At 27.2% G+C, this 144,179-nt stretch overlaps 9 protein-coding genes across 18 annotated transcripts; 5 read left to right on the top strand and 4 right to left on the bottom strand.

Annotated features, from left to right (window-relative positions):
* Positions 1–24,108: 24,108 nt before the first annotated feature.
* Positions 24,109–25,273, bottom strand: LOC112688980 (acyl-coenzyme A thioesterase 13-like). Its single transcript, XM_025562449.1, has 3 exons — positions 25,109–25,273; positions 24,825–25,033; positions 24,109–24,322 (listed from the first exon to the last, which is right to left on the bottom strand). Exons 1-3 carry the CDS (start codon positions 25,193–25,195, stop codon positions 24,169–24,171), a joined length of 450 nt encoding a protein of 149 aa, XP_025418234.1. The 5' UTR covers positions 25,196–25,273; the 3' UTR covers positions 24,109–24,168.
* A 4,161-nt stretch (positions 25,274–29,434) lies between these two features.
* LOC112689038 lies at positions 29,435–30,505 on the top strand. The gene is made up of 3 exons (XM_025562535.1): positions 29,435–29,761; positions 29,857–30,019; positions 30,348–30,505. The coding sequence occupies exons 1-3, from the start codon at positions 29,435–29,437 to the stop codon at positions 30,503–30,505; spliced, it is 648 nt and encodes a 215-aa protein (XP_025418320.1).
* A 1,782-nt stretch (positions 30,506–32,287) lies between these two features.
* On the top strand, positions 32,288–51,269 carry LOC112688921 (dedicator of cytokinesis protein 9). The gene is made up of 33 exons (XM_025562348.1): positions 32,288–32,662; positions 33,548–33,664; positions 35,113–35,288; positions 35,365–35,434; positions 35,496–35,641; positions 35,791–35,893; positions 35,991–36,159; positions 36,920–37,110; positions 37,224–37,382; positions 37,844–38,041; positions 39,333–39,502; positions 39,558–39,719; positions 39,784–39,863; positions 39,927–40,171; positions 40,240–40,481; positions 40,547–40,634; positions 40,762–40,950; positions 41,012–41,197; positions 41,978–42,175; positions 42,796–43,314; positions 43,687–43,820; positions 43,889–43,974; positions 44,333–44,735; positions 44,955–45,220; positions 45,361–45,636; positions 45,710–45,994; positions 47,947–48,155; positions 48,274–48,690; positions 48,774–48,920; positions 49,356–49,593; positions 49,679–49,851; positions 50,117–50,235; positions 50,944–51,269. Exons 1-33 carry the CDS (start codon positions 32,561–32,563, stop codon positions 51,185–51,187), a joined length of 6,507 nt encoding a protein of 2,168 aa, XP_025418133.1. The 5' UTR covers positions 32,288–32,560; the 3' UTR covers positions 51,188–51,269.
* A 1,361-nt stretch (positions 51,270–52,630) lies between these two features.
* On the bottom strand, positions 52,631–54,582 carry LOC112689012 (DNA-directed RNA polymerases I, II, and III subunit RPABC5). Its single transcript, XM_025562505.1, has 2 exons — positions 54,389–54,582; positions 52,631–52,774 (listed from the first exon to the last, which is right to left on the bottom strand). The coding sequence occupies exons 1-2, from the start codon at positions 54,481–54,483 to the stop codon at positions 52,666–52,668; spliced, it is 204 nt and encodes a 67-aa protein (XP_025418290.1). The 5' UTR covers positions 54,484–54,582; the 3' UTR covers positions 52,631–52,665.
* A 133-nt stretch (positions 54,583–54,715) lies between these two features.
* LOC112689010 (hemK methyltransferase family member 2) lies at positions 54,716–56,698 on the top strand. 7 transcript variants are annotated; one of them, XM_025562501.1, is made up of 6 exons: positions 54,913–55,148; positions 55,235–55,309; positions 55,378–55,444; positions 55,505–55,843; positions 55,913–56,181; positions 56,248–56,698. In XM_025562501.1, exons 3-6 carry the CDS (start codon positions 55,427–55,429, stop codon positions 56,528–56,530), a joined length of 909 nt encoding a protein of 302 aa, XP_025418286.1. In that variant the 5' UTR covers positions 54,913–55,148; positions 55,235–55,309; positions 55,378–55,426; the 3' UTR covers positions 56,531–56,698. The 7 variants fall into 7 exon arrangements, with proteins under 7 accessions (XP_025418289.1, XP_025418283.1, XP_025418286.1 ...); XM_025562504.1 differs by lacking the exons at positions 54,913–55,148; positions 55,235–55,309 and adding an exon at positions 54,716–54,906; XM_025562498.1 differs by adding an exon at positions 54,716–54,906 and having other exon boundaries at positions 54,976–55,444.
* A 644-nt stretch (positions 56,699–57,342) lies between these two features.
* Positions 57,343–59,516, top strand: LOC112688952. The gene is made up of 5 exons (XM_025562399.1): positions 57,343–57,559; positions 57,635–57,941; positions 58,042–58,303; positions 58,855–59,111; positions 59,192–59,516. Exons 2-4 carry the CDS (start codon positions 57,703–57,705, stop codon positions 59,086–59,088), a joined length of 735 nt encoding a protein of 244 aa, XP_025418184.1. The 5' UTR covers positions 57,343–57,559; positions 57,635–57,702; the 3' UTR covers positions 59,089–59,111; positions 59,192–59,516.
* A 1,907-nt stretch (positions 59,517–61,423) lies between these two features.
* On the bottom strand, positions 61,424–104,216 carry LOC112688968 (E3 ubiquitin-protein ligase mind-bomb). Of its 3 annotated transcripts, XM_025562427.1 has the most exons (16): positions 104,109–104,216; positions 96,316–96,835; positions 96,065–96,257; positions 95,852–95,993; positions 93,020–93,591; positions 92,781–92,957; positions 92,279–92,671; positions 91,999–92,185; positions 89,530–89,825; positions 88,898–89,098; positions 87,113–87,678; positions 65,694–65,949; positions 65,076–65,582; positions 63,740–64,701; positions 62,280–62,562; positions 61,424–62,184 (listed from the first exon to the last, which is right to left on the bottom strand). In XM_025562427.1, the coding sequence occupies exons 3-16, from the start codon at positions 96,143–96,145 to the stop codon at positions 62,035–62,037; spliced, it is 4,773 nt and encodes a 1,590-aa protein (XP_025418212.1). In that variant the 5' UTR covers positions 96,146–96,257; positions 96,316–96,835; positions 104,109–104,216; the 3' UTR covers positions 61,424–62,034. The 3 variants fall into 3 exon arrangements, with proteins under 3 accessions (XP_025418212.1, XP_025418211.1, XP_025418213.1); XM_025562426.1 differs by having other exon boundaries at positions 96,065–96,835; XM_025562428.1 differs by lacking the exon at positions 96,316–96,835 and having other exon boundaries at positions 104,109–104,215.
* Positions 104,217–115,414: 11,198 nt separating this feature from the next.
* Positions 115,415–120,840, top strand: LOC112688975 (WD repeat-containing protein 13-like). The gene is made up of 10 exons (XM_025562442.1): positions 115,415–115,948; positions 116,771–116,826; positions 116,886–117,011; positions 119,231–119,401; positions 119,482–119,635; positions 119,715–119,881; positions 119,955–120,098; positions 120,173–120,357; positions 120,422–120,549; positions 120,613–120,840. The coding sequence occupies exons 1-10, from the start codon at positions 115,876–115,878 to the stop codon at positions 120,810–120,812; spliced, it is 1,404 nt and encodes a 467-aa protein (XP_025418227.1). The 5' UTR covers positions 115,415–115,875; the 3' UTR covers positions 120,813–120,840.
* A 2,341-nt stretch (positions 120,841–123,181) lies between these two features.
* Positions 123,182–143,893, bottom strand: LOC112688940 (serine/threonine-protein kinase D1). Of its 2 annotated transcripts, XM_025562380.1 has the most exons (18): positions 143,690–143,893; positions 141,037–141,199; positions 139,758–139,896; positions 138,516–138,656; positions 138,198–138,361; positions 137,831–138,080; positions 137,187–137,347; positions 136,862–136,926; positions 136,610–136,736; positions 136,399–136,534; positions 136,138–136,323; positions 128,079–128,198; positions 127,717–127,985; positions 125,640–125,823; positions 125,386–125,568; positions 125,233–125,318; positions 123,668–123,795; positions 123,182–123,349 (listed from the first exon to the last, which is right to left on the bottom strand). In XM_025562380.1, the coding sequence occupies exons 2-17, from the start codon at positions 141,160–141,162 to the stop codon at positions 123,670–123,672; spliced, it is 2,463 nt and encodes an 820-aa protein (XP_025418165.1). In that variant the 5' UTR covers positions 141,163–141,199; positions 143,690–143,893; the 3' UTR covers positions 123,182–123,349; positions 123,668–123,669. The 2 variants fall into 2 exon arrangements, with proteins under 2 accessions (XP_025418165.1, XP_025418164.1); XM_025562379.1 differs by having other exon boundaries at positions 123,182–123,795.
* Positions 143,894–144,179: the final 286 nt, after the last annotated feature.

Raw genomic sequence — 144,179 nt, 5'->3', positions numbered from 1 at the left:
ATACACAAATTGTATTTAATAATTCAAATGCCTATTTTTCTTGTTTGAAGTATATTTTCACACTTAGAGCTACTACATACTAATAGGTAATCTATTTTTTATTGTAGATTTTACTGATTAATTACAGTAGATTTATGACAACTCGAATATGAAAGGATTAAAAAAAAATATATATATATATATATATATATATATATATATATAAACTAACTAACGAAACGAGAATTTGAACTTTAAAAATCAATTTTAATGCATAAAAACAGGGATTTAAATCCGTATTTGACAGCTATCAACGCATAGCCGTACTAAACTGTATCATTTTATGCTATTTTACGATTATACACCCCGACTACGATAAAATATTTTTCATTATATGTACACAAAATAATATTATATGGATGAAATGTACGGCTTACTCGGACCATTATTATTATTTAACCTTCTGGTTAAAATACGTGTTATATAATCTCCTTTTATAGGGATTATTTGTTCGTGGTCATCGTGCATTGGTGGTTATCTAATCTTTTTATTTAGCGCCTTTTAATATAGTTGGTTTTTTTGATCCTATTAAAAAGCTACAGGTAAGTATTATTATATTAATACATTGGGAACAATAATCCCAGTCTTAGTTCTATAAAGTATATAACAAACACAGTAACTATGTATATATTATGTATAATATGTATACAATAAAAAATAATATCTACACATATACATCTACAGAACAATATCGAAATAAATGTCATTATGTTATATTTTTAAAATAACTATTAACGCATAAAATAATACACAGATTAAGTAAAGTTATAGTTTATTTTCTACAATGGAAATGAAAATCATTCTCGTAGGAAACATTGAAAGGTTAAATGCGATATCGTAAAGAAAACATTCTTGGCAAATCTTATACTTCAGTCCTTATATTTAATGATTAAATAGAAAATCATATTATTGACTTATGGTTTGTGTAAATGGTATACAGATATTATATTCTTTAAAAACTAATAGCCAATACCGATCATACAGTAGTTATGGAGTATATTAGAGCCGTGTTTTATACATACTTGCGATAAAAATTGATTCCCAAACTTATTTGTCAACCACTCTGAAAGGTTAAACGTGATATTAAAATATATTTAGCAAACATCCAAGTATTTTATAACACAATAAATAGCTAAAAACGTGACATCGCCATGTCTCCACACGTTGGTCTTGATCAATGGTATTATACTTTTCAATTTTTATATATTTTTGGTTTTATTTACACGCTATTTTATTATAAATCTATCTGCTTAAGGACCAGATATATTAATAAGTGATAAAAATATCCGTTGCTATTAAACCTTTAGGGTAAGCTTATCCTATAGGAACCTATATTAATAATATATTATGTTCCGTATATATTTATGGTCGAAACATGGTAATTATGTAGACGTATCATATTTCTATTACATAACGTTATCAAATAATTTTAGTTAGTGATGGTAAGCAAAAAAAGTTAGTAAGTGTAGTAAGCGTCAATGACGAATGCAGCAGTTTAGAGATACGGTTTCACCCGTTTTTTAAATTAATTTTGTTTTCAAAACGTTTTAAATGGAAAGCTTTGAAAAGGTTAACCATTGTAGTATACTGGTATTATATTATGAAATCGTTGTATAAGTAAAAATCTCCATGCCGTATACCTAGTTCTGTAAAATAACTATATTTACCTAAAATTCTTAAGCAATAAATAATGCTGTCGACCAAATTGAGTGCCGAAATCAAAATGTTTTTCTCGGGTTGCGAACCATTTTTGGTGTACAACACTTCGACCTCTTATTATATCACCTAGTGTTTGGAATCCTACAGGGACGCACCGAATATTATACCTCAATGTCCGAATATAATCGAAACAGTTATTGTTGGTTTATTCTGAAATTCGGATGCGAACGCGTAAAATATTAACAATAATTATAGTCAATGCGTGGACATTATCATATCGTTGCGGGATATTTCGTGTAATATAATAATAATAAAAAATAATAATAACAATAATAATAATAATATTAGTTGTAGTAGTAGTAATAATAATAATATGAACACGTTTTGGGAGAGAAAAAAAAATTCGTTATCTATGGCTGTGTTTTATTACCAAGTGTGTATACGATATGCGTGTACGCCGGTGCGGCGCCCGCGCGCGAGCGTGTGGGTGAGCTGACGAGATAATGTGAATCATTGAGTAAACACCGGGCACCCCATCGCGGAGCGGAGCGAAGGGCAGGGCCGCGCACGGGTTGATGATGGATGAGAGCCGAGAGCACTGGCGGCCCGCGTTATCAACGATTACGAGCCGACTTCCCGAACGCGTCGTATTTACGCGGTGATTAGCTCTCTTATCGTCCGTGCGCGCCTCACCTACGGCCACGGCCATTGTTGGCGGCGGATAACGCGCGCGGTTGACGGATGTCGTTTGTTCAAAACCGTCGCATGACTACGGAACGTTACGAAAGATTAGTTAACCCTCTACACGCGCGCGCCAGCGCAAACGCACACACGTACGCACCTACTAACCCGCACGCACGCACGTACACGAGAAGTGTGTATATTATTTACATAAGTACATATATGTACGCGTGGAATATGTGCGGTGCAAGGATGTGTATATGGTTTTCAAACAACCGCGTACGATAATGCTGTGTGCGTACGTACAAAACATATTTTCGAATAACGTCGAACACCGGAATAATCACTGTTCGTTAAATAAAAAAAAAAAAAAAAAAACGTTTTTATTCTCGCACACTATTTCTATGTCTGTTTATAACATACGTGTTCACAGGACTCGTGGTAATCAAACGCGGTTCACGTTTTACACCGAAACGACGAGGTATGAAGATCATCACCGATAGCGTCGAGATCGATTTTAACCGGATTTCAAGACGGTTTATTATTTTCAAACTGCCCGGTTTGACTGGGCCAGTCCGTTTTCGACCAAAACCGTACCCTTCCCTTTTCGGCCGAATCATTTTTCGACCAAAACAAACATTTTAATTATACATTTAAAATAATGATATACAATATTTGATTATGTTGGAAACTATTATAATATATTAATGACGATTCAGGGTTTTACTCACGTAGCGAGGTTTTAGGTTCACATACAGAGCATAATCCCATTTGCAACAGTATCAAGATTTATATGGAAACTAGGTTAGGCTTAGACTATAATTCCCCTTGGGACGAAGCCCCATCCCCCCGAAAAGTGCCACGCAGAGGCACTCGAGTTGGTGAGTGGATCCGACAGGCGTAACGAGCAAAATCCTAAAATATTTAAAATTAAAATTCCGATTTTTCGAAAAAAAAATGCAAACAATTTTTATTACGATAAGAGATCAAAACTAAATACAAAATATCGTTATCTTTTATATTAATATTTTAATAATTATTGATAAAAATTCAAGGCTGGGCATTGACGAGTTAAAAAGTTTTTTTAAAAAATTGTACATAATTATTTTATTATTTTTGTTTTGGTTGAAAAGGGAATCAGCCTGTATTAAATTTGGTCGAAAAGTGAATGGGACAAAAAGGGAAGGGTACGATTTTGGTCAAAAAGTGAATCGGCCGAAAAGGAAAGGCTAGGTTTTTGGTCGAAAACGGCAATGCCCGTTTGACTATCACCTTGCGCCAGTCAACACCAATTGTTTTTCTTTTTTTATATGCAGGCTCGTATTTAGGGGGGCACGGGTAGGCACATGCCCAGAGGCGTCAAGTCTCAGAAGCGGCAAAATATTTTAGAAAAATTAATTTTAAAAATGATGTACCTAATGAAACAATAAAACAATAAAAAAAAAGAAAATAGTTTGTATTATTATGTTATAATTTGTAAATTAAAATAAAATTTGTATTTTTATTATATTATAATTTGTTAATTAAAAAAAAAGGAAATTGTATATTTTATTATGTTATAATTTGCTAATTAAAAAAAAGTATTAAACAACTTTCATTTATAAGTTGTTTAATACTTTTTATTAAAATATAACTTTCATTTATAAGTTATATTTTAATATTAAAGAATCTGGATTATGGACGAAATAATAAGTGTTATGTTATTATTATTTATTTTTTTTGGGGAGGGGGGGCATAAATTATATGCCCGGGACGCCAAATTTTTAAATACGGGCCTGTATGCATGTGTGTGTGTGTGTGTGTGTGTGTGTGTGTGTGCCACAATACTATAGTTTAGTAATTATTGAAGTTCCCGTAAGGCTGTGTATAATAACAATTTGAAATTTGATCAATTATTAGTCGACTTTTTTTATAACTCGTCATTAAATTCAATAATATTTCCAGTTAATTATATCTGCTTTTATAGTAAAAAATGAAGACATGTGCGACGTATTTTACGTAAAACGTTACTGATAGAAATTTCAGAAGAATTGCATCATAATTAATTAATTTTAATTGAGTTCATTCATTTTTTTTAATAAAAGGACCTTTAACGTGAGTTATGACATGGCATGCGAACGAGTCTAATTGAATCTCACATGATGTTTACAGTAGATCGTGAGGCCGTTCGTGTGACTCCGGAGTAACATTTGTACCTTAATAAAAGGGAAACCGACTGAAATGAAAACCCTGCATAAAACCAATGAATACATTTCGCTTTCTCCCACCAGTGTAGAATCTAAAATAATCAAAGGGCAAAGTTAATTCGTAAATATCGCTCTGAATAAATATTAATAACACAAATATTTATGTAACGATAGTATTTACCGATGTTTAGTCCTCGTACGGGATATCATCATTTAGCGTGATATTTGTACATATTATGTGTATAATGTGCATTTAATACGCATAAAAAAATAACGTACAAACCCGTAAAAATATATGAATTAGCTCTTTTTCTAAGACGATTCCTCGGCTCCGTAGTTCTTTTTCCGTCTTGTCTTTTCGTCTTGCAGACGTCGGCCAACTTTTAGTTATTACCTATATCCGTTTTCTTTTATGCATTTAATATTCCCAACACGTCTGGTAGAAATTTATCATTTTCATTGTGCTCTCTTTGCGTCCGGTATTGATAAAACTATTGTCATTACATTATACATATTGTATATGTCCAACACGTATTATTATTATTATTATTATTATGGGGTCCGCGTACAAAAGTAGGGTGGCGATCTACAATTGGCCGTAAAATTCGTACCCATTGTATTGATAAGCTGCGTTTATAATCGACGTACATGTAATAGGCTAGTTATATCAGTTTAGCAACAAGAAGTCATCTCCACGCGTCGTTATACTGACACACTATTATATAACAATATCAAACGGAAAACGCGCACCGTTCCATTATTTGTCATTTGACTACAATAATACATTATTACGATCCGTGTTTTGTAACCAGATTAACTTTTGCATGTATATGTTGGAAATCCGACCATACATCATACTGACAGAAAAATACAGCACGAACAAAACTGATGCATAAAAAGTATTGGTTTGTACGTACCAGGTGTTTTCTTTTAAAACGCCGTGTCTGGTATACATATAAATAATATTATAATAACATGTGTAAGAGTTATTATTTCGCAAAAGCCTTTACAATAGCGGAAGAAAAAATATATATAAATAAATAAAATCCACTCATTTCTGTACACAACCACACATATTATTATGTACATAATGAAACGCATTAATTGATTTTCTTCATAACGCGATTGAATGCGACAAATGATCAATCATCAAAGTATGGTATAGACAGTAATGTATTGTATGAATAATATACCCAAATAAGCAGATAATTATGGAAAATATTCCCGTATTAAATCAATAAATTCCTAAGTATACATCAAATATAAAATAATTACATTTCAATGAAAACAAGTGTAATTATAAATTTTTAAATAATCTAATATTTTGTTCATTTATTTAGTATTATCATTATGAACGAATGACATTGATATGCTAAATTATGAAACATACATTTCACATATTGGCATAGGCGTGTACACACCTCATTCAAAGGTCGTGCACAACAGTGACATATTCAAGAGGAGTAGGTTATTGCATCACCCCTTCACCAAAAAATTAGGTTTCGGTTTGGGGATACGACCCCTAAATTTTTTAATAAGCTTTATCATTTTTATCTAATAATGATTAAATCAGTTTTACTCTTTTTATCAGGAATAAAAAATAATATTCCTTTTATTACATAAATAAATAACTAGGCAATATAAAATTTTATTTAGTATTTTAAAATATAATTTGTAATACTTTTTACAAATATTTTTATAGTTACAAGTGGTCTTAATATATATTATAATTCTAACCGTCGTTTTGTTGGTATCATCACTATAAATTCCTCGATAACTTCTTCATAATTAATAATTTTTGTCATCTGTTGTTCTATGAATAGAAACATTAAAGCGTCAAGTCTTTCTTGAGTCATGGTGCTGTGAAGTTTTGTTTTTTACAATCGTCAGCTTAGAAAATGCATGTTCGCATGAACAAGTTGTTACCGGAATAGTGGTAAAAAGTACTATTACTTTATAGAAGTGAAGAAAAACACAAGTTTTATTATTTAAATTTAGAAAATCAATCTATTGATGAAGTGTTTTAGAAGTGGTTCCAGATGGTATATTAGGTACATTTTTAAGTAACATAATTTACAAAGTTTATATTATGTACCGCAATTTATAATGTAAGTTAGATCAAATTTCGCAGATTATGCCTTTGCATGACAAGCAAAACCCGTAGACACGCCTATGCATATGAGTATTATTCGTATACGTTTACCTCTTTTATCCATCCCTCAAATCAATAATATAATATATTGCCATCAATTCAAAATATTATATTAATACTTAATATTTTTATTGAGTAAATGTTCCCCTTTAAGTAGACAAGTGGTATATAATAATACATAAAGTACTTCATTTGTAATACATATTTATCTATAATATGTGATTTAAAAATGCGTTTGCTCCAATGCAAAAGATTTAAATTATCTACTCATAAATAATTATTTTTGTTTACAAAATTAGTATGTCATAGTTTTTTAAAATTCTATAATATTTATAACATGATGATTTTCTATTATTTTTAATATTAAACACTCAAAACACAAAATCCCCGTCAATACAATCTCAAGTTTAATATGAACACAGTCAAAAAACCATCAAAACCATCAAAACATCAAAACCAGTCAAAAAACCATCTAACCATCAACCAACAATTAAAGTATAATATAAAATACTTCCTAAAATGTAGATAGTTAGTACCTATACAACAATATAAGAAGTTTTATGAAAAATTATTTTTCTCTGAAATATAACTAGAAAAAAAAATAACAATAGTATTAAGTGCATACAGCTTAATTGTATGTTATTTACATTTTTTTTTTAAAAAGAACGAGAAAAAAATATGACATGACACAATCACGCAATAATAATATAAACAAATAAGTTTACATCATAATATTGGTGAAATTGTTGAAATATTTTTGTTTATATAAGACAATAATTATAATTTATCAAATTTTATACTTGCATCTACTATTAACGAATATTTCTCATTTGCACTTAATATTTATTTTATCAGATTAACATAATATTAGGTACCACTATAAAAAAAAAAAAACATGAAAAACATATTTTATTTGTGATTTCAATAAAGAATTTGATACAGCTTTAAAAATTACACATTGTAATTATTTCTTAATGAGAAAAATTAATAATTATAATTGCATTACTATAACGGTTTATCGTTTTCTTAATAGTCCATATGATTTTATATTTTTATAATTTGAAATTTGTTATTAATGATTATGTACATTGATACCTATAATTATTATTTTACTTTTGAATATCTGTAATTGTACATACAATACAACTATAGTTTGGAAATGGTACATAAATAGGAAAGATAAGATAATATTGCTAGTGAATTGCAATTGTAATTCGAAAAATTAAACTGCAGTTCTTATCATATTTTGTGAAACTCTACATCATTATAAGAACGGAGTTATTATTATTAGTTCTCCAGAATATTATATATTTTGACTGTATCTAAAATTATGTGCTGTAAATATATAATAAATATTAGTATTTTTTAAGTTTTTGCTATTTATATTCTGTACGACTCAATTATAATAACAAATCGAGTTGTATTTGCCTATTTTTCTTATCTTTGTCTATGATGAATGTAGAGACTATTTTAGTATAAGCTGAGAAAATGTCTAAGAAAATTAACTTGAGTATAAGGATCACCAATTTTCGTTTTATTAGTCGATTGAAAAATATAAATAATTTAATTTATTTGTACTTAAAAATGTTTTAATTATGATAGTTAAATACTTAATATTAAATTATAATGTGATATAATTATTACTGAAACAAAGTTCGCTAACAATATATGCTGCTCCTATAATATATACATTTATAAATTATAACCAATTTTGTTACAAAAAATTTAAAAAATAATCGTCATTCAAATACTTATATTATAAAATATTGATATAGTGCTTAGGTACGCTTCAAACGCATTCCGGAATATAATGTGGATTTGAATCATCAATTCATTGAATATATGAATTTAAAATTAATTATCTTGTACTATAATTGAAAATTATTTTAACTAGCATGTATTATATAATTTAATAATAAAATAATTTTTTTTAATTTAAGACTTTTTTATTCCACTATTCTACAAATCAAATTAATGATGATTAATTTACTTACAATGTATACGAAATAAGACTAAATATAATATTAAAATACAATATATTTATGATTAATCGTCTAGCCAGATGTAAAAATCAATAAACAATAAATGATGATAATATTAATAATAGGTACTACCTACATAATTATCGAATAAAATATGTGATTTAATTTATAATTATAGAAAAATGCGTTAGTTATAAGTAAATGACATTTAAAATACTGCAAATATCTATAATCTAATATCTTATGTCCACATCCGGGTATTTATATGAATAAGTTGCTTTATTTAAGTCATTATTCCTAAAACGTTTTACAGACAATATACGATGTATACGGGTATTCGTAAACAAAGATAGGAATATAAAGATTTTCGAGATTTGATAAATACCTATTGTGTTCAAATCAATTTCATATAAACTATTTAGCTTGTATTTGATAAAAAATTATTTTATTTTAATATTTGGTTATAGACTTATTTTCTTTTAAGTCTAAAAATGATTTTTTGTTTTTTACTTTAAAATACGCATATGCTTACTACTATGGATAAGTATCATGATTTATGATTCATGAGCAGAATTCAGATTTTATAGCATTAAAAATAAATTAAATATGTAATATTATATGCTATACAAATATGAAAAACAACAAAAATGAAAATTTTAAATTAATAAATTAAGTCATAAATGTTTATTATTCAATAACACAGTAGGCCGGGCTACTTAAAAATAGATTATAAAACCATATTATTATTATTTATTTATATGAAACAAAAATATGAGTTTTTTATGTAGTCATATAAACGAAAAAAAATTAATTTAAAAATTAACAAAATATACCACCAAAACATGAAAAATAGCATTTTAATCTAAAAACGCTTCAGATATACCTATTCAAAAAATTGGGGCATACAATTTAGTATATGGAGATCTTGATGCATCCAACATATTTATAGCTTACTCTATCATATGCTAAACAATATGAAACCTGCTCATGAATATTAGTTATTTTTCACTTATAACTTTAAAGTAATTTAAAAAGTTATCCAATTTAAAATTTAAATGTTTAGTTATCTAAATTAAAATAATTAAGACCTACAAATTCAATATATTTAATAAAAGTATCACTACCTGTATCAGAATATTGGAAAAAGTATAAAATCGTGTTTATTACATGTTTTGCATAAACTGGGATTACTTCAATTGTTATTCTACAGTTTACTACAATAACTAACAAATATAACTACGAAATAATAATTTATATATATATATATATTCGTATTTTTAAGTTTTCAAATGAATTTTTAACATTCAATTAATCTTATCATAGTTAAAAAAGTAACTTACCAAAAAATATTAAATTTAATATTGATATAATATGAAAATATTAGGTTATTGTAATTGAAGGTCTATGCGTAATAATTATTGATAAAGTATCTATTATTTTAAGCAAACCTTAGGGTCGTTGCAATAGCTGGGTGGCATAGGGTCACGTGCCAGTCACGTGCATTTGCGTAAGTACCGGATATTAAAAAGTATAAAATGCCCACTCATCTCATAAATGTCATATACTGTTATTGTTAGTGAGGAATTATATAAATATATATGTACTAGTAAAATATTTACTACAAATCGATAAAAATATGGTTCACCATTTAAAATAATAAATTAATAACTAAACACCTATAAATTGATTATTTCTATTTAAATTATATTTTGTTTTAAACTATAGGTACCGAAGTACTCGTATAAAACTATATATAAATGAAATACATTTTTCTTTTGCATAATATTTATAGTAGATATGCAATCGCTAAAATCTATAGTTTTAAACATTCAATAAATAATTTGAAAACAAAAATTATAATTATTACATTATTAAAAATAAAATTATAGTAGTAAAAAGTCACGCGATGTATATAAAATACGGATACCGTACACAAACCGTCATAAAATCTATTTCAATTTATCGGTTACATATATATATATATATATGTGTGTGTGTGTGTGTGTGTGTGTGTGTGTGTATGTGTGTGGTATTTTACATATTTTAACTCCAAATATTTAACTGTAAGATAATAAAATGTAAGTTATGAAATTATTTGAATTTTTAACTCGAAAACTCTTTTTCAAAAAGCTTTGAAAATGTAGTATAACGTAATTAAATCGACTTAAGTAATATTTTTATTTTGTGGAAACAAAATCACATTATTACAATTCATATTAATTAATATATAAATAAATAAACAAATAGTTTATACAAACGATAAATAATATTTTTAAAACTGAAAATAATTTATAATTTAAATGTATGTTAATGAAATCAATAACTTACAAATAATCTTCAATGCTACGTCATTTTCACTCTCAATTTTTATTATTTTAGTAATTTAACTAATTCTAGTTACAATAAAAGTTTACTCTTTTCAGTAGTAACTTGGGCAGGTAATACCATTAATACCAACAATAGCGCAATTTCTGTGTTATTAAATAAACTATTATTTTGTGTACATTTGATGTTCCTGCCTACTCGAATGCCCTTTATATTAAACGATGACTATAATATATTTACATATTACTTATGCGTTTATAAAGGACTATAGAAGTACAAGAAATTTCTTGGGAGACGAATATTTTTTCAAATGTCATCGGAAGGGTGGGAGAACTCAAAAACATTAATTTAGGTACCACGTTAAAAACTATGAATGAAATGGATTTATAACGCTGCATCTTATACATTATATTATTATTATTATTATTATTATTATTATTATTATCGTTAGGTATATGAACGGAATGAATCCAAGAAGCCAGCGCAACTTCGTGTGAGGTCCCAGGTGCCTAGTCCGAGGACGTGGTTTTATTTGGACACTCGGGCACTCAAAAATTATTTACACAGTCACTCTACACTTCTCTATACCTCACTAATAACAATAAAACTCGACTCAGAACACCCCTTCCTTAATACTTTATACTTTTTATTAAATTACAACCGTTGACGCGCACACACGAATTTTCGGCTATATTAATTTACTTACTATCTGCACGTACAGTGTACCCAATGCATTTTACATTTATATTTTTGTTTATAATACGTCGAGTTACTTTAACAATACTATTCTAATACATTTTTAAATTTAAAATGCCTAGGTATAACAATGAAAATATAAAAATACTTGTAAATAGAGGGTTCGTCAATATAACGTAAACTCTATTTGCAAGTTTTTATCTTCTATACATGGATGTTGAAAAAGGGTCATTCATATAATACAACTAATATGTAATCGACCATGCCGAACCAATCAAACAGAAACCTGGTAATATTGACTTACTTACAAAGCGGATAATAGTAACCATTTCCGTTTCATAAACAAAGATGGGAGTTTGGTGTCATATTTCCATCTAGTTGGGAAGTCGCGTGTACATAAAAGATTCGTCCTTATAGTTTGCTAATGGATATATCGATTAAGCGAATACTATAATAAAATAACTAAATACATATATAAATAATTATCCTTCTATGAAATTTATTCAAAATATTGTATTATGTACTATCTAAACAAGTATAATATTTTGAATAAACTTCGTATAAGGATAATTATTACATTTCAATAATGAATTTATTACACGTAAATACTTATTCTATAAAAATCAAAACGTCATAGAAAAGTCCGTGGTCCAAATATTACGTTCCTTCGTGTTATCAAACTACAACCGATTAATATTTGGGACAAATCGAAAATTTCAAATGTCTACAATCAGTAAAAATGCCATCAAAATATTTAAAAAAAAATTATAAAATATCTATTAACTGCTATTAGAAGTACTCAGTTTGTCTTTCGAATCACTACGATTAATATTTAAAATATAAAAACCAAACAACTAAACAACTAACACTGTAAAAATTAAATTTGTTTAAATTGGTGATTTCGTCAAAATTTCATTTTCTATCACTTATTTAACTTTTTTTGTAACTTGCTGTTAATACATTGTCTATTAACTACAAAGTAAATTGTACTCGTATGACGAAACTTTTAAGTAATTTTCAAACCTTAATTAATACAATTTTGAAGAGTTTATTTCGAGTATTGTCAAAATTTAATATTCAAACGCTTATAACACTATATTTTAAATTACATTTATTTTATTTCATTAACCAATAAGAAATATATAGGTATGAAAAACTTTGTATTCAATTTAAAAGATTCTTAAAAACCAAAATAATTTATAACAAGTTTTTTTTTTTTTTTGTTATTTCCACACTCATTATCCATGATTAAAAATTCATCCTAAAGAAAATTATCCATTTTTACACATACTTAGATGATGTAACTATATGCAACTTTTTAACTAACGTTACTTATTGTTTAATATAAATAGAAGATAAACGATTTTGTAGCATATTAGTTAAGTTAAAATTTACGAAATATGTGATAAATATTACCTAATTTTACAAACTTTAGACTTATATTTTGAATATTAAAAAATATTTAACCTCAGAAATGTATAGATATTTATTTTTATTTTGTAAAATTTAATCGTTAAAATTTCCCATATAAAATTCCTAATAAACCGCAGTCAGAGTTAGAATAAATTCTATAATAAAAATGACCAAACGTAAGACATGCCAAGTATAAAATAAAAGAGCGCCATAAAATGAGCTCATCAGCAACACAAAATATAAGTATCTATAAGAATATTTTAACAAGAATTAATAATGTTATTGTTTATTAGCAATTTAATTATGCTTATAAGTATTATTTGTACTATTCAATAATTATTTAAATAATATCAAATGTGTTTTAAGTTTCTAACTAATGAATAAGGAACTATAAAATATGTATATATAGCACCATTATTCTATGTTCAATATTATAAATAACAAATGTAATTTTTATGAGTAATTATAATTCTAAATATAACTAATATAACTTAATCATTAAATGATATTCTAACTTTTTCAGCTGGGTTTTTTTCGTACTAAATGGATTCAACACAAAGTTGGTGGAGGGTTTTTGTTGACTATTATTTTCATCGATGTCTGAAGTATCATTAATAAATGATTTCATTCAACGCTTATCACTCTTGTAATTTAATTCTCATATATTCACAATGTTCCTTATGTATACTAACGTACTAGTAAATATAACATTATATGAAATATGGAAAAAGTGCAGTACTATTACTATGATTATTACTCGTATATTAATTTCTAAAACAAATATATATAAATTATATAAATATAATTATCAATATGATATCGCATATTTCATAGTTTTTACACTAATAATAATTTAACCACTAATTTTTCGAAAAGCGTAATACCTAAAATAAATATTATAAGATTATGAAATAAATTAAATATAGTAGGTAACAAATAACTTTGAAAAATACTAATTTATAATAATGTATCTACATTTTGTTAATAATCAAATTATTATCAGTAATTAATAGACACAACATTGTTTCTTTTTTTATTATATGTTTTTATACATTTTAATTCTTTAAATATAAATTAATATTTTGAATTACACAAGTTTTTACGTAATATTAACACATATATTAATCATTGCCATATACAAATTAAAAACGTGTTTATAAATAAAAAAAATGAAATAAGTGTAATTCTTAAAAGTTATTTTAGTAATACAAACGATTTTATGAAACATTCAAATCAACTTATACGCCATTATTTGGTAAAGATTCAATATTGTCAACAACTCGTGGTTGAGTCAATACTATTGCATTAGAAATCACATCTATAACACTTGTTATAAACCTCCATGAAGTGTGCCATATTAAATACATTTTATTGGTATGTTATTTGTCAACGACCATCTTAGCAACACATATCAGCTATTATCAGCAGCTGATGTTATATCCATTCAATATAAAATCAATTTAATGAACGAATTAACCAAAATTAAACATTTAGCATTTATTTATTCAATATAATAATATAAATTGCACTTTACTTTAAATAACAAGCAATTTAATTTAGCCAATATTATATATAGCATGGGTTAGTATTTAATATAGATATGTACGAAAAATATTATTAGTTTTCTAGAATAGTTGTTTTTATTAAGTATAAGTAAATGTTTAAATAAATTGTTTTTCTAAACAATGTATACATAATGATAATACCTAGGTACCTATATGTTTTATCACTTGATTGAAAAAGATTTAATTGAACATACTTAATTGCTGCTATGAAAATATTAATTTAATTTAATTTATTTAATTCAAAATAAACAATATTTTATCTAATATTAATATTTGTTTATAAATAGTTCTAATATGCCGGAGTACTTAATATGAATATATATTGAACAATACCACTGTTTAAACAATTAGTTGTTCAAGTTTTGTTCTTAAAGTAAATTTTTCATAAAATGTTTGAGTACCTATTTGCAAATATATTATGATTTACAACATAAAAAGTTTAATTTTAATCATATTTACATTTTTCTTTCATGAAATATTAAAATCTAATAATTACATTATACTTTATACTACAGACCAATATACAGTATCTTACGTATACACGTATACGTGTATATACGTGTATACACACATTACGTATACGTACACATATGTACGTATTATTAATTATATAGTTACAGCTTCAATCAAATATTTACAAAAAATCACTATAAAATGTTTTACAGTTAAAAGCTATTGTTTCAATAATATTAATATAAAAAAAAGGTAAGATTTTATTAAAAGAAAGATATAATAGCCGATAGGTTCTAAAGCGTAAGTAGAAATCTTTGTAACAAAATTATACTGAATGTTAAATAAAGCTTATAAAGTTATAGAAAATTGTCTTTTACAAGAATGATGATGGTACCCATAAATAATCAAATCAAGATTAAACCAATACTTACATCTCAATAAAATACCATATTCAATTAAATACTCTTAAATAGGTATACATTTTGTACGCTACTAAATAATATAAATGATTTTCAGTGGCGGATCTACACACGGGGCAACACGGGGCAGCTGCCCCAGGGCGCCAGGTCTAAAAGGACGCCTTATGAACCAATGGGTTGACTGTATTTTCGTTTATTTTAAGTTACTAAAAATAATTTTTTGAAAACATTTTTAAGAAAAAGTATCCATATAGGTCACAACTGCAGTCAAAAGTTTGGCGAGCTGTCGAGTTAAAGTTAAAATATTTTATGTTGTCTAGTGGAGTAGTGGGGGAGGGGGGCGCCAAAAAAACTGCCCCATGGCGAAAAAATGCGTAATCCGCCACTGATGATTTTATAGTATAACATTTATTTTTTATATAATTTTATTTATTCAAAATTAATTTTTCATTGAGAATACAAAAAAATCGATTTGGTTTTATTTAGAAACACCATAAAAATATTGCCGCCTCTTTAAACATTTCTGAGGAGACTATTGGCTCCTCGAACTACCTTTTAAATACGGCCCTGTTTACACTTTTATTATATTTATCTCCAAAAAAATAAATAGATTATCTCCTGAACGACTCAATCAATTGTTATTTCTGAATTCATATTTCAAATCAAATCCAAATTTCGAAAGATTGACGGAAAAACTACTGGAATAAGAAAATTAGTAAACTTCAAAATACATATATATCTATTATTTCCATACCTAATTTTGTACATTTATATTTATATTTTTAATTTTACATAATTGTAAGATAAATAATACATAATTATATATACAGTCGACTCTAGATCATTCAAACCTTCGATAATTCGAAACCTTCGGTAATTCAAAGTAAATGCTTGATCCCTTGAAAAGCACGCGATAATTCGAATAAAAACAATACATTTAAGTACACTCGGTAATTCGAAATTAAATTTTGAGAAAACTTGCAACTAACACGTGACAATTCGAAGTATCACCTGTTCAATGTTCGGCAATTCAAAGTATATTCAGCAAATTTATCTGTATTCTTATAATTTTTTTGTTAATAATTTACTATACAATCGTGCAGAAATTTAGCGCATTATTTTCGATATCTATAAAATTAATATTGTAAGAACATTATCGTTTTATTCCTTAATCGTCACTAATAATTAAATTACAATTATTGTAATTTATCTCTTCGATAGCTGTCAGTTGAATGCAGCGACGGCTCGTGTGCTTTGAAAGTGGGAGGGCAATATAAAATTGCTTATTTATGTGATGTATCGAACACAAATATTATTAATAATAGTTATTTAATTAAATCCATTTAATACATATAAATTATTATATATTATATTTTAAATTATCAAAACTTTTTTTTTTGGAAAAAATGCACCCCATTATTTCATCTCTATACTCATAAACAATGTTAACCGTATATATGTATATTGAAATTCCATCGAGTTTGTACTGCCTGTGGTAATCTAACGCCAATTAATTTATCCAATACGGCTACTCTTTGTGGTGAATTTGAAAAAAATACCGATATTTCTAATAAATTTGAAAAAATATCCGAACTTCTTTATTTTGAGATACTGATTGTGTCATAATTAAGTTTAACTGGTGTGCATAACAATGAATGTAATACGCATATGGATATAGTTCCTTAACCCTATCACTAACTCCATTCTTTTGTCAACTCATGACTGCCGCGCCATCATACGATTGTGCTATTAGTTTGTTCGGAGTATTTTTTAAAATAGGATTTATTTCAGATAATATTGTTGATGTTAATGATTCTACATTATGTCCATCAGGATTTAAAAACCCCAAAAAAACGTTCTACTGGTTAACCTTTAAGTTCATAGCGAAATACAATAACTAACTGAAACATATTAGAAATGTCAGTAGTCTCATCGACGATTATAGAAACAAATTGAGCAGTTTCTATTTCTAATAAAATTTGTTTTCTAGCTACAAGTAGTATACAATCTAACAAATCATTCTGTATTGTTTTAGATGTCCCTTTAAACACTTTTGAATTTTCAAAATGACTACGCAAACTTACATCTAAGTCTTTACATGACTCAATAACACCGATAAAAACACCTTTATTATTAAAGTCATTGGGATCTCTTAATGGTAAATTATGTTGTCCACAAAATTTTATACAGTTTAGAATTTTTTCTAATATATAACGATTTTTATCTATTTCTTCATTATGACGTTGAATCCTAATTGTATAGCCCGAGTCAATTTTATCAAAAATATTGATAGTACCGAGTACATTAAAATTAGCTTCATTTTGTAAGTGTTTAAAAGAATTCATGTGTTTTTTAATTTTTTCAGATAAATGACCCAAATGTGTTACATTTATTTTAGTCCAAGAAATGTCACCCCCAAAATATAAATAAGGAAAACAATAAACAGCTAGTTTTATATCACAACCACATAACCACTTATGTTTTGCATAATAATCCGTATTAAAATGCCGAATATATTTATTTTTACTTTTTTTCGCTTTATTGATCAATCCTTTCAATTCAGGTGTAGGTCTTCAAAGCTGTGTTATTTCAATTTTTTGTTCATAAGTATATAACCTAAAAGGTTTTGAAATTAAATTAATTACTGCATTTTTAAGTGTGGGTGAGTCCATGATATAAAAAAAATAATTCTAATATATACGACCGCAATAAGTAAATAATAAACACACGCAAGTTCGGAAATTGTGTATATCGGGCGATTAAAATCATCGCCCCGACGGCAGCGTTATTGCTGTGTCCCCCCCTTCTTAGTTTTTGTATTCCGATCATGCTTATAAAGAGCGACTTTTAACATCGCCCAAGCATCGCATACGCTGCTAGCGGGTCTCGGCAAAATGTTATCGGTTATGGATTCTCAGAAGCTACAGTGTTGAATGATTTATTTTTAAACTCCTATTATCTGATAATGTTTTTATAATATTTATTAGTATAAATATAGGAAACACAATTTTTATTTTTGGCAATATTATGCTACAATATAAATTTTATATTAAACTTATAAATTAGGAATAAATTATAATTTTAGAAGGGGGCGATCGCCCCATCACCCCTATCTACGAGCCGCCACTGGTTGAATGTAGTTTTATTTTAGTTTCGTTTGGTGGGTTGTTAAGTTCTAGTGATGAGTGCGTCAAATTCAAAAAATACTATTGAAAAAATGAAACTAAATTCAATGAAGCAGAAGACTATTACAGATTTCTTCAAAAAATAATAATTTTTTATAATAATAATTGAATTTACATAGTATAATTATTATATAATTCAAATTTACATTTTAAAAACAATAAATAACTAATACCATCAAATTTGCTGAAATAATAATAATTATATAGAATAATAAAAAACAAAAATTTTTCCTTAACTAATTCGAATTTTTTTTTTTTGCTCTCTCGTTTTTTTCGAACGAATTGTTAATTCGAACTCGGTAATTTGAAATTTTTTAACAGTCCTGTCAACTTCAAATAATCGAGAGTCGACTGTATTTACTTATATACACATTAATACATTATTATTAATAATTAGTTATTAATATACCTACAATGTAGGTCCTACATACAGTGGCGCCGACTTGTATTTTATTTGATGGGGCAAAGTATAAAAAATTGTTAATACCACCACCCAAAAAGTTAGAGCAAAATAATTATAGATTACATGATTGAATGATTATATTATAAATTTAATCATCATAAAGTCGCTCGCTTTGCTCACAATTTATCATTCCAATTTCATCTATTAGGTAGGTACTATTCAGCAGTGGTGTATCCAGGGGGGAGGAGTCATGGGGTTAACGTTATTGTTAACGTTAATGTTATTAACGAAGTGTTTATTTAAAAATTAAAACATGTATAAATTGCGTTTTTAGTTTTTTTTCAATTAGATTTTTTCTTGCAATAAAAATTTTATACAACATATTACATTTATATACATTTAAACTACATCACCACTTGTTCATAAAATCATAATTTCACCATCCAACTTCTAAGAATATTAATAGTGATTATAAACTTACAGATAAACTATCATATTGTTGGCAAATAAATATAAATATAATAGTAAATCTGCGGAAATTTTGGAGTGTTCGACCTTCGACGGAAAGATAACTTATCTTAGATAAAATAACTGTCAATCCGTTGGCTGGTAGGTACCGAATTGGTTCCCAAGGTCCAACCCAACGTGCCAAATTGGTTCTCGTCTGAAAAAGGTATTTTATTAGATATAGCCGAATTGGTTTCCGTTTAATTAGGCACATTTTCCTTCTCAATTTTACAGCTTAGGACAGTCAACTTTAAAGTAGGCTTGGTTAATGTGCGTTAATTTATGTTAAAAAAAAAAATGATAAAATATATACAATTTTAAATCGTTGATTTGGAAGTTAACTAGTCATCAATTAGTTGTACGAAATACAAATAATAAAATATAATAAATACATTTTAAAACCACTGATTTGTAAATTTGAAGCTAACTTTCTTTAAATATTCAATTCTCGTAATCTTCTCATTAATAAACTCAGTCATACAATTTTCCAAGTATTTGTTATTTCTTTCCTGTTTGCTAGTAATTTGTTGATCTCTAGTAATCTATATTATATCTATTATATTTCTATACTCTATCTTATCGATATAATAATTATGTCTATACGTCATACATATAGCTTTTAAAAATTTGTTTTTTGCTCTCTATGCACTGGCCCGCCTAACCTGTACACAAACGGGAACCAATTCGGTTACTCCCAATCCGTTACCCATATGTTTATATAATATTATAGGTAGCATATACTTGCTATGGTACCGCGAATCGCTAATTTAGGTATTAATAACTTGTTAAAAAATACTATAAATGCGATCATTCTCTACTCCCAGGCGTCTTAAGACATAGCTTCGTTTAAACATGGGAAAGGAATGCTTTGCTCAATATTCACAAGAATATATCCATAAATGTTGATAATTGTTTGAAATTTCTGATTTCTAAATTTCTAAATTTGGAAAAATAAAACAAAAAAGATTAAACTTTGTTATTTAATTTTAAAAATTAACAATTTCATTTATTCATAACGTTCAAATTTGAATTAATAATTTACTTTTATTATTTTGTAATTGTGTATTATCTTTTTGTACTTCCGAAAAAATGACCCCCCCAATTTTAGTTCTAGATCCGTGCCTGGTTATAACCGACAGCCCGCACTATTAAGTCTATTTTATAATACAATTGTATTTATTGTTAAATGTGTCATTATTATAATAATTAATTATCCCCTCCCCAATTTTTCATTTGTGACATATCTACATAAAAAAAATTTCAATTGTTAATTTTATGTATAAAATTATATGTAAAAGACATAAAAATTATTTCTATAATTATTACTCAAAACCCATCACTATCGCAACTATTGGAAATCGCGGAAGTGATTGTGTGGTGGTTGTTTATATTTTTAGAATAATTGAAAACGCCCAGCGTAGCCCGTAATATAATAACATTAGACAATATTATTTTATTACATAAGTAAGTGGTTTTCATGAATAAATTAATTTAAATATTTTTCTTATAAAACACCGATAGAACTAAAAAAAAATGTATGAATCAATTTTGAAAATGTCACCCCTACTAATGTACCGCTCTAGGCAGGTGCCTAGCTCGCCTATACCTTGAACCGGCCCTGCCCTCAAGTATGGTTTGATTCAGTTTAATATTACGTTTTATACTATTTTATAAGATATGTTTTGTGTTTATTAGGTATATTCCTCTGTAATTATCTACTAAGATAATAGGTACGTGATATGACCGTATACCAGGAATTAGTAATCAGTAATATATGTATTATGTAACCATGATGGTAAATTGTAATATTTTATTTTTACACATTATAGCTGATTCGGCCGCACTGTTGCAGGCTAGTCGTTCACTAACACAAGGTGTTCTGGTGAGAGTGTTGATAGGACATTTTTTTTTTCTAATAGTATTGTTTATCTATTTATCTAAATTTTCGTTATAGAAAATAGGTATTGTCATTTGAAAATCAAAAATTGATAGTGTTTTATCAAATAAGGGAGGAAGTTAAAATTATTAAAATTGTAACATAGTGTAAATAGTGTACATAGTGTACAATAGTAAACCCTAGGAAATTAAAAAAAAAAATGATTTTAAAATTCTTAATACTTCCCAAGATATTAACTGGTTCACGATAACTAAATTACTCTGTATATGTACCAGCTTATATTGGAAGGGCAACGGATAAGACATGAAAACTAAAATTAATATAACAATACAAACAAAAGATATCTATGACTGTTCATATATCAAAAAATATTATGCAAATAATTTTAATTAAAGTACATGAGTTATTTTTTTGGTTAAATATGAAAACCATAATTTCAAAATTATATAGAGCATGTAATTAATTTTTTCTATATTCTGGGATCAAAATACTTCATATATGTAGTTTAATTAAAAATTGATTTCTGTTTTAATAAAAATAACAATTATATGAACAGAAAATGTTATGCTAAATGCTAAGCTTAAAACAACTTTTTTGACCTATTATGATTGTAAATTCATATATATTAATATATATTTATATTTTTTCAGATTCAATAAATATTTAATATATTTTTATTTCTTTAAATATGATTGTTAATTTTGATTATGATAGTACTTATTATACATTTTAATATGTTAGATTAGATCACCAAGTGATTAAATAAACCATAACTAAAATATTTTGCAAATTTCTACTTTAATTTGATTATAAAAAAATCTGAAATTACTATGGTATATAAAGCTATGCAATCTGATATTAACATTTTTTAAATGGTACTACGATTTCTAGCAGTAAAGTTTAAATTTTAGGTTTTTCTCGAAAAATATCATTCAAATTGCCTACATAAAACGCCTATTAAATTGTTACAGTTTTTGTTACAGTTATAGAATATTATACTAGATGTACTCGGTACAAATTATTCACCCATCGGTATATTTTATAACTCTACTCTTAAAATCCAAATCCAAAATACTTTACTTATTATATTAGCACCTAAGGTAATACTTTTAATACAAAATACATGCTACCAGTGCGGACGCAGGGAGAGGTTTTGGGGGTTCACCCCCCCTCCCCCCGAAATGAATGGATGATTAATTTCAAACATAGTTATCCTACCTTATGTACCTTAAAAAAAATTAATTGTTCAAAATACAATTAAAATATGCTAGAAAAAAAATTGTTTGTTAAGAAAAGTGAATTTGTAATTTTCCAAACGTTCTAAAAGGTAATGGTACTTTAAACTCAAATTTTTGAAATTCCATGATACTTCGTAAAAATAATGCGTGTTTGTAAGTCGCTTATTATTAGTAAGTAAAAATAAGTATATATACGTAATCAATATAATATTATTTATAATGGTACATTATGATTGACGGGTTTCCTTAAATTTTGTGTGTATGGTCATATGATAATGATCGACAATAGTCAATCTATAGTCAGTAGTCAATTATTTCAAAATAACGGTAATCAGACCCGTATTTAGAGGGGGCACGGGTAAGCACATGTCCGGGGGCGTCAAGTCTCAGGGGTGGCAAAATATTTTAATAAAATTAATTTTAAAAATGATGTGCCTAATGAAAAAAAAAATAAAACAGTAAAAAAAAGAAAATAATATGTTTTATTATGTTATAATTTGTTTAATTTGTTAATTAAAAAAAGTATTAAACGATTTTCTTTTATAAGTTATATTTTAATATTAAAGAATCTCGATTATGGACGAAATAATAAGTGTTATATAATTATTATTTATTTATTTATTTAATTTTTTTTTATTTGGGAGGGGACATAAATAATATGCTCGGGGGGGCGCCGAATGTTTAAATACGGGCCTGACGGTAATTATTCTTATTTTTTCAACCCCCCCCACAAAATTTTTTTCCGCGTCTCTGTACGCTACCTTTTCAATCTGTTCTGAAATAAAACGTAAATATCTAATAAGAATCTTATAATTAATTAATTAAAACAGAACTAAAATTTACATTGTTGTAAAAGTTGAATGTTTATACCATTATATAAGCAGAATTTGAATAAAGATGATATTATAGAAGCATTTCATAGGTAGTTGATTTAAGGAAACTCTATATGATGGATGCATAACAAATGTTTTTGTAATAAACAAAGAAAAATAAATAATAAGTTATAAATTACAAAAAATAATAAAATGTTAATCAAAATTAGTACTCGTAGTTTCTAAAATTATGCTTATTAACACATAATTATAAATAATTAAGTACAAGAAAATTTATTAAGACCAGTCACAGATTTTAAAAAATATTTAATAGGTTACTGTAAAAGATTTTGTAACTTAAATGAGTTTAAAATTTTGCTAATAATTTAAAAATTGAAAAATGTACAAATTTATTTATTGATAAATATAACAAGTAATAAAATCATTTTTTTTTTTTTTAATGATACATCTATTTTAAACTAAAATATTAAATAACAATATGAAAATCAATTAAAATCTACTATCATATGTAATATAAAGTGAAAAATATTTTTAGTCATCCCACAAATTTAGTTTGTGTTCCTTCTGCTATAGTAACATTGTCATCTTTCCTGATCAATGACACTTTTAAAAATGCTAAATTTTTTCCAAGTTTTAAAGTTTCTGCATTAATGACCACTCGGTCACCAATTTTTGCTGAAGCCAAATACCTAGGAAAAAAAACATTAATAAAATTATAAAATGAATATTATAAATACAAAATAAGTATTGAAAAAAATATGTTAGGTAATATATTTATTATGGTTTTATTAAAGGACCTGTGTAAATTAAAAATGTATTAATATAAATGTATGTACAGTTCTGGATTTAGTTGAGGCCTAAGAAACTATAATGACCCACAAAATGTTACTTTGTCTTTTAGTGCCTCTATAACAACAATATTGAAGCATAGTTTTTTTTCAATTTTTATCACAATATTAAATTTAGAAAAAACTATGACACTTTATACTTGCATAAAATATTTTATTATACAAATATACTCATTATATACTTTTAAATTCAGTTCTATCAATAAATTAAAAACTTTTGAAATCAAAAAGTTGGTAAAATTTACTTAACATTTCATATGATAAATAAAAATAAAATAAATCATTGGAAAATATTTTAAAATAATAAAGATAATAAATGTACTGTTGATTTAGAAATACTTACGAAACATGAAGATCAACTGTAACACCACTATTTGGAAAAGATTCAATATTGTCAATAACTCTTGGATGAGTTAATACTGCCATACTAGAAATTACATCAACAACAGTTGCTGTAAAACCTCCATGGAGAGTCCCATGTACATTAGTATGTTCTACGTTGACGACCATCTCAGCAGTACATTGGCCATTACCAGCAGATGTTACATCCACCTAATACAAATCAACTCAATAAATGGGTCAATTTCATGAAGAAATATATTCATATTAGAACTTATAATAATATACCTTATCTAGAACCCTGTCAAATCCATTACGTTTTATTGAAAATGATAATATTTTTTTAATTCCATCAATTGCTTTTTTACTTGCCATTTCAAAAATGTGTATTAAAAGTAAATGTATTTTTTTTTCAATAATAATATTTTTAAACTAAAAATAATAGAATAATAATTTAAATTTCTATATTAACATTTAAGTAAAAATAATCCAATGAATATAAATGACTTAAAAATGTAATTTCTCCAATGGGTATACACACTTTAGATATTGTTATCATATTATCACTCGTGACTTTAAAAAAAATATATATATATTTTACTTATTCTTATAGACAGATCAATGTGGTGCTATCTGTCTTCGTTATTATTTAACAAACTCAAATCTTTGATGTTTTAAGAATAGAAAATCAATTTAAAAATTATAATACATCTCTGATATATACAGCTCATTGAAAGCGTACTCTACTTACACTACTATATCCAAATGAACTATTATTCACATAGGTATCCTTTGAACTCAAGTGGGAAATCAAGTATATATTGTTTTTAAAACAAACTACTAATCAAATTATCAACAACTGTTATTCGAAGTTTTATATTTATAAATTAAAAATAAATGCAAAAATAAACTAATGAACTACAAATAAATTGATTTATCAATATCTAAGTACCTAATGTGGATAATATTTTGAGTTAAATGATTAAACTTTAAAACTGGTAATGACAGTTAAAATAAAAAACGTGTGTATGAACGTGTTTATTTATGTGATTCCTAAAACAGTATACAATATATAGGTACATATGTACTTACATAATATGTATTTATTTATTTTATTGATCACATTAATTAGATAGAATATAAATATTATAAAATCGATGATATTGAATAACTTATAAAATAGGTATGATAATTATAATTTATATATAATTATATTGCTGTTATGTTTTATAATTTTATTTATTTATTTATTTTTTTTTATTGATCTGTGTATTGATCTGTTATTTTACAACCCGGAATCATAGGCCATTAGTTACAATTTTTTTTTCTTTTTTTTTTCTTTTAAATTGTGGATATTATTAGTTACAAGATTATATTTACATTATATTTGGTCTATTAAGTTTATTGATTTTATAAAATTTAGTATTTCCATGTTTGGATCGGGATCCGGATCGAGTAGTGAGTTGAGTATTCCTGTCATGTTAAGGTTTATTCGTACCTATTGATAGAGTTGACATTCCGTTAAGATGTGTTTGATAGTGAGGCGAGTCCCACATCCTTCGCAGGAGGAGAGTTCTTATTTTATCATGAAGTATCCGTGTGTTAATCTAAAGTGCCCAATTCTAAATCGATTTATAGTGGTTTCTTCTTTTCAGTTGAAATTATGATTTTCTCATCTGAATGTTGTTCTCTTTATCTAGTTTAGTTTTGTGTCTTGATTGTTCCAAAGTATATGCCATTTTTTCCTTATTTGTGTATTGACTGCCTTTTTGATGACGTCATATGGGGAAATTTCTAGTTTGGTTATGTCTGGGTTGGATGCAGCGAGTTTAGCATATTTGTCCGCTATTTCATTACCTACGATACCGATATGTCCAAGGATCCAAATTATTATTATTTGTTTTAGCTTCATCAAGTTGATTTTAGACGAGGACTGAGATGTCACTCTGGTTAATTTTGCTTTTTATGTTATTTATGGCGCTTAGGGAGTCACTAAGGATTACGAACTTTGTGTGTTTAGTGTTATTGATGGTTTCGATGGCTTTTAGAATGGCCAAAGCTTCATCAAAGAATATTGAGCGCTCATTAGGAAACTTGAATGTTATATTAGTATTTTCAAGTGCAATAGCGATATCGACACCTTCATTTCCCTTTGATTTTTTGGTGATTCTTGAAGTCATCTAGGATATTGTAGACATGGCTTCTAAATATCTCGGGTGCTGTATTTTGTTTTGAAAGGTCATTTAATTCGGTATTAATTACATAGGTGTTATCCCAAAGGGGGGGGGGGGGGTTATATTGAGTTCCTTGTGAATAATTTTAATTGGGGTTACTGCATTCTCATTAGTTAGCTTGGTTATTTCGTCATTTACGTCACTATTATTACCTTGGTTGAGTCTAGATAGTCTTGCTATATATTTTATGAATAATTCTGTTCTATTCAGTGTAGGAGGAGGTTCACCAGCTAAGTTGTAATCGCTGAGAGTTGGACTGATTCAAAAGGCTCCTAGTGCCAGTCAGTGGCGGATTAGGGGCACACTAAAAGGCTCATAGCTTAAGGAAGCTTTTTTGGGAGGGCTATTTTTTTTTTAGAATTAAGGGTTATTATTGACTTATTAGGTATATTTATTTTAATATATTTTTTTTTATATTTGTCATATAAACACGAATAAAAATAATTTTAAAAAGTTGCAATAATATATTAATATGTACATTGTGTGATGCGTATCTATAGGCTATAGTAAGAATATTACATTTATTATTACAATTTGAAAATATTTCATTTGTAATAAAATAATTACAGTAGTTACTAGTTATTATTAATAACTTATACCTATGTACTTATTGGGAACATCCGACTATCCGAGTATAGGTATTTTCAGAAAATATAAATATAACAGTTGAGTATTTACTTAATTGTTATTTTCGAAAAAGATTTCAGTAATACTTGTTCTCAGTAACAATTGTCATTATACCATTAGACGTTCTACGGCCTGCATCTGCCTACGACAGTACGACCGTGTGTTTTAATGACTAGGTATTGATAATATTATTATGTCCAAGACCAATAAAATAAACTTTTTATTTCTCGCGTTTAAAATTTAAATGTATTTGAATATTGGCATTTGATGAGTGACGACGGTCAACGGAAAGGCGGAGAGTAGTTTAAAAGATAATAAATTACATTCTTACTTTTTCATTGTTTTATTTAACCTTCCAGCGGGGAAGCTTTTGAAAATAATATTTCAATTTTGTACTTGTGGATCTGTTTTTCTAACTTTATTTCTTTCCTACTTTTGTTGAAGTTTTAATTTTGTTTTCATCACATAAATTATGAAAGTTTAGTCATGTAGCGTGTATCACCTAATTTATTAATAATGCATTTTTGTTGGTAATAAATTATTATCTTATAAACAGACAAAAGATAATTCGTGTGACTATAATAATATAAAATATTATACCTAAGTATTATTCAAGATCGCATAAACATATTGTAAATTCGCTTATGGTAATATTTTATATTTTTTATTTGAATATACAGTATTATAGTGTATACACTATACAATATACAGTATACTTGTCCTATTTATATATTTTAGACTTTAATACTTACATAATTTATATTTTACTTTATGTAAAATTCTATAAGAGTTGAGCAAATTCAAATTTTATTTTGTTACTGCCCTATAATAAATTAGGGTATTATAATTACAGTTTATTAGTTTATAATATTATATTAATACGATATTAGTTTTAATTATTTTATCATTTATTAATTAAATCAATTAATTAAAATCATTATAATTTATTAATTTTAATAAAAATAATAATATACAGGTAAATAAAGGTTAGGTTTATATTTTTAATCGGTATATTTTGTTTTTTAAAAAAAGTTTCGGGATCATCACAAAATGAAAAAAACAAAATTAAGTGGTGCGCAGTATAGACAAATATCAAAACAAAAAAAAATTAATTAGTCAAACTAAAAAATTGAATTTGTTTTGCAATACAAATCATTCAAATATATTTGAACATTCTAAAAACAAACTGATAATTATTTAAATGAGCCTGGTATAGTTTCTTCCGACTTGAATACTTCTGAAAAATCTGAACAAACTAATAATTATTTAAATGACTCTGGTAAAGTTTTTTCCGACTTGAATACTTCTGTTAAAATTAGTTATACCAACAAAGACGCTAATAAAAATATTTTAAAAAATATTAGAACATTCAGAACAAATACTTTCCGATAAAGATCCTGGCGATCCTGCGTTTTGGAATTATGATGAAATGACTTGTGATCACTTTGTCATGCACGGTTTCCAACAGAATAAAAATAATGATCTCTCCAAATCCAATTGAGAATACTCTGATGAAACAAAATACTTAAACAAGAGTGTATATGTAAAAGTACTAAAAAACAGAGAAAAGTGTGAAAGGACATGCCTAGTGTATTCTGAAAGTTTGGGAAAAGTTTTTTGTGGTCCTTGTTTATTATTTAATCGTGAAAATAACAATTCACTAGCTTCAACAGGTTTTAATGACTAGAAAAATTCAGTTGTGCGCATTAATCAACACGAAAATGCTAATAGTCATAAACAAAGTATTTTAACGATGGGTATTAGAAAGAATACTTATTTCCGTATAGATAAACCGATTGTGTCCCAACTAAATGATGAGATAAGTTATTGGCGTAATGTTTTACACAGATTAGCGACAATTATTCAATCATTATCTTCGCGTGGATTATCTTTTCGAGGATATGATGAAAATATTGAATCAATTTACAATAGTAACATTTTAATGGTCGCAGAACTTTTAGCGAAATTTGATCCATTCATGTCTCAACACATCGCAAAATACGGTAGCAAGGATACTGGATCTACTTCATACGTGTCTTCTACAATTTATGAGAAAGTTAAACAACATATGGCTAATAAAGTAACATCTAAAATTATAAATGAAATATATAAAAAAAAAACAAATATTTTTCAACAGTGTTAGATTCGACTCCTGATTTATCTCATACTGATCAGTTATCTGTTATTTTATGCTATGTTCATCAAAGTGTCCCAGTTGAACACTTTTTAACTTTTATTTCCGGGTGTAATCATAAATCTCAACAGCTATGTGAAGTTACTTGTAATACTTTAAGACATTTCAAAATCCCTATTGAAGACTGCAGGGGCCAATCGTATGGTAATGCCAGCAAAATGTTTGGCCAATATACAGGACTACTAGCAAGAATAAGATAAATAAATCTTCTTGCAATATAAGTACCATGTGCTGCGCATTTGCTGAACCTAGTTGGAGTCTATACTGTACAATGTTCTTCCGAAGTTACTAAGTTTTTTTGCAATCTTCAATATTTATATACCTTCTTTTCTGCTTCAACTCATAGATGGCATGTTTTAGTGAGTCACAAGTTCTAAATCAAAGACATTAAAACGAATCAATACTACATGATGGTCTTCAAGGGATGCTGCTTGTATCAGTAATAATAATTCTTGGTGTGAAATATTAAAAGCGCTATCAAAAATAGAAAAAGATGTAACTGAAACACCAGAAACTCGAAGTGAAGCAGGTGGATTGCGTCATCAATTTGAATACTTGGAAACTCACGTTATTGCAATTTCTTGGGGATTATTACTAAGTAGACTAAATGCTGTAAATAAAAAACTATAAAGCATTGAAATCGATGTAGTCATTGTTTTGGAGTTATATGATTCATTAATTGACCTTATAAGTTCACTACGTGAAGAATTTGATAGTTATGCAGTTTTAAGCAATAAATCGATCTAAATTATAAAACTAGTGTATCAAGAAAAAAAAAGAGGACGATCCAATACGACGAAAATAGAGCTGACAATACAGAGCTCAATGGGAAGGACAACTTCAGAATCAATACATTCATGGTTATTCTTGATGCACTAGAAAATGAATTTTTAAAAAGTTGCCAGGTTTATAATTCATTCTGTGAACCATTTTTTTTCTTAACAAGATTGTTTGAACTTAATCCGTGGGAAATAAAACAAGAATCGAACAACCTCTGGAAAATTACCAAACTGATTTTGACCATGAAGATTTGCAAACTGAGTTATTACATTTAAAAGAATATTTGATTATATTAATTTGGTCCAGAAACACTGTCTCTTTTAAAATTAATACAATTTATTAAATGAAAATTAACTTAAAATAGTTTGTCCAAATGTTGAAATAGTTTTGAGAATTTTTATTAGTAAACCAACAACTAATTGTTCGGCTGAAAGGTCATTTTCGTGCCTTAAAAGGATAAAAAATTACCAAAGATCAACAATGAGCCAACAAAGATTAAATGCTTTAGCAATATTGTGTATTGAAAACTAAATTACAGCAGATATAGAACATGAAGACATTCATAAAAACCTTCGCAGAGCAAAAAAGCAGACAAAAAATATTGATATAATATTTTAATATTAATTTTAATAAATAACAATTATTTGTATTAATTAACTATATTGTAATTGTAAAAAAGAAAGTACTCATTTAATTTAATTTTAATAGATGTTTTCAAAGATTTTGTACCAAATTTTTTTAAATATTATAGGAATATTATAACTATGTTTCTGTGTTCAATGTTTACTATCTATTTATATTTGAATGTAAAATAATAGACATGAAATATTTTATTTTTAGAAGTTTTCTATTATAAAGATTTTATAAATTATATTTTTTTTTTGATAAAAAAACTGAATATAATTTGAAGAAGAGAATTTAGACCAAATATTGTTGGTTCCTTAGTAGAGTGATAGGGAGAGAGATTAGGAGAATGATTAAGTCTAGGGGTACCAAAACAATAAATCCGCCACTGGTGTAGGAACTAACGTACGTATTTTTTGTACCTACTACTCTCGTGTAGGAACTTATATTTACCACACTCAGTACCCTATTTGTAATCAATTTTCTACTCGGAACATGTCTAGTTAATAAATTGTTCAATCAGTTGTATAAAATTAATTTTTTGGTAATAATAAACAATAACACTTTTCAACAGAACAGTCCTAAATACTTGGATTGGCCTTATGGATTTGTTTAAAATTACATTACGTATACGGTCACCAACTAAATGCGTTAAAAATTACGAACGTTCAAATGTTGAATTGTTATTAATGTATTTCCTCTATTAGATTATCCTGGTAATAGATCATAGTAAGTACCCATTATAAACAAGAAAAAAAAAGTTTAAGCGGGGATCTATCACCGATATCCCCCTCCCATAATACGCCACTGAAGTTGAGGTAATTCATCGAATCAATTAATACATTGTTATATGGATCCCTTTTTCAAGTGTCATGTCAATATTGTCAGAGTATGCCGTAGCATTCCATGATAGTACTTAATGAGAATATTACAGAATATATTTATTCTGTGACAATATTATCAGTTATTATCAATTGTATTATCATCTCTAGTATTGTTATCATTATCGGTACGCGGCATATAAAGAGAGGGTTTGTAGGTGACAGCCGAATTTAAGTGACATTTAAAAATTATGTAGTGATTCAAAATTATTTTTAACTAGTTTCAATATATCATTGCAATACTAAGATGATTACTTTAATTTTTAATCACACTGGTTTTTGTTTTTTGTAGTTTTCAATATTTATCATTTACATTTTATTACAATTATAATATAAAAATGTATTTTCAATATATCTGTGATTTATTTTCAACTGTATTTATAAGTTGAAGTGATATAGAATGATGGGAGAAAGGAAGTTCACCAAAGGTTTAGGGCGGCCAGGAATGGCTGCTCAACTTCGAGAAACTGTTTCTCAGGTTGTACGAGATAGCTCAAATAACGTAAGTTTTAAAAATTAATTATTCGATTTATTATAAAATATTTAGAATATAATGTTTAACTAATTTCTATGATATTTTATTTTAGTTCCTTAATTTAATATGCAATCATATTGAGTGTGTATATTAATTAGTAATAATAAGTGGTGTTTATCAAACATTTATTTTAGGTCTACTTAAACTTAATTTCCACTTTGTTACTGAATTTATAAGTGACAAAGTATTCTTAAATTCAATAAATAATATATTTTTCACTATTTTTATTTGTATGTAGTTTATTTTTTTCAATAAGGTGTTTATATTTTAAAAATGTATATATTTACTTATAGTAGGTAATAGTTTTTTTTCTTTCTTTGTTGTAATATATTATTAACAAACATCCATTAACTAAAAAATTTAGCATGTATAAATATATAATTTTAAAAGACTTTTTACCCAAGTATTTTAAAAACTTAATTTTCCCAAAAAAATGTCTTAAAAATGTCTACAGTTTTATCTTCATCATTTATTAAGTTTCATACTCTTTTAAATTGTAAATTTTTAATATTTGTTTTAAATTTAAAATCATAATTAAATTATTGTCAAAGTATTAATATATATGTATATGTATTATAAATGAAGATGCATATAAAAAAGTTTATCTACCTAAATTTATTGAGGAATGAAGTATAGCAAAACAAGATTATGATTATTCCTACAATAAAATTCAAGTAAACATTAATAATTTTAAAATTGTTATTGTATATTATGAAAATTGTTATTTAATAAATCTATATTATATAATTGTTACTTTATTGTTAACACAGTGAAATCATCTAATTACTTATTAGTATTTTATAAATTATTGTATTGAAAAATGAATTATAATAAAATTATATTTTGTTATAGCAAAAATGTTATCAGGTGGAACCATTAGATTTTGAGGACTATGTTGCTAAAAATCAAACTGTATTTCAAAATGACCCTCAAAGAGAACTATTAATATATCCTTCTGATGATGTTTCAGTAAGTACTTAAAAAAAATATTTTATTTAAAAAGAATTCAATCTAAAATTTATCATTAAATCTTGTTTTTAAGGATTAACTTATTTTGAAGTTAATCATTAAAATTAGTTTTGTATGATATTGCAAACATTATATAAAATATAAATATTAATATACACAATATAAATATAAATATAAATTAATGAATATATAAATAAATAAACAAATAGTTTATATATAGAAATAAGTAAATAAATAAAAGCTTAGCCTGGAGTATTATTATATTTTTAAAATATGATGCATATGTTCTCTAAAAAATTATGTAATAATATTAAAAAATATGAAAAAATATATAAAAATTACAGATTTTTACTATTTATTTTTATAACATTTGTTAAATGTCTAATTATACTCAAATGAGGTATACATTTTTGTAGTAAAATAATTGCACTATAAAAATATAGTATAAAAACAATATAATTAAAACATTTATTTTATCAAAACATAAAAATATAACAATATTCCTTTGGTATACTTTAAATATTATAGTAACTAGTGAGTTATAATTCTTGCATAGTTTTAATAAGCATTAAAATAACAGTATTAAATATAACTTTTGTAATTTGGCAAATATTTTATATTTAAAAAATAAAAAAAAAACTTTAAAGAGTTCAAATACAATTTAAATATACTTCTTTAAAATATTATTATATAAATTAACAATAAAATATTTTTCCATATAATTGTGCTTATATTATTTCTTCTATTGTTTAAAATGTATTTATATAGACTGACTGAGCGTTTAACATCAACAAAAGTTAAAGGTGCAAACTTCATATCAGCAACTAAACTGGGGGTGAATTTTTCTGAGAGATTTTCATCGTTTCCAAATAAAATGTTTTCAACTTTTATTAATATTTAGTAATCCTTTTTTTTTTGCATATAATTGAGAGACTTTGGTTTTAATATTTTTACCCTTTTTACCTTTTATAATTGTATATATTATATTAGTTAATTTTGGTATAAAAATAATTATAGTAATAATTATTATTAAATTCATTTTACCATTAATGTTTCAAACAATATTTTTCAGGTACCATTTTATTAAAATTATAAGAAATTGGTATTTTTTCCTCAACATTGACCAAATGTTCCAAAATATTCTCAAATATGCAAAAAAAAACTTTTTCCTATGAATTCTATGTTCAATGATTTGTTTATAATTTTTACTCTCGTGAGACTGCATATACTCAGTAACAATATGTTAAAACATATAAATCCAGACCTTAGTTATGTTATTTTAAAAATATAATAATATTTCAGAATAAGCTTTAATTTTTTTTTTTATTTATAAACTATTTATTTATTTACTTATATATTAATTTACGAGTATTAACCACTTAATAAATTTTAATTTTAATAAATTTTTTAATGTATTTAAATGTTTTAAATATAATTTTCATGTACAGCAAGTAATTTTACCAAGAAGATATCGAACTATAGATCCCAGTATTCCTGTAAATGCTGATATTACAGATTGCTCACTATTAACTAAAAGATGTATAGAAAGTTATTTATCAAATTGGAATGTTATACATTATAAATATAGTATTTATTCAGGATCTTATGTTCAATTGCCATCAGAGTAATTAACTTTTAAAAAATAATAACATAATTATTAAATTATTATTTCAGTATTATTAACTTAATATATTTTTTAGAGTGTATAAAAATGATGATCTCAAAGAAGAAATTTATGAAATTGATGCAGATCTAGATGGATTAGATAAAGTATTTAAATTAATTTATTGTGATTTTTGAATAACAATTAAAGTATAATTTTATTATATAGGATTCAAAGACAATAAAAAATGATAGTGCTTTATTTAAAGAAGGATATTTGTATAAAGGACCTGATGGTGGTGGAGGTGCATCAGAACGAATGTTTGCTAATTTAGCTGGTTCAAAGTCATTCAAACGACGTTTTTGTATATTGAAGTAAATTTATGAACATTATTATTTTTATTTTTTATGCAATATTATTTGAAATTATCTACAAATAACTTAAAAATGTACTGCTTTAATTACATATTTATTTTGAATAAATAATCTTATAAAATGTATTTAAATTGTAAAATGTATTTTAGACAACAAGTTGATGGTACATATATATTAGAAGTTTATAAAGACGATAAAAAAGGAGATACTAAAGCTACAATTGTTATGGATTTGTGTGACAAAGTAATTCGGGTGAATATTTTTAAAGTTTAAATAAATAAATACAATTGTATTAAATTTCTATGATATAATTTGATACCAATTCTTTCAATTTTATTTTATATTTTAGAATAGTAAAAAAGGCCGATTTAGTTTTGAACTAAGAATGGTTGATACTGATAAAAGTTATTGGTTAGCTTCAGATTCAGAACCAGAACTTATGGATTGGATGACCAAATTACAATTAGCTTTACAATATAATAATGATAAACGAGATGAAAAAACACCAGAAATTAATAGTATGAAAATATTTTAATGAATTATTTTAAAACTGCCAATAAAAAACAAGAATTCAGAATTAATTGTTATTTAACCTCGTATTTTTATATTATATGACAACAATTTTTTTTAGAATGTTAATTTATTTTATTTTATAAGCCACTTTATATAAAAATTTGAACTAGTGAACTGTGTTTTCTGTCTGGTAGTTAAAGAGACTGAATATGAAGATATCTAGGGTACAATTTTCAGTATTATATTTTCGATTATTTAATTCATTAACATGGGGATATTTTGAGGAAATGTTATTTGATTGAAAATTAAAAAAAGGAATAAAATATTATTTCTTAGGAAAATTATTTAAAAATTATTAAAAAAATAAAAATATTAAATATTAAATGTTAAACATTTACCAATCTATTTTGTATCATCCATACATTTGTATTGATTTATTTGAGAAAAAAATTAATTTTATTTTTTACTCTGTTAATGAATTAGAAAAAAAATACAATTTTAGTTATTGTAATTAACATTCTAATATAGATGTTAGATTTTTATCTTTAAATCAAATATGAACACCAATTAACAATTTTAATAAATTATCAATTAAAGTCAAAATTATATTTTAAAATTAATATTAATATTATAATTTTATACCAGTAGTTATAATTTATAGTAAATTTTAAAAGAGAAGCTTAGTAGTATTTATTATTTTCATAGACCAATATACAACATATATACTATTTATGTACTGACCATAGTATAATGATTTTTTTTTAGAAGAAGCAGCTTATTCTGAAAATAACATGTTCAAAAAACCATCTAATGATAGCTTTGGTACATTAAAAGGTCTAGAACATAGTGTAAATCCTCAGTTGATGAAATACGCTAGAGAAACTGATCCCTTAAATGCACATGCACGTCAAGAATGTAGACGAAGACTATTTGCAGTTTATTCATTTCTGCACCAAGTAAATTATTTTCATCTTATACTTATAAATATATAATTGAAATTTTTTTTTAATAACTTGTTTTACAAATTATTCTTTTTCATTTCTTGATTATTTTATTTTTATTTTTAAAGCCTAGTAATTATATAAGACAAAATGTATTAAATCAACCAGCAGATAGTATATCAGAACCATACAAAGAACGGTTTGGTCAGAGAATATTAATTGAATGTCAAGCAATAAATTTTCGATTACATATAAATAATGAAGAAAACAATGATGCAATTAATCAAGTAATTATTTATTATAAATTAATTAAAATCTAACACAAGTTCTTCATAAACAGATATTAAACATAATACATTTTTTGTTTTTGATGATATTGAAACAATTATGCTGTAGTAAGAAATACATTAATTTTAATTCACAGTTTAAAAAATTAAAATTAAATTGCTATAACACATAATTTTTATATGTATGTGTATTCAACTTGAATTTTTTGTTGCCTCTTTTGTTAAATTATGAATGAGAATAACTTGGTTCTAAAAGTAACTTTGCATTTTAAAGTGTGATCTGATGACTTTTCTTGTTTGATGTTTTATCAGAACAAAATTGTATAAATATATATGTAAGGTAAAAGTTATCGAGTTGTAAATTCATGTACATTATTAAAAATTTGAAAAATAATATTAAATACATATTTAAGATATATTTTATATCACAAATAATTAATAGTGATTACTGTATTTTTTAGGTAGAGCCATATTTTACTACTTTGGCTTTGTTTGATGTACGCTCTGGTAAAAAAATATCTGAAGATTTTCATTTTGATATAAATCATGACAGTATGAAAAATTTACTTAACCGTGAAAATGAAATTGATGATCATAAATATATTGAGGTAGCCAAAAATTGCAAAGTGGCAAAAGATTGGCTGTTTAGTCAAAAACAAGTAAATTTTATAAAATTAAATTTAAGTATTTTAACGTAATTGTACTAATTCAATATTTTTTATATTGAACGATATACTTATACTTATATCTATTTATATATTTTATTGTAATTTAATTATAATAGAGATCGTTATTTCTTTTAAATTTTAAATTGATTAAATATTCAAGGGGGGAAAACAAAATAATGTAATATATACTTATATAAAAATGAAATATACTGGAAGTGGAAACAACTTAATTTTTACTAAATTTGATTTTGGTTTAAAAAAATGTATTAATTAAATTTTACCTATAATAAAATAAATAATTTTTTTTACTATCTTATAACTTAAATAAATTATATTTTAATTACTTTTTATGTATTTTATTATATTTGAAAAATAGGCGTAGTCAGAATTTTTCTTCGGTGGGCTAATCAATTTTTACACAGTGGTGGTTTATATAGGTTCTTCCATAAGTTTAACATGTGGATACCAAAGTTTTATTTTAGATTTTGGTTCATATCATCCTTAACATATATATATTTAATAATACTCTTGTATATTAAAATTACTTTGGATATTGTATTTTATAGTAATATAAAATTAATTATTTTACACGTATTACCTACTTGTTAAAAAAAAAAAAAATAATAATAATAAAAATAGCAATTAATTTTTTTTTTTCATAATATAATAAACTAAAATTTTATGTAATAAAATAAACCTTTACTTAATAAACATTAATATAATATGATGAATAAAAATAATTAACAATACCTATTTAATTACTTTTTAAAATTTTTAATTAATTTTATTATTAAATGACAAAAAATGTAAGTAACAATTTTAACCTTTGAGCCTTTCCGTTGTTAACAAATGTATCAAATACTCGATCATCTGAAATTTCAATGTCTATGAATTGATAATAATATGAGTTCGACAAATCTTGAATCTAAAATATTTTTACTTGTTTAGCGATTTTCATAGACCATAAATATAATTTTCTTAATATTTCGGGGGGTGGGGGGGGCTGAAGCCCCTTCAGATACATCACTGTTTAAAATATACTTATATTATGAAATATGTATATTCTTATAGCTTATTAGTTTGTACTAATATATGATATAACAGTAAATATTTTTTCTATATTTTTCTTGCCTCCATCACATATAATTAAAATATCACTTGTTTGAAATTAATATACAGTTTTGATTTTGGTCAATGATTCTCTTTTTACGTCCATGGTTATGTAGTGACGTACAATAGTTTTTACCTATTAAGATGAGAAAATATTTTATTATATTTTCAGGCACTAATGTGTATTTCAAAACCTCATTCAGATATTTACTTGGTATTAAGAATAGATAAAGTTCTGCAAGGTAGTATAATACGTGTTTCTGAACCATATGTTAAAGCAACTACAAATAATAAAGAAATTGGCCAAAAAGTATTTAAAGCCATTAAGAATATTTGTCATAGGTAAATTAATATTATAAAAAGTTTTGAATCAATAGTAATCGGTTTTTGTATTTAGGTTAGGAAATTATAGAATGCCATTTGCTTGGTCTGCTCGGCCATTGTTTCGACTTTACAGTAATGAATTAGATACATCTTCCGATTATATGACACTGTACAGGCAAGAACTTTCTAAGCTTGGAGATGATGATATGATTAAAATATTGATGGAATATCGCAAGTAAGGGCCTATTATTATTTTATCCAAGATAACATTTAAGATGATTTATAATTAAATTTTTAAGACCTGAAAAAATGAACAAATGTGTTGTAATCCCAGGCCATGTTCAGATAAAAGTCCAACAGTTAACTAATACTCCAGAAAGTGAGAAAATTTAATTTTTATCTAAAGCAGTAATCATTTTATATTTTTTTCTTTTCTTTTTAGATATATTGACTTCAAGTTGGACTGCAGTTAAACCATTTGCTATACCACCTATTCGACCTCATCCTATCATTGAAATTGCTGAATTATATCCAGATGCACAACCACAAACGGCTTATATTAACCATATCTATGTATACCCTCTATCATTAGCATTTGATGCACAAAAAAACTTTCCTCGTGCTCGTAATATCACATGTATGGTACAGATGTTCGATAATGATGATGTGAACACCAAACCTATTAAAGTAATAAATTATATTTTCCAATGACTTAAAATGTATTTATAATAAAAACCTATTTTTTTTAAACGCAGTGCATTTATGGTTCACATGGTCAATTATTAGAATCCAAGTGTACAAATGTCTTATACCATACAACTAGTCCGATTTGGTATGATGAAATAAAAATAAGACTTCCGGTGCACATAACTTCTAAGCACCATTTATTGTTTACTTTTAAGCATATTTCAGTTGATGGTTCTAGAAAGAAACAATCAAATATTTCAGTTGATACCGTAGTTGGTTATACATGGCTCCCACTTATTCTTAAATCAAAGTAATTAAGTTTATTTTAAATTATTTACGTATTATATTGTTATTTATCAATCTTTATTTATTTAGACTCAATATGGATGTAAAATATTTACCTGTATCTGTAAGTTTACCTGCAGGGTACCTTTCAGTTCAACCTTTTGGACTTGGAAAAGGAGTAAGCTTAATATTTTATTTTGTACTACGATTCATATATATTTATTTACTTATTTATGTATTATTTTGATTGCATTATAAAATTTATCAATTATAAAATATATAAAATATAAATTTTTTCTATGTAGTATTGTGGACCTGAAATATGTTGGATAGATGGACAAAAACTGTTGTTTTCATTGAAATGTCATCTATTATCTAGTGTGTATTCATCAGATAATCATATGCAAAATTTATTTGCACATGCTGAACGTTTGGAAAATAGTAAATTAACAGCTATAATACCACCTGAAACGGAAACATGTAAAATATTAAAAGTAAATCAAATGAATTATTTGAGATGATCAAATTGTTATTAATTGTTAACAATTTTTTCAGGCATCACATGCAATCGATTTAGATTCTGTTATAAATTTTTTACCAACCTTGTTTAATCAGTTATTTAATTTGCTGGCATTAACCTCTTGTACCACTATTGCAAGCAATATAATTAGATTATTAGTCCATATAGTTGACTCAATTCAAGAAACTGGCCGTTGTGATACATTAAACATATATATTAAGGTATTAATTATTAGTGTACAATATAAAATAAGCTATGATAATAAAAATATATATACTTGTATTTAGTATTAATTTCATGTATCATGTTGATTAATTGATGCATTTTGAGTATCTGTGATATATATTTTCCTTTTTTTAAATTTTCAGAAGACATTATTTTATTGATTTTATTATTTATACTATTTATACTATTTGAGTGCTTGTTTACTTTAAACTAGTATCATATCGGATCTAACACAATTAAATTTGATTTTCCTACATTTTTTTTTACTAACTTTTTATCATTAAATATTTTCAAAAATTTTACTGCATTTAATATTCATTTGTTGACCTATTATATCTTCTAAATCAAGGATTGGAAATGAATGAAATTCATTAATGGAGTATTAAACAGATTTTATCAATTTTGATCTGGCTGTAAAAATAAATTCTTTAATTGTAAATCAACTTGGATATTTTATAAATATTTTAGCTGGTTAATGTAGACCCAACTTCATTCAACAATTTCAGTTTTAAAATAATACACGAAAGTTTTGTTAAAATTTTAATTCATAAGCTTATACAACTATACAATATCTATATAATCTTAATAATATATTATTAAAATGCATATTCTTATTATTTTTCCAATACATTTTTAAAGAAGATATATAAATTTATCGATTAAAATATCTAAAATGTGTCCAATTACTAATTGAAGTACTAAACAAAATACAGTAATATATAAATATTATGTATGTATATATGTATTATGTATGTAAATATAATGTATTTTTTCAGTATGTTTTTACTACTCCGACAATAATGTTATCCAATAAAACTGTTCACGATCAACTTCTCGCTTATTTACCGAGTTTACTTAACCCAGATAATACCGATTTTTTATTGATTAATAAATTTCTAGTCAACTCGAATTTTTTTTTTCAAATTGTTATCAAAAGTATGGGACAATATCTTTTGACGACAAACAGAATTAAGGTAAATAAAATATTATTATCTCTATATTAGTTATTATTCAAATTAAATTATATTTCTAATAATTAGTGGTGATTTTATTTGTATGAGGTGGTAATTGATTAATCTTCTAGGTTTTTTTTTTTTTTAAATCACATGACTAAATACAAATTACTAAACATTAGTGCATTGTGATATTAAATATTGAAAAGTATTTTCTGTTATTAAAGAAGTTTAGATTAGTTAACTGTAATATTTCTTTACATTTTGTTTGAAAAAAATTTAAATGTTCTTGAATTGCATTACTACTTATTTACAATGAGCATATATATTATAATATGATAATTTGTGTATTGAGTCTTAATATAAGATATTTTTTTGTAATACAATTATGATAATTTCAAAAATCTAGATAAAAAAAAACTAGTATATTTTTTAACAATTTATTTGTTTATTTTTCATTTATTGTTTTTTTCCCTAAAATATCGTTGTATATTGTTAGTATTTTGTAAATTAAAAATTATGATTTAAACACGTCAATAAGAGTGTCATATTCATACTTTCTGAATAATCAGATATTTTCTTTGTTGTTGAAATATTATAAATGTAATTGATGTATTTTAATATCTGATTTTAATTTATAGATGCGTCGAAATGAAAGATTTTCTTCAGAATATCATTCTCGTGTTAAACATATGTTAATTGACGTATTATTACCATATGTGATACTTAAACACAAAGAAATGCCTTCACAAGTGGCTAAATTAAATATGGCTGTAGCTCATTTTTTAAAGAAATGTTTAACATTTATGGATAGAGGATTTGTACTACAACTGATAAATTTGTATATTAGTCATTTGTCGACTTGCGATTCTACTTTTGTCAGAAGCGCAAAGTTACTGTTTTTGAAAATAATTATATCGCATGAACATTACGTCTCATTCAATTTACCCGTACAAAATGGGCAAACGCCTCAAGGATGGTCACCGCACTCGCAATATTACATGTCAGACGAATATTGCCGACATCATTTCTTAACCGCAATATTATTACGTGAGGTTTCAAGTTCATTTTCTTTGCCATATGAATATCGGCATTCGGCCATCGCCTGTTTACGTGATTTACTTGCTAAACATGAATTAGACGATCGATATCAATCAAAGGTAATATGAATCTCATTATTTTTAGGTGGAGTTTTAAGAACAATTTAACTATTATATTTGGTGCTTTATAATTATGAGCGTAGGTAAATTATACGACTATTATTGGTAAATAAATGAAATTGTAAATATGTATGCATTATGCACTCAAATATTTTACCAATTCAAAATTAAAAATTAAAAATTGATTAATAGTTTTTGATACTTGTCTAAACAGATTTTTCACTGTTACGATTTAAATAAAATATAGATTAAATTTAATTATAAAATATATGTTTTACATTAAAATTTATATTTTGATAACGTTTGTTGAATTTTAGAAATTTAAATTATTGTAATATTAATATGATTTTTAGTATTACAACTGTATTACAGGGACAAATGGCTCGGATTGCTTCGTTATATTTACCTTTGCTAGGAATTGTTTTAGAAAATATTGGTCGATTAGATTATAGAAAAAGAATTGTCAATAAAACTGTAACACGTCCTTTGAAATTATCTTCATTGAGGTATTTTTTTATTTTATGAGTATTCAATTATACTGAAATATATATAATTATATTTTTGAAATTTTTAGACCAGGTAACCAAAATAATGACATTGCTCCTAGAATGTCTTTGAACCTAAGGGATTCTACTTATTTTGCAGCAATCGCTAGTCACCGTGAGTTATCTTTGAAAATTATAATTTTAAATATTGAAATTATTATTAGGTTATTATATTAAATTAACTAGAATACAACAAAATTGAAAAATTAAAATAACTAACAACTTTTCAAAGATTATATGAGAATAAAAAGTGGTTAACAAGTGTCTTATGATGAAGACTTACTTTTAAGAAAAATGTATTAAACACCTATATTAAAGTTTAAACTTTAAAATTGTTCATACTATAAACATAATATAATACCTATAGAACAACTACAATCTATAAATTACATTATTAATACTTTAATTTACATAAAATACTTAGTACTTACAATTCTTATTACTATTATTATTATTCTTATTATTTTTTATAGTTACACCATCCAAAAAGTTGATTGGTCAAGATCAGCAGGATGAAAAACTAAATAAAGTAAATTCTAATTTAAGTATAAACTCGTGCACCTCTAATTCGTCTTCTGATCAAACAAATTCTTTATCAATGATATCTCAAAAAACAACTGTCAGAAGAAATTCTTTTGTATCCGAATCGGAAGGTACTAGTAAGAACCATCACTCGAGGTCCATTAGTGGAACTCAAACGTTTCATATTACGGCGGACTCTTCTGTGAATGCCGTTAGTAAGCTAGAACCTGCCGAAGTCAAAGACGTTCTTGTGTGTTTTTTGTTTGTTCTGAAATATGCATCCCAAGATCAATTAGTTTCTTGGTGGCGTTACTGTTCTGATCAAGAAATCGTAGCATTTTTTAAAATTATTGAGTAAGTGAAACGTAATTATTATATTTATTTGTTTTCTTGTATAGCTCTGATAGTATTAATTTTTTTGTAGACAGTACATTGAATATATTTAGTATTAACTATTCGTATAAGCAATATATTTTTTTATCGAATCGAGGTTATTGTATGATGAATAATTGTTGCGGATAAATAATTAATAATTAACCTAACCAAATTATAACTTTTAATTGCTTTGTACAGATTAAGCTTACAAGAATTTCGTTATATGGGACGCAGACAAATAGTAGAAGATATTACATGCGCGAAAAACCCCGATAACGTTCAACTAGTTTCCAATACAACGACTAAGAAATCTATGACATTACCTGCACGAATGCAACCACCATCCGAATTCAATGAAGAAGCAACAGTTAATTCAAATTGTCAGCCACATTTATCTATATCGCCCCCTGTATTGAACAGCAATGGTACAGGCAGCATTGGCCGAGTAGAGAACTCGAAAAAAGGTACCTATTATATTGTATATCATAGTTTTAAATTGTAATTATTGTACTTAAAAAGTTTGTATTACAAATTAAATAGTACTATGACATTTATTATTTATTGTTATATTGTGTTATGTGTATGAATGGTTTTTTTTTTACAGATATCTCAACTAGTAATGACAATTTAGCATTTCGAATACAAGCTGAAGCCAATCTAACAGCAGAAGTAGGTTTGGTTGTTCTTGATGCCCTTTCGTCATATTGCATACACTTTAAAGATATTTTAATGATACATAACGGTGATAATGATGTAATGGAGAGTGTTTTTTCTGTGCTTATGGCGTTTTTATGTATTGCACAATCCACGTCAGTTTGTGGACACGTATTTGCTACTCTACGATCATTTATCAATAATTTTTCTTGTGTATTTTTCAAAGGTATATGTTTATATTCACAAATAATATACAAATAATCAAATAATAATGTTCTATAAAACTACCGTCTATTTAGGTACTGCACATTTGGTCGGTAAACTTTGCTCCCAATTATTGAATGGATGTAATAGTCGGTCGTCGAAAGTACGACAAGAATCTTGTGCTGCTCTTTATCTTTTGATGCGAAGCAATTTTGAACTTTCATGTTCAAACATTACTAGAGTTCATTTACAAACTGTCATTGCAGTGTCACAGTTATTAGGTGACTTGACGTCTGAGGATCTTAATAATTCTCGATTTCAAGAAAGTCTCTCGTTGATCAACAGTTACGCTAATAGTGATAAAGTAATGAAAAATACTGGTACGTATTTATATATATATATAACACAAATTGTATAAAATATAATGGTCACCGCTTATTAGACTCACTTTGAGACCTGACCATTTGAGTCCATTAACCAAATGAGTCAATAAGACGAATGATCAAAAACAATTTAAAAAATTCTTAAAATTAAAAATGTATTTACTTAAAAAATATTAATTGAGATTCAAAATATGTATAAAAATGAAAATCTAGCTACGCTATTAAAAATAAAATAATATGTATATAAAATCTAATTAATTTTTTGATGAAAATACATCCAAAGTTGGGTTGGATTTTTCCTTTTTCAGCCAACTTCATAATCATATCTTAGTAGGATTTTACTCGAATATGTCAAATTCGCCTCTTTGCTGAATCCCTCTACGTAGAATTTGAAGCACTTCTAGCATTTATTTAGTTGAAAATGGTTTCTCATCAGATCCCTCTTCGTCACTACCACCAGCTACATTTTGTTTTGACTGTATATTTTCCACAAATTTTTTCCTCGGTTACGAGATCAGTATTTTGTGCTTCTTTTTCAGTATTGATCCATACCGGTAATGACTTATCGAATTTATTACACGTTTATTCAATGTATGTACCTACATATGTTCTTGATTTATATGATTTTCAAATGACCTTATTAACCAGTGTGTGAGTCGAATAAACGAATTTTTAGCTGTGTGTTGGTATATGTGCAAATCGGGACCAGCCGTTTTGAGTGTGGTAGACAAATGAGTCTATTTACCGTGAGTCTAATAAGCGGTGACTACTGTAAATCTATTGTGGCATGCCAGTCTGTGTGTACAGACTAGTGCAACGAGAGTAGAGCACTATCAATTGTAGAGCTTCTCAATCAATGTAAATTACGATATGTGGTGAAATAAAACGAACTCTCGATTTTAAAGTATTAACTTTATTACAAATAATTCTTAGTTCAGATATTTATTAACTTATCAAATAATTCCAAGTCCAATTTATTTATTTATTACGTAAAGCGACGTGAAAGTGCTTGCATTGACCGGACTAAAACAATTCTCTAAATAGATCTGTTTGGGACCCCCTTATATGTTCCAATCTCGTATGAACTCCCTATCGTTCTCTATCTCATGATAACCTAAACACACAGAGTAGGACGTTATTCGAATTAAATTTTATTTGTATGATTATTTAGATAACATTTTATTTGAATAAATTATTATTCAGATGATTTTTTATTCAAATACATATTTATTCGAATAATTATCTAGATAAAATTTTGCCCAAATCTGCGAATACAGAATGCGATCAGTGACATGTTATTTCCAAAATTTGAGTTTTTTTTCCGTCAATCCAGGATATGACTGTCTAATCATTATAATCATTATCGTACGCCCAACTTTGGACTGTTTGTCACGTATGTATTTTAATATATTTATTTGTACGATATTATTTTGTACATGGTCCACACCTACTCATTATTACATGACCCTTCACTGATCATTAGTTTAATATATCTTATATGTGTCCATACCCTTATTTCTGTTTCTGGTTATATTTACTTCCTAAGCCTAACTCGTGTGCATTGACTATGACTCCCCTGTATTGTGATTAAGATTAAATCTTGACTATTATATCTTTGTGTGTGTATTGTATTTAATCTATAATATGCAAGCCCATAACATTATCTACAAATTATCCTAATTTAATGTTTAAGTATAAATATATTAAATGATATTAAATACATGTACATTTATAATTATTTAATAAACCTAAATTGTGAATTAATGATCATAAAATATGTGTTTGGTTTAAGATTTTTAAATCAGCGATTCAAAACGAATTCCAATTCGTACACAATAATTTAATTGTTTTGATATTGTTATAATTATATATTTATATTTTATATATAGACTACCTATTTTTATTTAGTATCAAATATTGTACTGAAATTAAATAAAAATGGTTTTTAGGGTTTCCTGTTCAAGTGAAAGATTTGACGAGACGTGTGAGGACCGTTCTAATGGCGACTGCTCGCATGAAAGATTTAAATCATGACCCCGAAATGCTTGCCGATCTTCAACATAGTTTGGCAAACTCTTACGCTTCAACACCCGAATTACGTTTAACATGGTTACAGACTATGGCTCGAAATCATGATGACAATGGCGATTTTTCAGAGGTTAGTTTTATTTCTTATTTCTCACGTAGGTACTGTATTAACCTCGACAGACTTCTAAACGTTGACACACGTTTAATATATTAATTTTAGTAATTAACACAAACTTGTTCCATTCCAGGCTGCGTGTTGTAGACTTCATATTGCCGCTCTCGTAGCGCAGTACCGAAAATTGAAAGGCACACAGGAATGGGGCGCGGAAGTATTCAAAAAAATTTCGTCAAACATCGCCCGAGACGAAATTGGGTTGCAGTTGGATTCCGGTGGTAGTGTAGCGGCTAACGATACACTTTACGGAGAGCAAGCTCTCTTGGATCGACTTGAATCGTGCGCTGTCAGTTTGCGACGAGCCGAACTGTACGAGTGTTTCGGTGAACTGTACAAATTGGTCATTCCCATATACGAACAGCGTAAAGACTACCATGCGTTGGCCGACTGTTACCGGACCGTCAGTCTTGCTTACGATACGGCTGTGACTGCTCGACAATCGGGTCGTAGAATGCTTGGCCGTTACTATAGGGTTACGCTATTTGGTCAGGTATTATTTGATTTTCTTCATTATATCGTAAATAATATCGTCCTAATATCAAAACATGAAATAACGCCATGAAATAATTCCAGTCATATTTCGGCGATCAGCACGGTGTGGAATTCGTTTACAAGGAACCAAAGCTAACGCCCTTGTCGGACATATCTGAGCGATTATTGTGTCAGTACGGCGACAAGTTTGGTCGAGATAATGTGCGCATAATTATGGATTCAAATACCGTGAGTATATATTTTGGAAGTTCTTCAATATTTAGTTTAAAAATAATACTGATGATTTTTTTAAACTGAGACTTAAAAATATATCTATTTATATAAAATATTACGTAATATATTTACAAAATAGATGTATACACTATAGTTGATGATAAATAATGTTAAATCGATGACGGACGTACTTGAAAAAATTATATATGCTCATTGATATACGTATACTTATCTATAATATATATTATATGATATTGTTTACATTTTTCGGTTTTATTATTTATTTTATTCGGCTATGAAGACATTATATTTAAATTCCTATTTAAATTATAATTGCACGAAATAATTTAACATGAAAAATGTATAGAACATTTAAGATATAAAACATCTGCAAATCATGATTTATAGTAATTTTGTTATTTCCAATAATAATTTTATTTTTGTTTACAGGTTTTAATTTCTGAATTGGACGTAAAATTTGCTTACATACAAATTACTCACGTTGTACCATATCACGGAGAAATGTATATGGAAATCGATAACGATTCTGTCTCTGAATTTGAACGTAATCACGACATTGACAGTTTTGTTTTCGAAACTCCGTTTACTCGCGGGGGTGTGGGAGGCGGTAGCGGTCAATCTCAAAGTGGTCCGCGTGAGCAATGGAAACGGCAAACTATTATTAAAAGTAATATTTCAATTTGCATTCAACAGATAATTTCAGTTTATAAAATGCCCGTGCGAATATCATTGTAATATAAATTGTTTTTTAGCTGAATACAAATTTCCATACGTCAAGAAACGTTTACGAGTATGTTCTCGACGTGAAATAGAACAGTGTCCAATACAAGTGGCCATCGATGAAATGTGCCAGCGAGTTCGCGAATTGAGACAAGCTATTTCTGCACAGCCTACAGATGTTAAAAAACTACAACTGCGTTTACAAGTATGATTTTTTTTCACCGTATACTCAGATCTCGATATACTCTATTCGCTATATCTATTACAATTACATATGCATAGTGTTATGCTCAAAACCAAACAAGTATAACAAATACCAACAGCATTGATTTAATTTACATATGGTTTAATATTTTATTCATCTTAATGTATATTTATCCGAAATATTTAAAAAAAAATTAAAGGACATCTATGACACAAATGTATTTGTTACTTCACATAATGTAACAGAAAAATTAATGTTTTTACAGGGTAGCGTTTGTGTTCAAGTTAACGCTGGTCCTTTGGCCTATGCTAAAGCATTTTTGGAACCACAAGCCGTTCTTGAACTTTCGCCCGATAAAGTTCAAGACCTCAAGGATACATTCAGGTAAATTAACTAGCATATATACGCATTTTGTATGACAATTTAAATCCAATAAATGACTACGTGTTTAAAATGTATAAATTCTATAAAATATTCTAATTCAAAGACAGAATAAACATTTATAGCGCAGACATATGACGTACCTACTTATATTTTACATTAAACGGATTGTTTATTCCATGAATTGAAACAAAGGAGAATAAAAAAAAAATTAATTAATAAATGTTTATCATTTTCATTAGATAATTTGTTTCGACAATTAAAATTCTTAACGGCGAAGATATAGTTTAGTAATCATATTATCCGTAGAGATCTGTGATGAATTAATTATGAACACAATAAAATCAACGAAAACGTAGGTACCTTTACATAGGTTAGATAATATAAACTTGTAGATAACTTGTATTTTAACTTCTGATCAAGTAATGTTATTGATTACATTACTCTTGCATCCGGAATGATTACCTGCACCCAAAATAATATACCATTCATTATTACCACCAATACCTATAGAGACAATAATAATATTAATAATTTCTGAGGTATTAATATCCTACGACTTGATAACCAAACCGTTATTCACGCTGATTTAAGTTCGTTTGCCTATTTTACTAAACACTTGACAATAATTTTCCAAATCGACTAAAAATACATATATTAGAATTTATTAATTGTTTTTATAATTTTTTGTTTTTGTTTTAATAAAATTAGAGAATTTATCAGTACGTGTTTCGATGCGCTGAAATTGAATCGGATGGTTGTGTCTGCCGATCAAATAGAATATCAAGACGCATTGCAAGAAAACTTTTTAAAAATGTGCCGTGAACTATCAGAATGTGTCGAAAGCGATTCGTTGTGGAGAGACTTATTGCAAGCATGTTCATCTCCTAGTAATGATAGTCGAACCCTATTTACTGCCATCAGTGGTGCGAGTCATGATTCGTCGAATGCATAATTCCTTTTGATTAAAAAAAATTAAAAAACGATTTTTTTTTTTTTAAATTTGTTACTAGCCATAATTCAATTATTTTAGAGTATTACAATTATTATTATAATTTATCATCAATATTATTATCTATTACCTTCATTATAAAAATACTGTATTTCAAAATGTTGCCATCAAAATGTTATAGGTAATATAATATTAATAAAATATTTAGAAAAAATTAAATAAATTTATATATTTCAAATTCTCAACTATATATATTAATACATAGGTAATTAATAATTTTTTATTTTTAATATTTTTAAGTATTTTTTAAGATGTTGAGTTTGTAAAAATAATAAACTAGTTTCTTTTTATACTAAGTGATACAATATTTATATTAAGAACTTCCCAAAAAGATCAATATTAGATTTTATATTATACTAATTATACTATAGAGTAAATTATTAGATAAGCGCTCATTTTTTTATTACTGTAATTATTATTATATTAATATGTTAATGCTGATAGTGTAATTTATAACTTATTGAAAATGCATTTGTTGAATTATAAATTTATAAAATATCATTGATGTTTATCATTTATTTGTTAGAACATAAAAAGTAAATATTGAAAAAGTCATAAATCCATTATTTACATAAATTTATGTAGTTAGAATTTTAGTACATTTTCAAGGTACGGTTTAGTTTACTACAGCAGTCTTAATAATAATTATGTCCAAATAAAAAACTCTCTATGTTCCATAATTAATTTCTAAATTCTATACTGTCTAGTATTCACATAAACTATGTAGGCAAACAATATTAAGCTAGGACACCAGTTTCGTTTAATTCCTAATCAACAAACTACTATTGCTAATTAAATCATCAGCTCAAACATTTAATTAGAAATAATATCATTTTTAATGGCTTCCTAAATCTTGTCACACTTTAATAAATATATATGAATACATTGAGTATCAAATGTCTTAAAACCTAATCTATTAAATATTAAAAAAATTTTCTATTTTAACATTAACAATCCGATTTTCTATAAAGATGAACAATTATAAATTAAATATAGTTTTTATATTTATTGATACCAATAACATTAGATACTCCATTAAAAATAACATTTTTAAATATTATTAAATATGTTATTAATGGTTCTTTTAATTTAATTAGCAATTATGACTAACAAGATTTAAACATTTTTATATTAAAATATTGTTTTTCATAATTTATCTTCATAACAAATTTTAAATTACTTGCATTTACCCGGGTTCTAAGTTAAAAAAAAAAATAAATATATTCACGTATCAATACCAATATATTATGACACTTTTTACTTTATTTTTGTCTTATAAATTAACTAGGTACACTGAAAACATTACATGTCATGAAAAAAAAAAATTATATACTTAAAAAACATTTCACAATTTTAATTTTAAAAATATATAAATTACAGCCGATGTAAAAAAAAAAAGAAAAAATGGTTTGAATAAGTAATTATTTTTCAAGAGGTGCATAATTGAGAAGTTTTTCAATTAAATCAACATGACCAAGCAACATTCGTCTACAACAGTAGCGTTTAAGTCCAAGTGCATCCAAAGCATCACTGAAAGCAAACCAATCAAAAGTTAATAATATATAATAAATATGATAAAAAAACAAAAACAATTATATTATACTAATTTTACATTACTAAAAACAAAATAAAAATTAAATAAATTGGTAAAATCAGAGATGATAAAACATTTGAATTCTAATTAATAATATGAAAATTTTTAAATTAATTAATGACAAGCGTCACTGGCAGCTTACATGTATGTGACATACTTATTAGACTCTCGCTAATTAAAATAATTTAATAAATTAATATAAGTGTAATTCTCAATTTCAATGAAGAAAATAAAAAAATAATACTGGAATAAATAAAGTACAAAATATTAAATAACACAGAAATCATCACAAATATTTGTAACCAGTTAATTAAGTGTATATCACAATGTTTTTTTAAAAATCATTGATTTATAAGAATATATGTCCAAATTTTAAAAAGAACTAAAATCTTTGTTAATTCCTATTAAATTTACAAATAGAAACTGAGATATAACCATAATGTATTCATTTGCCATAAGTAATTATTTTGTATATTTAGAAATCGGAACTATGAAAACATGTAACTATACTGTATAAGTACAGTTACTAATTGGGTATAGTAAAAAAGGTTTTTGTTTCGTGTTCAGGGTTTGCAGTTGCATACCTGTAGATAATATTTTATGAGAAATTTATTTTTTGTAAAAAAATCTGTTGATTGTGCATTTTACACTCTTGCATATACAAGCTGCAATAAAAAAGATATTCTTCTTCTTCCACTTAGGCAATAACAATTAATGGTTCAGTCGACATTCCACGGTTTTAAATAATAACATATCAACTCTTAAGGTATCGGTTAAATGTATGGTCTTATAGTATAATGAAAAACAGAAAATTAGGGAAACATTCAACATCAACAGTCTGTTACGGATTTACATTAAGTATTAGAATAACTCTTATTATAATCATCATATATATACACTAATAATACGGTTACAATGATAAAGAATTATGGGCGTTAGCCAAATATTATACAAATATAAATCACATGATGATGACATGTTAAAGGTTAGTTATGTGACTTACAGAAGTTTAGAGACCAACCACTTAAGTATACAATAGGTAATCAATATTGAAACACATGTATTTTAGCGGACTGAGTTATTGAATATGAAATGTCCTAAATGTATTAATGACGTCATACGTAATAAAATATAACTCAATATATAATAAAATTATACTCAATACTTATACACAAGAACGGGATATATAAGGTAGTTCTGAACAGATCAATAGTCAGATATATTTTAGTCCATTTGTAACAAGCACTTTCGCGCTAGTTAACTTAATAAATTAAATGTTTTGGACTTAGAATATTTTATAATAAACCGTTATTACATTTAAAGTTGAGTTATTATTTAAAACATCCTCAACTCTATTCAACACCACGACAGTTGAACTAAGGGTACGCAACAAGTCAAATATAGAATGTAAGTTTTTAATTATCAGCCTCCTCACTTAAGTGACGAAATACATAAATTTCATGATTTTGTACTCTTTTAATTCGAATTAATTGTGCACTTAAGACCAAGGATATGGTATTGGTCATATAACACGACACTATGTCACTCACCCTTCGGTGTACTCGGCTTGTAACAAACCCAAGTAACTCTCCCATTTGTTCGCAATAACCTTGCCGCACGTAAAGCATCGGATAGGAATGATCATGGTCGGTCCGTAGCGTAATGCTCTGTAAAATAAAAGCAAAACAAACTCTCGAAAGTGGTGATGGTTTGAATTTCTCGCGTGTTCTGAAAATGCGCAAAATACAATAATTATATAAACATTGATACGACTGTTATCATGTTGAAGGTGCCATATTCGCGTGCGGTGCACAACGTTTAGGCTCAGTGCGTCCGCATCGTGCCGTCGACACAATGCTCTATTACGGCCGAGCGACGGGCGAAAGCCAACAGAAACAACAATAATTTGTATTTATTTGACTGTTTATTCGTATGGTTTTCATCCAAGTAATAACTATACATAGTATAACAAATTTGCAAAATTAAAAAAGGAAGACTCTGTTTAAAAAAAAAAAGCGTCCGTGTTATCTCCGTGTACCAAATGGAGGCGATCGTTATTGTAGATAAAGTAATTTTACAAGAAAACAAATGTACCATTATAATTTTATTCATGTATCGTTTTAAAATAATTATTTAGAGTTCGTTTCGGAACTGTAAACATTTTACCAGAAACTGGACAGTGGGGCAAATTGTCTTGTAGATTGAGAAAAAAGTCCAAGTTTTTGTTTGCTGCTGGATATGTTTTATACCGACAAAATTAATTTAAATTACAAAAAACAGTTTAATGCATCATGGTCATTAATCTTTAACGTTAGTTATATAAATTATCAAAACTAATCAACTTAATTTTACTACACATTGTTTCTTTATCAAACGTAAAATAAATTTATATTTAGGGATTATCTTCAATATCTGTAAAGTGTACTGGAATAAATTATCAGACTGTTGTTAATATTTGTGATATTATTATGGTACCCATCTAATATTTTAAATTAAAACGACCTTCAAGAAGTAAAAATAAGAATTAAATTATTTCCAGTAACATCTGCTGTAGCGATTACAATACATTAAAACTATTACAATTAATTATGATCATTGATACCCCAGTAAGTAGCATAATATACTCTTGTTCTCTATATATTAAAGTTGACCACTTTTATAACCAGTTGTGGAATATCAGCAATGAGGAAGGTTTGGAAACAGCAGCCTCCACAGTATATGAACCAGCTGAGGACACATTTCTAATGCTAGATGCCTTACAACTGGACCTTGAACATATAGTTATTGATCGACTGACTTGTCAAAATAAAGCTGTTGCAGATCCATGTTTAAAACGTGGACTATTATTAGTTGTTGAACTAGGTTGTGGTGCTGGTCTTTTAACTGCTGCTGTTGGTAAAGCTCTCCATAGTTGTGAATCCGTTGGGGTTCATTGCTTGGCAGTTGATGTAAACCCAGCTGCTTGCCATGCTACAGCTCAAACATGCCAACTCAATGGTGTCCAGGTGTGTTTATTCAATGTTTTTTTATCTATAAAAATTTAATTTTTGTGTTTTAATATGTTCTTGGTGTAGGTAGATGTGATCCATGGCGATTTGCTAACATGGATGCGGCATTTTGAACCTACCAACGCAATTAGTGATCACAGTAATGTATATGGCCCCATTGATATACTCTTATTTAACCCTCCATACGTACGAGGCCCTGATGGTGAACCTGCATTATCACCTACAACAACAAAAATCGACCAGAAAGATCAGGTTGCACAAGATCAATTGTTATCTATTATGGCAGATGCTGCTTGGCTTGGTGGTGGTCCAGACGGTGTAGACGTGCTTAAGCGGTAAATATGATATAATTTGCATTTTATTATGATTGTGCTTTTTAAAATTATTTTTATGTTGTGTAGGGCCTTGCATCAAGCGGCTGATTTGTTATCTGAACAAGGGGTGTTTTATGCCTTGATGATTGACTACAACTACAGAGCACTTGTGCGTGATGAAATGGAAGCCCGTCAAAAATGGACCACCAATAATGACATAATCTATAAAAAAACTTCAGCTGATGATGTCATTCTGACAACTTTTGGTAGTAACTCCACTAACAGACCTCTTGCATGTCACAAAATCTTGTCTCGTCATGTACCAGGAGAGCGTTTGGCAGTCTACCGAATTTACCGCCCACATATTTAGAACTCTACCTCTGACAATAATTGATTATTATTGCTTGCTATATTTGTGTTCACTTTAAATCAATATTCCAAAAGATATAATTGTTATTTAATTTTAAAAATGATTAAGTACATTATTATTACAATTAATACTGTTTATTTCAGTCACATATACATTTACTAAGAAAAATTTCTAAGCTTATTTTTTTATTTTTTTTTTTTTTTTTTTGCTAATACTTTTATTTACTGTGATTATAAACAATTTTTGCAGGTAGTCATCTTAATTTTTTTACTACTCATGGTAAAATTGTACAAATTGAATTATATATATTTTTATTTTTTGAAGGAATCAATCAGATTAAATCTAAAAATAGTTTAATTTTAGATTTATAAAATTGATAGAATGCAAGCTATATTTTTCAACTTCCTAACAAATCATTTTCTAATTAAATGGATTATTGATCTTTTAACAATTTTAGTATACATTTTTATTCACAATATACTTAAAAATCTCATTGAACTGGCAGGTAGTTAGTACCCAAATCGTATGTATGCATATAACTCTGCTTTATCTACTGCTCAACATATGTAGTTTTATAGGTGTTTTCTAATATAAATTAAATCAAATTAAATTTAATAAGAAATAAAGTAACAGGTTGATTAAAATGTTTACATATTTCTGAGTTGCTAGCAAAAGGAATTTATCTATATATTATTTTAAATAAAAAAAAAAATTATAGATAGGTATAAGTTTAAGAACTATAATTACAAATTTTACAACAATAAAAATATAATAATTTATTGTGTGATATTAATATTATTATATTATTGTTATTCTGTGATATTACTACAGAAGGATCACAATATCACTGCGTAAATCGTTGATAAGACCTGTTGTCACATGACTATCATTTCACTTTCTAGCAACGTCTGTGGTGTTATCGGTGTTGTTATCATTTATCGCACAAGCGATTTGGTATCCGTAAAATGTGCACTAATTCATATTTCTATCTCGACTTTCTTTGTTTCAACTAGTTACCCGGAATTGTTCGTAAGTATTTACGCCACCGACCGGCAGCCTTCCTCGTAAACATGTGCATAAACTATTGTTACATAATGCGTGTAGGTTCCTGGTACACCGGTCTCGCCGACGAAAAATAACGCCACAGCACCGTTTTGTCTATACCGTGATCTATGGACGACGAAACCCCGTCAGCCGTCTCGCATACTACGGCAGTAACGAATGATCGGGTGGATACACCATTGAACAGCTCTATAGCGGACTATTCGCCAGACGATGAGGACCTCGACGAAGCAGCAGTCGCCGCCACAGCTGCGGCCGAAGCCACTCGGGACACGTTAGCTGACGGTCTGGTAGCCAGCCTACTCAGACCGTGCGTGGACTGCCTGGATGCATCAGTTCAGTGCACAAGGTAATAATTATTGTTTTTCAATGTTACTATCTAGTCGTGAACTACTGTTATGTAATTGACACCATATACGTTTTTATTTTTTCGTTTCTGTTTGCATTAGGTTGAGCCAGCTTGATCTGAAACTACAACTCGACTCATTGGCCGCAGAATTAAAGCGTCTGTCGCTGGCCCAGCATGATTACTTATTTGCCGTTTCGTCAGCAACATCACCACAGTCGCCCACCACTGCCGACAAGATTGCATCAGTTACTTCATCCAAGACAGTTGCCAACACAAGTGTCCTACTAGACGGCTATGCTCGTAGACTGTGCGATGCTCGGGCTAAGATTGCTGTAGTGGGAAACATACTAGAGTCCACACAGGTATTATTGCAATTTGCTGTTTTTATATTGAAGCCATAAATGAATATATTAGTTTTTTCATTTTAATTCTATTTGGAACACTTCTATTTTAATAAACAATTTTATTTGCATGTTTTGTATATCAATTGGATGTATTATATTAACATTTAAATAAAGTTTTTTTTATGTTATGTTATTATTTTTTTAATGTATATTTATTAAATCATTAAAATTATCAATTAATATTTTTATTATTTACTGTTATCTATACAATTTTCCTTAGTCATTAGTTTCATAAAGTATTATTAATTATGTTTATTATATACCTATAGAAAGACTAATTTTAAAAAAGTTGACTACATTCAAAATGTTATCACTCTAGTTATTTTGTTTATTTTTATTCTTCAAAAACTAGTGAAGTATTTGAATTAATCAATTAATTATAAAAGTATATGTGATTAGAAATTAAGAATTTTTAATATATTTCATTAACTGATCAATATGTGGGAGAATTCCAATTAAAATTATATACTGATTTAATTGTTACAATGATAATTTATTATGTTAAATAGGACCGCCTACGAGTACTCTCTCACCGCATTGGACGAGAGCACAATAATCGCCGGTCACTTTTAGAACCTCCAACGGTAGTGAATGGTTCGGTCACAGAAGATTCAGAAGTGGAGGAGTTGGAAGATAAAATCATAGTAGAAGAAAACAATTATAATAAGGATGAAAATGATAGCAAACAGGTGGATGAAGCTGTAACATCAACAACAGCATCGGAACCATCAACATTATCATGATGATGGACGTTGCAGGCATCCTGGTATATATTTGTTGAATAAATATTGTTGTCAAATTTAAATACAAACTTATTGTTTATCATTATTATATATTTTATCATAGGTATGTGACAGTTTTAATTCGTCGACACCATTAATAATAGACCACCATTACCTAGAAGTTGCAACTGATATTATGGTCTCGATCATTTTCATTGTTGACCACTCTTAATTCTGGGTTGATGCATATCTGGAAAACAATTGGTTGCATCTGTCAGATGAAACAGCGTATGCTCTATGGTTATTTCTCTAATTGACTGCCATTACAGTTGGGATGTTAAATTCACATTCCAATACATATTATTGCTGTATATAAACATAAGCAATATTATTTTAATATATACATTATTATATTTATAAACACTATTGTATATTTTCTATTATAGTACTGCTACTTGTAATATTCGTTGAATTATTTAAATAAAATATACCAATTAAAGTTTTATTATTTTCATTCATCAGTAGATTCATTGTAGAATTGTATCAGGTGTTTTTCTTGTCCAACTAGAAAAACTGTCCGTCATTAAGATACCATTAGAAGCTTTGCCAGATATACAAAATAAAAAAACTGAGTACTTGCATTAGTGAAATCATACATAATAATATCAAAATTACTTTAAAATTTTTCTCAAGGCAAGATAAATATTAAAATTAAGCAAGATAGTTTAATTAATGTAATGTGGATACTATTTAAACAAAACTAAAATCAAATCACCCATTAATGACTTATCAAATGATTATAAACATTTTATTTCAAAAACGTTTGAGTTAAAAATAATAAACTATGGGTCAATTTAAAAAATTACAACCAAAATCAAATTATAATATATAATAAATTTACAGTTGAATCAATCGTCACTGATAAAACAAAATTGTTGTAATCAACATTGGTGATATGCAAATTCTATGTAATTAATTGTGTAATATTACCACTAAAACTAGATGAATATGTCTGATTATCAACTGATTATTCTTTTCTATTAAATGGTTCAAACACTAATGAAATTAACATTTGGCTATTCATTTGAACCAAAATTAAATTTTTTAAACAATGCATATTTTTAAATTGTTTTTATTAAAATTATTTATATTTATATTTGCTTAATAATACTATGGAAAAAAATATAAAGAAAAAATTAATATTGCTGAGGTTCCCTGAAGTATAGAAATTCTATTAGAATAATTTTACTTAAAAATCCTTAATTTTTTGTTCATTATTTATAAACATTAATAAAATAACAAGAGATTATTGTAATTTCTTATTAATTATTTTATAATTATAATATTCATAATATGCCTAAATACAATTAGTATATTATTTTAAAATGCTCGAAAATTAACAATATAAGTACTTATTAGTAAATTTAGTTTATTAATTTGCAGTTTGCAAGATAACTTATTACCATAATGAATGCAAGATATGATTGAAAACAACAGTCAGTGAAGTATAAGATATTATAATATAATCTGTAATATAATGTATGTATTTTAAATTTCATATAAAGTATTGATTATAAATATTAAGATAATTATATTAAAACATATTATACCATTATCATAAAGTAATAATAACTACATAAGAAGACTAAAATTCAAATAAATATACCATTGAACAGTAAAATAAATAAGTTATAAAACTGTTATTCTAAATGATTATCTAATATAAAATTGAATAATATTTAATAGTAATAGTTAGTTTTTGACTATAGTGTTAATATATAAGATATATATGCATATAATATATGTATATACGTACATAATATACTAAAATATTAATTTACTTGGGTTTTTGCTATAATGATAATTATAATAGCACTAGAACTATATTTGCTAAATATTGATTAAATTATTAATCATTTTTACTAAATTAATATCAATAACTAATAAACTAAATTTGTTATAACTAATAAATATAAAATTGATTAAATTTTATAATATTTAATTAATAATTTATATAATGATAATAAATTATGTGAGTACATTATTGTTAAATAAAACAAAAATTAATTTAGTAAATTATTAATTAAAACTATTTATTAATTTAACCAAAGTTACATAGGTAAAACTACATAATATTTTAAATAGCTTTTAAAACGGATTAAGATTATGTATAAATTAATAAAAGTAAAAATATTGTAAAAGACACATAGTATCTAGATTTATAATTACATAATATTATTATTTTATCTGAAAAAATCAATATTCACATTGATTTACAATTAATAGTTGATATAATTTAAGATAAAACTACACCAACACCTTGCTTGTAACTTAGTGAGAGACCTAAATATATTTAAATAAAAATTAAAAATATAATATTATAAACTATAATAATTTTTATGAGACATGTATAGTTCATATGGCTATATATTACTAAGAAATTACTAAACTTGTAAACAAATTAATTATAATACATTCCACCTAATAGTAGTATTATTAAATATTAATAAATATAAAATCGTAATCTACATACTAAATGCTGAACACGCTTTTATGAATAATATGCTTAGTATGGGCAAAACAGAATGCAGAACTGAATTTATACACTCAAAAATTCTTAGTAGTTCTAGTAACTAAAAGTTCAAATTAAAAATACTGCAAGTAAAACACATCCAACCAATCATATGAACTTACTGCGTATACGATAAAAAAATTGTTTTTTAATCATTATCATATATGCTGGAAAAATTAATAGTTAGATTATGGGTCATTAGAATATAACTATACTTACATAAATATGCTTAAATAATTATAGTAGATTTATGTTAAAATAAATTAAATATAATTAACTATTAATTAATAAATAATATGTTATGGTTATTATAACCCAAGGGATTAATATAAATTTTTATCGGCATCATAGTATAGATCGGCGGCATCGGTCCGTAGAGTTGTTATTAATGTTGTCTAATACAGCAGGATCTTGTGCGCCACAGGCTTGCGACAAATAGGACAAGGTTGACCAGGAGCCATACGATCTCCGCACAGTTGACATGTTCCATGTCCGCACATAAATACCATATTCTTCAATCGGTCCAAGCAAACGGGACACATATTCTTTAAAATATTTCAAATTAATTAATAAAATAAGCACATTTATATACATATACATGATATCATGTATTTTATTATCTATACTACAAAACATATACCATTTCTTTGAGGTCATTCAATTGTTGCATTAACTTTTCCACCAACGCAGGGTCTGATGAATTGGAAGCCACTTCAGAGGGTGGTTTGGGACGTTCATGTGGGACTGGTGAATTGCTGATGTCCACTGACTTTTGATCCTGCCCGTTGGTTTGTTTATCTTGCTGCTGAGTTACAGTGTTATTAGCTACAGTGAAACTGGTGCTGTTAGAAGTGGAAGGCAAACATTCTATGTCGTTGCTGCCACCTGCCGTGATGGTCATTTGTCCACTTGCAGAGGATCCTCTGTTAATAATGTAAACAATTTAAGAAAAAACCAAAGAAAATACTCATAACTTAATAATTACGACAATTATACTCGTCGAGATAAATAAAATATAGAACCTCGATAACTCAAATCGGTTATGTGTAAAAAAAAATTCGAGTTATTGAAAATTCGACTTATGGAAAACCTCGATAACTTGAACCGGCAAAAAAAATTCGAGATACCGAGAATATTATTTTATATAAAAACACAAATACTTCATTTTATAATTTTATTTATTTATATATTTACTAATAGTAAGAAAATACTATGTAATGAATAAATTAGAACTATTTTTTAAAGAAACCTGATATTTTTGATTATTTTTTATTGATTGTCCTATCTATAAAGTTTTCGATAACATTTAGAATGGCAAAAATATCGTCTCCAATTTTTCGTTGTTCTTGAATGTACTTACGTACAACCTGTAAACTATCAAATGCCTGGGCAAGAGTAGTATTAGACAAAGCTATATAATATCGTTGAATTCATAATTGTACCTTTTAAACATTAGGTAAAGATTAGATTGATAAATTAATTGATTTTAAATTACGATTATCGTTAATTATAATAATACACTTGCTTATTTGACTTTCGAGTTATCGAGCCATGTACGTGTTATATAATATATAAATTCGAGTTATAAGCCAAAATTAAATTATAATACTTCGACATATTGATAAATTCGAGTTATCGAAAATTCGACTTAAAAAAGTTCGAGTTATCGAGGTTCCACAATACATTAAAAATACAGCACAGACTTGAATCTAGGGGAAGTGTAGAGGTATTTAATTAAATTGAAATACACTAGAATGTCACGTACAACACTAGCAGATAGTTACCAACGATTTTTGTGTTGAAATTATTACAAGACATTATTCGTATCGTAAAAGTATCTATAAAAGGTATAAGGCAAATTAAAAAAAAAAAGAAAAAAAGAAGAAAAAAAAAGGTTTCTATAAATAATCATTATTAATTAATATTATTCTGGATATTCAGTTTCAATTTCATATTGTTATTAAATTTATATTGTCTGACATAATGATTTAATGTAAAATGTATATAATTATTCATATTTTCTTTTTTATTTGGTGTTTTAAAATATGTATTACTTGTTAGATTAAACATGCAGTGCAAAAATATCGTATCTAATCGTACCCGTTGTTATCTGTCATGTTGCAGCTGCTGTTGCTGCTATTAACGTTCATGTTAAGGCCACCAAAGGCTTGGCTTATGTCAGTATCATCGTCCTGGTCTTCAGAATTCACACTATTCGAGTATTCGTTGTCCAAGTTAACAGTGGCTCCATCAGCAGTGGAAACAGACGATGTGGATGCTTCGTTGTCGGAGCCCACAAGTGTCGGATCAATGAGTGCCACCTGCTTCAAGACCTCAGAATATTCAATGCCAAGGGACACCAATCTATAAAAGATATTCGCTCGCTTGCCGGTGAAATTGGGGAAGCCATCCTTGGAGAAGGGGGGATGTTTAAAGCATTCTTTCGGGGATCCGGGGTCACCGATAGCTATCGAGGCGTACGCGTCGTGATAGGGCGCTTTAGTCGTGTAGTCGGGTGGCATGTTGTAGAGCATGAGTTGTGACGGCTGAGGCCACTGTTTTGCAGGAGCCGGAGGTGATGTACCGGATTCCGCGGCTGCGGCGGCGGCCTGAGCGCTGCGGGTCCGGGCCGCTGCGTCACAGCATTTGATCAGAGCTCGGCGTAACGGCTGGTCCGCAGGACACAGATCCAACGGCGTTTGTCCACGATTGTTTCGCACCCACAGGTCGGCGCGACCAGTGCCAGCGAGCACGCATACGATTACCGTTGCGTTGGGCGGTGGCGGGATCGTATTGTTGTCTGTCGCGACTGGCGAGGTGGGCGCCGACCGGGATCCTGGGCCACGGGTGGGCTGGCCCAAAAGATTTCGGCTGCCTGGCCCAGAAATTGCCATCGCGGCGCCCAAGGCAGCGGTGCGCGCTTCGCCCGCTACTTGTGGACCGGTTTGATCATCCACGGTCTGCTGACGTACATTCCATAACGGAGACTTCTTAATCCGCCGTCGGTAATTCAGTTTCTTGGGCTTGTTGCTTTTGGGTGCCATGGAACTGTTCGCATCGGACTGTAAAAAAAAAAAAAAAATTCCAAAGATATAATACATGATATATTGTATCACTGCATTGATTTCCAGCTCCGATATTAAGGGTCACTACAGTTATTTATTTACTATGGGTATTGAACTTTATAATATAATTTTAAATGTCTAGCCATCACGTAATCAAACACTTTTTCAGGGAACCTAAACCTAATATTATGGCAGTCTTTCGGTCTCTGAAGTCACGAAAATATTTTATCACGCAAAATTCGTGCAAGGGCCGTACCTAGAATTACCAACAAAATATTTATATCAGTCAGTCTATACACTTGAGATTTATAATAATCACTGGAGCATAATAAAACAATAATTACATAGCTACGAGCTCAGAAATTACTTACTGTTGAAGCTACCGTCGCAGGTACATCATCTTCCTTTTTTTCACCATCAGAAACATTCTCGTCGCCTGTCGCATTTAAGTGCAAACGTCTAAATTCTTCGGTCTGTCCGAGCAATTCGGCCATTAATCTCTGCACAGCGGACACAGGCGAAGCGAACATTTCCAAGTACGCTGGGCCTTTGGCAGCCCACAACTCGGCTGCCTGTTCTACGGGACACGGGTCTTTCGTCACAGTCCGGCTTACCGGAGAACACTCGTCTCCAAATCTTCGGTATTCGCGTATGACGCGATTGCCTGCGAGAAGGTTGCGAAGTGTTATTCCACCACCGCCGTCATCTCGGAATTTTGAGTTTGGATCTCCTGGCATATATCCTAAGCTCATCCCAGGCGCTGGAGGTGTACCCACCGTCTTCAGCTGCAGTAATGTGTGATGACGCAAAGCTTCATGCATAGGCGTATCACCGTCTTTATCCGGTATGTTTGGGTCGGCGCCGTGACGGACGAGGAGCTGTTTTTGACACGAATACGATTTTATAGTATAATAATTAAATTATAAACACACATTATGTCGAGATTACTGCAAAAATATATAGTAAAATTAACTATAAATATACTGAACCTTAACGATGTCAGCGTGTTGGCGTTCCACGGCCAGATGTAGAGCCGTCTGTTTGTTGACGTTACGTTTGTTAGGATCGGCCCGGCCGCGAACTAGAAGTAATAATGCCACGCGATCGTGGTTATTTAAGGCAGCTAAATGGAGCGCAGTGTATCCGTCGTCTTTGGGCTCATCCACGATCCAATATCGGTGGCCAGCGGCATTGTTACCACGACCACCGTTGCTGGCGATCCAATCTAGTATGATGGCAGTAGCTCTGTAACAAAATGAAATAATAATAAGCGGTGATTAGCTGTAGTGATAATAAGTATTAATAAAACAAAATGTAGCATTACAATAATATCGTTGTTAATATGCAAATCACATGGTGGTCATCATTAGACGAATTTTAACTATATATAGATAAAACACAGTTCATGATAGTACCATAATACGTGAAAACCGCGAAAGAGTAAATTTTGAAAATAAAACTTCCAGATTAACATGATGTACATTTACATTTCATCCTTTATTTATTACAAAACCGGAAAATATAATACATCTCGCTGTGATTTAAATTTAAATAATTTACGCTTTAAATAATTAACTAATTTTTTTTTTTTTTTTTTTAATGAAACAGCAAGCTAATTATTTAAAAAAAAATTAAAAACCTTTAATCAGTGTAAATGGATTAATGTATAAATTTAAGATAGTTATAAATTAGACAAAATAATATTTTACATATATACGTTTATATGATTATATATTTTATATTTTATTTTTATATTATATTTATGTCATTCATGTCATTATACAATTACAGATTAAAACAATATAAATTAATCAATTTATATTTAAGACAACCTAATTCTTAATTTTTTATCTAATTTTTAGTTTAAAATTATACATGTGTATTAGTTGTTTTTTTTAACGTTTTGGTTCTTAAATATATAAAACTATTTTCAGAAATACTGTGCACAGACTCCATAGCATTGTTATCATGTTTTTTGTATGTAACTTGTCTTTTTTATAAAAATTTAACTTTTCATTAATTTAAAATAAAAAATTATTGTTCTGTTCAGTTATTAAAATATATCAAAAATAATTTTTAAATATTACCTAGTAACTAATTCAAGCTTACATAAATTACACAAATTATTGAAAACAAAAACATGTTTGAGTAACAATAAGTAATTGGTACAAATAAGTTATAAAATTAAACCCTTAGAAATGTTATTAACATTATTATTCTGAATAGTATTTATAAAATTAATATATAAATATAAATAAGACTAAACCAAAACAATGGCTTGAAATAACTTATATGTTATAAGTTTATGACTATAACACCAAATAATATAGACAGGACTTCTAGAAATCGCATATTATTAAATTTAAAATTAATTTTATTTTGTGTAAATAAAAACAAATAAGAGCAACACACACATGTATGTAGCTAAACTAAATTTGTAATTTCATTATACATATTACAGTTCATTTTTTAACATGATCAGAAAGTATTTGACAAAAGTATTACATTTGTTAAATTTAATCTTATTTTAGCAATAATATTTAAATATATAATGCTAGAAATTAATATAATAATACATACTTCATAAAAAAACTTTTATTCATTTATTGCTACACTTAACTATAAATAATAAGATATATTTTACTGATACTCGTTAAGTATATAAATAATTAATTAAATCGATACATTAAAATGTATGAAATCGCATATTATCAATTAATTCATATTATGAAATAGAAAAAGAAGTTAAATTATTTTAGAAAAGACACATACTCAGTAACCTATTAGATTAAACACAATTGCGTATGATGTTCACATTATACGGAGTATTTCAGAATGTAATACAAATATTTTAAAAACATATTTTTTTTATCGAAATAAATCAAAATTATAGAATTTTTTTTTTTACAGCATCTAATATACGGATGCTATTTTATCACATTTTTAACTTCATATACGATTTTTCCGCTTCAGAAATTATATATTTTTTAACGTTCATAATAAGTAGTTTTTAAATTTTATCATTACATTATTATATTAGTCGTTGATACCACCATCTACTACAGTATAGTGTGATATCGCGATCGAATATACCCCGCGAAAATGAAAATTTTCAATTTACGTGGAAGTGGTTTGATGAAAAGGGATGGTAGCGGTCAAAACGCCTTAGCGATCGTCACTGCATTTGGAACACCGAAGTGTACAAACTATAATTATAATTATTTTTTTTAATCAAAATGTTTATTGAATTGGGATAATAGTATCCTGCTCCATCAGAGTTTTATTTTTAATCAGTACACAAGCATGTATATCTATGTGTAATAAAAAATGTATTGAAATTCTGTCTGTATCTAGCACCTGCAAACTTTTTCCATCTATAAATACACACGACTCATGTGGCTTTCATGTACATAAAATAAATAATATAAACACAACTGGACTTTATTATTTAGTATTTTGAGGAGAACGAAACAACTACTAATTAATATATATACTTCGTATGTACAGTATTCGACGGGCGTAGAACAACAGCTGTAGTAGTTGAATGTATACAGTGTATAACAAACAGGATAAAAGATACGCCACCGTATCTCACGTCATGCAGGAACTTTATAAATATAAGCCGGCGTAGTGGGTAAGCGGGAGCAAGGGGAATGACCCCGCGACGGATTTGGCAGCAGTATCAAGTTACCTCTTAACCTGAGACCCTATTCTTAAAAGATGAAAAATCATTGTGGAAAATATGTGCCTTAAAGTAAAATCTTATCATTAACCCAAAGTCAATGTATAATATAGAATATAATAATAACAATACAATAATATAAACAAAGTATCCCACGATGATTTACTAATTGCGTAATCTTCAGACAAATAAATGTCATAAAATTCCATCTTTTTTTAAAATTACTTTTATGAGCTTATAAAACTAATTTTTAATAATTTGGAAAAACAAATATAAAAGATAGACCATCTAATAGTGATTATTTTTCTAAATATTTTAATTGTCTAATACTCAAATTCATAAAATTCATAATTTGTAATACATTTTTTAATTAACAGGAAAGTATAATGATTTATTAACATTTCTATATATATAAATATATATAATGACAGAAATGCTAAACATACTGAATCTGTTTTTCTACAAATACATACGGACCAGAAATATTTTTGCACATCAAATAAAATTACTTAAAATCAATAATATTATGAAATTAAAAAATTACTGTCAACAGTTTTAGAAAAATAAACCATTAACATTTTAAAATTGTACTAAAATATTTATATTTATTTTTAAATATAACAAATGTGGCTATTATTATAAATTTAATTATGTGAGCAGTTAAAAGAACCCACTTTTTTGTAAACGAGAAATGTGTAAGAAGCGGTCTTCATTATATTTTATACTTCTTCATTATCTTCGGGTTCGCTTGTAATATATTTACAAACAATTCTACTAGCTTTTTATTGTTTACAAACAATATTTTTGAAGTTTTAATTAAACAACTAAGAACCACAGCATCTATACACATTACCGACGGCGCGGTCACACATTTACCGTATTAATCGTGTGTCTAATTTGTGGGTTAATCAACTAACCAGCAATCAATTATCCGTGATTATAACGGTTGAAAACATTTTGACTAAATTAAAACAGAGGTTGGAAAAAGATGACATCAGTTATAGGGAGGAAAGTCATGGAACGGGGTGAGCCTACAGTGGTGATGGTGACGGCGTTTATACTATTGAATAATACTATTAACGAATCTCGATTTTACAGGACCGTCACCCGAATCGGCACAAGTTTTTTTTTTTGTTAAAACTCTATCATTTTTGATGAAAGTTAACCTAACCATAGAATTGTATCAAAAAAAATTCAAACTATAAACTCAAATGTGATTCTTTTCACGAACTGCAGTAATTAATATTTACGACGATTATAGCATTGTAACTTTGTGTAATAATATTCTTCGTAATCATTCAAATAACAAATTGAAATAGTATATAAAGTAATACAAAATTAGATATTTTGATATTAGTATATTACCCCCAACATCATTGATTAAAATTAAATAATAATAAATTATACTACATAATCCAATGTGACAGGAAATATATAAACACTAGACATATTTTTTACAACGTGGTCTGCACGTGTATCATGTGCACGAAATTTTACAGTATTAAGTAAGTACTCTATAACAGTTAGAATATTTTTATTTTAAAATTTAATTAAATTCAAAATATTTTAAATGCATCATTATTGTATTCTGAATACAAATTGAAAATATAAAATTCGAATTATTGCCTATATTTATAGCTTACATTTACATCTAACTTATATTGATCATCAACTTAAACATTTAACTTACAATATAATTAAGATAAATCTATCTTCATTAGAAATCATGAATATTTCTTTAATACATAAAAAGTTTATTTTTAAAGTGTACCTATTCTAAATTCGAATATGATTTTATTACATAATTTAAGCTGTAAAAGTAATTCGAGTGATGTTTTAAATATTTTATGAATACTCAGGGGGTTACGTTTATTCTGGAATATTTTTATATTAACAATTTATCAAACAAAAGCCACACCGGTGGTATCAAATACGTTACAACAGCTATAACGTGATGTACTTAAAGAGAAGTATGCGAATGTCATATCCTTTCCCGTAACTGTTTTTTTATAGCCAGTGTATTAAATTTTTTTATTTTATAATGCAAGTAAAATGATTTACATACCATCGTATAAAAAAAAAATTGAGTATGTCTCTAGTGGTATCAGTTGGAAAATAAAATATTAGTGACATTGGTAGAGTTTATTTTCAAAACTGAAAAATATAATTTCTCATTAATCATTAGTCCAAATATTTTTTGAATGTTATAATTTTTATTCTTCATTTTTTTGTATAACAAATAAATTTTTTAATAACAATAATGTGTGTGTAATTTGAATTTGTAATTTGTAATATTTTGATTGTATAGTAATTATTATTATGAGTTATACAGATGCAATACTGGTATAACGCCGATTTTGTGTCATTATTTTTACAATGTCGGAAATAAATAAAAAAATATTACAATCTTAACTTTTAATTTAAATACAAGCGTTTCAAGCAAAAATATTAACATTTTCAAAAACTCTTAATAAAGTATAGATATTTAAAAAAATAAACGGTGTTATATATAATGAGTGTTCGAACTTATCTAGATAAATAGTTACAAGTTGTAACATACAACATATCTTAATATTAATCTTAGATGAATATTTTAATTATCTAGATAAATACATATGCTTATTGTTTATAAATAAAAATTGCAAATATACTATACTAAGAATGGACGCTTGCCGTTTATTGGTTTATTAATTAAATTTGTCTTATAAGTTATAGATAATCATAAATTGAATGTCACACAATAAATATTTAATTTATAATTTAACTATTAATAGATTACTTTCATTCAATTTCATTAATTTCTCTTGCTTCCTTATTTAAATTTATATTTATTGCGTGATAGTTAAAACTGCTTAAATTTTAATACGTATTGTTAATCTAATCGCATTGCTGAAATGTTCAAAGACATTATTATATAGTATTAAATAAAAAATAAGAAAAATAATTAATAAGTATGACGAAATTGCTAAATAATAATTGTTATTATTATTATAACATTATTAATATTAATATTTTATAAAAAAAATACTACTTATTTTTACCTGTTCTTTATTCATTGTTTCATTAACAAATAATAATTAAGAAATCCTAAAAAAAATGATAGTTTTTGTTTGATAAATATAAATTTGCTATTATACTATAAAGCACCAACAAAATAACAATAAAAATAATAAGTATAATGTTAGGTTCGCACTTATTCAAAAACTATATCTTTTTTTATCTAATTACATATGAGTTGAATTATCTTTATCTAGGTAAAAAATTATTATCTAATCCGAATACTGTATGTAATACGGCTATATTGTTCTCGTTGTAATTAATAGTATTAAATCTAGAGATTAATTTTTGTGACATAACCGTAATCCATGACGGATTATAAATAATTGCAAGATAATAATAATTTTACTCTGTATTGATATAAGAGCTAATACAGTGTACCGTATAGTATTTATGGACAACCGCAAAGCCTTTAACGTATACACGATTTATTGGTGGTATGATGTATATAAAATACATAGAAAGCAATAACAACAATATTTATATGAACATTTATATTTTGAGATGAATACGAATTTTAGATTAAACAAACATTTTATGATGCATACTTCAAATTTTGATGCGGAGCTAAAAATTTTAACGATTTAAAAGTATAATATGTTCATGCATTTTCAAATGCATGCGCAACGCACGATAACTGTTTCAGAAGCTTATAGATTAAGTTTTTAAATCAGCTTTTCAACGAACGAAATGGTCGTGAATAACGTTGCGAGCATAAAATATTATAACGATTGCGGAAACTGTACATCGGAACCGGCAAATGGACGCCATGTCGCGCAGCCGAGCGTGTGCACGAGTGCGCGCGCGCGTTTGTGTACATTATATTGTGCCGCTGGACGGGGGTGACAATAATATTATACTCGTTTCGGATCGTGTGACGTTTATGGAGTAGCTGGCTACCGGGCTGCGAAGCGTTTTCAATATTTCGTTCGATACGAGGAAACAAATCATACTCGTTCGGCTATGATATTCAAGCGATCCCGGCCATGCATGTGCGGCGGCGCGAGCGTAACTACGACGAGGTGCACGCGCGGGTTGCTGCCGATGCTCCTACGACGAGACGACAGCGGCGGCGGTGTTGTATTTCACCGGGACGTCGCGAACACACGTGTCCCTCCTGCCCCCGCCGTACCCACTCGCCGCGTCTACTCGCGTTTTAAATATACCCGGGGGACAACGGGATCGGTTAACGGTGCAACGGTACACGTGAAACGGGTACGGCAGCTTATGTATACGCGCAGAAGTCTTGCGGAGATCTAATGGACGACGGCGACGTCGAACGGGCGGTTATTAATAGACGCGATGGCGGGGTAGCGGTGTTGCACGGGCACGGTCGAACCGCCCGACTCCGAAAAGATTACCGTAAATGGTGAGCAGTAGCGGCGGGAGGGACTCGTGGTGATCATGGATGCTGCTGCTGCAGCTGTTGTTGCTACTGCTGCTGCTGCTGCTATCGCTGCCCAAGAAGGACCAACACGACGGATAATTCTTGGCGCTCGCTTGTGGCGGCGGGTAGAAGGGGGGGGACCGGTGCGGAGATTTTATTATAGAACGGGACTGGTGGCTGCTGCTGCAGGAGCAATGCCACCACCGGCGGTGGCCGGGTGATGGTGGGACTTCGCGTAAAACACAATCGTAGACACGTGTGCCATGTGTGCTGCGCTTATTATAAACACACATGAGGTAGTGGCGGCGACGGCATCGCATTCTTACCGTACCCACTCCCAAATATGCATATATATATATGGCGGTAGAAGCCGCAACGAAGGCGGTCTAATTCTGTCGTAGTGGGAGAGGATGAGGGTCGATGGTTGTTACCGGTGCTGTATAACAGAACCTGATGGCTGTGCCAAGATTGATGGACCGCTCGTATAAGTGCTGTGGTTGTCGAGCTTTTGGCGTCAGTCGAGCATCGGCAGTGGCCAGCGGTCCAACCAGCGAAACGACACAGGCGACAGTAATGACAAGAACGAACGACGGAATTTTGGTAAAGAATACAACAGCATTAACATTATAAACTACAGGAAAACAGCGTGGTGACAAGATCAACGGTAGCAGTAACATGTCAAGAACCGGTAGCGACGGGAACTGGTAACGATTGATACGATTACAGTGACGGAAAAAATATAAGTAATATATTGTTGAACAATAATATCACTACTTCCTTATAATAGCGCTATCTTGTATACCGCGAGTATATTATATTTTAAAATAATCATCAAATGTGTTTCTATTCAAATTTCGACTGTTAATTTCAACGACTAAAGTCAAATTACCAACGATATTAACGTTTTATTATTTTATTTTTATTTTAAAACATTGTTGTTCGGTCGTAATACGTGTAATACGTGGCGCGCTGTGGTATAGACTCACCGGAATCATATTTATACTATCGTCATAACTCAGACACTTGCAAACATCTACACAAACAACACAACACACAAACGCATAAAACACATATAGACACATGTCATAAGTTACAACGCAATTTTGAATCGTAATTATACGCACCGTTGCTGTATATAACACGGCGACAACGGTGCGTATTCGATTTGATTAATCGGTACACGGAACACACTACAAAAAACACACGCACGAGGAGTTTAGCCCGGTGACTATACATGCGGCGGTGGCGTACATTTACAAGCCTCCCCTGCACTACCACTCCAAGACGACGATTGTTGTAGATAATGTTTTACAGTGATTATAATTAATAATGCGTTTCCAGTAATCGCGTCCTGTATAGTGTATTATTATAATGTACACACGAAGTTAATATAACAATGTAATTAAACGTATTACACATTGCGACGGCTACGGGGGCAGTGATACGTTATAAATAGATAATAGGCGACGGTAGCCGCCGGCAGCACAAATTTGGCAAGCTACACGCTGAGCGAATGATGTAGGGGAGGAGAAGGCGAAGACGGAAAAACGGATGGCTCGCATCTCCTACGGTAGGTCTAATAATAGTTTATACGCGAGCTGTTTTATTTTTAGAGACGATCAATCGCCGTCTCTGCCGCCGGGCACGGACGTGCGTAAACCGCGAGAAGGTCAAAGACGTTGCTGCATAGCTGTTATTCGTTGCGTGTTTAGGCGGCGCAGAGACGGGACGGCATGTTGTGTACCAGTGATTGAAAAATGTCTTCGGGGACAACAGGAACCACAGTCCTGCAGAATCCAGAGACCAAATAATAATTACCCGGCACCAGAGTTCCGTACTTCTTGTATATTCGCATAGTGTACGCGTGCCATTTGGCCGAATTTGACGACGTATGGAATGTAAAGAAGTATGGAGCGACGGGCCGGGCGACACTTCTCGGCGCCGGATAAGCCCAAACATATTTGTATCCAATAATAATAATAATACGAGTATACACAATCATAATTATAATATTACTTGTTAATTAGTAGATGTTTAATAACATAATGTCAACAGTGTTCTATAATATATGCCTACTATTTTAATTTTATGTTGTATTAGTAATTAGCGCGATCATTTGTCAACACATCACCATAATAATATACGCAATGATTCCACTGTCATTTCTAAGTGGTCTGTCAAAGCGCCCGGTGGACGAGGTATTGCAATATTAATTATCAGATCTATCGGGCTTATGAATCGGGTACTCGGGTAATCGCATGTGTCTATAATATAATATTAATAGGCTTCAATAAACGTTTAATGACTTGTTAAAATATATAACACTACTTTTGATTTTATACCCAAGCTATACTGTTTAATATATAAATTACATATATTTTGTAATACCAGTTCTCATTATCGATTTTAGAAAACATAGATACACCATCCTATTATAAAAATTGGTAGTACCATTGATTATAAGTAGTATTTATAATCAATGGTAGTACCTACGAGGATGCTACAATTGAAACGTTACAACTATAACAATAAGTTAACATATATATTGCTGAACAGTGACGTGGTGAACGTGGTCCCAAAACGGATAATTGCCTATGTCAATTATTAAAGGGGTGGTGGGTATTCCCTAATACCAATATTTGTTACAGAACATTCCGGTATTTTTTTGTTATAAATTATTATTAGGTATAGTTAACTAGGTTAAGTACCAGTTTTCCAGTTATTACTTAATGGTAGAAATGAAGACGTTACATTAAATATAAAAACATAATACATTTTTAAAGGGTGGGCATGAACCAAAAATGCATGGTTGCCTCTTGTAAATAACCCTGTCGCAAATCCACTGCAGCTGAAGAGTGCTTTTATTTAGTTAAGTGCAAACAGTTATAGCAATATCTAGAGGTTTCGTCCACGTAGGCACTATTCATTTTTTACAAAGGGATGGCGTTTCTAAATATAGTAATATCATTAGTTATCACTATTAAATTGTATTATAAAAAACATTTTATATATAGGACAATTACTTTGAAGTAATAACCATTTTCAATGGGGTCGTGGATAATATGAGGCCTATGGCACTTAAAACGTTAGAATTATAATTATAAACTGGTGTCACCACCACTGATACACATAGAAGAGTGCGATATTATCAAAGTTTACACTATAGTTACCACATATGTTTAATATACATACAATTGGTGTATAAATAAAGTCGTAAGTAAAAAATCGTAAGCGAAATCGTATACAATATTTACATAGAATATATCAATTAACTTGTTCGCCAACCGAAAACATCATGGCGAACGAGCTAAGTCTACATTTTCAATATGTATACGTATAACATTCCCGGGTCTAGTACATCAAGTATATAGTTTAGAAAAGTTTATATGGATACGAGTGCTCAGTGCGGCAACGATACGGATACGGCGTGACAAAACAGACGAGGTCGGTGGAAGACGTTAGCGGAAGTATTTATAATCACGCGCGTTGTCGTCGATGAGGAGACGAGGAGAAGAATAAGAAAGAGGATGGGCGTGGAGGAGTAAGAAGTTATGGCGGAGGTGGAGTAGTAGGAGTTGGAGGAACAGGACGACAACGAGCAGCGGAATTTCGTTTCGTCCGCGAAAATCGACCGTGGCGGTGGCGCGTCGTTAACGCCGCAGAGTTTATATCCCCCTTGCCTTCTGCTGCCGCCTAATCCGACGTCGAAAGCGGCATTTGGATCAAGGGGTGAAGGGTAGGGAACGGTTCACGGTGGCGTTACGCGCGCGCACGAGGGCCCATCCCATAAAGCGGCAGCGACGACAACGCCGGCGGCGGTATCGATTGCACCAGCGGTGGTGGTAGTAAACAGCCGCCAACGCGGTATGATTGGGTTTGGCGGGCGGACAAAGCTACAGTGGTGGGCGAGCGAGAGAGGGCGATGGCGGCCCGGGTCCGTAGAACGGAAAGCTGCTCGGCGACGGCGGGGGAAGCTTGTAAGCTACAGCGAATAACCGTTGTATTGTTTCAACGCCGCCGCTGTACGACGACGGCAAACACGAAAAGAGTAGTGGCGACGGCCGTTTTTATCGTCATCGTTTTCCACACCGACACATCGATAAACATACATATTACTTCTGATTAGCCCATGTTTAAATTATACTAATGTCGCTAAGAGGCTCACTAACTTAAAAAAATGCACATTTAAAATATTCAACACTATTTCACGATTACCATCCTTAATTGTACATTATTTGGATATTATGTGTATACTGCATTTCATTTTTAGTTTACTAACATATTTAAACAACGTACAAATCCTCAACATCCCCAGCGAACAATAAATAAATAAATACATAAGTGCGTGATATCCTATGTGATCATACCGCATTAACTTAAATTTTATACTTATTTTTATTTTTAAATCCTAATTTTAATTAATTTTAATTTAATCCAGAAATTATCTCATTTAAATAACATTAAAAAGTCACATTTTCACACAATTTATTAAAATAATTATTAATTCATTATTTTATAGGAAACCCTATACTCAAAATAATATGTTTTGTACACCTATAAATATTTTATTGTCTAATGGGAATTCAGTGAATAATTTAGATTTTTTTTACTCTATCGCTTAATATCCTAATACTTATTATTATAGACTTTTATAGTCATCTTTATTTTTTTTTTTTATTGTTTGAAATAATTTATCATGTTATCTTGTATGTATGTATCACTAATATTCATTTTTATCTTTTATACTTTATATATATATGAAAATTGGACTAACGTCCATTAAATAAATTAATTTAAAAGTGTGTAATAGATAAAACAATAAATATTTTTATATAAGATGACTGTTACATAACTGTAAATAGTTTTGAAAAATAATACTTGTAAATTAGTTAAAATGTGTATTAATAGAATTTTTTTTGGAAAGAACAATACGAAAAAACAATGTGTACATGATGAATTGAAAGGTTACGAAATAATTATGTTCATGTAGTAACCACAATTTTAAGGCTGTAAAAAGAAAATTAAACATCTATATTGCTCACGAATAGAGGTTAATTAGTTATATAATATAACATATAACAATATGGCAAGAATGAAAATTTATTAATAAATTATAATATACTAATATTACGAATAATTTTAATATTTCATGTAAAAAAATTATTATAAAATATTAACATTATTCTTTTTTGATATAAAGAAGTTTACCAATCTACCACAGTACAATTATGTATATCAATACATTTTTGTGAAATACAGTTTTTATTGTTTACTTTTTCTTCAATCTTTGAACTTGGTCGGATATTTATTGATTTAGTAATCACATATGCACTGTAGGTACAGTTCATATTATTCAAAAACCAACAGTATAGTTTTTCAAAAGAATATGTACAAGACATATTAATTGTAAAACTCCTTTTTTTTCAGTATATTGACACAAAATTCAGTTGATATTAAAGCCGTCAAAATACCTGGAGGAAAAACATTATTTTACGTCTCTACACGAAAAAGTTTATTATTGCCAATAACAATTGAATACTAACGGATTATTAACCTCAATTATTTAAATAATAATGTAAAATTTTAATATATAGTTTACGTCAAATTTGTCTTAGTATGAAGTAACATATTTTTGTCACCGTAAACTACGACTCTAAACAATAAGAGATTTTTGATTGCTATTTTACGATTATTTCAAAACTATAAAAAAATGTAGGGTTGAAACGTATAATACGGTATAGTATAAAACACGTATTATACGTCTTATGTTTTATACTGTATAAAAATAAAATCCCTTATAAACAAGATAGCATTTATAATTTAAATACAATAAAATAAGGAAATATAAATTATAAATAAACAATTGTGGTGCTATTAATTTATTGTTAATAATTATCATTATTTTATCACGGACGTATTTATAGTAAATGCATTGTACTTGGGATATTTGTAACACTTAATATTTTATATTAATAGATTATAAACGAAAAACTAAAGTAGATATTAAAATTTAAAAACTTTATTTAATATCTGAAATAGGAATTGTGTTTAATTTTTAAGAATGAACTTCAAAAACAAACCGTATTATACGTTTTAGACATTTTATACATTTTATACGTAGGATATTATACGTGTAATGTATAAAACGTTCTATATACGTATATTACCAACCTGAGAAAATGTATTACTTTTTTGCAATAAATGGCTTTTGTCACGTAGAATCAAAATATTAGTAAACATAAGTCTTTTTATTTTATAGTTTATTTATTTCAGTTAAGTTCAGTAACTCGTAAAAAATATTTGCGATGTACTTATTTTAGTTTGTTAATAACTTATAGGAAAATATATATATATAAAAAATATAAGATTAAAGTACATTTATGTCAAAATTTAAGTTTTCACTCAATTACTGTACAAAAAAGATACAATAAATGTAAAAAAAGAGCGTAAACATTATTTTTATAAATTATTTTTAAATTGAATAATTGTAAATATTAACTGTAATTGTTAAAATCAGATATTACAAAAAGTTTTTTTGTCTATTCAAAAGGCAATTTTATGTTAAACAGTTATACAATGAATTATGCTTTAATCAAACCTTAAAAGCCATTACCAATAAAAATTATGTAATAAGAGAATATACAAAAATACAATACAAATGTAGCATTATATATTTTGAAATATTGGGTATCAATTAATATTAAATTAAAAGTACAATTATTAACAAAAATAATAAATACTGTTCAATATTTTAAAACTGAAATATTTGTCTAAAAACTATAGCGGTAATTTATTAAATATGACTGTAGAGAAAATGTAATATAGTAGTTAAATATTAATTTGTAACAATAAGTTAATACAGATAAAAATGGAGGGTGATAAATTGAAATAAATAAATTTTATTTTTTGAAATATAATTTAAAAACCCATAATACAAATGGCGTTTTTTTTTTGTTTTTTTTTTTTTTTGTCATTCATAGTGATTGTATGTATCAGACAAAAATTTGGAAATAATGATTTTATTGTGAAAAAATACTTATTTTTGGTTTCATAAAAATATTATAAGTATTAAATAGTAATTATATAACAAAATAAATGTAACAATTTTAATCAATCACGAAAGTTGGAAACAATAAGATACAACCTTATTTGTTTCGGGTCTCAATTGAATTACTATTATTAAATTTATACTTATACAAGATAATGTATTATATGAACATTTTTCTGACACCAACCATTATATAATAGAGTTAAATTATTATTATTTTAGTAGCCCCATATGTGACATTATTACAGTGAGATAAAAATTAAATTAAGATTATAAGAATTAAAAATTAAATACAACCGATAATTTAATACAAAAATAAATTATATTCTGAACAAGCAACATAAAAATATAAATAATTATTATAATGATTATAGAATAAACGTTTATTCTATAATTAATGATATTAATAAACCAATACAAAAAAAATTATAGTGAACCAAGTAATAATTAAATTTTATATTACTACTAAACCTACATAATACATTCTAAATTTATTTTATGAAAATTTTTTTGAACATACCTACATTTTGTACTTTAAACAATCTAATAACTAAGCAAATAGGTAACTAAATCTCTTTAAATCGTTTTAAATTAATTTAATACACCTTCAAATATGTTTTTTTAAACTTCTGAATCAAAACGTGTATCAATCTCTCTTCATAATATATTAACAATCTATTAAGGAGAGCTGATGGGTAGAAAAAATGGTTCAGCATTATTTAGAACACAACTTTATCCTGAGTATAGAGTAATTAAGTAAATATTAACAAATAACAATAGTCTAGGGAAAGAAAGTTTTAGAAAAGAAAATTAACAATTTATTATACAAATTTGTTATATTATTATTATTTATTATATAAATTAAACTAGGTACGCTTTTTTCTCTATATTTCGTACTAATTGAACTCAATACACGTTGCTTCGTTGCTGTTGCACAACAGAATACTGTAATATGTAGTGGATGACGGCTGTATAGGCGAATGAAAATAGCGTTTATAAAGGAAAAACGAGGTTTAAAGTTCAATGTCCAATTATAATAACAATAATAATAACATTTTATTTATGTGGCACGCGGTAATTAGTGGACACGCAATTAATATGCATAATATTAATTGGTATAAGCGCTGTGGTAGTGGCGATATAACGACGATAATAATACAATACTTAACGATAACAATAATAACGTCATGTATTATATCGGGAAAATCTCTGTGGTGGCGGGGCAACGTGGTCGTTTGCAATGCAGAAAACGAGTTATATTAACAGCGGCGGCAAAGGCAAAGGCCATCGCAGGGAAGCGGGTATCGCGCGATTTATTATTATTATTCGCGCCTCGTCTCGCCCGTTCATCCGACGGTCGGTTGTCTGCCGCCGAAAGCCGCCGGTGATGCGCAAAACACCCTCCCGAGTCTATGGGCGGCTGCGACGGCATAGGAGGAGAAATGAAGTGGGACGAGATTGCAAACTATATATCCTCGACGTGTTCAGTATAAACGTATATAACCGTATAAATACGCACACACACACACATATATATAGCAGCCTTGCTGCAGACAAAAAGCAGTGGCGGAGTGATCAGAGGATGAGAAGACTTTGCCACGCTGGAGGGATGGCTGCGTGTGTGTGGAGGCTACGAAGGGTACGTATCGGCTAGGGTGGTAGCTGGTCTAGACGAAGGGAGTGGTAGTAGCCGCCGCTATTATCACCCCCCTTGCATCGTCGAGCTAGTGGCACGGCGCTTAAATACCACCACTATCTCTACCGCTGACGTCGCTCGCCCGGCCAAACACACCCCCCGCTGGCCGTCGATCGGCTGGCTGGCCGGGCACCACACACACACGCACACACACTAACTGGTGCGCGGGCGCAAAAAATGAACTTGCAGAAGTGGTGGCGGCGACAATTGTTGTTGTCGTTGTGTGTGGAAGAGAGACACCGTGCATACAGAGGGGAAACAACAGCGGCTTACGGCGGGTTGCAACCACGCGGGGGCCACACCCTCGCCCCGCACCGACACCACTTCGGCGTCACACTACGAGACGAGAGGTAGACGACACGGCTCGCACGCAGGCTGCTAGCTCCGAGGCGGCGGCGGCGGTGGTGGTCGACCGATTGGCCCGGGGGCCCGGGCTCGGGCCGCAGCCAAGTAGCCGCCGCCGCTGCAGCCTCGCGTCCCGCGAACGTATATTGCTAGCCGACCGATCGGGTCCCGGGGATATTTTCGGCGGCACGAGTACTGTCGTCGCTATGCGCAGACGCCACCGATGCTCCTCCTAGTATACGTCGACGGTATTTTATACAGTGGCAGCGGTACGCTGCACCAGTTACCCACCCCCGACCTTCACCATCCGAACACGTAGACGCTAGCTGGTTAGCGTACCGTCGCTGCCGCTGCCGCCACCACCGAGCTGCTGCTCCCGTTTCTACCAGAGGTCTTGCCGCCGCGGCCTCAGTCGTCCGTTCAGTCCGCGGCCGGCTATCGCGACGACGACGCACTAGTGGCGCGTACATTAATAAATAGTTGTCTCTCAAATATATATAGAACTCGGTCTCTGTTGCAATATCATATTTTTCCTTTTGCTCAGTAATAAACGCGCGCATAAATTCGACATGGCCCATCAAACTTAACAAAATACCGGCGATTCAATTTATTTTTATTTTTTTCACTCTCTTTCTCAATCTTCCGCAAACGCCAGCGACACCCGTGATGATGGAACACCGCCACTAAAAACGAGGGGGCAACAGATATTTATACACGTCGATCCTGCACTACGGTCTGAATATAATATTGTTGTAATCGTCGTAATGTCCGTAGTATACAATATAATAAAATAATATTACTTATAAGTCTCATATAATTATAATAGTTCTAAATACGAATTGTACGCGAGTATACGGCGATGGCTTATTATTAAAAATATTTATTGTAAATCAAGTGGTGTCTACTATATTATAATACGTAAATAAATTGTTGGCACGGATATTACGACGACAGTAATAGTATAGCCGGTAGGTAACTTTGTTGTTGTATAAATAGATCGCCTACGATCACAACGACAGTGATTATTACTATGAATCAAAAATATTGTACGTTATTATTATTCCTTCGTTAATAATACTATATTATAGTTTTAATTATTATTATTATTATTATTATTTTACTAGTCCTATATGTTTGTCTCCCATATAACATTAGTTTAGAATAATTTTAATATAGTTATTATTTCGGTATGATATTCACTACAATACATGGTGGTAAATGCAGCTAATGGTGAGAGACTACCATTTTCTACTGAGATGCGTGTAGCTGTAGCTGGTTGGATCCGGGCCAAATACACATGATAATTGAATCGCATGCGGTGACGGTGGCACACGTAAAATGGAAAAAACAAATTTGTTAATTTTCAAATTTAAATCCATTTGACCTCTCCCCGGTTATCATAATGTGTATTATCACACATTGCCGGGGTGGCGGCGGCGTTGTTGTTTCCGCTACCGTGCGCGAACACATTTGGTCCCCTTCAACCAGCTGTAGCCGGCACGCAAAAAGCTTCAATTTCAACAACGATCAAAATATATTCATCGACCAAATCATATTTTTAACATGCACAATAGGATTAAGTATAATATTAAGATTGTTTGTAAATTTCGTACTTTAGATAATACATAATTTTAAGACTATATACATTTACGCATGTAAAAAAAAAATTTTCAGATTTTTTCTAGCAATTAAATCAGTCCTACAAATAAGATATTTATGTACATCGATCAAGTTATTTATTATGTATTTAAGTAGGTACGTATAGACTTTAAAATATATTTATTTATGAATAGGACTATTAATATGTATAGTAATTCACTGATTTTTCAACCCGTATAGAACATTTTTTATTACTTGGTGATGATGCTAATAACTACCCCTTTAAGTTGATGCTCGAAGGATCCTCAAGCTTAAATAACGACAGAGAAATTTCATATTCCACTTCGATGATCTCCTTACCATCACATGTCATTTTTCGAATAGCAAAAGGAGTTGATTTTTTTCGTTACACATCGCTCGACAAAAAAAATGAATTAAATATTCATCAAAAACATCTTTATTTTATTCCATACATGGGATTAAATCAACCAAGTAAAATAGATGGTAGGTATATAATAAAAACCATAGGCCTCTAAAATATATGAAATCTTTAACTATTATCGTGCAGTCTTAATAATAATAATAATAATAATAATCAATGGTAGTAAAATAAAAACTTTTTTGGAATTTAAATAAAAATCTGTTAAACAATATACTTGTATAATTATTTTGTAATTAACGATTTAAAATAAGCAACATCATAGATAATCATGACACAAATTTTTAAAATATTAAAAAAAATATATTGTCATAATCAGGACATATCCAAATGATAATACTATATTTTAAACGCGCATACAACAACCACAAATGTGTCATAGATTATTGCCTTAAAACACTGACCCTCACATATGGTCTCGAATGTAATGCCACAGATAATGATTATTATCATTACCGCTTATCGCGTTCATATAAAGTTAGGTACTAAGTTGATAACTAATTATATATATGCTTCAAGTTTATAATACACAGTGGCAAAATTATAGTTTCCCATCAGCATATGACCAGTACAGCCAAACGACACTACCGCTGCTTTATTAGGATGACAACGACCAACGTGCAGGACCAACTTCTGGAAAGCGAGCCAATTCAGCGTTAGTCCATACACTACTCGAATTGTGGTGAAAGTCCAGAACTCCCATTGCTGGTGCAATGCAGAAGCGACTTTAAAAAAAATAGTGTACGATATTCATGTACCTCCCTCTCTTCCCTCTTTTTCCTCGATGACTGTTTCTTCTCCACCACAAGCAAGTTTCCCTAGTCACGCGTCTGCCCCCGACTTCAATAACTCATAACCAAAGCCACTATCTATTACGCATGGTGGCGGTGTTCCCTCTTTGTTTTCCATCCCAGACTTTGTGACTGCCACCGCCGCCACCACCGATCGAACAAGCTGCTATTAATCACGCTTACGCTGATATAACGTATAGCCTGCGATGGATAACGCTAAATGGGGAATTTCGGATAACTAGACCGTTATCTTTTTTTATTAACTTTTTGAGCTCTTTACACTCACTTGAAACCGGCATATTTAATTCCGAGTACATGCATATATGCAACACCAACGAAAATCGCACAAGGCAGGTTAGGAGAACCTACAGAAGCAGTGGCGTATATAGGAGGGTGCCTAGTGACCTACAACCCCCCTACCCGAAATGTTTTAAAAAACTTAAAAATTATTTTAAACATATGTTATATTTTAATGGTACTTTATGCTTATTTAGAATTTGCGTCCAACGTCAAGCCGTTTTGAGACATTCTATAAATGAAATGCAAATAAGTACCTACTGTGTCTTGTCAGTAATTCTTAGATAGCAGTGATAATTTAACTCTGTCCATAGTAGCCCCTTCCGAAAATATTTTCTGTATACGCCACTGTATAGAAGCGTTTATTTTTCTACGAAAAACATATCAACACGATTCTTGGCTAATACCATTTTATCTATTAATAATAAATATGAAATTATAAACGTACTGCTATTAAGGTACGGCCCCACTGGGAGCGATTCTGCGATTCTGCGTTTCGAGCGTTTCTGCGATTTTACACGCGCGATGTCCTCTAGCGATTTTGATAGGGACACTTTAACGATTTTACATGCGTTTCTGCATTTTTAGTTGCGCGTGTTCGTGTATTTTTCATTTGTTTATTCAATCCTCGACTAAGATGACGTCCAGAAAAATGTTGCTGGCTGAAAGTGCTGCTTTACTTGATATTTAAAAGATTATTATTATTATTTTATTGTTTATAATTCTTTGGACATTCTGACAATTAATGAAGGTATCCACTCTCCCATCAGTATAATATTATAATTTATAACACTTTTCAGTTTTATAACATTCGATCTGAGAAATACTGTTTTTTTAATAAAAAGTACTTACAGTAGATGCATAACAGTAATTATTGTCATTTGTTGTCAATATTTATCTAATTTTGCAGCTCTAATTTCTTTAAAATTATATGTCACCCCAAAGTAATGCAATACTTGTACTCTAGTTAAGAGCTTCAGTATATTTATTAGTTATTAGCTAATATACTATATTATACTATGATACTATATTAGCTAATATATCAAAATATATAATATTAATTAATTAAATTACCATTCATGTCAAGATCCTTTCTAATGTTGGACCAACATTTTTGAATCTTAGTCCTATTACTGTGGTCCGGGTGTCTAGGATTCCAAATAGCTTCCTGTACGAAGACAGCGGCAGCTATTTGTTCGGACACAACCGACGCGGAAGACATTTTGACAGCGATTAATTGCTGAATATCAAACTATTTTGTTCTTTCAGCGATTACCGAGCGTGTAAAGCTACACGCGACACGCGGCACGCGCTTAGTGGGGCCACTACATATGAGTTACATACTTTTGTTAAAATCGCTAAAACGCAAAATCGCTACACACTATCGTAAAAACGCAAATCGCTCCCAGTGGGGCAATTGCTACCGATTGTGTTTGTAAGAAATTCAAACAATTTAAGGGCGACATTTTAAATTTTTCCTACGTGGCTATATTAACTACATATATATTTTATTAAAAATGAATGTTTCGTCAGTTTTTTTAATGAAAATTAATTTTTTCATTTAAACAAGAAAGTTCATATATGAACTAACATAAATAATTAAAAATAATTGAAAAGTTGAACATAAATGTACATAATTGTAATAATAATTAATCATCTCCAAAAAGTAACCCTTCCGAAATAAATGTTATTATATGAAAGAGACAAATGACCAACACATTTTTAAACTGATCTATTTGCTTCTCTATTTCATAGCAAATCGATCAAAATCAACGACCGATGACTTAGACACTTTAAGCATTTTTCTAATTCTTACTATACCTGAAGGCTGTAATACCTTAAACGTACAATAGAAAATGAAATAAAAGGTCATACGTATTAAATAATATCCAAATACTAAAATCCTCCTTAAAATTGCCACATTTTAGGAAAATATCCTACATATCTTATTTATCAGATCCACGTAAGAAGCATAGTATTTTGTCAATTTTCAAAATGTTTGCATACTTCGACAGCGATAATATATTGCTATAATTCTACTTGATAAAATTAATATTTATCACTCACCCGGGATTACCACGCAGTGCGGCGTGCTGCAACGGATTAAACCCATTTGTATTGACTACCATGAGGTCAGCCGGTGGCGACCCTATAGCAGGATATCCCAGCTCGGCGTTCATATTAGTGGCACATTCTGCTGGTGTACTAGCTTTGCAGTGATCACTCAAGTTCATTTCCATGGCCATAGAAGGCACTGCAGAAGAACACGATACAGAGGCAGAACACCCGGTAGCATCTTCATTCTGACCACTAGCTATTGATACTCCTCTTTTAATGTCCGATGTAACCGTTGTCGATGTAGCATTTTCGTCTCGATTCACAGATGCAGTATTACTTATTGTTGCAGCCACAGTATTCGTTGCAGCAGGAGCCACGGTCACTTCAACGTGATTTGGCATTGGCTGTCCACGATCGAAAGCGCGTTCACTTCCATTTAGAACAGCGGCGGTCACAGTACTTGATGGTATATTATTGGTCACAATGCATCCTCCTCCACCCTCCATCAACATAGCTACCAAATCGTCACGTTTTCTGGATATGGCATCATGAAGCGGGGTGTCACCTTCGTTGTCCTTTTGTAAAACAGAAAAAAAATTACTATTTGTTAAAATTTTGTTGAACACAAGAAAAATATATTTTTTTTCAATATTTTTTTAAGAAAAATAATTTAAAAATGAGTGCTTAATTTAAATTAAGAATTGTAATTAATTACTTAAAATATCAGTCTAAATATCGAATTATTCAATAAATGTCAATAACAACTAACAACAATAATTAATAAAAAAATGAATGTCATATAATATATAGAATAGATAAACTGACTATATAGTGATTAATCATAAAAACAACTAATATAAAATATCAATTCTAATAAAAAGAATACTTTTAATACATACTTCTATACATTTAATAATTAATACTAATTATTTTTATTTTTTATAGGTAGGTATTGGTTTAAAAAATACAAAATAAAACCATTGAGTAGGTATTAAAAAACATTCGATGTTATCCAGAAAAAATAGATCAATTTAATTGACATAAAATTAAGATATTTCTTCCAATTAAAATTATATCATTTAACAAAATATAACTTTTTTAACACATTTCAATTTGAAGCTAAATAAAAAACTATTAATATGCATTTCTTTTTTTTTTTATATATATTAAACTAAATATTGTAAATTTGAACTTAAATACTATGTATTTCTCTTGAAAAGGAGTTCTATAAATGTTTTATAATTTAAATTAAAAAATAATGCTATATACTGAACTCAACAAAGGCACTATAAAATATTATGTTACAAGACTGTTTATTGTATTTTATTTGTAAAAAAACTATTAAAAATTATTTAAAAAATAAACTTAATTCGTAATATTTCAACTTAAATCATGTTATCATTTCCAACAACTGCCTGGTTTTAAAATATAAAAATATTAAGGAGATAATAAAGAAAATTATATACAACGAAAATACATAACACAATCGTATCAATTTTAATTTTTTATTTGTCTGTAATATGATATTAAATTTCAAAGGCATCAGAGTAGATTAACATTAAAATATTAATATTATAAATTTCTTCATATAGGAGTGATCTATACAATTTATGTATGTAAACTAGAATGTAATTTAAAATCTAATTTTTAATTGAAAAAATGACAAATCAGCTTGTGAATATCCAAAAACAAAATTTAGAAATATTTTCAACAATGTACATTTTTACACAATTATGTCACCAACACATAATCAGAATAGCAAATATCACCAATAATTTAACCAACATCACTAACCTGTAGATTTGGCAAGCAATTTAAACGTAACAACATACGGCAAACATAAGCATATCCACGATTCACAGCTATGTGTAGTGGAGTCTGACCACGTTTATTCCGTGCATTTATGTCCGCATCAAAAACAACACACAATACATGAATTACATGTGGTTGGTTGCCAAATGCAGCATGGTGAATAGCTCGGTCACCATCTTTATCCTAAAAAGAAAAAAAACAATGATAATAGTAGCGTTATAAGAATAATGTGACTTTGTTACATTTTAAATTGTACCAATATGTTGAGTTATCCATCAATTTACACACAAATTAACAATAATTAATTTTTCATATAAAAAAAAAAAAAAAATACCAATGTGTTAACTTCAATATAATAGATAATATAGTCAATAAACAAATAATAATATTATTTACAACATATCACTGAGTTTTTCATGATATCACAATTTAAATTTACAACTTAAAAAATGTTTTTTTGTTAAACCATAGAAAGCATTAATTATATATAAGTTAACTTTAATATTTATCCTCATTGAAATTTATATTTGAAAAATATAATAGACAATAATTATAAATTATTATGAAATACTTAGAGAATAATATTTTTATTAAATAAATGTATTACTCTATACCTGGAATTCGACATCAGTATTAAACTCCCTGATCAACATCCGACAAACATCAGCATGTCCATTTTGTGCGGCTGCTTGAAGAGCAGTGTGTCCGCCACTTACAAAGTTGGTCAGTATCAGTTCTTCAGTGGATTCTTGATTTACTTGATTTGCTTCAAAATTTTGTTCATTTTCCAGAATCTTACGACAGTTTTCAACATCACCATTAGCTGCCAACCTCACTAATTCACTTCCTATAACTTGTCTTTCATTTGCTGATCTGATACGTGTATCATTTTGAGATTCTTCCTGACTTCCTAGAATAACAAATAACATTTAGGAATTAATTAAAATAAGAAATATAATTATATTTAAAATATATTTTTAAAAATAATTAAGTATGTTGCATACAGTATTCATCATTTTAATATTATAATAGATTTTTGATCAATTATATACTATATTGTACACGTTTCAAATAATTATTATTTAAAATGAGATTTATTTTAAAGTTAAGATGATATTTGAACAATTTATATTAATATAATTCAAGTAATCTATAATAATTTACCTATTGATATTTGTACCAAGTAATAAGAGTGCTAATACAAACCATATTTAAAATTTAAATTCATTAATTTCATATATTTTTCTCAAAAATTAAAATTCCTAAGTACATTGTTTTAAATATTATCTATATTCTAAATTTAACCTAATTAACCTTAAATTCTAACCTTACAGACAATAATAATAATAATAAAATGTATAACTCAACCTGCTTAAGTAAGTCAAGATTAAATAAAAATAAAAATAAACAGTACATAAATCTAACAAACTTTTTTATGTGCAAGGGTGTAAATTTAAAATCATTTCCGTATTTTCATTCATTACACATACATTGTTATTATATTATGCCATATCAGAGAAATTATAAAAATATAAATATAAAATATTTAAATTAAGTAATAAGAAAATTATCGATTATCAAAACATAATCATGACATTTCTAAAATAATATTAAATAAAAATTTTATTTTCTTAATTTAAGGAATTTAAAATTTAAATTATAATTTTACATTATAAACATAGGCGGTACTATGGGAGGGGCATGGTAGGCGGCTGCCCCCCTGTGAGTTCTTACTCTCCCTATACATTTCAAATAGTGGTTGGTAACCCCTCATATTGCACGCTTATTTAGAGTCTGCATGATTGTAAGTAATAACATTATTATCTACAACCGTTGGAACCATTTATGTAAATATACCGATAACATTTTTTGCGTCAACATTTTCAATATTATTATAATTTATTTTTATCATTGACAAATCATGAACCAATATTATTACTTTATTATTATCTGTATCACAAACGTTTTGTATGATTTTTTACTTTGATTTGAAGTATGTATTTTATTTAATATTCTTGGGTTTTTTGGATAATATAAATTATAATAAAAATTATAAACACAAATCAAAGAAAAAAATAAAAACTTTATATGACTTTTTCATACAAGAACCATCATAGACGACTCTATGGGGTGTGCTGGGTGTGCCTTGCCTTGGCACACTATAATGTGAATAATGCGAATAAAAAAAATTGAATAATTACAATTGAAAATATATGTGAATACATATTAATTAAATTTTAGTTTTTTGTAAATAATATTGCAAGTGTTCAGAATAAGTCTGAAATAATAATTACGTATATATTTTACCAATCGTTATTTTACATCATTAACAATGGCTTTATTTTTAGAATTTAAATCATAACATGGTCTACACGTACATGTTTATAGCCTCCCCTTTATATTTTGAAAAAATAACCAAAAAATGACAGGGCACACTCAAATATATCACTCTGGGTCCGCCTATGAGAACCATCACAGATAAATTGTGGTAAGTTATTATTTTATAATTTTATAAGATAAAATAATATAAATGTAGGTATTTGTAAGTATATTATTCATTTAACAAAATAATCTTATTTGAAATAAGTTAAAATAGTTATCAATAAAATACTTTTTTTATATTATTGCTAGTCTAAAGATTTAGAAAAAATAGGACAAAATAGTGTTGATATTTAACTTAAAGTATTTCCTACCCCCCCCCCTGCCAAGAGGGTCTAGTACCGCCTATGATTATAAATAAGTTACTGAAAATATATATAAGCTTCTATTATAGTCAATTTTTAATAAATTAAGAAGCTCATAATTTTGTTATCTGTACAGAAAAAATTTGAAAAAAAGTTTTGTTATTAAACTGGAAATAAATTAAAAATTGTTCTGTTTATTGAAAAATTCTAAATAAATTAAATATGATTTAAACTGTTCACATTCACATATTCTTAATAAAAAAAAATTAATCTTATTATATAAATACATAATTCAATCAGTTTAAAAATATAAAAATATGTTCTTTGCAAACATTTTGTTAATATTAATTAATTACTAATTATTATTATTACTATTACAGTATATTACATAACACACACCTTCAATATTTGAAACTGTCGCTCTACTAGCACTAGTAGAATTAGATGCAGCAATTGAATTGTTTCTGTTGAATTCACTAATTAAAGTGACAGCTCTTGGATTATATGTCCATGATGTATTGCATACAACTATCTTAAGATCGCCATCATCGTACACCTGTTGTATGTATCCTATTTCACCCAAAGTCTAGGAAATATACCAATTATAAAATTATGATACATATTAATTTCTATCTGATTTAAGCTGATTGACAAAATCATAAAATAAACTAAATCATACCATCGCCATACCATCAGCCCATTCACCATGACCTTTTTGCAATTGACGTACATAGTCCAAATCCTCTGAAATTTTCACTGTGGAACCCACACTAAAGGAATATTCTTGTGGTGAAGATGGTAAACTTGCAGAAGGATTAGCAATGCTTGCCACAGTTGTTGTCGGAGTAATAATATTATTATTAACTTTAGTAAGTGCAGCCGCATTAAATGTCCATCGATTGCCACTTGGATACATCACCACAACGTCGTGATCTTCATCAAAACCAATTATAGATCCGATGGTGGCACTTTGCCTCATTCCTTTCAAACACTCTTCATTCATACATTCTACCCAACCACCATGATCTCGTTGTAAAGCTCGAACCACATCATATTCTAAATCGATTCTTACCTAAAGTGACAAAAGTATTTAATTGTTTAATTTTAATAACTTTTTAAGTGCTTAAGAAACTTCAACTCTTATATTAGTAAATAGTACATGTAGTAGATAAATGTCTTACCCGATCTCCTATTTCCAAATTTTGGAACTGTTGTTGGTTAGGATTCAAACCACGTGGAACTCGTCTTAGTAATTCATAAAGCTGTAGAGCCTCATGACAGTGTTGTCCTAATAATGGTAAGTGATCCCTGTATGCAGTCGTTGGTGCTTTGGCCGAAGTTAAACACTTCAAATCCGACTAATTTTAAAAGTAAAAAAAATTTTAAAAAAAATATAAATTTAAAAACTAGGATAACATACCATCCCTTCAAATCCAAGGCGATACAAGTTTTTGCCACCAGTATTACTAATAGGGTTATCCCATTGGACTAAGGCTGCTGAGCGGACACTACCCGACACCAGAGACCAGTCTTGAATTTCACATACTTTTCCACGTCTAATGGCTGCTTGTGAAATATCATTATTCAATCCTTTTTGTGTAATACATCCTCCATCTTGGTCATCCCATTGCCAATCAACACCACGGGCAACTCGAGCCCCAGTAAATATACCACGAATTGTAACTTTCTTGGATTTTTTCCTTTGCTCTAATTCTGTGACACTTTCTCCATTGATATTTATGATAGGTGATGGGGGTGTTGAATCCAGTAAATCAGGTGGTAAAGGTTGTTCAATCAATATAAACTTATGCCGAACATTATGTTTGTCTCCATGATAACATGTAGAACATAGATCTACAGAATAATTGACTGTAATCTCCTGGTCAGTTCCACTCAAGGGCCTAGGTGGACAACTCACACATTTCCAACGATGCCCAATAATGGGTGTTGTTTTACAAGCATAGCATGATGTACCAATATGCTTTGAGTGTCCTATATAAACAATTATATACAATTTAGTATGTAATATTTTTTAATTCTGTACCGAAATTATTATTGATAACCACAGTCATTTAAAATCCTTTCCAGTAAAATGATCTCACTATAATAGAAAAAAAAATAAAATATTAACATGTGAAATAGTCTACCAAAAAAATGTACGAAATATTTAAAGAAAAATATCCTAATCACAAGGTTCTTATAAATTTTTCTAGTCATATTTTAAAGAAAATTTCGACCTGATATTTGGACTTCCACAAAAAGATACTTGTCCCACTTGTGAAGAGATGAGTATTTAAATAAAATATCAATGTCTTAACGAAAATACAAAGAAAGTGGTTCTTAAGGAATTGTTAGTTCACAAGGGTTAATGTAAAATATTTTATACAGCTTTAAGTTCAATAAAAAAAAATATGCCAAGACGATAAAAAAAATATGGGAATTTGTATTATTGTTAATGTTTATTATCTTATCATCACCTCACTGTTTTGTGTTCCAATAACCATGAAATAATTTGTTGAGAATTTATAAATGTGTTGGTTAAACATACATTTTATCTTTGAAATTCTACAACAGACTTCTTATTTTTTCCAATCAATAAAAGGCATACAACAGAAAATTTTCAATTAACGAAAAAAAATTGGAAGATATCAAATTACATTGAAATTTATCCCAGAAGGATATTATAGATTTTGGTAAACAATAAGTGAATGGCCTTCAAAATAAATATTTAAAACATAAAAAATTATTTTTGTTTATATTTTATATTCACATAAGTTATATTTAGTAAGAATTGATGAATAAAAAAATATTTTGAAATATTTGATATTTCTCCTTCTATATTAAAAAATAAGATATGATAACAATTTATTTGAAGAAATGTGACATGTCCATTACTTTTATTACTTAAAAAAATAAAAAAACTATAAAACTTTCATTTTAAAAATTAAATTAAATTTTCAAGTGATTCAATTAAATATAGAAACCAAAATTTCAAAGTTTTTAAGTTAAAATTTCATATGTTATTTAGTTTTTTACCTTTCCTGAACAATTAGGAATTGTGGATTTATCACTTTTCCGTAGTTAGCAATTTACATATATTATTGCTTATTATTTTAGGAAATGAAATGATTATCATTAAAACAGAAATTATGAAACATATTATATTTCTTTGTTTGGAGATTGTAATTATGTTGATTTATTATTATTTAATTTAAGAACAACAAAATTAATTAAATGGTATAATTTGTAATATGTATACCTTGTACACACATACATGATGAAGGATTGTCCCTCTCATCCACTCATATGTGCATTTTAACCACTTCAAACTTAAAACCATATAAATTATAAATACTTTTTACATTAATTATTCCCAAAGAAATTTATTATTTAATGTAATTTGGAAAAAAAAAACTTTTTTGTTGTTAAGAAAGTCACAACAATTAAAAAGTGTTAATATTAAAACCAAAACCATGACTTGTATCACAAACACAGATAAAATTAATTTTCCTTTACATGATATATAGATTATCAATTAATATAATTTTGATTATTTATAATGAAAAAGTATTAATAATGATATTAACTTCAGCAGTATTTAAGAAATAAATTCTAAAATAAATTGACAGTTAATATTGTTAAAATAAATATTTACTATTTAATATTTAATACTATAATAAGTTACAAAATATTGTAAAAATAATTATTTTTACTGTTGTCATAAATTTATTATAAACATAAGGAGAAAATTTCTATAATATTGTGTATTTAAAATGTATAGTTTGCTTCCTCTCTTCCATTTTATCTAATTTGTCCATGCTTATAATTATAATTATTAAATTAATTAGTTAAATAACATGTGATATACTAATACATTTTTACAAGATTATTTGTTTTTTGTAATTAAAAAATGTTTTAATCTACTAGTAACTTGTACTGTCATTCAATTAAATAACTAAATTTTGTTTTAAGTTTATGATGGTAACAAAATCTATCCATACATTTAGAATATTTTAGAAATAAATTATTTTTTGATCTTCTACTAATACTATGCAAATTTTTCTATAAGTTTTTTAATATACTCTTTGGTAAGCTAATTAAAGTATTTAAAAGAAAGAAAAAGAAATGGTGTAAGAAGTAATATACATTTTTAAGGTTAATAAATCTGAAAACTTGTATATTTTTCTAAAAAAAAATTTTTCAATTAAAAGTAGTTATTTAATAATAATAATTTTTAATACATTGTTTTTACCTGTTGGTCCACTATCATAAATGCGTAAATCATATTGACCAGAACATCTATAATTGGCTGCAATTCCATTATCCCATACTACAACCACTTCTTCGTGCGACTCAAAACTACGCACAGTTCCGACATTACCTTCTCCGCCATCCTAATCCAAGTACCATTTTAAGGTTAAGTTAAGCATTGAATTCTATGTGAACACATTATAATCCATATTACCTGTTTGTTCCATTTCCAGCTAGGACCTCGAATAACCCGAGCTCCAACATAATTTAGCAATGTGGAACACACCTGCGACATCTTGTTTAAGTCTAAAGCAGACTACAAATATTACTGGCAGTATAGCTCGAATAGCTAAATTATGTGTTGCTGTTCCGTCTATGATCACCAATCATATTACGCACAGTAGAATCTAAAATTGCAAACGTGAAACGTTAAGTGATGGACGTCCGGTTGTTATTTTCAACTACCCCGTGTAGTGTGTACGAGACACGCAAACGCTCGTCAACGCGTTATGCTACCGCAAATACGGCGTCTGAACAAAACGTCGCCTTCGAATGTCTAACTGATGTACCACATTGACAGAAAAATTAGTAACTCTTAATTCGACTCGAACGCGCAAGATTACTAGACGGTAGCTGTTAACCACCACAAACAACAACCACTACAACGAAGGAAACACTGTTGCTGTTTAATCGTACTGTTGCCAATGTTTACCTATTTACCATTACGGTTATCACTAACACAGATAATTGTCGAGAATTTGGTCGCGATTACAGATGAGTTATTGGTATGTGTTTTTTTGGTATCATCTCCATTATGTGAGCCACCATGGATTTTTCAAAGAGATTCAACACTAACGCCTATCGAACCGAACCACTGCTCCCCTACTATTCACCCCACGAATGGTAATCGTCGATATCATACGTTCTCTAAGCCGTTGACCGTCACAAACTTTTCGAATCCACCGTCGTGTTATCGTATTGTGCTCTGTAACATTATGATAATTAATTATTTCTTTACCCGTGCCAATCACGGACATATTTTAATGCTGCTACGCACTGACAAGCGTTATCAGTGGCGTAAATAGGAGGGGCCCTAGACCCGGGCCATAGTGAAATTTTAGATTCAATTAAAACATTTTATGCATATTGCTATACTTTGGCTATCCATGGAGGGTTTGGGGGGGTCAGAACCCCCCCCCATGAACTTAAAATGGTAAATTAACTTTTACATGAAACATGGTTTTAACATTTTTATATTTTAGAATTTTGACTTGAAAATCATATTAATAGTTAGTATAAACACTATAAACGTATTATACACACGCTGCACACACACACACATACACACACACACAAAAGTCATAATATTATGATCATATTTAGATACTTTAATACTACTTTGATAATTTTTTCTTGGGAACATACTATTTAGGTTTTCTACAACGGTTGATTCTAAATCGATCTTCTGGTCCTGATATCTGAGATAAAAGCGATATCATTATCTGTATTCAAAGTTTATTTTGGGTATACCTATTGCATTCGAGGCTTGCCGATTATTAAACACAAGCACCTTATTGTATAAAACTAATAGTTATTAGTTAATAGTTGGTCGTTGCCCGTTGGTGTCTCACTGTCTTACTTACTACTCGTTTACAGAGATGGATAGGAAGTTTTTTTATTACAAGGAAATATTTTAATGGGGCCACCAAGATAAAAAAAAAATTGCTTTTAAAAAGATTATTATATTTACACATCCTAATATAATTTAAATAATTTAACTATAAAAAAAAATAATAAATTTCTATGAAAAAATTAATGGTATCGAAGGGGCCACCGACATAATATAGGGCGAGGGCCCACAGGGAAAATCCCTTTTTCCCTATAGGAAATCCCTATCCACCCTTGCTCGTTTATTTGTTTATATTTGAAATTTGTATTCCATTATATTTGTTTTATTTTAATTTGACATCATTCTAAGACGTATAAACATTCCATTATGGTAAGATATTTTTCAAATCTAATTTTTAGTACACCAAAGTGATTGGTCAAAAAATATTCTAATATCTAATATTTATGTTCCTATATTAGTTCCTAGTTCTTAAATCGTTATTATTATTATTATTTATTATAATAGGCAAATTCTCTAACAAATAAGTAGACTAGAAAAGTTATTTATTTTTTCTTACCCGAGTCAAAAAAACTAATGTATAAAATGGTTTTTAATTTAATTTTTATATTTATATTAATATTAGGTACAGGATATTATACATTACTACATTAAATGCATAAATAAGTGTTTATTCAGTAAAAAAAAAAATAAGAAAAATGTTAATCGAATTTAATTTTTCTATATGTACTATATTTTAATAATTATTTTGTTAAAATAATAAAAAAAAACTTTAATATAATTATTTTCGGGTACCTAATTTAGTCTTAAGAATTTGATTAAAATTAAAATTAACTAAAAAAGGAAAAAGATGACCTATAAATGAACAAAAATGACTTAAAATTTAAAAACATGAAAAATTGCAAAAAATTGTAAAATAAAAGTTGCATAAATGGATTCGTAGTTACATAATTCAAATTATGTACTTACAAAGCTACGTTTTACAATCACAAAAAAAAAATGCACTTTCCTACAAATTCTCAGCCTTAGGGAAATCTAAAATAAGAAATACACTAAAATTACTAAAATTTTATAGTTACGGAAAATGTAGTAAGAATCACTATTTTATAGGTGGAATGACTAAAACGGTTTAGTTATTAAGACTATATAAAAATAGTTGGTTTCAATAATGAATATTACTATATTTTATAGTTTATTTTTTTCATATGTTTAAATCAACTATATTTTATAGCCCAAATAATTGAATACTATAGCAATAGATCAAATTGCTATAAACTATTATAAGTCGAACTGTCGAAATATAATTCGGCGAAAACTAAACACGCGCAAGTCGCAAACACAAAGGTAAAATAAGGCACGAGGCAACACGCGCGGCATGAAATAAAAATTCTTAAGAATTTTGTCTCTTGTAAAACATATTATCAGCTAATGGATGGTGGTCACCATTACCCTTATGTCAGTTTATCATACTTTTCGACACTTCTACAAGAAAGTCTGACGCTCTACGGCTCTCTAAATTTCAACGGATTCAAGTCAAAAAAGTAAGTTTTTTACACTATATACTGAATATGAAGTATATTATTAATGTATATAGTTATTTTCCAGTTTTGTTTAAATTATTTAAATAAATATCGACTTATAGTTATATAGTTTATTAAATATAAATTAATTACCGAATTGTATAGGTCTATAATATCTTAGATACCTACCTACTTAAATCAGGAAACAATTTTTTAAAAGCAGTTAAATTTAAATTTTTAAATGTTTATGCTAAGTAGATATAAAGTATACAATTTATTTCATGTTTATCGTTGAAATCATACATGAAAAAATATTACTTTAAGGTTCTGAGTGGAGCGAAATATAAATATAGTTTTACTATATATGATGTTTATTTATTTAGGTATTATTATTAATATTTTTTGTTAACTTTCGTATAGAAATGCTTGCCTGAGAGTTTACATAAGCAACTTTTTGAATCAGAATTTGCCCCTATATGGTACTTTTTGAAGGTAATTTTCGAAATTCTCAATAGTTTTTCCAAAATTTTCCAAAAAAGCCCTATAAGACTTTTTTTTTGTATCCAAACTTTATGTAAATTTAAATATAGATTGATAACAATATAAAAAATATTTTTGTGAAAGGAAATTTTGAATATTTTAAATTTTCTCTAACACTTATTTCTCATCAAAAATAAATTTTTTTGGTCTCGGATAATAGTAGAATATAAAACTGATTGAACAAAAATTTAATTTTTTTTTTTAATTAATGGCATTAAATTGTAATTTGTGTAATAATTAATCTCTAAAAAACTACATTCAAAAATATTGATATACCGCCCAGATATTATAAGATATTATAAGGGTAGCACGGGACTTCTGAGACATACTATATATAGATATTATTTATAAATTATAAGTTACTACCTATAAAAATAAATTTATTTAATATAATTTATTGAATAATTGTTATATTAGATACCTACTTAAATATGGACGAATTTACTAAAAACTAGTTAAATGATATTGGATTTCAACATTTAGTGAATAAATTTGAAGGTAAAGTAAAAAAATAATAAAAAAAGAACAGTTTAAAAAAATATATATAAATATAAAACCATTATACTCGGTAAATTGTCTTCGCAATTAATATAAGGCCATTTTATGACTGAATGCTGCTGTAATGAGCGAACAAAAGCAAATTAAAATAAAAATAAAAAAAATGACTGAATACAGATTAAAAATAACCATTTATTTGATTGATTCAGACTTTCAAATGTTTTAATCACTTTTGATGATATTATAATTTGATATATTTAACTTAGAAATTTCTGGGCAACGTGCGTTTTTTTTTTTTATGAAACTTTATTTTTCCAAAATATTTAAATACCGGAATTATGATGAATCGATTTTTTAAAGACAATTTTTGTCAAACAAATATTTTTCAAAACTCAAGATCAATTTTGATATAAATGAATTGAATATTAAAAAAAATATTATTAAAATTTATTAAACGTAGGTAGTTAAATTTCATCATCAATGAAAAAACATTTTAGTAATTTTTTTCAAATAAACTTAGAAGGTATAACTTATGATAACATTAGATGAATATGCTTTAGAGTATATATTATGAGTATATCCCCCAAAACATTTTTTTTTAGATTTTATCTCTATTTATTTAATTATTTTCTATTTTTCAAATTCAAGTTTTAACTAAATAAATAAATATTTGTTACATTATTATTTTTATTTATTCAAAATCGATTTTATTTATTATACATTTATTTTTAGTGATAAATAAACTATTTTTGGAGAAAAACCTATGTATTATTTTATGTTTTTAGAGGAAGAAATTAATAAAACAGTTTTGATGATATTAACTGAGTTAATGTTGAAAGATTTAATTCCCAAAATTGGTCGAAGAGCCAAGTTTATTAATGAGTTGGAAAAACTAAAAATACTAAGTTCAGTAAGTGTAAACCTTAATGTATATTATATTTATTCAATTTGATCTCAATTATTAAATGTTTTTTTTTTTACTTGCAATACTCAAAACAATTTTTTTTTTTTTTTAATTATTTCCCCAAAATTGTATTTTGACGTAATTAGGAAGTTCAGTTAAAAAATGAAAAATTATTGACATTTGAGTCAATGATGAACATGACTGTGACAGATGAAAAAGGTAATTAAAAAAAAAAATTAACATAAGTTTAGGTCAGTGTTGGTTTGGCTTGCGATAGAGCTCACTATTTAAATATACTATAATAAAGAACTACAACAAACATAATTAATTAAAATGAATTATACCTACTTGAAAATAAATTCAGAGTAACTAATATTAATATTTTAAAAACTTCTTAAATTTATCATTGCAATTACAGCCTGTGTTATCTACATTACTATTTACCAATTTTATTAATTAATTAAATAGTTTATATTCTTAAAGATACAATTTAATTAAAATAGTTAGTCAATTTTCTTAATTAATTCATAAGTTAATACATTATTAGTGATCTTTTAATTTAAACACTTGGCTACGTCTTTTGCTAGTTACAGTAAAAATTTTAAAATGTATTAATTTAAAGAAAACTTAGGTATATTAATTGTTCAAATCAATCAGTTTTTTTATTTAATTTTGAATATTACTTTAAATTTTAGAATTTAACTGAGTACAAAAAAAAGAGTATAAATTTAATGCAAATAACCAATACAAAATATATTATATTAGTATGTAGGTGAATAATTTCAATTTAATATTTATTTATGTCAAGAAAAGGACCAATTTTTTGTGGTATGTTCAATGTTTAAATTTGGTGTTAGGCTCCTTAATTATCAAAACAATTAGTATCTATAAAAAACCCTGGATAGCCAGGTGAGCCAGACTGACAATAAAATTATAGTAGGTACCTAATTAAAATATATCTTGTATATTATAACACAATTAAAATTAAATTATATAGATGTATCATATTACAATGTAACTGCAGAGACATTTCAAAATAATGCAATTGATACTTTAAATATTATTCAACAAGATTCTTATCAGTCAGGTACAACATAATTTATTAACAATCACTTATTTGATAAACACTTGGTTTTATAGAAATAAAATCGTACATAATTGTATATTAATTATATCATAATATACAGATAAGCCGCAACCTAAGAAATTTATTTCAGACATTTTTGAAAATTTTTCAACGACTAGAGCAGAGTCTGAAGTTTCTAATGTTGATAATCCACCAATCATCGATATGAATTCGAGTAATAGTAAAAGTTATTTGCAAAATATTCAAAAATTCTATATGATAAAGAAAATAAATTAAATTATAGATCATTTTATTAAAAAAAAAACATTGGAGCAATACCAAGATGGTCTCCTTATACTACAACACTTCAAGTCATATGGGTCATTAAATGAAAAAATGAGAAACCGACTTTGTGGAATATTAATAAAAGATGAACTTTTTAAAACTTAAGGTGCAAATAAAATTTAGAAGACACAATTTTCGAAAATTTCAAATGGTAGATATTCGTAACATTACATATAGGTATTTTGACATTTAAAGAATGATGCATGTGGGTTATAACATATATATCATTAACAATTAATCATTATAAACAAAATATATTAGGCACTGTAAAAACATTTAAAATTATTTTATATCTAAAATGTTTTTTAATTTATTTTATTTTCAACTCTACAACTATAACTCTATAAAGCAACTTATTTTTAATAATGTAGTAGGTAAATTTTGTATAAGTTTTATACTATGTATAAAGTTTGTTAATAACTATAATAAATAAAGAGGGGTTTTCATACTCGATAGGTATAGAAGAATTCTTTCCTTCAGAAAACAAATATGTCTATTTCAACCCTTATTATAAAGAAGGTAATAAAGTGAGTCCTAATCGAGGAAAATTGTATGTCAAATATTGTAATTTAAAAAAAAAGATAAAGAAAATACATTTTCAAAGTAATAAAAACATAATAAGGACAATGAAGAAGGTATCTATTAATTATTTCTAATTTTTTATTTTTAATAAAATATGATTCTTATAATGTGAAATTGACATTAGAATTAGATATTTATTATAATATTAATTTGTAATTCTTATTTATTAATACTTATTGCATACTTATATTAAATAGATATTTTAGATTCAATAAATTGGCTAAAGTATAATATAGAACCAGAAATTATTTTACACCAGTTATGGGCTGAAACTGCTCATTATAGAAATACTAAGCTAATCAACTAAAATGCTATTCACAAATATCCAGCTTTAAAAAAGGCAACAGGTCACATACTTGTAAGTTTAGTCACACAAACAACAAAAAGTGTCCTTATGCCATAATAGATTTAAAAAATGTTTGAATTGCAGTATATTTAATTAATATTAAAATAAAAATAAATAAATTTATTGCTTTCAAATATATATTTTTTAAATCTTAATAATATAATAAAATTTTTTTTTCAGATAAATAATTAGAAATATATACAATGATTTTTCTTAGATTGATATGGATTTTTCTCACTTATTTCCATCAAAAGACCAATATCTTTTACAAAAATTTGATGTATTCAAAAATAAGTTAAAAACATATTTTAAAAGACAATTAAATTTAAATGTGTTTGAACAAAACATAATTAAAAAAATTATATCACCTGCTAAATTAGTCAAGTTGTTTAACTGTTAACATAGCATTACTAATAAAAATAAAATTGGAGTTGGTAAACAGAAAGGTTGGTACTTATCTGTAATTTGTTTTAGGTGATGATGATTTAGCAACTATTCAAATACTTCCTTACCTATTTGAACCAGTGAATATTAAAATTCCAAAGAAGATTGCCAATGAGGACAATCAAAAAACAGTTAAATATTGTATGCGAAAACCATCAAAAATAGAACAAGCTAGTGCTGTGATAGTCAATAACACAGTAAGTTTTAAATATTTTATTTTGTATTTATCTAATATTTTGTCTCAAAATTAAAATATTTCTTATAGGTACACAAGTATTTATAGGTAGTTTTAATAAAACAACAGGAAACATAAAATCCCAATACCTAATGCTTAACATTTAAAACATAAAATAACACTAGAATATAAATTAAGTAGATACACTTACACTATACACTCAAAGTCATAACTAGTATATGCCATCATTTCTTAGACTATTTACCGACATTGTTAAATTAATAATTATTTAGTTTGTAATCTACTAGCTTGTTGTAAACATTTTATTAAATGATACCAATACCACAGAATAGATACCTTATCTAAATGATATCTATGATGAGCTTTCTTATCATTAATAAATTCTAAAATTCAAATATCTAATTCAGTTTAGTGACGGGAATAATCAAGTAAGAACACTCAAAATACTCCATTGTTAGATTTAATCAATTATCTCGATTGCTTTGAAAGCAATTGTGTGATTATCTCGGTATTGAAATAAATTAACAGAGAGGTAATTTTTCGAGTGAATCACTCGATTGTAACAACATCTTGATATTCTTAATCTTTCGTTTATCAAAAATCTCTCTGATGTTCCCATCACTATAATATAGTATAATATATATATATATATATATATACCTAATATTATTAGGTCTATTTTATTAACACTTTATGGTGTAACTATATTATTAAAGTACTAAATACGGTATTAATGTAAAATTGCTTATTTCACTGAATAGTAATGACATCAAGACAATCCATGAACAAAAAGTAAATAGAGCATTTATTAATAATTTAACTGTTCATCCATATATCGCCATTGTGGGGAATATTGAAGATGCTAGTCGTGTATTGAATTACTATTCTGTAATTTACAATATTTATTACATAACTATATATATATATATATATATTAATATACTCGAAACACCAATTAAGACGTTAGATATTTGTTTTAAATCATTCCATGCATTAAATTTAAACTATCCTCCAGAAGCTGAGCAGGTTTGGTGGTTTATTCAGGATTATTTTTTTGAAATAGCAAATGTTCATAAAAAAAAATTTGTGGCTGTTCAAACTTTAATTAAAGATTTTCAATAGCAGTTTCCAATTTCAATTAAATATAGGTAGGTACTTTTGCTAATAGCAATCCTGTATAAATAAATAGTTTGAATAATTTGTAATACTATTAGTAATTATTATTATAAGTAATATTTAAGTTCTTGTGCCCTTAGGTACCTATCTACAATATTTCTTTATTATGTAAATATTTTTAAATTTTGTCATCTATATTATATACCAAATTTGAAAATTTGTACTAAACTTTTTGGTAAAATTAAGTAAAACAGTTTTTTTTTTTTTATATTATTTATTGTAAAAAATCTATACTATTTGTTTAATGAGAATGCACCACATCGCTTATGGCAAGGCACCATGATGAAACTTGGAACAATTAAATACTCCACCACTTACAATTAATTATTATTAAATTTGTTATATGACATGCACGAGCTTGACCAGATTTGTGTCCACCGCCCACGGTGAATTCTCATTTGAAAAAAAGTATATATGTCCATATAATATAATATATATATTGTATATTTAATCTATGATATGTCCTATTGTTATTTGTTTTTGAAATAATAACTATATACAAAATATTTGATATGTTATTATTTTAATTAGTCACCAAATAGCCAGTAAATTTGTTACACAAATGAAAATAAAAAAATAAATAAATATTGTATTTACAAAAACGAAATTATATTTGGTTACTATATTTAACAACGTTCTTTTAAATTTTATAGGTAAAATCATGTACTAGTCAAAAAAATAGCAACTATATTAGGTACAATTTGAATGAATATAATATTGTAATTTTATAGTAAAAATTACTATATATGACAGCAGGTACTGCTAAGTAAATAAAATAATTAAGTATAAAATTTGGTAACGAATACTTAATTTTATAGTAGTGTTTATTACAAGTTATAGCTCAATAAACTGTTTATTATAGTAAATTAAATTTCTACTGCAATAATATGAACTAAACCTTCCAGTTCTAACTATTAGAAATTTTAGTATGTACTACTATAAATACTGTTTGGACAACCAAATAAAAATATACAGTGAACTATAAAATTTTAGTAAAAATTACTTTATTTTCTAGTAACAATGACTATAATAACTTAACTAAAACATTAAAGTAAATCTCACTAATATTATAGCTATCCCTATAGCAATTATAAAATACTGTTAAATCTACTATTTTAATAGTGGGTTGAACTGTTTAGTTTTTTCCGTGTAGATAATCAAAACAATAATGACCACATTCTTGCGTCATTAATTTTGAGCTGACCGGAAAATAGCACACACACTTGCGTCCATCAGATATATAAGATGGTCCCGAACAGGCCCTAGGAGAGACGTGTTTTAGTCCGACTTAAGCAAGCACCTTCACGCCAGTTTAATTGTCAATTTAATTAAATACTTGTACTTAGAAATATTTCAATAAAAAGTTTAACTTAATTTGAGTACTTTTATTGGAATTATCCTAACATCCTCAAATGAACTATTGAATTTACTGCACGCAACACCATAGTGAAAATAATTTCTATATACGCCACTGAGTGTTATGCATTATATTAGTTGGTTTAGAAGTCAAGTAGCTAAAAAATATATTGATGACACATAATATAAAGAGGAGTTTTTATAAGTTATTATAGTACAGTAAATGAATTGTATGATTTATTGTGTTTGCGTACGACCGAAGTCTAAAATTATTGTCAGTAGACAAAACAATTTAACTAAAACGTCTCAAACACTAAAATATTTTCCAATATAATGATTGACACAAGGTACTATAGTGGTTTTACCATGGCTGTAGAAATTTGAACCATCTACAACCGTGTATTTTACCAAGGCGGCAATATCGAGTTATTTATTTAATTTTCTGTTGTCGCTCAGTGAATGGTTACGGGTAATTGTAAATAATTTATGTGCTCTTGTAAACGATGTTGCCGTGCATTTAGTCAACATATATGTTATATGCCAATGTTGTGTTAATTACAGAGACTTAAATACAATTAAATTCTGATACCGTTAGAATTCAATATTTTTTTTTCATTTACGGTGAATTTTAAATATAATTACTAGGTAATAATTATTAACAATAAAAGTTCCATTTTCTAAATAAATTTGTATACAATTTATTATTTCAAAGCATGAATTGACGAAAAATCAATACAGAATATAACCTACTATTACAGTACGTAGGTAACTATATATGTAATTTATATTACATTTCTATTCATGTATTTTATATCTTGTATGTATAAATCAGTTTAGATAATTCAGAACTTATGAGAATCGCAGTGATTTAATTACTAAAATTAAATGATATTGCTATATTAATCACTGGAAATAGAGAATTTTGTTTTATTGTGAAAATACTTTGATGTTGTAGAGTAAGGTTGAGATGACATTAATTAAAAATGCAGACTATTACAATAGTATAAATTATAAAATACTAAGTCTATTCCATAATTTATAGGTTTTATTTAAAATTGGAATATATCAGTTAATGTAAATAATATTTTTAATAATTCAAAAACACTTATGTTGTTTTGAAGCATATCATTTATTATTTCTCTCGTTTAATATTCATTGCACACATGTACAAAGCAAAACGTCATCCATGTTAGGTTTTATCATCAGAAACTGCAGACTTAAAAAATGCAGTTATTTTGAAATTATTGTACTATGCATTTGTACGCCCAATTCTAGACTTCTGACTTTTAGAATGGTAATTTGGTCACTATACATGATAAGTTTAGAATAAGCTATAGAATTAATACAAAATCGGTTTTTAAGAATAGTATAATTTAAATGTAATGTCATACAACTATCTCACTCCTCTAATCAGCCATTATTGACTTTTTTAAACAATTAGAAACAAGACGAATAAGGTTAAATCTCTGCTTCATTTTTAATAAAATACTTATAATATAAATTATATTACATTAAATGCATACATTTTCAAACATAAATTTTACTACTTAAAAATAATGAGATAGTTTTAATTATTTCAACAAATTTTTAATGTCACTTGTAAGAAACCAAATCTTAATCAATTTCAAAAAGAGCAACATCATGTTCTATTAAACGATTTATATATTGTGATTTACAAAATGCAACAACTGATGTTAAAACACTCCTGAAACAACAAAATATTTTAGTGTTTAAAGTTTAAAATTTAGAATAAGTTTACCCTTTTGGAATGTTATCTTGATTCTTTAATATGGTTATTGCAACTAACTACAGACCATAACCTGAATTTTTCGTGTTAACCTATAAATAAATAAAAATACATAATACATAAATAGTTACAAATAATTTTTAGAATAAACATTACCTTTATACTAGTTTTTCATGTACAATTATCTTTATTCTTTGTTTGCTTCAAATTTGTAGCACTTTGTTTAGCAATAGATCTATAGCTAATCACAGTTAATGTTAGTCTTGAGTTATTCATTATCATTTAATTTGGACTAGTTTTGATAGCAACACCCAATGAAAATTTTTTTTGGATACTATAAATAATAATATCTGAAGTTTAAATTAGTTATTTTTAAATTTATCTAAGAAAAAATTATATTCATATAATTGTTTCATGAATTATCAATAGTAATAATTTGTATATGTGCCTGAACCAGAAGAATTCTAATTGGTTCAAATTTGGCCATGGTTAACAGTATTATAAAAACAAAAAAAACTACATAGTTCCTGACATTAAAATTGTAAGGTAATTGGTCAGCTGTCTTGGCCTGATGGACAGACCTTGTAATGACAGCTTGATTTGGTTCTGTAAACACATTGGTTTATCATCATTCAGAGCTCTGATTTGTTGTCTATGCAAAACTCTACAATTTTAAAATGTTAAAATGTATTGTAATATACATCTATCTTGGATAAATAATGTATAACTAGTGCCTTTAAGGAATATGGGTGTTCATAAATAGTGTTTTAAATAAATTCAATTATTAATTGATATATTCGAGATAAAATATTTAGTTGTGTTATTGCATTATTCATAATTTCATTATTTATTGAGTATAGAAAAAAATGAATTATTAAAAATTTCTAAATTATTAAAAACAATATCCAACTCGTAAAATTTGGTTTATTTCTAGTTAATCCTATTAACTCATAGGCGTGCGCACGGGGTATGCAGGGTATGCCGCTGCATAGTCTGCGGCTTCATGTGAGGGGCCCATATTTATTATTAAGTTAAGAAACTTTAAATTTAATTACCGCCACAGGAAATTTAAATTAATTAAAGCTTGATAGTATTGATATTTCAATGTTGAAGGAAAAATTTAATTTGAATACTACATTTGAGTCTGAAATTAAGCTCATTACAAATATGTCTGATAGAACTTCTCTTAGAGGGTCATGAACTAAAACAATTGTAGTATGGCTGAATTGATTATCAGAAAACGACCGGAAAACAATAGTTTCAAACTTCAATAAAGCTTTAACACAATTTGCAACAATATCTGTGACAAGCTGCTCGTGTGAGAGGGACATTTCCAAATTGTCTATTGTAAAGTCTAAACTTAGAAACACTATGTTACAAGAACGTCTTGATTCACTGATGTTAATATTTATCGAGCAAAATATGGCATCAGAAATCAATATTGAAGATGTAATAGATGAATTCAAAGCATGTGTGCCGATAAAAAGAAGACTTGAACTTTAGATTTTAAGTATTCTCCATAAAATAACAACATTATAAATATGTTAAAATTATTCAAAAGCATTCAATATAGTACATACTTGATCTTAAATAATAAATTTTTTTTTAATAAATATAAATCAAATTTCAAACTACTTATTTCTACAGTGCATTGTTTAATATTCTACTGTAAAACTATGTGTGATTTTAGATTCTAAGAGAAGTAAAGAAGCTAAGTAGTATATATGCAAAAACTTAGATTGTGACTTGAATCTTATATGCGTTAAAAAAAAAATGCAAATACATTAAGGGAAGATTAGAAAATTTATTTGTGGGGGCCTTATATTTCTTATTGCATAACCTGCGAATAAAGTCTGCGCACGCCTATGTATTAACTCATCTAATAAGGCTCGGTAATACCTATGTTACAATCGTTTTTTGTAGTACCCAATTACAGTATATCACTTATTCAAGTACCATCATGTATATAAGCACTCTTTAACATAATATAAATATAATATAATATAATATAGGTATATTATGTTTATGAACATTTACTATAAAACATAAATTTAAATTTAATAGGTATTAATGAAGGTAAGAAATGAGGCGCTATAAAGTTTCATACAAACATCTATATATTCTGCAATTCCCCTTTATATTAAACATAAATAATAATCAATGGCACTATTTATCATTTATGTTATATATGTATCTACTATATATTATATAGTAAATATATATTCTTTCTTGCACAGTTTGATTTTTCCAGTGCAACCATGTTTTTTTTTTCCAATTTTTAAGTCATATTTAACAATTTTTTTAAGACAAATATTTCATAGTAAAAAATCTATCAAATTGACACTAATACTTCACTTGACTAAACTACGAATAATCAATTCCTAGCTCGGAAATTCTGAGATTTGAGGCCTATATTATTATTCTGAATAAGTAAATGTGAAATGTTATTTGAATACATTTTATTTTATTATGCTATTATATTATTTACTTCATATTGTGTATAAAGTTATTATAGTTAATATTTATAATAAAAATAATAAAAAAAATAATGATGAATTAAAAAAAAAAAGAAAGGAAGTCAATGGCCAAACTTTAGTAATGACGAGAATTAAATTTTTAGTATCTTTGGTTGAACAGAAACGTGTTATATTACAATTTTTTGGTATAGTAAGAGTAATTAGATAATTATAATAAGTACTAACAAAAATCTATATAAAAATTATGATAATTTAAGTGATAACAAAGAGCATGATTGGTCAACTTGGTCACCAGCTTTATTAAGAAAACCACCACATCTAAGCTTAAGAATAGATAGTATAAATACATACATTTGCTGCATCTACTTTTGGTGACACATCTAATAAAGTAATATTAAAATAATAACTCGAAATACATATACGAATTTATATTTAACAATTTTTTCAAATTTAATTTACATATCTTACCTTCAAATCGAAATCAATAATGTGAAAAGTACCCTTTTTAGTTATGAAATCTGTACACTTATTTTTTAAAAACATTCATACTACTGTTTTCATGAAATAGATAGGTATATTGATATAGCTACATACAGTGCTAGAAGTGGGGGAATACGAAGGGATAGCATCCCTCCTAATATTTGTATTTTAAAATGATATACTTATTATCATTTTTATATTTATATATAAGAAATTATTTTTTATTTGGTGAAAATAATTGTTTTTAACATTAAGGTGTACGGCTTATCGTGTTGTTTAGTATAAGCTGTTTTGCAACCTGTATTTAGAGCCACGGACTAAGATAATATACGAACTATAACAAAAAAATATATTATAGGTACAAAAGGTGTAAAGAATGTTATATCTTGTATATCAGCATAAATAATGTCAATTACTTTATATTCATTACCATATATGTAATATTTGGATAAAATCTTATTTAAAATTGTTTTACCTATCTATTGTACAAAAATATTAGCAAATTTACTTTTTGTTGGATTAAGAGGCCTCAAATTCAATAAAAATAAAAATTTATAGACCATAAATCAGTAATAAAATTAAAATTTCATTTGAAACTGATATTTGTTAAATAATTTCTAAAATTGTACACATTTAAATATCTCAACTGTTGATTGTAGGGAACACCTTGGAAGATGATCATATAGAGAATATGTCAACTATAACTTAGTTAAAATAAACTTTCAATACTTTAATAATAATAAAACAAAGAAAAATAATCCAAGGGTTTAAATGCTAGATTATTAAAGATTCATATAACACTAAGGGCCAGTACACGCGAACGATTATTTATCTGGCGAAATTTTTATCTTATTAAAATGTTATCATACGATATTTAAAATTACATGGATATAAATAGTTGTTCATATAATAATGATAAAAAAATTGTAAGATAAAAATATTGTACGATAAAAATATGTCAATAAAAATGTACAAAAATAAACTGATTAGAATACACAAACGATAATTATTATTCTAAAACATTAAGTTTATACATAGTATCCACTTTTTCGGAGGATGATAGCGACAGCTCTACTGGATCCAAATCACCATCAAAATCAATAAAATTGGCGGATGAGATTTACAAATCAATATTGATATTTTCACTAGTGAAGTCCAAGCAAGAACCCACATTTTTCGACTTTTCTTTTTTTTTTCTTTAATAATAGATCATATCCCATATATAAAATTATAATATCATTCATTATTATTAGTTTATGTTAAAAATATACATTAATGTAATGATATATATATATATATATATATATATATATATTAATGTGCATAAGAAACTGTACACACACAACATGCAACAAAACATACATACAATACATAGTCAATAATGACTTTATAATCTATAAATTAATTTATTAACTTTTAGGTTGTCCAATAAAAAGTCGGTTGTATGTCATAAACATACCTCCTGTCGTATGATAAAATTTTAATACAGTAAAAATGTCGTCCTATAAATAATCGTTCGTGTGTACCGGCACTAAAATAAATCAATCTCTCATGCTGTGTCTATACTACAGTAAATACTCCATAAATAGAGCTAACAAATATATGCAATATATTTAAAAAAAAAAATGTATTTAATAATACTACAGACATGCATTCAACAATTTAATAAATAAATACTTTGGCATAACAAAACTTAAAAATTAATACATCAAATAAAAAGAAAATATATAATTTTAACATAGACATGAAACACTATAAAGAAATAAAAAATTTTGTAATATAAATACTAAGATAGTACATAACATATTTAAATCAGGATACAAGATATAATTCATGAAAAACTAAGAAAATCACATCATCGCTGCAGAAGACTATGCTTAACATCATTTAGAGAAACGAAAAACACCATTGTTGTTTTAAAGATTTAAACATACACAATGGTTTTTAACGTTCCTTAAAGAATGAAAGCCATTGGCGCTGGAGGATACAATAAAATTAATCAAACTATTTTATAAGATACTATAATATCTCACCTTGTGTTTTGTAAAAATCATCAAACACGTTTTGTAATTTTTTTATACCACGTCCAGCAACAGCCCAAGACACACCGTAAATCCTATTCTCGTATTTAGATGTTTTTGTGATACCCAATGACAATTTTACTTCAGCTAACTGTCCCATTAGATGAATCAACAGTTTCGTTTTTGAAAATTTGACTATCCGTTATTGTGGCAACGGCGATAACAGTTTGAAATACCTATAGCAGAACAATAAGTCAAGCGATTTAACTCTGAGAAAAAAAAAACTGAATTTTTAATATAAACATGTGTGGACGCAGGTCAACACATGTATTCTCCACAAGCGACAATAATATAATACAAGGGGAACAAACGTACTTGCCGGTGTGCCGATCAAAATAACGGACGCGGTTATGCGTCGAAAAGACTTATTAATATTTCTGACACTTGACTAGTGCTAGTTAATGATTTCCTACAATCGGCGGGAATGTTCTATTGTCTTCAAAAGAGTCGAAGCGGGAAAAACGTGGCAAGCACACGCGAAACGGACGCACGTCGTGAATACAGTGAGGCCGAGCGGTTCGTGGACCATGTTAAGGCGCGAAAAATAGAGACTACAAGATCCGTTGTCGCGATCACGGATCAACTGCGTACTTGTGGATCGTCCACGGTGCATACACTGGTGATAATAAATGTCCGTTTATCAAACATCACTAAACGCGCGCAAGCGTTAGGCCGCGCGCACATTGTGTACGAATTTGTTTCGTACGAAAACGTACGAATACTGGTCGTACGAATTGATTGCGCACATTGAATACGTTTTTTTCCGTAAATTTTATTTAATTTATTCATTTATCCATTGCCGGCGTACGAACGTTAATGAAATCCGGACAAGTTCGGATTGTTTTCGTACGTCAAAGTTACACGTACGTATACGTACGAACAAATCGCACCAAGTCTGCGCGCTCACATAGTATTTGGTAGATCGGGATCGTTCGTGCGTGTACGTACAAGTTCGCACGAATCAAATTCGTACGAAAACGCATTCAATGTGCGCGCGACTTTATCCAACACGGAACGCCACAGTCGTTAATCATTTATTAATAATAATAATAATTATAATAATTAGTTTACATGATTAGTTAATATGATCGAAGGTCGTGGCATTCCAGCGTTTCTTAACCTGTGGTCCGTGGCTCCCTTAAACTGCGGTACTCATGTCGGGAGTCCGCGGCACCCTTAACACATGACATAGGTATGTCAGTACGTGACATGAGTGCATTATTACAATATTGATGGATTATTACTATTATTTTTTCATATAATATATTTTATTATATAAGAAATTGATCTTATCTTTATTATGATGTTCAAAAACTTATGTCTCAAATGAAATACCAACCACTGCATTTAGTAAATAAAAATCAAATTTTAAGGATATATAAAAAAAAATAGGAACTAAAATAATTAAATTTAAATTAAGTGAATAATTAGTGTAATAAAAATAATTATTAATACGTATGTTTTGTTATGTCTACTTAAGTAATTTATTGTATAAAATAATTATTATAATGTTGGTTTTGATAACTTAAGATGTTTTATAAAAAAAAATGTATTCGAAAAAAAATTGGTAAGGGGGTCCGAGATTTCTAAAAATCTATCATCAAGGGTCCGTATTAGCGCATATGCACTATAAGCACTGCGTCTAGGCCCTACAAACATTTTTGGGCCTACGAAAATGTGTGGCTACGATTTTTTTGTAGTATGTAAATTTGTATAAAAAAATTTTTTTATGGTTTTTGACTATTTATATTACCTATATATGTTGTAGATTAAAATGAATTTTTTTTTAACATTTTTTAAAACGTTTATCGTATAAAAATGTATAATAGTTATAATATTAAAGTTTAGATTTGATTTTTATGTTGTAAATATTATTGCTTTTAAAAGCTTATTACTGCATGAGAATCTACACTTCCTCTCACAAAGAGAAAGTTCCTTAACCATTTAAATACTGGACAACGACCCTGCAAGGACTAAGAGCCTACTATAGTATTAATCCGGGCTTGTCTACATGAAATTAAGAACCGCTGCTATATACGATCGTAATAGTATTTGGTCGTGTCCAATGTTCGGATATTCGCGCTATAGCGCTATAGCCGCGTCCGACATTAGGATAACCGACCGAATGTTCGTGTCTGAGGTCCAGGTGTTTCCCATAGAGCTCTATATGAGTTAAAAGGTGTTTCCGTGTTAATTGGTGATGTTACATGAAATTGTCGTCCTAAATTTTGTCGGAACAGATGTGATCAGGATAATTTTGATTTAATTTCTCGAACGTTTGGTGTTATCATCGCAGAATGAATTAAATTTATCATCGTCGTCGTTGTGATAACGTTGCATCGTCTATATTTTGACGATCAACAATAACGTTATACTGAACAATATTTTCGTTTTGGTTATTTTTTTTAATTACCATTTCCTTAGCGTACGTCGTACATTAAATTTAGAAATATGTTTCAGCAATCGAACGTATGTATACGCTGTGATATTTGTCATCGATAATTTCTTTTGTCGACGAATTAAATGGTATATTTTCATTGACTGCATTCATTCCACTGAGTAATTGATTTGTCTTCGAATTCCAGTCCTCTATTATGTTTTGTTCTTAATTAAGCTATTTTTTCGTTGGCTAATATTAAAATGTGGCAACAGCAAGCTTTTGTCTTAGATTCCAAATTCAATGCGTATAGAGCTTCGAACCATCCAAATTTCAGTAAGTTATACCGTTATAAATAAGTAAACAAATTTATTAACACCCTTTGAACAGCAATTCATTATAAGTACACTGTACATATTTTGGTTGACAAAATCTAGTTTGACATTAACCAATAGATTTTCACTTGCACTAAATTCTGTGTCTATCGTCCTAACAAACTCAATTTGTTAAATTTTTATTTATTAATTTAAAAAAAATAAGAAAATTAATTGTCCACCTAATCCTGCAAGGTATTTTAAACAACTGTAAAAGTTATTAGAGTTTTTTTTTCTTAGTAAAAAGTGTATTAAAATACAACTATATAAATACTTTTATTTACCTGTTGCATGTTAATAATTCTACAATTTCTTCTATAATTATTTTTACATAGAATATTTAAACTTTATTTAAATACAATGTATATTAACATTTATATTAATATTGTTTATAATATTTAAATAACTATGTTATTACAAAAGTATGTTAGTTATTATCACTTGAAGTTTTTATTTTTATATAAAAATAGTTGGGCATATTTAATCAATTTAATACCATTATTTATATATTTCATTAGGTATAATAATCCAAAATCATAGTAATATTTTAGGAACAAAAATATGTACATAACATTGAATAAAAGGTTTATTTAAATACATTATATAAAATAATAAATTACTGCATGTTGGGTATTTATACAAACTATCAAACAATAAAAAAAATGTATTTAATAATGTATTTATTAATTATGAGTATATACCTACATGTTATTGAAAAATAATTCTATTTAATAAAGAAATTGATTTTTTTCATAAAAATTTTAAATTATTATTTTTATAATAGGAACACTATACATTAGAAGAAGAAGTCAGCTTCTCCGAGAAAAGTCTAAGCAAGATGTTAGTTATAATACTGTTTTATTTTTGTTATTATCTATAAATTGTATTTTATATTTTAGGATATGATTCCAAGTAATACAATTAGAAGAAAATATTTACGTATTAGATCATCAATTTTACAAAACAGATATAATATACATTTTGATATGCAGTCTAACAGTGCCTGTAGTCAAAGTACTAGTTTGGTAAATATTTTTATTTAAAAAAATAATAATAACCGAGTTGTAAGTTACATCCTGAAAGTAAGATTACAACACTTATGTAAAATTAAAAAATGTTAAATTTTAATAAAACTTACAGAATGTATCACAAATATAACAAATTATTTTTCTTCATAACCACTTTCATTTTCGCAGTCAGGGAACCAGATAGGGGAGGCCAGTTTGTTTACTTGTGTCATAGACTTTTTCTGGGGCGGACTGATACAATTGATGGGAGGGCGATTACATTCTGGGCCATTAAGATTTTTTGGGTCCTTGAAAATATAATGGACTCTTGTGTCAGTACATCACACATTTGAAATATTAATAATAATCTTAATTTAGCTACCTATATGCTATTCATTTTACTTAATATATAAATTTACTCAACATAATATATAATATATACAGCTAACTATATTTCACGACACTCTCCCCACTTGTAATGGGTTTTCACAATGGTTAAGCATTGTTCAATAGTGAATCTCTCCATGACGATAAATGCAAAAATGCAAATGCTTTGAGGTAGAAAATGAAGGATGTTATAAGAAAAACATTGAAACAGTGCTTTTAACCCAAAAATAAAAAAATTACGGCGTTTTTAAAATGTACGCTTCTGTTTGGATACCCTTTTAATGAAGTCTATGCAAGTACCTATTATTATTAGTAATATACATGTATTATTTTATAAAATCATTGGTAGGTGTTTATAGTGGTTTAATTATTTATTCATATGGCTTGACAGCAAATCAACATTATAACAAATTAGATAAGATAAAATTATGAAGATATATCACATGAATAGTTTATAGTGATTATTGACAGTATTTCAATAATTTACGAAACATTTTCAATGATATTAATAAAACATGAATGAACACCAGTTTTGAATATATTTTATAAATTTTAATATTAAATGATTCATTCTTTTACAAGAAAAAGGATAATACTAATGCTGATGTTATTTTTGACTTAAATATTTTCTGATACTTATATACTGTGTAATACATTTTTAAAATATAAATAAAAAAAATTACCCTCCCCCACCCCCTCTTAATACGCCTAGCTCCTTTTATTATATCTAGGGCTAGTATCGGTCTAATAAAGGGCCTTTATTTATGATCGCCCGAGCCCATCTTTTACTCCAGTCCGTCTCTGGACTTCCCTTGCCAATTCCTTAAACCATCTTCTCATCGTTTGCTTAACTTCGTTGTCGATGGAATGAAATTTTCATCCAGAATTTTTTTCGATTTAGTGAACAGATGATAATCTGTGAGTGCTAGATATAAAGGGAAGGTTGAATAAGGGGAGTGGTTGATGATGTCCCACACAAATTAAGTAAGCAGCTCTTGAGAAATTCACGTTATGTGGTGCCTGGCGTTATCGTTAAGAAGACAGACTCTTATGCTCAATATTCTTCTTCAACGGTTTTGAATGTATCTCCTTAACTTTTTTAGAGTGTTACAATACGATTCAGCATTAATGATATGATCTGTAGTTATTAAGTCAACCAGAAGGACTTCCTTACGATACCATATTACTTGCCATTTCGCACTTTTTTTCGATTTTTCGCATAAGTTCGTACGAAATGACTGACGGTCTCCTGTTTCTTTCTTCACCGTGAGTGTCAGTATGACCTTCCTCGAAGAACCTAATCCATTTTGTAATATACTATTAACTCATTACCATAAACTTCCATAAGTTCCCAACTGATACTCTAGGTGCTATTGTTTTGAAAAATCAAAAAACAAATGATCTTGCACGACCGGTAAGTGACGGGGCGCACGTCATCCTATCGATCTTAAAATTTTACCATGAAAACACGAAAATTACAACAGAGACGTGTAGCCTTTCAATCAAATCGTTACCATCAACGATATAAGTAATAAACGTTTGTTATATATGTCTCTGTTACAATCATGTACATCATAAATTGACATTCATGCCAATTTTGAAAAAATGTACTCGGGTCTACGGAACTTTTGTCTTCTTTGAATTTAATGAAGACCTTTGTAGTTTTTCTACCGAAAAATAAAACTTTAAATCAATAAGTTTCATAAAAATTTTAGTTTACTTTGACTTTATTGAATGTTTTTAAGTTATAACATTATCATTACTTTCATACATTTTATAATTCTTAAAAATATTATACATATTTTAGACGATTTCAATTTTAAATAATTTGATTTTTTGATTTTTAACAGATGAGTTTAAATAAAGAAAAACAATTAGAAGTGGATTTATTACCTCGAAACTATGATTTTTTATCATCACCTATTCCAACCACTCAAGCTCAAGCTTCTAGAGCTATTGTTGGAAATAATACAATTGAAGAAAACTATGCATTCAATAATGTTCACCATATTTATGATCAGGTACTTTTTATATTCCATGATTATTTTTTTTTTGATAATTAACAGAAATCATTTGATTAATTTATTGTTGTGTGAATTAGCATTCAGATGCAGTAACAGTATTGAAGTTTGCAAATAATGATAAATCAAAATTATGCTGTGCATCAAACGATGGAACACTCAGTATTTGCGATGTTTTGACTTCACCACCTTGTGTTAAAGCTATACTAAGGTATCATACTGGTCCAGTTACTGGTAAGATAATATTATTTATCACTGATGTATTTTTATAAAATTTGAATTATTTATCGAGGGACAAATTAATTTTTTGAAGGTTGTGATTGGTCAGCTTCAGATGAATTGATTGCTAGTTGTTCTACTGACTCAACAATTTGTTTTTGGGATGCGATTCGTCATTGTTGTTTAAGATGTGTTAGTGACCCTTTTTATTCATCGGTATTGGTGTGTGTATTTAATCCTATCAACAACAATATTCTTATAGTATGTTATTTTTATTATTATTATAACTTATTATTATTTAGAATTCATAATTGAATTGAATTGATATCTGTAGACTGGAAACAAAGCTGGATTTGTGTGTGTATTAAATGTGTCAACGGGTATGTACCCTAAAGGTGGAAAGTACAAAATCGGTGGTCAAATTTTATCTTTAGCTGTTAATAGCAGTGGAAAAATAATATGGGTTGGAAATGATAAAGTAACTATTATCTTATCAATCTAATAATGTAAATGATAATATTCAGTATTACATTTTTTTTTATAAATTGATAGAGCGAAATATTATCACTCAAACTAAACAACAATGATAGCATTGTTCTAACTAAGTGTCATCGGATTTTAACATCTCCAAATCGTGGCGCAATAACTTGTCTGAGTTGGAAATCATGGATAAGTCGAGAAGCCAGAGATCCAATGTTATTGGCAAATTGCGCAAATAATATATTATGTCTTTACAAGTTAGCAAAATTAAATTGCTTTGAAATAATTAATAAATTGTAATGTTATTGTTAAATAATTTAGAGTTTGTGAAAATGATGGTGGTTCATTGTGTTTAAAAAAAAAGTTTTTGGTTCCTCACGCACACAGTAATCATTTGTTGCGATCAACATTTTGTCCTATCATGTCATTCAGGCAAGGTGCTTGTGTTGGTATGTGTTGTACTGTTTTATTACCTTTAATTTATCATATTAAAATATTAAATAATTTTGCAGTCACAAGCAGTGAAGATTCTTCTGTTTATTTTGTGGATGTAGAAAGAGATTCAAACTATGCTGTGAACAGATTACAAGGACATGCTTGTGTTACTTTGGGTGTTACATTTAACTATGATGAGACTATATTAGCAACAAGTGATATTCAAGGGATAATTATTATTTGGTCTCGACAATGTCAAAAGCAACAAATTTTATAATAATTTATTAGATGTAAAACAAATTGTTATCAACATTAATAAAATTCTAAACAATTTTAATATTAAGATAGTATAAAAATTTAATACTTCTAATGAAATAAAAAATATAGATAGCAATTTTGTTAAAATTTTTTAATTGTTATAAACAATTGCATAAACACTATTGTCAGTGGTAGTTATATGAGAAGCACCAATGGGTAGATTACCCTTATCCTTTTTGAGCTGTTATATTTTATTTAAATTTGAATTAAACAATTGAACTTCCTTAATTAATTTATATTTAATAATAAGGAATACAGATTGTCTAAATATTTAGCTTCAATTATCCCTTCTATTATTCTATATGATAGTTCATTTTCATGTCTCAATATATGAACCATCATGTTCCGTCTTGTTCAGATGGATTTTGAGTATCTTTGTTCATCTATTTCACTGAGTATGTTTTCATTGGACCAGTGTTCTATCCAACTCACTCTCTGCATCCTTCTTTAACACCACATTTCGAAGCTTTTGAGCGTTCCCTATGATTTCCAATGTTCCCTATTGTTCCCTATAATATTATAATATACTTCCATGCATATAATTTGATCAATATTGCAATAAGTTATAGCTGTATATTATACCATTAAATGTATAGGAAAATATGAATTCTGTTAAATTGAAGTTATTTTATCAATTTAACAGAATAAATGGTGTGATTAATGATTTTTCTACTGTATATAAATAAAATAACATTTAGTTTCAGTACAAACAAATGTATCGTAATTTTTTTAGAATTAAATTAACAACATACTTAAATGCTATAGGTTTTTACAACTCATAAGCAAAAAATACTTTTATTAATAATCTATAATTAATTAAATAATACATAGGTTTGAAACATTTTTGAGTTTTTGAATCGATACCAATATAATAATTCATTAATAATTCAAATTTAATACTGTTGCATTTACATGACATGTAATAACTTAAAACAAAAATGAACAACCTTTTCCAAAATTGACACTATAAATAAGTTTACATATGTATAAGCTGTATCCATTTAATGTTATTTTATTAGAAGTTAAAATAGATTATAAAATTAAAATAAATAATTTAAAACAATTTTTAATATACCAATTTTACAAACATTTACACTATTTTAAATAGTCTAACCATAATATTAACAATCTATTACATAGAAATATTGTATAAGATGATATATTTATTGAATTATTTAAATACCTTAGTTTTGAATAATTTTTTAATTATGTAAGCAGTTTGTATAAAGATAGCTATAGAAATTGAAAATGAATTAACAACAAATGTGAAACTTTAGCCTCCCCTCCCCCATATAACCATTAATTGCATTTGTAAGCTTAAAACCAATCTAATAATATATTACAACATGGAATATACTATAATTCTAAGTAATGTATCATTGATAATTTGTATTTTTTGAAGTATAAATCTTATAAATAATATTATCTATAAAATCATCTATTTCCAGATAATTTATTCAATAAATATGTAATTGATTAAGTGTATTTATATTTATATTTTTAAATATTAAAATCTTAAGTTTAAGACAATATTAACTACATTAAATGGATGCAACATATATTTTTTAAAGCATAAAGACAAAATTACAAGTAGGTATTTAAAATATAATATTTACTTATAAATTATTTAAAATGCAATAAGCTATTAAAATTTTACAATATAAATTATTTTTAATGTTAATTATTATATATATATATTATAAATAATTAATACATATTAGTTATTTTTAACGATATATTTTTATATACACGAAATAAAAAATTATGAAACTAATATGAATCAAGCATTATTCTTTTAAATTGACGTGTTTAGCACTGCAAATTATTTTTAAATAAATTGTGAGCTAATTCAATAATTGGTAGTAAAAAAATTGGCATAAAATTTAAGCACCAATATTTTAATAAAATAATTAAGTATCAGCTTTTATTAAAATGTATAAATATATTAATTTAATAAAATTCAATATTTAAATATGATTTAACAAGTATATCATTTAAACAAATTATGAAATCAATTTATTTATATTACTATGTATTACTCATAAAAATTAAAAAGTAAAATGTATTGTTAATTATTTTAAAACGGTATATTGAAGAAAAAATGTATATTACTCTATAATACTATTATTATAAATAAATTATTAGATAGTACAGAGTATCTCAGAAAATATTAGTATAAAAGATTTTACAGTGATTTCAGAGCTTAATAAAAATCTAGAACTTTTAATAATAATTAAATCTTATAAATTGATAAAGTATTTGAAATATACATTTTATAAAAGGAAATACAAAAAGAAAAATACATATAAATAAATAATTTCTATTGCACATTTTAAATACTTAGGTAAATTAAATATAAGTTGAATTTTAAAAACAAGAAATACAATTAATAAACTATAGAAGACATAAGTTAAAAGGATGCCACACAATGTATTTTGATGTCTTGCAAACGAAAAACGTAAATGAAACATTTTCATGAACATTTAATGATCAAACCTAGGTCAGAGATATGGATTAGGAACAAACTATTAAAAATTGAAAGAAACATATTAAATAGCACTTCAGTCTTTTTTCTAAAATACTAATAAATAGTTAGGTACATTACTCTAAATAATTTCGAAAATGTGAAATCAAGCAATATGTTAATTATAGCTAATATATAAAAAATTGTAAGATTGCTTATACAATTATTTTTGTACTAAAGGCAAAAAATAATATTCAATAATTTATATATGATCAATTTATGCAAAAGTTTTCACAAGATTACAAGTATGAAGTACAGTATAGTATGACATCCTTTTAAGTGTCACTTACAATTATAGAAACCTGGAATGCCTTTGATATGTTTCCCAGCGTGCATCATCAGATTCGTGAGTTAAAAACCGAACACCATTTCCAGTAGACTTTTCAAGTTCTCTTAAATCACACCACGTTTGATAATCCTAAACATTTCATTAATTATGAAGATAACATAATAAATACATTTAAACAATTAATTACGCTTTTAAGCAGAATTTAGTATCCAATACATTTTCTTCTAATGGACTTGTACAATTTTTTTGTTACAAAATTCTTCTGATACCGTAATATAAAAATGAATACATTTTAGATAAAATATAGATAAAAAATTTAACTGAATATTATTATATTTTTGTTATCATGTACAAATTCATTTTTATTTTGTTATTTTAGTTGATATATATTAATAAATAAAAGAAAAAACAATTGCAATACATCTAGGTCAGGAGTGAATCCATAGTCGCGCGATGTATAGAATGATCTAATTGTATTGGCTTTTTATACTTTAAATCAATGTACCATTGCTCTCGGAAAAAAAACTTTTCTGAGTAAAAGAGGTTTACTTGATTATTATTAATTTAATATAATTTAATAATAATTTAATAATTATTAATATTATGATATTAATTATTTGTTATTGATATTAAATAATGATTGGATAGATTAGTTTATATTTCTAAAGTTTGTTAATATAGTAGAAGAAATAATTTTCTTAATAATTTTTAATGTTCTAACTTTTGTTAAAAAAGGGTACATGAATTTGAGAAAACAAAAAATTTCAAGTGCCTATAACAACCCAAACTTCATTACAATACTTGGAAACTCTTTAAACTAACTAAATAACGAATATAATTTAATTTAAATTCGTTAAAGTTTCCGATTTCGTCATCATTGCATTTTATAACGCTTTTAAATATTTTTTGCAAAAAAAAAAAAAAAAAATTATATGAAAAATCTTATTTTTAATCTTAAGTATAAAAATTTAAAAAAAATATAAAATTTTAAATACAAAACAGGGGATTTTCATAAATTTTTATTCTTTTGTTAAAATTTAATACTCAAACATTATTATTATTCTTTTTTAATCAGTAATAAATACAGAAGAGGAATTTTGTAGAAATATTTTAAGACCAATTTCAAGTCATTTTTCAAAAAAAAGCTAAAAACTTGAAAATTTCAATTCCTAATAAATAAAAAATAAAATTTTATTTGAAATTATACTATATATAGCAAATGATGATATGTCATATCTCTACGATTATTAGTTTTTGAGTTATATTGGAAACAAAAAATCATTTTAATAAATGCTGCTTTTTTTCACAATTATTAAGAAAACTTTTGGGAAATTTATCCTTCTCCAAAATAATAATAAGATAAAATTTCCTGTTAGAAATTTCTTATAATTGTCTTGATTAGAGTAATCATTCTGGTCAAAATTGGGTACACAGACAAAAAAAAACATAATTTTAAAACTTATATTCCTCATTTCATACAGAATGTAAAATACAAATATAAGACCTTTAATAAAATTTTTTATTTTTAACCTTTGGGTAATTAAAAACATTTGCTACTATATTTACCTGTAACCATACATGTGCTAATGATTTGTCAACTGTAAATCGTTTTCTTTGTTTCACTTGTAATAAATTTGTTATAAGATCAATAGCTGAAAACAAATAAATAAAAAAATTAAACGATTTATTGAGTAAATTAATTTAAATATTTTTTAGTACCATCATGTGATATTTCTTTCCACGGATTTCTAGGATACATAAAAGCAGCATTTTGTATCTGATCGTTGATATCTTCATCTTCATTAAATGGAAAAGTTCCACTGAGACTCACATAAACTATAACTCCAACACTCCACATATCCAAGGATCTATTATACCCTTTATTCCGTAAAACTTCAGGTGCTAAAATTATATTATGAATTCAAAATAAACATTTTAAAATTAAGTTTGAAAAACATTTTATATAGACTAACCAAGGTAAGCTGGAGTTCCAACTACTGACCGTCTAAAAGATTTTTCACCAATTATTCGAGCGAATCCAAAATCACATAGTTTAACTTGTGGAAAATCAGAATTTGAACTAAGAAGTACATTCTCTGGTTTTAGATCACAATGAACTATATTTTTGCTATGTAAATGTTTTAGCGCTATTAATATCTAAAAATAATAATAAAATAAATAAATTTTCAAACAACCTAAATTATTTTATGTAAATAATATAATGTTAAAACATAACACTAAATTTATTTAACAATTTAATTGATCTAATATTTTGCATAGTATTGAAATTTGAAATTTAATTAATGACAAAATAAAATAAAACTCCCAGTTGTTTCACAAAAACATTATATGTTATATGAAATTAGAAGATTAAAACGACCAAAGGTATAACATTTTAATAAGTTTTGTAGTTTACTGTATTATTTTTTTCAAAACAGTATGAATTAAAAATAATATTATTGTTAATCCATAGCTATAAAATAAATTTCCATAGCTAATGTTTAATATGTAGTCAATAATATTCACAAAACACATATTGATGACACTTGATGTACATATATAATTATCATATTATGTTCAAAAATAGTAATCTAGCAATCTAAAAAAAATGCTAGGAAATAAAATACCTGACTTTAGATATAAATCAGTGGCGACTAGTGAGTTTTTAATGAGGTAGTGCACATTTAAAAATTAATTATATATATATGCATGTGTGTGTGTGTACATCAAATTAAAATAATTTTTGAATTTAAATTTAAATTTTTATTAAGTCTTAAATAATGAGAATATTATGAGTTAATAGAAAAAACTAAATAAAAATAGAAAATTTATTTATTTAATTACATTTATTATTTCTATTTTCTTCAACAACAGTGTTGAAAAATGTTACTCTGTTGAAATAACAAATTGAATAATAATTTACCAAAGATTACATGAAACATTACATTTAATTTAATCTGTACTTCTACCTACTTTGCTCAGAAAATATACTCGTGGGGCTGTTTGGCTCCTAAAATAATCCAATTCAAATATATTTTTACACCTAATTTTAAAATCTCAATTAAAATTTCTTAAATTTTGAAACATAACCTTCATACTACTCAGACCCGTATTTAAAAATTTTGCGCTTCAGGGCATATAATTTATGCCCCCCCCCCAAAAAAAAAAATAAATAATAATAATATAATACTTATTATTTCGTCTATAATCGAAATTTTTTAATATTAAAATCAAACTCATAAACGAAAATCGTTTAATACTTTTTTTAATTAACAAATTAAACAAATTATGACATAATAAAACATATAATTTTATTTTTTTTATTGTCTTATTTTGTTTTTTCATTAAGTACATCATTTTTAAAAATTATTTTGCTAAAATATTTTGCCACCCCTGTGACTTGATGCCCTCGGGCCTGTGCCTAACCATACCCTCCCCCTAAATATGGACCTGATATTACTACTTGCTATTATTATGAATTAATATTTTTAATTTTCAATTTTTTCTGAGTTCGGGTAGGTAGAGCACATGCATACGAGCCGCCACTGATATTAATATATAAATAATCAACTTATAGGTTGTTAGTGGAATATTGATCAACACCCAATAATTATCTTAATAAACTTATTTTTATATTCTGATATTAAATAAAAATAAATAATGAGGATAATAATGTGTAATAAAAATATGAGATAGGGAACACACATTAGGTTACGGGTACAAAACAATAACACGGCAACAATCGCGCGCGGCATAGATAAGATTGAGTAACGACGACGACTGGTCTACTGGTAGATATAGGAAGACGATAACGTTCACTAGTATACTCGATCATTCTTGATAATTTTAAACGATTAAGTTTATGAAATTTTAAACGACCAAGTGTAGGTGATTACTTTAATATTGATTCTCGAATGTCCTCGATAACTTATTAATTCATAAACTTATTAATTATAGGAGAAGATTCGAGAATGCCTATCTCATGTTATTGGTCGTCGCTACAAACTGGTATATTTAATAAAAATATACTAAAGATATTATACGACTTACTTGAGTTATTAAAAATTTGGTAATACGCTCTGATAATCGCCTACGTTCACTGGATAATATCATTTCCAACATGTCGCCTCTTAGTTTTTCCATAACAACGAAAATACGTTCTGCTGTCTCAAACATACAATCTAAATTCACTACACCAGGATGCTCTAATTTTCCAAGAATGGCAACTTCATTTTTTAAAGCTGCTTCTTGTTTTGTAGGAAATCGTAGTTTATCAATGACTTTGATAGCAACTGTTTTACCTGATTTTCTATGTTTACCTAAAATAATAATAATAATAATTTAAATAAAATTATAAAAATTCATAAGATTAAATTATAAGGATAAATTTTATTTATATTTGAAATACATACCACCGTAAACAATACCAAATTGGCCAGAACCCAATACTTCATCAGGAAATATTTGATATAGTTGACTCATGTCTGTTACATTTTGTTGTTGTTCATTTGTTTCCATACCTGAGTGAGATACTAAATATACAGATATTTTAATTTTTGATTTGATTAATAATTCAACATGTATTTAATGTTAGCATAGTCATACTAAGAATTTACTATAGTAAAATCTTTGAATAATAAACATTGTTTATAAATATATCTAATTTCAATTAAAAAATTGAGAATGAGTTGATGTTATGTTTGTGTGAGTGTGTTTTTTAAATTGTTTGCTATAAATATTATGAGTAACCATAAAAAAATTTAAATATTTATGTATTTAATTATATAAAACATATATTGATATTGGCTTTATTTATTTAACAACTTTAATACCTATAACAACACTTTCATTAATCACTAGTATAACTTACAAATCCAAAATATATTTTCATCAAGCAGCACAGAACTTTGAAAATGTTGTGTTCTATTTGAAATGCTATATATATTTTTTTTGCTAGAAAAAAAGTATAATACATTTTAGTTTTGATTTACAATTTAAAATATGAAATATACAATACTTCTAATTTTATATTAGTTGTATAAATTGTATGCACACAGTTAATGTAAAAAAAGGCATAATTATAGTTTTATGGAACTTGTTTTATAAACCAATATAAAAGCTACTACAGATATAAAATATACATGTATATCACAAAATAGAAAACTAATACATATTTATTTCAATTTAAATGAAGGTTAAGCTTTATGACTATAATTAAAAACAATCAAACGAACTTCATATGACAAACTGAAACAGATATTATTATTTTATCAAAGAATATTAAAATCATACTTGAGAGTCTTCATAAAATACCTACACATTAAAATAAATGAATAGTATTAGGAATAATTAGATAATTACCAAGAAAACACTAATCATAAATTATTTTAGATTCCGAATGAAATTAAGAAAATATTGGTATTACTATATATTATTTTATTTCATGCCTCTGTACACGATTTAGACCTGGAGTGTTTCGATCAACTCAATCATAAAAAAGTTCTCTGATAAGAAATGTTATTCACTTTATACTTTAAGGAAGATAATTTTACGAATTTTCCAACCGTTTTATTAATAATCGACGAAAAGCTATGAAAATATATTAATTCAAAAGATAATAAAGTAAAGACATGACATTTTTAACGAATACCTTATGCTATAGATTAGGTGTCTCCAACCTACGGCTCATGGCCAGTTCCGGTTCGTTAAGCTTTTCAAACCGACCTGTCAAATTTACTGATATTTGATCTATACTATTTTAAATCTGAAAATATGTGCACATAAATTGATTTCAATATTAAGCTCCACTTACTTATATGAACAGACGTTTTCAAAAATTAAATACGTCAAATCTAAGTATAAAACTAACTTAAGCAATAAACAGACGTAATCAAAAAACGTACAAACAAGCGACGCTGTTGATTAGAACTACAAAGTTTGATGCAAACTATCAAGAAATTTTAAAATATAAGCAATTTCAATATTTTCATTAAGTTACTTACTCGTACCTCAAAAAAAAAAAACAAATTTTGATTTATAAAATTAAAAAATTAATTTTTTTAATTTTTTTTCTAAAATCTAAATAAATCTTATCTTTTCTTAAAATGTATTACCTCTCTATTTTTCTAAACAATTTTGATCCGTGAATCCAAAGCGTATTTCAGATTTGGTGCGCCATAAAAAAAGGTTGAAGACCCATGTTATGGATAATATGATTTTCAAAAGATTTTTTTTTGAGTTATTAATTGAAAATTTAATTATTAATTCTGTCGATAAAATAATTTTAAGTTAGGCAAAAAGTCTTAAAAATTTAATTCAAAGTTCCTCGTATTAATCTATAACTAATTAAAGAAAAAAAATGAATTTAATTTAAAAAAAAAACAATACTAATGTTGGAATATTACATTTTAACAAACTGATAAAAATCATGAAAATCCACATTTTTACAGTAAAAAATTAATATATTTTCATATAATTTTGTTTTGTAACCAAAAATAAGAGAATGGAAATTCACAAAAATGGTTTATAAGAGATACTTAATGAAATTTTGAAGAACTGGGTATTTTTTAGTTAACAGCCTCTTCACACGTAACCACTCGGCAGCGCTTTTTAGCAGCTCGTCAGTGGAGTTGAATATTTTTTCAGAACCGTGTCTGTCTGTCTGTCTGTCTGTCTGTAGCGCTGCTCGTGTTTTTGGAAGCGTGTCTCTAGCGCTGCTCGTGTTTTTAGAAGCGTATCTGTAGCGCTGTTAGTGTTTTTAAAAGCGCGTCAGTGGCGCTGCTCATGTTTATAGAAGCGCGTCAGACTGTAATTGTCATGCTTTATTTCCCTAGTAGCGAACCAGTTTTCTATTTCACTAATGAAATCTTCATTATTAATATTTGCACAATCGGATGCCATTATTTCAAAATATAAGAGCTAATAACATTGATAAGACATAGCACTCAAGCTGACAAATAAAGACTTAAATTAAAATGATAATAATTGAAATCGTTTGATCAAACACGGATTAATCGTGCTACTAACGCGCTGCCGACGAACTACAAGAATAGACGCGCGATTGCGATCACGTGTGAAAGCCCAATCTAAAAACACGTTCTGTCACGAGAAGCGCGACTTTTAGATTGCTAGAACAAGGGTAGTAAACCTTTTTTGGTTCAAGTGCCAAATTTTTCCAATTAAGTTTTTAAAAATCGTTTGAAAAACGAGCCAAAAAAAAAAAAAAAATGAAATTTTCTAAGAATAAAAATAAAATTACAGGTTTATTACATTATTTGTACTAAATTATAGTCAATATTAGTAAAACACAAGCAACAATTGTTTCATCGGTCAAAACATTTCTTTCCTTCGATTTTATTAAATTCGGTATGGCGAATAAGCTTTCACAAACTTAAGTTGACAAAAAATATGAAAATATAAGGAATAACAAAACATATGTTATATACAGGGACGGCACGAGGGAGGGGGCAACAGGGGCAGTAGCCTAGAGCTTCACGCCTTAAATTATAATTAAGGCCCCGCGGTTCTTATTTAACTGAACTTAAAATATTTTATTAATAGAAATTATAAGACCCAACATTTATTATGCCCAGGGCCTCGCAAACTCTAACACCGTCACTGGTTATATGTATAACTTACTTTACATAATCTATTTATTTAAGTTTACATTTTGAATTATTAATTATATTTTTTAATTTTATAGTTATATTAATAAAATATTGCTTAGTTATGTTTTCTTCCACATTTTGTATAACTATACATTTTTACTAATTAATTATTAACTAAAAATTAATTTTAACATTTTTGTATAATTTTGTTTTTTCCATATACATAATGCTAAATTTAAATAATATTGTTAAAAATCTTAAGTTGAAAATGTAAACACAATTACTATGTTATTTTTATAAAGGGTTAAAATACCTGTTTAATATAATATAATAAAAATATATAATTTGTTTTTTTTTAATTTCATATAAACAAAATTTTATAAATATTATATTTTTTGTGTACAATTTTAATAAATTCAATTTTTGCGCATGTAATTAAAATTTCGTCAACGTGTGCCATAGGTTAATTAGTATAGTATATACTATATATATAGGGCCAAATTGCGGCCCTCGTCATAGTCGTATGCGGCTCGCGGTCTTATTTACAAAAACCAAAATATTTTAATTTTTTTGTATACATTTATAAAAAAAAATTTTATTGCAAAAATACGAGGCTATAGTGTACGGATTAATAAACAAAAAAAAATTTATTTATATGAATAATAAATTAAAAAATTAAACATCAAGTTAAATTTGTTTGCGTGGTATTTTTTTCATGTCCAATTTTTTAGTAAGCTTCTTAAGATCTGGTTGAATTGATGTAAGAATAGTTCTTAGTAATTCTGTGAGATGATCATTAGTCAAATTTAACGATATTTTGACTTAATTATATATTTATATATATGTTTATCAACTGTTAGCTTTCTTAATTACTTTTGTAGTATAGAAGTACCGATTAGATAATTTGACTCTTAATATAATCTTATTAATACATGTGGCTCATGTACATAGACATGTTGGCTACCCCTGGTATATAGTATAGTTCAGTATACTGAATTTTAATATCACACGCAATGTTTCAAAGAATGAAAGTCGAAACGTAACTAACTATACATTTATAAACGGTAATTGGTGGATACAATGGTTTACCGATAGTTTAGTCTAGTAAAGATGCCTCATAGGGTTATTATACCTGTCATAAAATCCTTATATTAGTATATATGAAAATATTGATAAGCAACCGAAAATTGTGATATATATACAGGGACGCCCACAGAAATGTAGCTCAGGGGGGGCAAAAAAATTGTAAGTACCTTAATACTTATAGGAAGATTTACTGCTACATATTTCATCTACTCATATTTTGTATTACTATTATTAAAAATTTTTTAAAAATCAAAACTCATTTAAGTTTATATAAAATTACATTATTAGTTATTAGTTTTAATATTTATAAGAAAAAATATAATTAAGTTTAAACAAAAAACAACTTTATTTGATTGAATTCGCATCATATTTTATTATTTTATTCAAAAAGTAATGACAATCTCCTTTTGTTTGAAGCAAATAAATTAATTGAATCATCATTTGTTGATTAAAAAAAATGTTAGATACTTGTTAGATACAAGGATTGTCGAATAGTCACTGAATACCCAAGATCAGCTTTATGTAAAACAACTTCCAATTTTGTAAGGGACCCGAAAATCTCAGGGGGGGCAATGGCCCCCTCTGGCCCCCCCCATCCGGGCGTCCCTGTATATATATAGATAAAATATACGTCCCTATTATATCAGATATATATATGTGGTCTTCTTTTTGTAGTGTACGACTTTAAAATGTCAATAATAATAATATTGATATGTGTGCGGTAATGAACTAATGAGTATTTCAAAATCTGTGTGGATTATTGTCCATGCATTTTTGCGAATTCGTGCACATAAAACAAAGTTATAAATATAATTTAATGCCAACATTTGCAAACCGATTAATTTTATATGATTTTTAATACTAGCTTTTATAAATAGGTAACACCATCATCAACAAATATTGTATATAATTATTGATTAACCGAGTAAGAATTAGTTAGTCAATTAGTTTAATACTAATTAACAATAACTAGTATTAAATATAGTTAAAAAATATAAATTTGAAAAGGTCATTTTAAAAATTAAAAAGGGCAAGACTCTTAAAACGAGTGAAATACAGGCATGGGTAAATTATATTATTACATTGGTCTTTTAAAATTGAAACAAATGCACAATTGCTCTTGAAAACCCGATTCTGAGTAAAAGAGCGGATCAATTTTTCTTATATATATATAACATAAACTAAATTTCTTAATAAGATGAGCTGAACTTAATGTACAAAAATAATTATCTAAAATTTGGGAAAATCGAAAATTTCAAGTACTTATAAATAGTACATATAAAACTAAATAAATTAAACTGTTTAATGCAGCGGTTCCCAAACTTTTTTTTTCGTGGTACCTTTTATTGGACTCAATTTAGCCATGTTGCCCTGTAGTGACATGAACATAAAAGACAGAATGAAAAAAAAATACTCATTGATAACTAATTTTATTAATTTCATTAAAATTAAACTTAATTATAAATTAATATATTTTTAAACTTAAAAATTAAATAAATAAAAATTATTGCTATCATTATTAAAATTATTACATAAAAATATTATAAGGTTAAAATGAGAATGTCCGAATATACAATAAAAAATATTTCATTATTTGCTATAAAGTTTTTACGAAAACAATAAGGAAAAAAAATCTAAATATTTTAAACCATTTGTTATGAACCGTAGACCACGGTGCCCTTAGAAAGTGCTCGAGGCACCCCTAGGGCACCACGGTGCACAGTTTGGGAACCACTGGTTTAATGGATATATTATTATCTGATTTCGTCAAAACTTCATTTTGTAATGCTTAAAAAGCTTATTTGTACATTTCGTGAAATTGGATAAAAGATTACCTTACAACTTTCTTTGTATACAAAAAACAATATTACAGGAAAGTTTCAAAAATTTTTTTAAAACTTAAAAAATTAAATGTTGATGTAATCGGATATTTCAACGAATTTCCGTTAAACGAAATATTATTTAGTGGTTATTCTGCACATATTAATTATAGTGACTCGAAAAATTTACTGAGTACTAAGTTAGCATATAAAAAACATTTTATTGCTTGGAAATATTTTAATGAATTTTGTACTGTTTATAGGCACTTGAAATAATTGATTTTTTCCAAATTTTAGGTGTCTTTATTTTTCACAATAAGTAAAAGATTAAAAGTTCAACTTACCTTATTAAGAAATTTGGTTCTTCTACTACATCAACCATCTTTAGAAATACACTGGTATACAATGTATAAACTGATCCACTCCACCTTTTTCATTCAAAATAATTATTCCGATAGCAATAGTACATAGATAATAAGTTTTAAAAAACAATTCAGTAATACTATAGGTACCTATAGTATCTTACCCGATCAAAGAGTTTTACCTTATACATATATATATTACTGAAAATAAGTTAATAACATTATTAACATTATTATAAGATATTATTCTCTAGTATTTGGTTTAAAATAAATTCTTAATTTTACAAATTTGAAAATTTAGAAAAGTTTATAGTCATTTTTAATTTCTGAACATTTCATTTTAATGCATGAATTTATAAGTAATAATTAGGGAACGGATTTGAATGCAATTTGCATTCTTTTCTGAATGTCCGAAAACATTGCTTTCCAAGCACGAAGTTCATTTTATATATCAAGGAATTAAAAAATTTAAATTTTATTTTGCATTATTTTGCATTTTTTGATATTTTTAGTGCATTTTTATATATATTTGTTGCTTGGAAATATAAAATGTTTAAAAAAATACACATTAAATTTAAATTTTTTAACATTTTTCGTTTTACTCATAAATTAGTTATTTTTACGAAGACCGGCTGATTGTACTATACGTAATTCTCAAAATTTGAAAATCCCCGTTCGTATCGTTAGCGTAAAACGACCTTAATTGTAAAGAACCAGTGCTCGACTTGAGGGTGGACGCAATAGAACGGAGTACCCCTTCTAATTTTTAGAAATGTTAGCGTTCCCCTACTATTATTACGTTATAATTATAATATATTATTACACTTAATATATTAAGTTTTGCGGATACAATTTTTTTTAAACAAACAGAATCTCCGTTCTTTAATCTTGCCAAGTCAAGCACTGTAAATAACTTAGATAATGTTACGATACGCGATAACGGTAAATAACTAATATAAAACTAAATAATAATTAATAATACATTTTTAATAATGATGTGTTTTTTATAAATTTTAAGTTATAATAACAATATTAATATATTATACTTACACAAATCTGTTTTAAATTGTGTTTTTAAAAGATTTTTAACATTTTTTAGTGCATTTTTTTGATATAGCATTTTTTTAAGGCATTAAGTCGTATTTTTTTAGAACTTTTTTCTTATTTTTTATGGCATTAAAGTCCGTTCCCTAGTAATAATATTTAAATTTCATTTCATTAAAATACCAAATCTATGGTGTGGAATTTAGATATTTCAAAATAATATACATAAAATTAAATGTGTAATAATAACACAAGTGCGGATCATAGTTATTATGGTTTTTCTATAAGACATAACACACAACACACAAACATAATGGTATGAAAGTATAAGCCAAAATAGTGTTATGAATAAGTGAAACTTTTAGGGCAATCACTAAACAATAAGCAAGTTAGGTACAACAAAAAAAAAAAAAAATGGAATAAAAATAATTAGGAAATACATCTATTTACACATTTTACCACTCTTTAAATTGTTAGTTGGGGAATAAATGTATAGCCAAAGATTAAAAATATCTTTATGATGTTTCAGAATGTTTATTTTATACAACTAACTTGTAGGGTTTGATGATGGAACAGGCATAAGTGCATGTTGTATTATACTTTCCCAGCTTTTCTCTCCTTTAGTCCCAGAACTATGACTTGTATTTTCTAAATTTATTTCCATTGATGAATTGAGTTCTTCATCACCAACATAATATTCAAGATTAGTAGTTCTTAGTTCAAAACTATGCATTGGGCCTACAAAACAAAGGTTATGGAAATTAAATATATTAGTTTTAAATTATAATTTGTTTGATTAATAAAAGTATGTACCAGAATCTCTAGGAACAGTTGCACTCTCAATAGCAAGTATCTCAGACAAAGGTATTTCTTTGTAATACTTTGATGTTTTATCATTAACATATAATGTAATTGCTTTTGAATCCAATCTCCAATAATGACATTTTCTCTTTATAATAAATGATTGATAAAAACAATAAATATTGTTTATATTTTTAAGTTATAGTTAATAGAAATATCATACTTGATTATCTTTGTTAGTAAAATGAACTAACCACCCCTCTTTAATAACTTTTGAAGCACATCTTCTTTTAGTATGTTTAATTGATTGAACTATTCGCATTAATGGAATGTTATTGCTGGATGTAGAACTAATGAAATAAAATAATTAATTTTTTATTATTATGAAACATACAAATTATTATCTGAACATAGTATAATATGATCTTAATTTATCATCAACATTTAAATCAATAAAAATATGTTAAATATTTACCCAGTACAGTTTAAATCATCTTGTGTAGTATGGTGAGCATTTTCTGTAAAATGTCCTACAGTCTCCTGTAAAAATTCAGAAAATTATATCCAAGTACATTTATATGAATTCTTTTGTTAAATTGACTGATTTATTTTGACTAAACCTTTTTTTTTTTCAATAATAAATTTAATGTAATGTGTAGTGGCATAGCATGCCAAAATGATAAATAATTAGATTGAGATGGTAACCTTATTCAATATTAATCACCAGAGCTGACCAATCGATGACAATCAGTTACTCTGTCATACAATGCTCTTAAATAATATATGAATATTTTTCTTACCATTGTATTACAAGAACTTTGTCCATTATGAGAATTGGTTAATGTTGTTACTATAGGGGGAACAGCATACGGAGGAGATGGTGTATTATTTTCACCATCACTATCATCTTCGCCTTTACTGCCAGATCCTTCATGCTCAGATTCACTGCCTACACCACTTTCTAAATAATTTATTGTAATTTATTAATTTTAAATTACCAACAGTTTTATGTTTAAATATTATAAATTTCTGAATTGTAAAATATTTATAAAATTATCAATAAAAAAGTAAAATAAATGTTTATAAAACAATAGTCGTCAACCTTTTTGGACCCTTGAGCCACATTGACAAATTAAAAAGAGTTCATGGACCATACAAAATTTTTATATGATTTTCAATAAAATGTCTTAGTTTTGGAATTTAATACGGACAGTATAAAAGAGACTTATGTATCAGATGCAGCCTATGGGTCGTCAGTTGTTGACCATTATTATAAATTAAACTTATCAGTAAATAAAACCATCAATGTTTATATATATGTTTTAAAATGCATGTTCTTAAATAAAAAAAATTGAATATACTTATGTTGAAAACATTAATGGTATAAATAACAGAAAAGCAAAAAAGTTAAATTAAATTATTAGTTATAAAATAAAATACAAACCATTTAAATCAATTGGATAATCGCTGACACAATCTTTTGGTACAAAATCCATGCACTTTTTATGTACATTATAATGACAATCTTTGCACTGCACTCCTTGTTTGTAAATTCCTTTAAGCAATTTCTTACAATATTGACATATTGTTGGTCTAGTGTATGTATGCACAACAAAAATGTGTGGTATTTTAACAGGAGAAGGTGACCGGCTTTTACTTTTTACTGGTACATTTAATAAATTTCCACTGATAACCTAAAAATGTAAATAATAGGAATATTATAATATTTATTTTATTTATAGAAAAAATGAAAAAATGAGTGTTTCATTAAAATGATTAAACAATATTGAAACCATAAATATTCAACATACGGATTCATCTGATACTGCAGATGCCAATGAAACATTTGATGGACTACGGGGTGAAAAACTCAAATTAGAATTACTCGATTTGGATTTATTTTTTTGTTTATTTCCACCACCACAATCGTTGAGCAGTTTAACAACACATCTCTTATGGTAATTTAAATTACAACCTAATAATAAATAAGACATACATATATATATTTTAATAACATAAATTAGAATATCAATTATTAATATGTTTCATTTTTCATTATAACAAATTTAAATATAGATTTTTATGATCTAATTATAATGCAATAAATAAACATTAAAATCGTCAATTACCTGAACATTTTAAACCTTGTCTTACAATTCCAAATAACATTTGACCGCAGTAATCACAGAATGTTGGAGTTTTATATGAATGTACTGCTAATGAATGTGGTTTAATAACAGAGCTCTCATATTCTTCTGATAATAGTTGACCTAAAAATGTACAATTATATAAAATACTAAAAGAGACTTTAAATAGACAGAGGACAAACAAGTACATAAAAACCAAATTTTTTTTTTTATTATTTACAAACTAATCATTTTAATCTAATTAATAAATGATATATATCATTGTTAAATATTATTTAAAGATAAAATGACAACAATACATACATATTAAATCAAATATTAATATTTTAGATTTATAGAATACAAATAATTATCCTGCCAGATATTTATAAATTAAATTAATTATTTAATTATGAGTTCACTTGTAGTATGGTGTTTTTCGTAATTCAAATATAACAGATATTTTTAAAAAACAAAGTAATTCATGAAAATATTGATAAAAGTATTTTATAATGATAATCATAAAAAGATATAGTTCAACCAAGCTGAAAATTGTATTAATGCATTACTCATTGGCTCATTGTATAATCATAATTTAATACAAAATATCAAAAATTTATGTTATTTTATTCAATTTTAGATTCTGAGTGAAAGAAAAATGTTCTGGTTTTACCATGTTTTTCTTTTTGTGCCTCTATACACAATTTTGATCAGAGTGTTCCGATCATCAAAATCATACAAGAGGTTTTTTATAGTAAATTTTGTTTGATACTTTGAGGATACTCATTTCATGAATTTCTCTACAGTTTTTTTAATAATTACAAAAAGAAACAGCAACATTTACAGACCACCAGTTTTTGAACTAATCAAATTTTGGTTTCATCTCATATCTAAATATAATCATCTTAGAAAAAAAAATGTTCACAAAATGTTTATATAATTATTTGCAATACATAATATAATTTTCAAAATCTTTTAAGCTATCTATAAGAAATTTAAATTTTTTTGTTTCTTAGCTTATTTTCGAATATGTAAAATAATTAAGGTTTGATGAAATGTCTTAATAATTTAATTCAAAGATCCTCATACATTTATATAACTAATGAATGAAATTTTTATAAGCTTTAAAATTATCAAATTTGTACTGCATATTTTTTAAAAAAAGATTTCAGCCTGCCAGTCCCTGTAAACTTAAATGTAATGTTTAAATATTAATTAATATATTGTCATTACACTTAATATTACCTGATAAAACAATTTCAATGATAGTTTCATCATTTATATCAATGACATTGTTCACAGGAATAAGAATTTGATCACAAGAATAGTTATGCCGAAACAGTAAAATTCTTTCTGCCAACCGAGTAAGGCCATGTTCAGGAGCCTAAAAATTAATATTTAAATTAATTAATTACAACAATTTCCCATAGTCTATGTACACAAAATTTGATTGCAATAAAAGGAAAAACTTTATATCTCTTAATTTCAAAAAAATTATAATAATAAGTATATGTGATATTAAACATCACAAAAAATATTAAGAAGTTATTTTAAAATTTTTTTTCTTGACACTATTAACCAAAAACTATTATTTTTAAACCATTTATTATTATAATATATAAATTGAGTGCTTTTAATAACTTTTAATGGTCTTAAATCAAGAGTATATTTTAATACATTGTTAACTTATAGAAATGAATAAATTAATATAAAACAATACAATTTCAGTTTACGTTGATGATAAACTATTGAAATAGTTGTATATTAGTAAACTTCACACTTAAAGAATTTGTTACTATATTTAAAAAAATAATCAAGTGTTTCCTTTTATATAAAAAAAAAAAAAATTTAACAGACCTATCCAATCTAAACATGATTGAAATTATTACAGGAAGTATGTTGTATTGTTTTGTTTTAGTTAAAAAAATTGGTAAAAGAATTTATTTTGTTTTTAAAATCTTGCTCTTTTATTATATATACGGCAAAAAAATAGTATTTGCTTTATTGTATAAAAAAAGAAAATGCAGATAAAAAAAAAATAAACAAATTTCATATCGATTTAACTAACAATAATAAACTAAAACAGTATTATCCTATTCTGTAGGTATACAAAATATATTAAATTTAATTAAAATAAAAACCTAAGTATTTTTCCATCTTTTTTTTTTTAAAATATACTAAAAATACTAAAAATAATTACTTTAAAATAAAATAATACATTTTTTAAAAAATTAAATGTTGCAATGTAATGAATCATATATATATTTCTGCAATTGACACTAATTTATAATTTATAATATACTTCTATATATTTGTAATATTAATACAAGTCTAAAAGTCTATATTTTTTTAATTTTATTTACAAATAAAAAAATTTTAATTTTTAAAAAAAAAGTTTATTAATATATACCTTAATTCAATATCCTTAAGACTAAATTACATTCTTAAAGAATTTCTTGAATGATTTTTACAAATTTCTTTTTTAATCAAAACACATTTAAGTATTATAATAAAAAATACTTACTTTTATGTTGACAAAGTCACATGCTGCTTCTTTTAAGGTTTTTAAAGTAAAAGCAGATGCATTTAATGTCACAGAGTCACGAATCAATCCAAGTTGCAATATAAATGTTACATCTTTATCTTCCATTTCCCTTGATGTCTATTAATGGTTGTATACATTAAAACTAGAAATAATAAAATATATTAATTGTTTTTTCTCTAAAAATGAATTAAATTTTTAAGTTGTAATTAATATTAAATGTGTTTTTTACTAATGAAAAATAACTTTATCAACAATTCCAGTTAAAAGACTAATGGCACACAATACTAAAATAAGAATAAAACTAAAGGACTTCCTATAGAATTAATTAATTAAAAATATCAAGAAAATAAATATAAATTCTAATAATTTCAAGCTATCTTATGTTATGTGAGCTTTTTATTTCATTTATTATATGAAAATATTTGTATGATAAGAGTACATATCATATTATACATCATAGTAAAATAAAAAAATAATCTAAAAATAATTCTTTAAAATACAGAAATAATAATTAATAAAATTGTTAAAAGTTTTTAAAAAATTTTTAAATTTACTGAATTAGTATTCAAATCATTGTATATAATTATTGGAAAATTAAAAAATACTAGGTAAATTTAAAAATAAACTTTTGATAATACCATTCAGTTTAATAATATAATAAATTATTCCATCAGTCTAAAATTAAAAGTATTCATTAATTATTTTATAGTCTAAATAAAACGCAATCAGGTATCAAATAGTTATGTTCTACATTTAAAAAATGTATTTTAATCAATATATTTTTATGCATTGAAACTTCTAATATTATAGAAAGGTAATCACACAACAACACAGCTATACTAAAGACGATAACATAAAATGATATACATTTTATTATGATTTATAATACAAATATTATTATAGTTATTAATTAATTATTTATTATTATTAATTATTTTCATGTGGTAAAACTTTAATTTATGTTCAATATATGATAATGGTTAGTTTTAAAATAACTATTATAGTTAAATACCATCTTAAAATTGCATGGTATTCATCAATATGTATCTTTTTAGGAAGAATTTATTCTTAAACTAAAAATCATCCCAAAATATTTAAATATTTAATATAAAAAGTTTGAAGTATTTCAGTCAATAATTTAATAGGATATGTGTGTTTGATTAAATTTTGTTTTTGGCAAATTTCAACAATTAAAATAATTATCAATTAAATACAAACATAGGCCTACATATAACCTACGTATGCTTGCAATTAATAAATTAAATAAACATATTAAATACAATAATATATACAAATTTACTGAATAGAAATTTAGAATGTAGTCACTAATCACTATATAATTTTGTTAGTAAAGTGATATATCTATTTGTGTATGAATAAAATAAAATAATTTATTTAAAAGTACTTTCAAAAAATTTAAATTATAATTTTTAATTGAAGTTATATTCTTTAATGTTAAACATTATCATTTGAGTGTTTAGTAGAAACTAAAATGAACAACAATGTCTATGAAAAAATATTTATAATGTATCTTTATAAATCAAATAGGCTACTAGTAAATCATGATATTAATTACTTTAACACATGAATTCAAATAATCATAATAATTTTACACAGAAATAATTATTCACTTAATGTTCAATAATTTAGTAAAATATTTTTATTGAAGCTTAAATTATACATGAACTGAATATTTTAGACGTATAAAGCATATAATTAAATGGTACTTCTCTGTTATCCCTACTACCACAACTACTCAATTCTGTTTTCTCAACTACCACGCTGAAGGTGTTTGGGGCTCGGCTCCGCTAAATGGAGAAATAAAAAGCATAGGGTAACCAGACCCCATCATTTGGAGTATTATCTGGTGGAGTTTATCTGGAGACATAACATTGAAGGAGAACCATTCGATAACATATTGTAAAATATTTCCAAAAAATTGGTCAACAAAAATAGAATTTTAAACTTATGCAACTGTAACTGTGATAATTTTAGGATTTGTAATTTGACGTTTTGTGATAATTTTAATGATTTTATGTTTTATACACGATTTAAGATACCTAGTATTATCTTAAATCGTGGTTTTATACTATAATCCTCCACTACTGTGATAATTTGTGGGATTACTGATAATCAACTTTATACTAATATACATTATAATATAAATAGCAATTCATGATGTGTATTATGTATTAAAATACGAAACTATCTATATACTAACTACTAACTATAGTAGTCGAGATAACAAAATTGAGAGTTGCGGTAGTCACGGCATCGAGCTATAGTAGGGATAACAGAAAAGTACCAATTAAATTAAGTAAAATAATAATATATGGATGATTCTGATTTATTTTATAAACCAACAACAGTATTAGAAATATATGGATAGTAAAAAATTTTAAAACGAAAATTTCATAAACATATTGATTTGAAGAAAAATCAAATTATTATTTACTTATCATATTATTACTTTGGTTGTATGAATTTATCATTCAGTATCGGTTAAAATATGAAGTCAATACAAATTTAAATTACAATTTATAATGTAGTGTATAATAAAATATCGTTTAAAGACCAAACGTAAAACTAAATTTTATAACTCTATTAAATTTAAAAAAAGCAATATACTTACGATTGTTATTTTTTTTCTTAGATGTTTGCAAATCTCAATAATAATAATCATACCGAATAATTCGGTTTAGAAAAATAATTCGCCATTATAAAAACTACAACGTAAAACGTAGTTCACTCGTTGAATCGTATTTTAAGTACATATTATAATAGAGGTAGGTAGTTACAAACCATTAAGGACAACTTTCACCGAAGTATGAATCAATTTCAATCTAAATAACAAGTGATAAGAACAAATGTCACGTTATCACCTCGGTTTTTTATTTTTTATCTTCCATATATATCTACAATATGTGAAATTGAAAATCTCCTCCTTTATTTAGCCTTATTTAGAAATATGGTGTGATTCTTGAAGACACATTAATTTATGTGAAACTGAGTAGGACACTTTTCATATAAGAATGACGTCTCATCAGATTCGTTATAATCATAAATTATCGGTTTTTAGCAATACCCAACCGACATTTTTCATCAGTGTTACATTATCTTTT

This window comes from Sipha flava, unplaced genomic scaffold (assembly GCF_003268045.1).
Source record: "Sipha flava isolate LNK unplaced genomic scaffold, YSA_version1 41_pilon_pilon, whole genome shotgun sequence".
In the NCBI taxonomy this organism is placed as follows: domain Eukaryota; kingdom Metazoa; phylum Arthropoda; class Insecta; order Hemiptera; family Aphididae; genus Sipha; species Sipha flava.
Note: the sequence above shows the minus strand (reverse complement) of the source record. Positions and strands in the feature narration are given on the sequence as shown.

Coding starts and splice junctions, on each gene's coding strand:
- LOC112688980 (XM_025562449.1), bottom strand. CDS start 25,195: ATGGCAAGTAAAAAAGCAATTGATGGAATTAAAAAAATATTATCATTT. Junction 25,034..25,108: donor TTGACAGGGTTCTAGATAAG/GTATATTATTAT, acceptor GATTTGTATTAG/GTGGATGTAACATCTGCTGG. Junction 24,323..24,824: donor ACAGTTGATCTTCATGTTTC/GTAAGTATTTCT, acceptor TTTTTTTCCTAG/GTATTTGGCTTCAGCAAAAA.
- LOC112689038 (XM_025562535.1), top strand. CDS start 29,435: ATGGGTATTAGAAAGAATACTTATTTCCGTATAGATAAACCGATTGTG. Junction 29,762..29,856: donor AACAACATATGGCTAATAAA/GTAACATCTAAA, acceptor CATACTGATCAG/TTATCTGTTATTTTATGCTA. Junction 30,020..30,347: donor CTGCAGGGGCCAATCGTATG/GTAATGCCAGCA, acceptor AAATATTAAAAG/CGCTATCAAAAATAGAAAAA.
- LOC112688921 (XM_025562348.1), top strand. CDS start 32,561: ATGATGGGAGAAAGGAAGTTCACCAAAGGTTTAGGGCGGCCAGGAATG. Junction 35,894..35,990: donor TGTGTGACAAAGTAATTCGG/GTGAATATTTTT, acceptor TTTATATTTTAG/AATAGTAAAAAAGGCCGATT. Junction 37,383..37,843: donor ACAATGATGCAATTAATCAA/GTAATTATTTAT, acceptor TGTATTTTTTAG/GTAGAGCCATATTTTACTAC.
- LOC112689012 (XM_025562505.1), bottom strand. CDS start 54,483: ATGATCATTCCTATCCGATGCTTTACGTGCGGCAAGGTTATTGCGAAC. Junction 52,775..54,388: donor CAAGCCGAGTACACCGAAGG/GTGAGTGACATA, acceptor GTTTGCTTTCAG/TGATGCTTTGGATGCACTTG.
- LOC112689010 (XM_025562504.1), top strand. Junction 55,844..55,912: donor GCCAACTCAATGGTGTCCAG/GTGTGTTTATTC, acceptor TTCTTGGTGTAG/GTAGATGTGATCCATGGCGA. Junction 56,182..56,247: donor GGTGTAGACGTGCTTAAGCG/GTAAATATGATA, acceptor TATGTTGTGTAG/GGCCTTGCATCAAGCGGCTG.
- LOC112688952 (XM_025562399.1), top strand. CDS start 57,703: ATGGACGACGAAACCCCGTCAGCCGTCTCGCATACTACGGCAGTAACG. Junction 57,942..58,041: donor GCATCAGTTCAGTGCACAAG/GTAATAATTATT, acceptor TGTTTGCATTAG/GTTGAGCCAGCTTGATCTGA. Junction 58,304..58,854: donor ACATACTAGAGTCCACACAG/GTATTATTGCAA, acceptor TATGTTAAATAG/GACCGCCTACGAGTACTCTC.
- LOC112688968 (XM_025562426.1), bottom strand. CDS start 96,145: ATGTCGCAGGTGTGTTCCACATTGCTAAATTATGTTGGAGCTCGGGTT. Junction 64,702..65,075: donor CTGCGACGGTAGCTTCAACA/GTAAGTAATTTC, acceptor TTTTTTTTACAG/TCCGATGCGAACAGTTCCAT. Junction 62,185..62,279: donor TGAATGACCTCAAAGAAATG/GTATATGTTTTG, acceptor AATATTTTAAAG/AATATGTGTCCCGTTTGCTT.
- LOC112688975 (XM_025562442.1), top strand. CDS start 115,876: ATGTGGCAACAGCAAGCTTTTGTCTTAGATTCCAAATTCAATGCGTAT. Junction 115,949..116,770: donor TTCGAACCATCCAAATTTCA/GTAAGTTATACC, acceptor TTTTTATAATAG/GAACACTATACATTAGAAGA. Junction 119,402..119,481: donor TTCACCATATTTATGATCAG/GTACTTTTTATA, acceptor TGTGTGAATTAG/CATTCAGATGCAGTAACAGT.
- LOC112688940 (XM_025562379.1), bottom strand. CDS start 141,162: ATGGAAGATAAAGATGTAACATTTATATTGCAACTTGGATTGATTCGT. Junction 136,737..136,861: donor GATGATTTAAACTGTACTGG/GTAAATATTTAA, acceptor TTATTTCATTAG/TTCTACATCCAGCAATAACA. Junction 125,569..125,639: donor TGGAACTCCAGCTTACCTTG/GTTAGTCTATAT, acceptor ATATAATTTTAG/CACCTGAAGTTTTACGGAAT.